At 43.7% G+C, this 119,788-nt stretch overlaps 1 protein-coding gene and 1 pseudogene across 1 annotated transcript; both read left to right on the forward strand.

Moving 5' to 3' along the window:
• Positions 1-39,230: 39,230 nt before the first annotated feature.
• LOC127233586 (uncharacterized) lies at positions 39,231-39,331 on the forward strand (annotated as a pseudogene).
• A 3,683-nt stretch (positions 39,332-43,014) lies between these two features.
• On the forward strand, positions 43,015-119,415 carry Gldc (glycine decarboxylase). The gene is made up of 25 exons (XM_051199812.1): positions 43,015-43,499; positions 43,999-44,077; positions 60,950-61,085; positions 68,734-68,898; positions 72,520-72,597; positions 73,855-74,002; positions 74,327-74,523; positions 76,311-76,407; positions 79,327-79,432; positions 80,143-80,282; positions 80,981-81,061; positions 83,992-84,089; positions 84,834-84,918; positions 85,086-85,127; positions 86,826-86,968; positions 93,868-93,943; positions 99,537-99,662; positions 101,699-101,848; positions 102,927-103,039; positions 104,253-104,394; positions 107,250-107,361; positions 113,430-113,525; positions 116,361-116,533; positions 117,631-117,711; positions 118,752-119,415. Exons 1-25 carry the CDS (start codon positions 43,239-43,241, stop codon positions 118,893-118,895), a joined length of 3,069 nt encoding a protein of 1,022 aa, XP_051055769.1. The 5' UTR covers positions 43,015-43,238; the 3' UTR covers positions 118,896-119,415.
• The last annotated feature ends 373 nt before the right edge of the window (positions 119,416-119,788 follow it).

Genomic DNA, 119,788 nt, shown 5'->3' on the forward strand with positions numbered 1-119,788 from the left:
TCGATTGGGACAGTAGAGTAGAAATGGAACAATACATTTAAGAAGAAGTACAATTCAGTAAGTTCTGAGCTACATTTATTTGTGTATGCTTGTGTGTGTGTGAGCATGTATGTGAGCCTGTATGAGTGCATGTATGGTACACATAGAGAAGTCAGAGGACACAGGACAGTTTGTAGGAGTCTTCTTCCCCCATATGGGCTCTGGGACTCAAACTCAGATAGTCATGTTTGGTTGTAAGTACCTTTACCTACTGATCCTTCCACTGACACCTGAGCTACATTTCTAACATAGCTGTTTTTCTGTGCCAGTCTGCTTTTTCACTACTCTAATAAAATGCCTGAGGTGATTAACTTATAGAGAGGGAAAATTCATCTTGGCTTTATGGTCGGTTGTTCTCTTGCTTCTGTGACTAATAAGGCAGTGTCTCGTGGTGGGGACCTTAAAGCAGAAAGCAGCTTATCGATCTTAAAGCCAGAAATGAGAAGAAGAGGGAGAAGACCAGCTAACAAGCTTCCCACAATCTATTTAGAAGTATTCTTCCAGTTACTTAAAACTGCTTACCAATCTCCATCTCTTAATGGTTTCCTCACCTGACAGTAGTGCCCCAGGCCGGATACTCAGTCTTTACTACAAGGATGGTTAGGGAAGTTCTAGGTCTAAACATGGCAGCTGCCATGGAAAAGCCAGGTTAGCTTGGAGTATTGAGGGAACCCACTGCAAGAGTTTCACACAAAGACCGGGGACAGTGTGGTGGTGGCCACCAAACACCAGAATAAATATGGTTGAGATGCCCTCAGAACTGTGCTTACAAAGGACCTAGTTTCCTTAATTCCTGCTGATGTATCCCTGGAGAGTGAAACTTTTAAATTGAATTATTTGGTGTTTTGGTGATTAGTTTCTTGAGTACTTTGTATATTTTGGAGATCAACCCTCTGTCAGATGTGGGGAATGCTTGTGGTTCAGCTGTGAGAAACAGCAGAGAGAAGCGGCCTTCTTGTCTCTGGTGTCCTATACACCCTGCATTCTTCTAAGTGTCTATCTATACTGTTTTCCTCGTGTGCTTTTTGCTAATGAATGCTGTGACGTTAAAGATGCTGGCAGGGACCAAGTGCGCACAAGAAGGAGACCATGCCTGCTTGTGACATAGATCTGAACACAGAGTGGCTAGTGCAGGAAAGCTTAGAATGTAGAACAACAAAGACATACCCCATTGCCACATCAATGAGATCCTATGCCAACCTTTGAGTCCTCTCAGACATGTATTCCTCTTGTCCTATCCCTGCTTCTCATCAAGAAAAAAAAGAAAGGAAGGAAGGGGGAAGAAAGGGAGGGAGGGATGGATGGGGAGAAAAAAGAAATAGACGTTAAAAAAGATAAAAAAAAAATGATAAGGCATTCTGACACATCAAACTGAACTGCACGAGTTGCATTCAGCACCTCAAATAGTCCCAAGCAAGGAAGAATAGAACAGAGAGATCAGTGAAATGTTCCTGACTCTGGAATGCCAGGGAGATGGCACATAGGCACATTAACCTTTCTTTGCTCAGAGAAATGCTGTGGCCCATTGAGTACTGCCACTGCTAATTAGATCAAGTCTCCTTCTTTATGAGAATTAAACAAAAAAAAAATTCTGGTATTTTGTTGTTGTTGTTGTTCAGTGGGATAGTGATAGTGCTTCAAAGATAACTTAATAACAGATCCCTCAGCAAAACAACAGTAGTTAATGTTAATTGCCAACTTAACAAACTCTGGGCTCACTGGGAAAAGGACCTGCGGGCACTTCTTCTGGCTAGAGAAGAGATGTGAAATATCTCAGGGTATTAACTGCTGCCTTCTCAGAGTGTAGTCTCTCTGAATAAACGGCAATGTAAAGACTCAGTTCCTCTCTCTGTTCACTGAACATTGTGATGGCAAGGATTCCAGCTACAATTATTTGTTTATTATACCCACATGTGTGTCCATGTGTGCGTTCCTGTGGGAGGTGCACATACTCATGGATCACAGGTGGAAGTCAGAAGACAACCTTGGTCAGTCCTCAATCATTTCCTACTTTTGTTTAAGACTAGATCTCTCATTGGCCTGGAAATGCCTCCATAAAGGCCACACTAGCTGGCCAAGGAGCTTCCAGGGACCTGCCTGTTCATCTTGCATCTAGACATCTTCTGGAGTACAGCCTCATGTCTTCTTTTTCTGGAGGGAAATGGGCAGGGGGTCTGAGCATCTTAGCTTCTCGCGCTTGTGAGAAAAGCATTTACAAGCTAAGTCATCTCTTCAGCCCCATGCAGGGTTATAAATCCAATCTGTTATGAGCTGAAAATCGTGACATAGATGAGAGCCTTTACATTAGTCTCCATTGTCTGTCTGTAAAATGGGCTTAAGGGGAGCACTCACGCAGCAGAGGTGTTTCAAGAGGGCTGATCATCGCCCCTACTCTCAAGGGAAGCAAGCCCTTGTCAGTCTCAAAAGGAGATGGCTCCCTGGGATGGAAGGCGGCAGTCACACAGAAGAGCCTAAATGGGACTAATGGAGAAAAACTTGTCCATGTTGTTTTCTCAGTGTAAGGATCTATAGAACAGTAGACAGGAAAGATTTTATCTTCACAGGCAGCTCCATATTGGCTCTGGGAGCCACCCTGAGGGTTGAATGCACTTGCCTTAAGAGTCACCTGAGAAAAAGCATTTAGTTTATGCTCATCACATCCTAACAGAAGCCAGCAGTTTCATTTTACTGAGAGACAATGAACAAACAACGGAGTGTTGAGTTATCCCTGATCTTCATCAGGCTGTCCAGATTCGTGAGTCAGTTTTAAAGCCGGGGAGTCACACATGAAGACACACAACCTGTCACACAGCTATCCACAGCCACTTCTGAGGCAAAGCTGTCACTTTTATGCAAAATGACCAGTGGGCTCAACCTCTTGCTCCTGTGACTTCCCTGCCTTGCTGAACTGTTCCTCCAAACTTGGAAGGAGAATGAAGAAAGCACACCAGTAAATGAGAGTCCAAGAGATTTCTAGAAGGATGAAAACTCCCGGCTACTACTCCAGCATCATGTCTGTCCACCTGCTATCATACTCCCCACCATGACAGTCATGGAATCACCCACCACCCACCCTCTGAAATTGTAAGACAAGTCTCAAAAAAACAAAAAATAAAGTAAAATAAAAACCAACAACAACAACAACAACTTTCTTCTACAAGTAGTAGAAGGATGTGGAGGAGGAAAAAGCACTGAAAGAGAAACTAGTATGTTTCAAAAAGATACTACAGGTCATCCCTGCCACCTTCTGGCCATATAGAGAACTGCAATAAGCCAAACTCCACTGAGAGCACTTGCATACCCAATGTAAGTCTTTCTCTACTCTTTCATTTAGGGGCAATATCTCACTTGCAACACTCTGAAATGGCTCACAGTATATCATGTTTGTTCCTAAGTTCTGTGATGCACAGAAGTACTTATATGATTCCGCATAAATAATATTTGCGGCCATAATTTGTGAAAGGCTACAAGCGCAAAGGAAACCAGGCACTTGCTTCTGAGTGTCCACTCCCTGCATCGTTAGGAAGGTTCACTCAATTTCTCCAGCAAGAAACAGTTTTGATACATGAAAACACTACCCTGGGAAAACTCATTAGCTTTAATGTCCTCGTTTTTTATTGGATACAGAACATACAAAACTACTTGATAAAAACAACTTAAGAAAGAGGTGTTAATTTTAGCCTGCAATTTAAGAAGAGATAAAATCCATCACTGTGAAAGAACACGATAGTAAGAGAGAGCTATTCACATTATATCCAGTCAGGAATCAGAAAAGATGAATGCTGGTTTGCTCTCTCAATTGATTCTTTCTTTTTCCCTTTTTATGCACCATGGGACCCGAGCCAAGGAATTGGTGCCATCTACACTCAGCGTAGGTGAAGGTCTTCCTTCAACTAAACCTCCCTGGAAACTCTCTCAAAGACATATCTAGAGTACGTTTGAAATCCAGTTAGGTTGGCAATGAAAATTAAGCATCGAAGCATCACAAGTATCTTCTACACAGCATGCACCTTCTGCATAGCATGCACCTACTGTATAGCATGCACCTTCTGCATGGCCTGTACCTTCTGCATGGCCTGTACCTTCTGCATGGCCTGTACCTTCTACATAGCATGCACCTTCTGCATAGCATGCACCTTCTTCTTTTATTTTTTTAATTATTTTACATATCGATCACAGTTCCTTCTCCCTCCTATCCTCCCATGCCCCCCCCCCAAACCCTATTCCATCCCATTCCCCATCCACTCCACAGGGAGGATGAGGCCTTCCAGAAGGGATCATCAAAATCTGTCATTTGGAGTAGGGTCTAGGCCCTCCCTCCTGCCTCTAGGCTAAGGGAGTATCCCTCCATGGGGAATGTGTCCCAAAGTCCTTTTATGCACCAGGGAATCATCCTGATTCCACTGTCAGAGATCCCTTAGACTGCTTAGGCCTTCTAACTGTGACCCAAGTTCAGGGGGTCTGAGTCTGTCCAATGCTGGATTCCCAGCTATCAGTCTGGGGTCCATGAGTGCCCCCCCTTGTTCAGGTCATGCACAAAACTTAAGTCCAAATGGATCAAAGACCTCAACATAAATCCAGCAACACTGAACCTCTTGGAAGAGAAAGTGGATGGCATCCTTGAACAAATTGATACAGCAGACAGCTTCCTGAACATAATTTCAGTAGCACAGACACTGAGATGGACAATTAATAAATGGAACCTCCTGAAACTGTGAAGCTGTAAGACAAAGGACACAGTCAACAAGACAAAACTGCAGCCCACAGACTGGGAACAGATCGTCACCAACCCCACATCTGACAGAGGGTTGATCTCCAAAATATACAAAATATACTCAAGAAACTAGCCACCAAAACACCAAATAATTCAATTTAAAAGTGGGGTACAGAACTAAATAGAGAATTCTCAATAGAGGAATCCAAAATGGCTGAAAGGTGCTCAACATCCTTAGCTATTAGTGAATTGCAAATCAAAGCAACTCTGAGATACCATCTTACTCCTGTCAGAATGGCTAAAATTAGAAACACCAATGACAACTTATGCTGGAGAGGATGTGGAGAAAGGGGAACACTCCTCCACTGCTGGTGGGAGTGCAAACTTATACAGCCATTTTGGAAATCAGTATGGTGATTCCTCAGGAAAATGGGGATCAGTCTACCTCAGGACCAAGCATGCACCTTCTATATAGCATGTACCAAATCCCAGAATCCTGGAAGGACAGGAGGACATTAGCATATGTCATTGTTCTAGGTTCAATAAAACATTTTTCTAATTTTGGGGATGATGAGAAATATTCAAAGTTCAGGCTCCTGACAGGACATTTTCCTGGTGGAGCTTCGATAGTAGCAGCCAAAGTGGATCAGACAGATTTAAGTTAACAGAGCAGTCACTACTCCACAGCCTGTCCAAGCAGAGCTTGGGGACAGCAGTCAACACCAAAAGCTGCCTGAGAACTATGCAGACCCACAGGATACACTGTTGAGGGTCAGGTCTCAGCCTCAAGTACCTGGGAAAGATGCTGGCGAATGGCTCAAGGGTAATGAGCTGTTGGTCTCGGCTACTGCTGTCAACAAAAGCATGGTCATGGTCAACAGGGAAACACAGCAGACATATTTCCTATTGCACAGCAGGCAAGATTCATGACAATGTGTCTGGATACATTGAAGAGAAAAGCTGGAGTGATAGACTTTCCTCTGCACCAAGCAGAAACTACTCAGCAGGGAGAACAGAGACCTAAATGAGACCGTTCCTTTTCTTATTTCTTTTCTATATATTTTATTTTATTTACTTATTTTACATCACGACTGCAGTTTCTCTTTCTTCCTCTCCTTGCATTCCATCCCCCCCCACCTCCCTTTACCCTCCCTACCCCCCCCCATCCACTCCTCCTCTGTTTCTGTTCAGAAAGGGAGAGTCCTCCCACAGATATCAGCAAAGCATGGCATATCAATTTGCAAAACGACTAAACTCCTCCCCTTGTATTGAGGGTAGGCAAGCCAATCCAGTGTGAGTAATAGGTTCTCAAGAGCCAGGCAAAGCCTTAGGGACAGAGTGCTCCCATTGTTAGGAGTCCCACAAGTAGACCAAGCTACACAACTGTCATAAAAATATAGATGGCTGATCCCATGCAGTCTCCCTGGTTGTTGGTTCAGACTCTGAGCTTCTATAAGCCAAGTTAGTTGTTGTTTAGGTTTTCTTGCAATGTCCTTGACCCTTCAAGCTTCTACAATCCTTCCTGTCTTCCAAAGGGTCTCTGAGCTCAGCCTAATGTTTGACTAAGGACCTCTGTATCTCCATCAGTTACTAGATAAAGCCTCTCTGATGACAATTGGGGTGGCCACCAATCTGACCACAGGAGATGGTCAATTCAGACTATATATTCACTATTTCTAGGAGTCTTAGCAGGCACCATCCTTGTAGATTTGTGAGTTTCCCTTACATAGTTTCTAACTGACCCTGAAACGCCCCCCCCCCTTCCAGTCATCTCTTTCAACACTCTCCCACTCCATCCAAGCCCCCAACCTGACCCCTCAAGTTCCCATCCCCACCTGCCCCCAGTCCACCTAGGAGATCATTTCTGTTTCCTCTTCCCAGGGAGATCCATACACCCCCCCCCCCAGGCCCTCCTTGCTACCAAGCTTTTCTGGGTCTGTGGATTGTAGCATGGTTATCCTTTACTTCATAGCTAGTACCCATTCTTGAGTGAGATGTTGGGACAGTTCCTTTTTAAAGGTACAGTACCTCCTGTGTTGGGAGTGGTGTTTGTGGGAATGTAATCGGAGCTAGCCGGGTGGCCCCAAGTCAGTACCTGAGTGGGGGACTGTGGATAAGGGAAAGTCTAGCTATAGACAATAAAAAAAGACAGAGAAACAGAATAAAGGTCAGATGGCAGATCAGTCAATACTGAAATGAGTTTATTTTTCACCACTCTTATATACCTTATCCAAAAAGGGGAACACAGGATCATGTTTATGGAACAAACAGACTTTTCTTCCTCACTTATTCTAAGGGATCAGTAAGCACACCTTAGCTCCAACTTCTTGTTCCCTAGCCTTGAGGTCAGAAATAGCCACACCTCAGTTTCAGGTCTGTTGTTATTTAGACTAAGATAACCAAACATCCTTCTGTAGCCACACCTTTGACCTTTAGGTCTTATGACTTGCTGACAGCTTTGAACTCTCTGTCCTTGTGCCAAGATGGAGTGCAGCCATCTTTAGGGGCACCCACAGTCCTGGGACTCTGAAATGGAGAGGTGGAACACTAAGGGCTGTTGTAAGGTTGTGGCCATGTGCTCTAGACACCTAACTCCCTTCATCTCAGTAATGTGATCTGTTGGTTGTTAAGAGCAGTTTTTCCACCAGCCTGGTCCCACAGCTGTGCTAGCCCCAAATAACACACAGAGATGCTGTATTAGATATAATACTGTTGGCCTGTTACTAGTTTCTTATCAGCTGACTCTGTCTTAAATATTAACCCATTTCTATTAATCTAAATATTTCCATGTGGTCTCATCTTACTGGAGAGAGGGTCCAGCAATCTACTCTCTCCATCCTCCATGTTGAATCTCCTCCCTACTATTTCCCGAATCCTCCTTGTCACCTAGTCCCTCCTATCTTGCTTTCCTATTGGCCAACAGTGCTTTGTTCATTAACCAATAAGAGAAACATATTTACAGAATGACATCTCCCATCACTTGATTTTTTTCTGTTACTGTGATACTCATCATTAGTATGAACTGGAGGTACAGGCCTTGTAAGGATTAGCTATGAGAGGTGGGAAATCAGAGATGTCTTCCTAAAAGTGGAATGGGAAGGGTAGGAGGGTGAGAGGTGGACTGTGCAGGGGATAGTGGCTTCAACAAACCTAGATATATATGTTTTAACCCATAAAATATAACTCTATCTGGAAGGTGGTGATGCATGCCTTTAATCCCAGAACTCAGGAAGCAGGGGCAGGTGGATCTCTAAGTTCAAAGCCAGCCTGGTCTACAAAGTGAATTCCAGGACACAGAGAAACGTTATCTTGAAAAACAAAACAAACAAACAAAAACCTGCCATTCAATCAATAGGCAAATGAATGGAACAGGCTGTTCTCAAAAGAAGAATGGCCAATGAGTACTTTTTAAAAATGTTCAATATTCTTAAGCACTTGTAGAATACAAGTTAAAATTACCTTGGGATTCCATATCACCCACTATACAGTGGAATTTTATTGAGCAAAATATAAAATTGAAGTTATGAAATGTGCAGGAAAATTAATGATGTGGAAACCATCATATTGAGTAAGGTAGCCCAGAATCAGAAAGATAAACACTATATGTCCTCTCTCAAATACACATTTTTAATTTTTATATGTGTGCATGTATGTAGAGGGTATATCCATGAAACTAGAGAAGAGATGGAGAGGGAGAAATTAGGCTCTGAGGAAGTAGATAGGGATGAAAAAGAGGCTAATAGAATACATGTGACGTGAAAATGCAGAGGACACTACAGGGGTAGGAAGGGTTCAGGTAGGGGCCAATGATAAGGGAGAGAAAGGATAGAAGAGAATCAATGGGAAATGCCAAAATGAAATGTTCAACTCTGTGTCCTAATTAAGAAACACAAAAAGAAAGAGCAAGCATGGTTGGAAAGGAAAGCTAGAAGCCACGGTCTTACAGACATTACTTCATGGTGTCTGTCTCCTTCCAGAGTTCAGTCTTCACGGTGTGAGTTAGAAAGGACTTCGGAGATCCATTTGGACTCCTCCATTTAACGTTGCCGATGCCTGATCATTATCTCTTGCATTGTTTTGGAACGACACTTAATTAAAATTGTAATGGAACACTGTCTACGATGACCAATGGTAACCATTAACTTGTTTCATAAAATCAAAATTCTAGAGAAATTTCTGGATACCACTAGAAGTTCACAGTAAAGTTTTATATGATGGGGGAGGGGGTCAGTCTTCTCTTTTAATCTTTTTTCTATCTTTGTTTGGAGAAAGTATAAGTAGATGATTCAATGTCCAAACTTCATTTAGATCATTTAGATGTTGCCCTTCTTTCTAGAAAAGTAGATTTAACGAAGATCAGCTGTATATTAGAAAATTCTGTTAATCAACAGTTTGATAAGAAAATATCGAGTTGGGAAAACTTCTCACTTTGCTGCTACAACTAAATGTTCTTTGTGGGTCTCATTGCACTTTTGTTTATAGAAGTAAACATATCTCCTGGGTCTTTATTGCCACTTAGCAATAAATAATCTATGGTCTCTTTGATATGAGAAAAAAGAAATTTTATAACTTGTATAAAATGCATGACTTTAAAATTATACTATAAACTAAGCCATAAGCACAAAATATAATATTTCTGATAAATTACAACAGTGAATTCCCATCCATACGATAATATCAGTAGAATTCTTGGTGACAATGCATTTTTATTCCAACTAACCTATATTCCTCTGTCACACAAACATAAAACTGAATTTCTAAATCATCCCTTCTCTCACATCCTGCCATGAGACTGATAACAAATATTTTTCCTACAAAAGCTATTTTAAAAAAAAAGCAATAATAGTCCAGTGGTGATGGCTGTGGTGCACGCCTTTGATACCAGAACTTGGGAGGCAGCAGCAGTTGGATTTCTGACTTGAAGGCCAGGACAGTCAGAGCTCCTACACAGAGAAACCCTGTCTCAAAAAACCAAAAACTAAAAACAAACAAACAAAAAACAGCAATATAAAAAATTGTTTGTGTCCATATATACACACATATTACCAAATTATTACAGTACCTTATTTTACAACATTAGGAGCAACACATGGTATATATTATTGTCATCTAAGCCAAAGGCAAATATAAAAAAAAAACTTTATTACAGTTCATGCCACTGTTTAAAAAAAAAAATCTTGTAAAACACAGGTGCAACTTCCAAATGACGATCAAAGCCTCATTCCATCCACTCAGATGATGCAGGTGGATTGAGTGAGGTTTGTAGCAGAGGCTTCCTTTCCCTCAAAGCTTTGAGTAATTTACATTGCAAGGCGAGGCAGCTTTATAGCAACCCCAGCCTAATTTGACTACTTTTAAGAGACATAAATATTTTTAAAGTGTAGGAGATGAAGGATTTTATAAATTTAGAATGCTGCTTATAATAGTCAATTTATCACCATTTGTTCCTGAATCACTCATTTATCCTTTATAGGTGAGCTCTGCTGCTCTTTTACAGACTCTCGTAAAGTAAAAGAGAAAAGAATGAATTCATTCTTTTTTTTTTTTTAATGTCACTAGCTTGCCCCTGATTCTATGAATTGCAGAGGATAAACATTTATGTGAAATAAATGAGCAGTTTTGCTTTGCTTAATGATTTTAAAAGGTTTTGGGTTTTTTTTTTTTTTTTAACTAATCTGTATATGTGTGTGCTTGCATGAGTTTATGTGTACCACCAGCATGCACCAGCTGAGGACGCCAGAAGTAGACATCAGATCCCTTAGAACTAGAGTTACAGGTGGCATCAACTTGCCCTGTAGATTCTGGGAATTGAGCCCAGGTCCTCTACAGGGGAAGCGGATGTTCTTAATTGCTGAACCATTTCCTCAGCCCTCAAGAATTTATTTATTTAACATTTTAAAAGTGGGCTTTTTATGGTGTTTTCATTTTGTTACTTACTTTTTGAGAAATTAGCCTCATATAAACCCTGCAGTGTTATTATTTTTCATAAACCTATGTTTACACAAAGAACATACAGCAAACTAACTGCTAAACAGGGTGCTGGTAGCAGTCTTGAGCAGGGTCTTCAGCGTAAACCTCTTTGAAAGGATGAAACTTGAGCCAAGTAGATGAAGAGATCAGGTCAAACAATATGGGAGAAAGAATGTTCTAGGCAGAGAAGGTAGCTGAACAGACTCCAGGAGAGACACACAGAACAAGGCCAGCCCAGTATAGAGGAGTGACTGTAAGTGAAGGTGTAGTCTGAACTTAGAGGGCTGTGACAGAGACTTGAGGTGGTCCTCCAGACCCACCACTCACCCTCATCCACCACGATGTGTATTGTGGGATATTTGTTCACACTGCCACTCTGAGACTGACAATAAAGTTTACCTTGAATCAGAGGGTGAAGTCATCAATTGGCTGACTGGAATTAGTCATAGAGGTTTTGAAGGACCCAGATAGGGGGGCACAGGAAGATACAGGGAGGGGTTTAGAGAGATTCATGGCCTTTTTGGTCTGGGAAGCATGAAGAGGCAGGGTCAGCTGATCGTTCCTCTGCTACTCTTTGGGTCTCTCAGGTTTCTACCCCGGTAGCTACCTCTCAAGTGTGCATTAATAACAGAACAATATAAGTAAATGCTTTCCATGTGTTTCTGTTCAATGTCCCCTATAACTTTTAAGCACATTCCCTTGTGGATGGTTCCTGCATCACAGGTCATGCTGGGTATCTCACTCATCAGTCTGTGCCTCCCTCACCTTCCTCCTATGGGACTCAATTTGGAGGAAGCACGCTTGGTTCAAGTTGACCTTGGTTTTCTTTTGCCTCCGTGCTTGAGATGGTTTGAGGCAGAAGATTGTGGCCCAGTTCCAGCCAATGGTAAGTGTGGACAGTGACAATCTCCTGCAGTAGTCCATCCTGAAGGATGGCATGATAGAGAAGACAAGGTCTTCTTAGCAGTAACACTGAAGATGTGATGGCTTGAGTGGAGCAGCCACCTTGCAATAGTAAGGGAGTGACACCAACATTTGCTGATTAACGATGGAGACATAGGTGGCCACTGGGCCACTGATGGCACTGCTGGGCAGCCAAACCAACAGCTGCCTATGCCTGCATCCTGAGTGCCTAATCACTAACACTGCACTTTATGTGCCTTCGTAATATGAGCCAGACTTATGCTACAAACTCTCTAGTGTTTGCAGCTGACAGATTCCTAAACCAGGGAGCCTTTTAGGCTCATTACAAATTATATTGACTCAGCTAAGTCCCTGGCAAAGCAGGACTCTCTGCCTGGGTAGCATTCTTTGTCCAGGGAAGCAGCTTATCAACACCGCGTCTGTGTCTGGTGGTGCCTATCTGTGTCTCCTGGGGAAATGAACTCCAGTGGGGTGGACCTTTTCTTCCCTGTGCCTGCACATGGAGCCTGTTGTGCACCTTAGGGACCACCAGGCTCCTCACACAGACAGATGCTTTAACCAAATGCCCTAGGGTGCCCTCACTTCATCCATCTGCCAGACTTATGTCTTACATGCCTACCGGTGCTTAGCTGTTAGTGAGTGCCCTGCTTGCCCCTGCCATGGCTGCTGTGGGTTTGCTATGAAGAGGTGGAAACCTGTGAGCATGCATGCAGACACCAGTACAAGGACAGGACAGACATCTCTCTTTCCAACTAGAGTGTCCAAAACTTTTGAGCAAGGCTCTGTTCTGCTGAGAGGGTCCCAGGGGTGGCAAGGGCAAAAGGCTCTGACCCTACTGCGAATAGGACTGTCTGATGTCACACAATGTCTTAGATTACTTTCTATTGCTGTGATAAACACCACAGCCAAAATCAACCTAGGACAGAAAGGGTTTATTTGCCATAACGGTTACAGTCCTTCCTCAGGAAAACCAAGGCAGAAACTAGAGGATGGACCTGAAGGCAGAACCTGAAACAGGGGTCATGGAGAAACATTGCTTAATGGCTTGCTCCCCACCTCTTGCTAAGAATGCTTTTTGTTTTTGTTTTTGTTTGTTGTTGTTGTTGTTTTGAGACAAGGTTTCTCTGCATTGCTTTTGAGCCTGTCCTGGCATTCATTCTGTAGATCAGGCTGGTCTCAAACTCACAGAGGTCCACCTGCCTCTGCCTCCCAAGTGCTGGGATTAAAGACATTTGCCACCACCACTCTGCCCAAGAATGCTTTCATATATATTTTTTTATTTAAATTTGTTTTATATATCAATTCCAGTTCCAGAACCCTCCCATCCTCCTCCCACCAGCCCCCATCCCATCCACTTTCTGCTCCCCAGGGAGGGTTGAGAAACCAAGATATTCCATGACAAAATCAGATTTAAAGAATGCTTTCTTATACAACCCAGGACTACCATTCCAGGGCATTGGCACTGTCCACAGTGGGGAGACCCTCCCATGTCAATCATTAACTAAGAAAACATCCCACACTCTTGCCTACAGACCAATCATATGAAGGTATTTTCCCAGTTAGGATTCCCTCTTCCAAGAGGACTCTAGCTTGTGTCAAGCTGACAAAAAAAAAAAAAAAAAAACTAAGCAACATGCATGACGATGACTCTGCCCTAGCCAAGCAAAGTACAAGAAAGGGAAGCTGAATGTGGGTGGCTGGTGAAGGCAGGTAAGAGCAGCATAGAAAAGATCCAGGCCCCTCTCCCTTGCTTCATTCAAGAAGGGTGCTTATGTGAGTCTTGTCACAGATGCACAATGGCTACTAAGTCACATAGTCCAAGTTGGGCTTTCTAGAACACACATGGCCTTCAGGCTGTCACTGGAGATATCTTACATCCTTCGAGACCAGAACTTTTTCTGGACCTCACAGCCAAAGTTAATAATACTCTTTGAAGTCACTTAAAATGTAAGTGACTAACCAGGATGTATCCCTGGTACACAAAAGGGCTTTGGGAGCGCATTCCCCATGGACGGATACTCCCCTAACCTAGAGGCAGGAGGGAGGGCCCAGTCCCTACTCCAAATGACTTGACAGATTTTGATGATCTCTTCTGGAAGGCATCACCCTCTCTGTGGAATGGGGGGGGGGATGGAGTGGGAGGGGGAGTCAGGGGGCATGGGAGTGAAGGAGGGAGAGGGAACTGGGATCCATATGTAAAATAAGAAAAAGTAATAAATATATTAAAAATATGTGACTGCTAGCCTATTGAATACTCAGCCTTAAAGAGACCAATGTAACAACCAACCTTGTTTACCTTGAATTTCCCATATACTCAACTTTTACAACATAGACTAATGCACAACTGCAATCTTAAATTGTGTACTCTTGCATGCTCCTGACCTGTGTGTATGAACTTGCTGAAAGCAGCAAATCCACAAACTGAAAACAACTTCCTAAAATCTACCATCCACTTACGACACTGGCTGATAAACAATATTTGTTATCTAGGCCAATTGGGATCATTCAGTGAACTTAATCCCTTGCAAAACTCTGTTAAAGATTTCTGTAAAGTATCCCATTGCTTCCCCTGTGTGGTGATCTCTGTGCTGTTCAATAAATAGAGCAAAGCCCTTTGTTAGAGACAGATATCACTCACGCCCATATGTGCGCATACGTAGAGAGAGAGAGCTCATACAGCAGACATCACAGAGAAAGATATAAAGACAGACAGAAACAGAAGGACACACATAGATAGACCACACAGGGATAAACAGATCCACAAGAGATATGACACCATTGCATTACCAGTAACTTGGAGTTAATCACTAATGCCATTAATCCATGCCCATCACTGCCCTGCTGACTGCTCTGGTTCTTCCTTCCCTGAGCCTGTTTTGTCCTCTAACAAAAGGGACAGTGGGTTTTTATCTTCCCAGGTTTGTCCCTTGAGAATTGGGAGATGTCAATCATCAACCAGAAACAGCCCCATATCAGATAGTGCCAAAAGCCATCAAGTCTCGGGTTTTGATTGAGTGGCCAATCTGTTTTGTGTCTAAATGCCAGGAAGGAATAACACCCCAGCAGCTAGTGGAAAGTCAAGCTTTTCAGCCTAGGTTCTCAGTTTATTCAGCTGGTAAGTCAGCTAATGGCAGAAACCCCAACCCAAAATGGTGTAGACATTCAAGCAGGGCAAGGCATGTGTGAAATCAGCAGATGCAATTGCAGGTGACTTTGGGTGAAACTAGACCTGGAAGTTAGATAAGGATCCAGGAAGCACTTCTGCCCTATGCCCTTTGCCCTCTGTCATTCTAGTAGTGGGAGCTCTGACTTTAAGTTGACAGAGTTTTCAACAGTCTCTGAAACCCTCACCCATGATTCCAACCCTGGGACCTGACTTATGCAACTTTATTGGTCATATGACCAGACACCAGCCAATTACAGTTGCCATGGAAAATACCTCTGTTTATTGAGCAGATGGTAATAGTGTGGTTGCTGTCTCTAAGGAGCCTTTGGAGCTATCTCCCAATGGGGTCTCTTGAGATGCCCTTGTCAGTGGAATTCAAGGTGAAAGTATGGTAATACTTCCTACCTACACTGTCCTGCTCATGCTTTTCTCTCGTATGCACTAGGCTTCTCTTCGGTGAAGGATTTAGCATTGCTTCTTTACTTCAAGGACCAATTCTCCTCTTGCCCAAAAGAAACAAGACTTGCCATGTAAAGTCACCACTGCAAACTTGCTCCTAGACTCTCTGACGAGCATGGTGTAAGATTGCACTCAGTTATTCAGTCCACAAACATTCACTGAGCAACTGCTAAAGGACGTGTCTTGATAGACCCTGGATCCAGGAACTGTCGAGTCTAGTGATATTCCTGTCCTCAAAAGGATGACTGTAACAGAATCCAGATAAATGAAGAAGGCAAATACATGTGAGGTAAGTTCCCATGACAGCAGTTAAATGGTGTGATGTCTGGAACCATTCATGGAGGAATGTGGAAATGGGAAGACTCTTCCAGGAAGTCACAACTGGACAATGAAATGTGGGACGGGTCAGGTGAGCATCAGAACAGCAGTGCCTTGGATTGATCCTGTCATGTGAATAAGGGTGACATTCCCAAAATGGTCTTGGCAACCATTTCTTATCAATAATAGCAAATATTCTGGGTCCACACGCCCTCTTTCCCCTGCTCACCTCTGTCTTTGTTGTTCAAGATAATCTGAACTACATAATAAGACCCTGTCTCAAAACAGAAACTGTCTTTACTTCAAACCCAGCCTTCCCAGATGCCTTGTCAGAGAGCACCCAGGGGTGATTTGCCATGTCTGAATTGACTTGCAAATGTCTCAAATGCTGTCTGCCAGCTAAATTACCCACTATGAAGCCAGCAGAGTCAGTCATTACGACACACAAGTCCAAGTGATGATTTTCCTGTTGCGGTGATGGAGTCTGGTCCCTCAGTGAGAAGGACAACAACTGCTCCCTTTAATGCTGCATCACATCAAGTCATCAAGCCATCCACTAGGTGTGGGGAAATTCGCAGATAAACACAGAGAGCTCTAATTTCCTGTCTAACAGGGTCAGTCACTTTCTCCGTGTTTGCTGACCCCTCCAACTAACCACCAACAATGCTAGATGAGGTATTATATTCAAATGTCATGCATACCCTAGTGTTTAGAGGAGCAGTAAACATATGACATTCCTTTTGTGAAAAATAATATTGTTTCAGAGCTGGAGAGAAGGCTCAGTGGCTAACAGTACTGATTGCTCTTCCAGAGGACCCAGGTTCAATTCTCAGCACCATATGGAGGCCAATCACCACCTATAATGCCAGTTCCAGTGCCACTACGTCAACATCCCTCATTTTTTTCTCCTCATTCCTTCCTCCTTTTAGTTAGAAGACAATTGTACATGAGAGGATCATTTCTAGTTGTTATTTTTGCTATCAGTACAGGAGTGAAGGAGAGGAAAACAAAGTCATAGTCTATATATTCTATATTGGAGAGACTTAAAAATCACAAGTACTGACCCAGAATGTTTCTTTAAAAAAGAAAAAATAAAGCCAGCAATGGAAGAGGAGAATGGGAAGGGTTAACAGGGCTGTGTTTTATTAGCTTCCCTTTGAAGGCTGTTGTGTAAAATCCCAGCCTCAATGCTGAATGGCCCTGGCAGATCACATCACTATTCCACTGATTTCCCTTCCACTTAAGATGCAGCCTCCAGTCCACTGGTGAAAAGCAGATACAGTTGCTAGGCAACCTCCTCCTGGAGGTTGGAAATAGAGGTTGATGTTGGAAGAAACAGGGTAGAACACGACCTGTAATCCAGCTCAGAATGACTGGTACAGACAACATCTGCAACCTCTACACGTGTGTTTTAATTCTCAACAAAAAAGATTTCAATGTAACTGTGATTTATTTGCCAGTTTGACTGTTAATGGAAGAAGATGAGGATAGATGGAGATGGTTGGGGCCGGGTGGAGAGCAGGAAGCCAGGCTTTTCAGAGTCCTCCCATTCCTACAATGAATAATTCATTCAATACCTTACACAGACAAAAATTGGGGTGGAGAGGTCAATGTAAGTGACTTTCTCTCTACAGAAGGGAGGGGCACAGAATATATAGTTAGTTTTATTAAGGACCAAAATATGACCATTGCTTTTTATTTTCCTTTTAAAATGTTAGATTCAAAAAAAATGCATTCATCAAACATTTAAGCAGGTGGTGGTGGCGCAGGCCTTTAATCCCAGCACTCAGGAGGTGGATCTATGTGAGTCCGAGGCCAGCCTTGTCTACAAAGCTGCACAGAGAAACCCTGTCTCCCAAAATAAAAAAATATATATACATTCACGGAATGTTAGGTTTTCAGATTTTATACTACTTCTCTGAAGACCCATTCAGAGGAGAAACTGCAAGATAATGTTTACAGTCAATCAGGCACCTTAAGCCCAGCCCAGAACCAGTGTCTTCCCAGTCGGGACCTCTCCAGTCTGTGAAGGTGAGAGTGAGTACCATGGCCTTGAGGTGATCAGCATCAGTGTTCCACCTTCACAGGCTGGATCTTAGGGGCTGACATCAAGGTACTTGCTGGATTTGTGCTGATATCAGAAGGAAGCAAACTTTGGAAACACAGGAAAACAGAAAGAAAGAAATATCACCAGGGTATTTCAAATTACAGTTTCTTAACATGCCTATGACACTAATTAGGTGCCACATGTTTTCACTAAAGCTGGCCATTAGTGCCTTGAAATTTGCTGTCATTAGAGCTGCTATTGCAAACCCATGTCTCTAAAGGATTTTCCATTTGAATCCCCAAATACTTTTCTAAAGGTGTCAGAATGCCTTCCCCTCACCCAGACCACTAAAGACAGCCTGTGCCCTTTCTAACCTTGTCTCAGATGTAATGTGTAGAAAGCATCCTTAAGACCACAAGGTCAGAAGTTGAACTGTAGGACTCCAGTGCCCACATCACAGCTTCTGTGGTGCTCTTGGCTGAACCAGGACAGAAAGATGGCAATGTCAGATACACCCCAGGGCTCCCCGGGTCAGCACAACTGTGCTAATACTCACTGGGATCACTCTGCTGTGAATGATTAGTGTGAAGATCAAAAACTTGGCATGACAAATGGTCAGCAACACCTTCCCTGTGTTCACATGACTCATAACTCATTCTTTAATAACATTAGCACATGCAGAAACAAATACACAGTACCCTCATACAGTACATAACTGACTAAATGGGACATAGCTTCAATTGAAGAAATCAAACGGAAGGGTCTCAAGATTACAGACTACAGACCTGCTGGATTTTGTTTTGAGGATTTCAGAGCTGGGATGAACACAGGTCCTCACATGTGTTTGTCAGCTGCTCTATCACTGGCTTCATACCCAGTCCCAGTATTAATTTATTTACTGGGGGAGGAGGGGTGGGTATAGAGCTTTGAACCCAAGGCTCCGTGCATGCCAGGCAACACTCTGCCTCTGAACTGCAGCCCACAAAATATGATGAGAAAAGGTGGGTGGGAGGTGCAGTGAGGCAAACTGTTCCTTTCTCACTTCAATGTCCTTAAATCTTAAAGCTGGTACCCCAAACCAAGAGTATTAAAATGGTCCTGCTGGGGATGTATGATTTGGGAAAGTGAACACTAGATGGCAGCATTTAGGCAGGATCTTCTGAATCTCCTGGACTACTCCCTCAGGTCATCCAGATTGCTTCAGTTGGAACCTCAACTGAGGAAAATTATTTTTAAATGTAATTACTAAATTATGTGAGAGATGAGGGAAAAATGAAACTTTTTGACATTTGTGTACAACACTCACTGTTTTAAGCACTTCTTTTTCAAAGAGCAAATAAGGGTTTTGAGGATCCAACAGGACCCAGATAGACACATCTAGAGGTATCCTAATATAAATACTTACATATATACATACACATAAGCATATGTTCTAGATTAAAAAATAAACAAGATTTTATCTTCATTGTAGTGAAAGGGTCACAGATTTTTAATCTCCTTTCTTTTGTTAGTTTCATTTATGCTTTCAACAACTATTTTCTTTTTTAACTTTCTTTTAGATTTATTGATATTATTGTATAGATATTAGTACTTTGCTTGAACATGTGTCTGTGAACTACCTGTATGCCTGGTATCCACAAAGGGCTACAAAGGGCATTGGATCCTTGGAAGTGGAGTTATAAATGGTTGCTAGCAAGCACGTGGGTGCTGGGAATCAAACTCAGGTCCTCTGCAAGAGCAGCCAGTGCTCTAAACTGCTGAGCTGTCTCTCCAGTCCCTCAACAACTATTTCTTAAGTACACTGTGGTCAAGGTATAAAGTGTGAGCCAGAGTGTGACTGATCTTCTACATATTCTAAAAGACATTGTTGTAAAACCATATGCATGCATCAAGGGATGGTGAGAGAAAGGGGCTTGCTTACCTCTCAGCCTAAGGACCTGGAATCCACATGATGGGAGGAGAGGACCAACTCTCACAAGCTGTCTTCAGACCTCCACATGCGCACCCAAATATGTGCAGGGGCCTCTCTCTCTCTCTCTCTCTCTCTCTCTCTCTCTCTCTGTGTGTGTGTGTGTGTGTGTGTGTGTGTGTGTGTGTGTAGAGAGAGAGAGAGAGAGAGAGAGAGAGAGAGAGAGAGCTCCAGGACAGCTTTTTCTCCAGGACAGCTAGAGCTACATAATGAGACCCTGTCTCAAAGAAAGAGAGAAAGGAAGGAAGGAAGGAAGGAAGGAAGGAAGGAAGGAAGGAAGAAACGAAAGGAAGGAAGGAAAGAGAGGAAGGGTGGCAGGGAGGGAGGGAGGAAGGATAAATACAGCCAGGCGATATGATATGATATGATATGATATGATATGATATGATATGATATGATATGATATGATATATGATATGTGACTATAATTAATTCCAGCTACTCTGAAGGTAAAGGCAGGAAGACCATGAATGCAACAGCATCCTGGGCGATGTAGGGAGACCTCATCTTTTCTCCCCCCAAGATAAAACTGATTTGTTTTCCAGACAGACAATAGTATATACACCTTACAGGATAGTAGAGTTTTGATAGGCCAGGTGGTACAGGAAAGCATCTAGACACAGCATAACAAAGCACATGAAGTCCAGAGGGTGTGGGGCTAGCAAACAAGTATTCAGTTTGGTGAGGATACATATAAATAGAGCCCATCCCCTTTATAGCCCAGGCTGCTGTTGAACTCATAATCCTACTGTCTCAGGACAACAATCTCCCACATGCTGGGCTCCAGTTATACATCACCATACTAGGCTAACAGCCGTTTTTAATTTTTTTCTTGTATTTTGAGATTATTATTATATAATTTCCCACTTTCTTTTTCCTCCATCCAACCCCTCCTACATAACCCTCAGCACTACTATCTTTCAAATTCATGGTCTTTTTTTTCTTTAACTGTTGTTACATACATACACATAAACATACACACAGTGTATAGTTCTAACTACATAAATACAATGTGCTCAGTTCTTACAATGTTACTTGTATGTGTGGTATGGGCTGACAATTTAGTATTGGATAACCTTCTGGTGTGCTTTTCCTTGGGGAAGACGGTTTCTGCCATCTCGGGCATTCCTTATGCCTATAGTTCTTTGTCTAGGGTTGAGGTCTCATGAGTTTTCCCGATTACACTTTAGCATGTCTATTGGTGGCCTCCTTGTTCAGTCATGTTTGGGCAGCCATGTTGGTAAGACTTTGTGGGTATAGCATCTCTGGTGTTGCAAGAAGACACAATCTTGCAGCAAACTCCCCATTTTCTTGCAATCTTACAATCTTTTTTGCCTCCTCTTGTATAATGATCCCTGAGCCTCATGGGCAGCAATTGTACACAATTGTCCACAGCTCTGCATGTTGATTGGTGTGCTTCGCTGTGGTGGTCTCTATCTGTTGCTGAGAGAAGTTTCATTCATGAGGGGTGAGAATTACACTTATCTCTGGGTATAGGATAAATATTTAGAATATACTTAAGGATTATGCTGGTTTAGTTAAGTGATTGTAGATTCTCTCCCAAGATCCATGACATCGTTAGCCCTGGGTTGTTGGCCAGGTTTCCAGTACCAAACATGATTTCCCTCATTTTGAGCAGGTCTTAAGCTCCATTAGAGAGCTGTTGGCTACCACCAAGGTACACATGCCTCTATTGCATCCTTAGGGTTATCATGCTATGCTGGTCATTGCTGTAGCTGGATAAGAGTATTGGTTGCTTCTATCCTTTGAAAGCTTGCATGACTTACCGTCATTTTTTTAAGCAGATGAATGAATATGAATATATATATATATATATTATATAATCTATATATATGCCCTGAGCCAGATGTGAAAATGCATGGCTGCAACTCCAGGGCTCTCCAGCCAATGCAGGAATCGGCAGCTCAAGATTAATTAGCCTGGGCTATGTTAGAAAGACTATCTCACAAGCAAGTAGATAACAAAACAAGACTCCCAAGAGATGGGGGATGCCTACAAAGTATATCATGCTTGCTTTATAAGCATTCATCTTAATGACTTTTTTTTTGCCCTTTAAAAAAGTTAAGGTGGGAGCCTGGGTAATTTGACTCATTAGGTGAGAGCTATTTGACGGTCTGGTCTCCCAACTATCTTGAGTGCAAAACTGTCAAGCAAACCACCAGCAAGACTGCCCTCAACCTGGACTGACTGCTTTGAACATTCCAGAGACACCTTGAGGAAGCTACACAGTAGTGACAGCTGTTTACCATTGAAGAACTTCTGTTCCAGCAGATGCTATGACTGTCTCAAAACAGCCTGCTTCACATTTTTGCCATCACAGGGCTCAGTGCACTCTAGGTGACCTGCTGGTCATTTTCACTCAGACTAGAGGGGAAGTACTTGGTCTGAAGAGCCAATAAAAGGCCTACGGTTGGCACAAGAATATCTTCTCTTCTCTTTTACATGAGGAACTCTGCTGTGATTGATGCTAATGCCCAGTCCTTCTAAGGGCTGTCGTGACAGGTGCATATGCCTAGTCACATCCTCCCTGTCCATATCAATAAGCTGTTTGCACATTGGCCAGCTGGAAGCTGAGTGAGTTGGCACACATCTGTTACACCAGGACCTGAATGATGGAGATCCCTAGCACCCAAGGCTTGAAGCTGTATGCTTAATTTCAAATGTCCAGCCAGCCCTTTCTTTGAAGCTCCTGCTTGCTAGAACTGTTCCTGCTTGATAGCCTGCTGTAACTTAAAAAAAAAAAAAAAAAAAAAAAAAAAGATTGCTCTAGGGCAAGTGCCCATTGCTGGCAGAGGAAAAGAAAAAGCCCTTTCCTGCCACAAAATGGCTGTCACTAGCAGCATCTCAGATTCCAACCTCCTGAAGAACCTACTCCACCCTTAAGTCACCCTTTAGGTTCCAAACTGGTCCCATGAACCTCCCTGCATGCCGGCAGTACAGGCTATCCACAACCTTCTCCATTGGGAAGCTCCACTCTTCACCAGGAGCCAGGCTGGATCTAACTAAGGCAGATGCTTGCATCTGTACTTGAAGGGTGCAAATATCTGCCCCTTTGGTGTGCAGATATTTTAAGGTTATTTTAAACTAAAGCTCACTAAGAGCAAGGCATCCTGAAATTGTGAGTCAGAGAAGCACAGGAAAAAGTTTATCAGCCTGGGCTCCTTCTCTCAAACCCCGTAAAAGGAAACTAAAAGGAAACCCCAAACAAAGCGAGTCCTTGAACGTTCTCTTGCCTCTTTTCTCGTCTGTGTGACCCTTTGTTTTCATCTCTTTGTGTGAGAGGACGAGTCTGGAAACACTCCTCCAGACCCTGAGCACTGGTGACGATAAGGCTGAGCTTTTCCTTTGTTAGGAAGATTTATCTTCATAAATGAGATTAGCATTTGTAAAAGGTATCTTAGGGCCCCTCTTAGGGCATGTCAATAGGGACGGCTGCAACTTAAATCTGCATAAGAGACCTTCCAAACAATCCTGCTCACTGTACTCCCCCACCCCCACCCCTGCTTCCCCAGGCCCCATGTTCAGGTGAGGTGCTGATATTAATAACCGTCTGTTATTGCTGGCTTATGCGGCTCCAGCTGGAGAACCTAAAACCAAGGAAAGAAAAAGTTGTTTCTCCTGTTGACGTGCCAATCTGGGCTGTACCTAGCTTCCCGGTCATCAACGTGAAGACTATCTGGGCCCCCCACCCACATGTGGTTGAACTGTTCGTCATGTTATAAAATATGTAAATCCACGCCAGTGAGATGGCTGAGCAAGTAAAGGTGCTGACCACCAAGGCTGCATTCAAGCCCCAGGGTCCACACATTGTCCCCTGACTACTAAAAGCCAATTATAGCTCGCAAGTGCTCGTGCGCACGTGGGGGGGGGGGCACGCAAACCAAGCAACAATTTTTATTTCATTGGTTTATAAAAATAAGGTAAAGTCTCTAAAGCCTATGTGCCTGATTCTGAAACATGCATAGGAGACCTGTGTGCTCTTCCAGAGGTCTTTTATGTAGAGATCATTGGCCACCCATAGTTTATTTGCTCTTTGCACAAGCTGGCCAGTGACCTTTGGAGTTGACTCCCTGGGACCTGTTGGTGTAAAGCTCTGACCAGGGATTACTGAATTACATCACAAGCCAGCAGCAGCCAGGTCACGTTATGTGGAGATGAGCTAGGATACAGAGGGGAAATTAAGGGGACACAGGAAAGAGCCCTTCACTCCAGAGTTTTGTTGAGGTCTCTGTAGCTGAGAATCAAGGATTCTAGCACAATTAACAAAATTTGCTGTGAAGAAACAGTATCCCTTTTATTTAAACATTAAAAAAAAAAAAATTAGGAAAGAACCATGCTTTGGCCTGGGTGTGTTCGTCCTTACTCCTTTCCCACAAGTAAACCAGCAATTTTCTAGGAGTCCCGTAAGTAAATCTGCAAAAATATCTTAATTGCCTTATGCATCTCTTAGGGCCTTGATTTTAGCTTATCAGCTATAATCTTATCCAGCACAGCTAAGGGACCACTCTGCAATCCTTTTATAGGACTTGGAGTCAAATATGGCAGGTTCAGATAAGCCTGAATTAAAAGAGTCAAAAATTATTAGTGAAAAGCAGAAAAGGAAAAATTATTCAATATGATCATATTGGGAAGAAAGACAAAATGACCCCTCCCCCACAAGTCCTAACCTGAGAGTAAGGTTTAAATAGAGGGTAAGAATCCAACCAAGGTGTGGGTCCACCCATCACTGTCTCAGCTCCAACTCTCCCTTGCATGGCCATCTGACAAGCTGTAAATCCCCTGCCTGCTTTCCCGTGTTCTTCGTTCAGCTAGCGGATCTATTATTTGAATAGTCTGACAAAGAAGGGGCACACCTGTTTAAAAATCCAGTGTGCAGAGAGTGAGAGACCTTGGAACACTCAGTCCTAAAGGCTATGTCTTCATGTAACTCCTCCTCTCGGGGCTCGGGGAACTGTATGGAAGCAGAGATACAAAGATTGTAAGACCCAGAGGGGATGGATGAATCAAGGAGACGGTGTCTTCCAGACATAACAAGACTGGTGAGACAGTGGAGGCATCACAGGACCTCCACAGGTCCCAGCTAGATGGGGTCCCAGCACTGAGAAGGGAATTGGACATGAGCTCCCATCCATAACCAAGAAGCTCTCTCCAACTGATAAGCACTCACTAAGGAAACATTCATCTCTTCAAGGGATCAACGGGGACACAAACACATTCAAGGGCAGGCTCCATGTCCAGCAGTAGATGGCCAACATAAGGTGAACTCAAAGGTATTTTTGAAGATATTTTATCTCATATTTTTCCCTTGGGTATTTTTTATTTTACTGGTGTTTTTGCCTGTGCATTATGGTTTCCAATTTTGTGTTTTTATGTCTTGTGTGTGCATGTATGTGTGTGTGTATGTATGTATGTATATATGTATATGTGGGATGTGTGTGTGTGTGTGTGTGTGTGTGTGTTTCTCTCAGGTTCCTTCTTTATTCACTTTCTTTCATTCTTGTTTGTTTGTTTTATTTGCCTGTTACTTTTCTGAAGAGAGTGATACTGGAAGGGTGGAGAGGTGAGGAGGATCTGGGAGGAGATGAGGGAGGAGACTACATTATCAGAATGCGGCATATAAAAATAGTTCTTAAAAATTTATTTTGGCCAGGCAGTGTTGGCACACTCCTTTTATCCTAGCACTCGAGAGGCAGAGATAGGCGGATCTCTGTGAGTTCAAAGCAAGCCTGGTCTACAGAGCAAGTTCTAGGACAGCTAGAGCTACACAGAGAAACCTGCCTCAAAAAATAATAATTTTGTGTGTATATGTGATGTATGTGTCTGAGTATACGTACAGATGTCCACCTGAGTGCAGGAGCTCACAGAGGTCTGGAGAGGAGAGTGCCAGATCCCCTGGAATTGGAGTTCCAGATGTTAGCCAAGAGCAGTGAGTGCTCTTAACCGCTAAACTATCCCCCAACCATGTTTCTTTAGAATATATTAGTTTCTGCCAGGAAGATTAGTTATTTTGCCAAAAGAGAAAGGGAGAGAGTTCCTTAACAAATGTTTGATGCTTTACTGTTTTTTCTTTAATTATATTTATTTATGTTTGTGTGTGTGAAGCTTCAATTCTTTTGTTTTTAATGTGATATATGTACATGAATGTTTTGCCTATGTGTATTTATGTCCATGCTCCATGTCCATGGCCAATACCTGGGTCCTACGGAACTAAAATTGCAAACAGTTTCGAGTCACCACACAGATCGAATATGGGTTCTCCAAAAAGCAGCAAGTGTTTTTTACTGCTGAGCCAACTCTCCAACCATAGAAGCTGGGACTTTTGACTCTGCTACAGAAAAGATTTTCAGGAAGAGCCAGGATGAAGAATTGAAGTTTATTAACAAGGGATTCTCAAGTAGCTTAAGCATGGAGGGTAAATGAAAAGGAGGCACTTGGGAAAAGGACAGCACTTACCCAAGTGTGGGCAGGGGCTTCTCAAAAGAAAATCTAGCTTTAAAAGTCTTTGTAATAAGCCAGTGGTGGTGAGCATGACTTTAATCCCAGCACTCAAGAAGCAGAGGCAGGGGGAATATCTGGGAGTTTGAGACCAACCAGGTTTACAGAGTGAGTTCCAGAACAGCCTCCAAAGCTACAAAGAAACCTGTCTTAAAAACAAAACAAAAACGTCTTTGCAATAGCCACATATATGATTTTGATAGCATCCAAAGTTGTGTCTCAAAATATTGGTTAAAACAGGAAATGATGTGTCACACCTGTAACCCAAGCACTGGGAAAGCTGAGACAGGAGAATTACTTTGGTTCCAAAGCCAATACTGAGGCTATGTAATGAGTTCCAGAACAGCCTGGGCCACAGAGTGAGACTCTGTCTCAAAAAACTAAAGAGAAACAACAGACTGGGGAATTGAAATGGCTTATCTGGCAAATATCTTACCACCAAGTCTGGTGACCCAAGTTTGATCCTGGTGAGAACCGAATCCTGCAAGTTGTCCTAAGATCTCCCCCCCACCCTGCCCCCCCACACTAAATAGATGATAGATAGATAGATAGATAGATAGATAGATAGATAGATAGATAGATGACCAAGTTTCTCAAGGATTGAGCATGGTGCTCACAACATTTAGTTTTAAATTCCATTTGTTTCAGAGCTGGACCATTCAAGCATTTTCCTGCCTCATCACCAGTATGAAGCATCACTATAACATCCATGGTCGAGAGCACTAGCTTATAGTTTATCCCATCAAACATTCCATAATCTCTCCACATTTAATTATTTTTAAAATTTTAAAATATTTAGGTTTGGCTTTTACTCAGATTCACTTATGTTATATATTTGAATGTTTTACTTGCATGTATGGCGAGAACAGCAGGTGCTCTATCTGCTGAGGCTTCTCTACACGCCCTTTCCACTTTTTAAACTACTCTATCACTCCATTGGCTCAAACTGGAGACTACAATTAAAAGGTGTGAGACCACCACATGGTGGTGGTGCATGCCTTTAATCCCAGCATTCAGGACGCTGAGGCCGAAGGATCCCTGTACATTCGAGGCCAGCCTGTTCTATAGAGCAAGTTCAAGGACAACCAGAGCTATTATACAGAGAAACCCTGCCTCAGGAAAAGAAGTTTGGGGGCTGGAAAGATGGCTCCGGGGTTAAGAGCACTTGCTGTTCTTGCAAAGAACCCAAGTTCAATTTCCAGCAACCACGTGATGGCTCACAACCATCCGCAACTCCAGTTCCAGGGGCACCCTCTTCTGGCAGGCACACATGTGGTATGGAGACAAAAACCCATACTACGAGTTAAAAATAAACATTTTTTAAAGGCAAGAGACCATCCACAAACCTTGATTAGAGGATGTCCATCTTTATCATGATGGAAAACATGAGTAATAATCATGTTTCATCAACAAAGCTTTCCGAACCTCATCTTTCAAGAGTGACAACTTCTGTGCATCTGAAGGAACCTACATATCTGTGTGCCAGCCACCTAGGGTCCCAGCATACATTAGGACCCAGAGTCTCTTCTTCCCTCTCTTTTTTCCTCCCTCCCTTCCACCATCTTTCTTTTTTCTAGTGTTTCCTTGTAGCATGGGCTACCCTCAAATTCAAGATCCTTCTGCCTCAAGCTTCTGAAGGCTAGAACTACAGGCCTGGTTTATACCTACTTCTCATTCTGATTTTAAGGGTGTCTCAGCACCCTTCTCTCTGACTGTGCTCTAAATATCCAGGCTGGAAAAATTTCCATGCCATGCAGATGTAATTGTGAAATGTAGCTCTGACCAGGTCAGCCAAGATGCACCTAATAGGTGACAGTTTAAATGTATGATTTCCCCATTCCCTGTTCTTATATTCCTTTTTTTTTTTTTTTTTTGTATCTGTACCTGTTTTTCTGTTTTTATATTTCAAGTTATTAATCAAAAGGTTTTTTGATACAGATTTAAGGACAGGCATTGGAGAAGAGAGAGGTCTTTTGGGAAAATGACATTGTTAAATGCCTTATATTATGTGTGGGCTTCTCAAGAGATGGAGTCCCAGCCAGGCGTTGGTGTTGCATTCCTTTAATCCCAGCACTCAGGAGGCAGAGACAGGCTGATCTCTGTGAGTTCGAGGCCAGCCTGGTCTGCACAGCGAGTTCCAGGACAGGCTCCAAAGCTATACGGAGAAATCCTGTCTCAAAAAAACAAAACAAAACAACAACAACAACAAAATGGAGTCTCATAGTTCCTGTATTTTCCTGTTAAATAAACAATAAACAGAATAATTTCCTCTAGGGAGATCCACATCCTAATCATGTTCTCAACCTAAACCTACATCCTGGTAGAACTTTCCTGTAGGCAGCCTGTACCTACTCATCTCCATAAATTTTGCAGGGTGGATGTAACCAAGCAAGAGCCCAGGGATGCAGAAAGCTGGAGAGCAGTTACCACAGCTGAAGGGAGCTAAGGAGTGAACGCTCATTGGGTTTGGTTTTCCCCTCTGGGATGATGTAATCATTTTGGAGCAAGATGGAGGTACATAGCATCACAACATGACTACATGCTTTAAAATTAAAATGTTAAGGGCTGTGGGGATGATTTTATTTTTACTAATTAAAAAGCCTGTATGACAGTGAAGTTTTACATCCCACAGCTGGTGTTTCTTCTTTCCTGTTTGATTAAAAGACTTTGACTAGGAAATGAACTGCCTCATTTCAGACCCAAGAGAAAAGGAAAGAAGATGTCTGCAAGGATGCCATGAAAACGCTCTCATTATGTCAATGGGAAATATGAAATACCTGAGTGAAGGAGATAGTTTTGATGGAAGGAAACCTTCACATGTGCCTGGTGGTGGTGGCGCACACCTTTGATCCCAGCACTTGGGAGGCAGAGGCAGGCAGATCTCTGTGAGTTTGAGGCCAGGTCTACAGAGGAAGTTCAGTCCAGCTATTAAACCAAGAAACACTGTCTTGAAAAAAAACAAACAAACAAAAACACCTTCTCAGCTCACGTATATGTACCTTTTTAGTTATTGAAATACAATCTTCAGATGGTGTTCTGGCTTGTGTAGTTCTGGAGAGTCAGCAATCCATTCCGGAAAATAACTTCTGGGGCACAGGTACTGTTGACACCCTTGAATCACTGTAAAGGTTCTGAACTATTCCTTAGCCTCTAAGGTCAGGATGACTTCCTTTCAACAAATGACAGGTTTTTAAAAAACCATTTGTTTATTTATTTATTTATTTATTCATTTATTTATTCATTTATTTATTATTTGAAGTGGGATTTCTGGTGTAGCCCTGCCTGTCCTGGATCTCTATAGACCAGGGTGGCCTCAAACTCAGAGATCCACCTGACTCTTCCCCCTGAGTGCTGGGACTAAAGGTGTGTGCCAACCCAACGTGCTCAAAAGACCATTTCAAACATATCTCTTTCTCTCCATGCCAAAAGAGAGGTTCAGACTGAGCTGGGATGTATCTTTTCTACTCACAGCAGGCCCAGTCTGGAACCTTAATCTCTGTGGCATTCCCAGGGCTCAGGTTGCAGCAGAATTAACAAACTGGACCTGTTTTAAATTCTTTTTTTGTGACTGTCCTGGAACTTGCTCTGTAGACCAGGCTGGCCTCTAACTCAGATACCTGCCTGCCTCTGCCTCCCGAGTGCTGGGATTAAAGGCGTGTGCCACCAACACCTTTTTGTTCAATTCTTAAGTGGGGTTAGCCCTCTGAGTTGCTCTTTTATGCTTCTATGAAGGGAGTAAAACACGTTTAGTTCTGGCTGACGTTTCAGTGCTTGTCTATTTAGTGAAATGGGTGAAAAGGGGCTTTGCTGCTGGCTCATCCTGAGGCTTCAAGTCCTAGGATTGGTGGCCAGGGCAAAACGACAGTAACCCAGTCCCAGTTTGGATAGTACAAGATGGGTTTGGGAGATTTTTACATCTTGTTTAATACTGAAATGACTATCCATCAAGTCAGCACTACAGCTGCCCGTCCATGTTAGGTAATGATATACACTGGTTAGAGTAAGAAAAAAATGTTCAAGTGTGCTACCCTGTCTCCCTGGCACCCATAATCCTATACCCAGCATTACTCAGGTTTACCATAGCTCCCGATCTTTGGAATGATCTGGCTTTTGCCAGTCTTCGTCCTGTAGTACTTTTGACAAGATTTGATCCCAGCAAACGACCAAAAAGGTCTTGTTGTAATTGCATCATGTCGAGTCACCTCAGTTAGGAAAGTGTGCCGAAAGCAAATAGAAATAGCAGCCTGTTCAAATATTTAGCATTGTGAAACCTAACACATTGGTAGTACAAGAAAAAGAAGGGTAATAAAAACGTATTATTTGTAACTCACTGTTATTCTTCTGTTAACATGTGTTAACTACATAGGAACAGGTTCGCGTGACATTTTAATATGTTGATACAGTGTATCTTGATAATATCCACCCTCATTACTTTCTCTTCTTTCCTCCTTCTCTTTACATCTAGTCTGTCTTCCACTTTCATGGTTCTTCTTTTTATTATTTCTTTTGTGATTCTGTTTATTATTTGTGTGTGTGTGTGTGTGTATCGAGGGTAGCACACATGTCACAGCTGCATTTGGAGGGCAGAGGACAACTTCACGGCATCAGTTCTTTCTCACCCTCCTTTGTGTGAGTTCCAGGGTCTTTACCCACTGACCCTTCACTTCTCTTTTTAAAGATCCACGGGGTTTAATTATGATTGCTTGAAGGAGCGTGGGTGAGGGAACACGGGCTAGCTGCACTACTGAAGAAATTGCCTCCTCCTCCTCTTAGCAGGCATTACCCGACAATGGGTCTGCAGGGCAGAGTGAGTTCTCAGGAGCCCCTCTCTCATCTGTGATATGATGTGATGGGCCCAATCATGTGCAAGTAATCCCAGCTCCTGTGACTTGGAAGATAGTGGTCCAACCATTCCTCCTCTTACATTCACTCTGTCCCCTCTTTGACAATGCTCTCTTGTTCTCATTCACAGAGACGACCATTAGGACAAGGAGGTTAAGCCAATAGGAAGTCTTGATTAGTGGGCCAGCCTCTACACTGGGTGTTTAGGATCCCAGTGAGACCCAAGCTTTCCAAGGTTGGGCTTTTAAGCATGAAAACCACAATCTGGGGTGTCACACTTCAGTTAACAACAACAGTTAGCCAGAAGCAGAATTAAAGAAGCCAGAAAGCCAGGTGGGTGCATTAGAGACTTTCCCAGAACTATGGACTTTGATGGATCAGGCCTTTGTTTTCATTTTGGCAGGTGGTTCTGTCTATGGGCTGAATTCAGTGGCCTGAATGGTATATCCATCATGACATTAGTTGCATTAAGTAGGGAGTGACATAGATGTTTCGTTTAAGGCTAAACATTCAGCATTCGTGTTTTCTTATCATTTTGACCAGCTACGAAGTCTCTGCAGTAACCACTGCCCACTGCCCCAAGAGAGCGAGCATACAGTTAGAAGATATTTAGAAGCACACAAACATTTCCATTTAACAAAACAGCAGTAATATCGAAAGTTATTGCATTTTACAAACGAGGGTCTGAGATGGAGCAAGCTTAAACAATTTGCTACAATGTATACTTTCAGAAAGCAGAAGAGATGGAATTCAGCCAAGGGGACTGAGAGCTGAGAGGCAGAGACCCTCACTCAGGCTAGACTGGGAACATCATCTGTGTGGTACTGTTTCCATTACAAAAAAAACACCACACTTTATTATGAAAAGCTTCTTTTTTCACACATAGTACTTTGGCCAACTGTGGTAGCACGCACATATAATTTTAGTGCACGGGCAGAATGAAGGCAGATAAATCAGGAGTTCAAAGTCATCATCAAATGCATAGTGAGTTTGAGGCCAACCTGAGCTACGTGAAACCCTGTCTCAAAAATCTAAAATAGCAACAATAGAAATTAAAAAACAATGTTTTGAGGCTAACCTGGTCTACATAGAAAGTTGTGGGATGGCCAGGGCTCTACAGAGAGACTCTGCCTCAAATTTAATTAATTAATTAAAATAAAACCAATGCAAATTCAACAACAACAAAAATACAAGAGAAAGCAAAGGAATGATATAAGAAAAAAATCAATTTTCTTTTTTCCCCCTTTTGTGTGCATGTGTGGCTTTTTGTGTGCATGTGTGGGCATGTATACACATGTACCATAGCACACTCTTAGATTTCAGAGAACAATTTCTCTTCTGCCACTATATGGGTCCCAAGGATCGAAGTCAAGTTGGCTGATTGGCAACAGGAACCTTAATCACTGAGACACATCACTGGCTCCGAGTGGAATCACCTTCCCTCTGACTGTGCAGAAGGAACACTGTGGGCTGGTTGTAAAATGTGCCACATGGGCTCATGTGTTTGAACAGCTGGTCTCCAGCTGGTGGCGGTCTGCACCTGTAGAAGGGGGAGCCACACTGGAGGAAATGGGTTGTTAGGGGTAAGAACTGAAATTTTCTATTCTGGCCCTTTTCCCGGCTGTACTATGTTTGCCAAATGCAGACACAATGCCACCAGCTACCTTACTCTTCACGCTTTCTCCACCACGATGGACTGTATCCCCTCCAACCACAAGCCAAAATAAACACTTCCTCCCTTGGGTGCTTCCCATGGGGTGTTTGGTCACAACAACAAGAAAAGTAGTTGATACAGATGGGGGCTGAACGGGGGACCATCCCATCCATGGCTGTGGTAAAGCTGACCACGTGGTTCTTAGGCATTTAGAATTGGTTGTGAGGGGCATGTGGAAGAGTTTCTAACTTCAGGCTGAAAACCCCGAGTACTGAAGGCAGACTAGGTCGTTTTAGTGTTTGGAAGGCCAACTGTCAGGATTATGGTAATGCACCACCATGCCCAGGTCCATCACTCCTAATGTAGAAAACAAAGTAAGTCTAACTATTTTTATTTATTATTTCAGATAATATTTAGACCTGTCATGTATAATACCCCAAATAACTACTGGATTTTTATTATACTAATTAAACATATAACATAATTAAAACACATATCATCGGTGAGTCCCAGTGAGGCTCCTGCCTCAATGTCCCCCACCCCCATCACTATTGCTGAGGTTACAGGCACACGGCCAGCTTGTATGTGAGTGCTGGGGATCCGAACTCAGGTCACCATGCTTGTGTAGCAATCACCCTTACCCACTGAGTCATTCCCCTCAGCCTTTGCATGAACAAAAACTTATTGCAACTTTATTAACTCTCAGAACACTTTATAGTTAGAATTGTTTTTCAGTTGATTTTTTTTTTAAGTGTCTTCTGATTTTTGTGTGTGTATGATTGTTTGCCTGCTTGTATATGTATTTGTACCATAGGAGTGCATGGTTTCCAAGGAAGCCAAAAGAGGACATCACATCCCTGTTGCTGAGGTGGGCTGAGAGAGTTTAAAGGATTGGGCCATTCCGGGTGTGCATTATCTGCTTCCTGTTTATCATTCAGGATGGGAGCCCTCAGCCTCTCTTCTGGTGGCCCTGATTGTTGTTTCCCTGATACAAGAGATTGTTACCTCTCTGGAACTGTAAATCAATAGACCCGTTCCCCAATATGGCATTTATCACAGCAATAGGAAAGTAACGAGTACGATACTTGTGGGAAAGCATGCCTAGAGCTCAGCCTTGTTGTAGCAGTCGCCCATCATCTGCCACCTAGGAGTGATTCTGTTCCTGGTTCAGCTCCTTATCCAGTCACAGCGGTTTTGTTTTGTACCGGTAGTTAGTTGACCCTAATTTCCACTTCTGGATGGCCTGAACCATTGGTGGGTAAGTGAAGTGTATAGTTTTGCCACCAAACATGGAAGTACCATGAGATGCTTCATAAAATGCTCTGAGTTGTAGATATATTCCCCAATAGGAAAGCAAGATAGGTGGGACTAGGAGACAAGGAGGATTCTGGGAGATATAGTAGAGGAGAGTCAAGATGTAGGGACTTGACAGAAGAGGTCTGGACCCTCTCCCTGGTAAGATAAGACCACATGGAAACACTTAGATTAATAGAAATGGGTTAATATTTAAGACAGAGCTAGCCAATAAGAAACGCTAGTAACTTGCCACCAGTTTTGTAATTAATACAGTGTCTCTGTGTGTTATTTGGAGCTGATAAGGCTGAGGGACCAGGCTGGCAGGAAACTGCTGGTAACATCCCCCTTTGGTTTTTTAAGATGGGGTTTTCCCTTGCAGCCCTAGATGACCTGGAACTCACTCTGTAGACAAGGCAGGCCTCTAATTCAAAGATCTGCCTGCCTCTGCCTTCTGAATATTGGTATCAATGGTGTGTGTATGCCACCAGGTCCAGCTTGATATACTCCTACTTGTTCCCACTATAGAGGAATAAATTCACTTCCCATCAACAATCAGTGTGAATTGTCCAGCTGGTACAAATAATCTTCTCCGTTTATTGATCCTGTGTCACAAAGAGCTACAAACATACTCATGGCTATCTTAATGCCCAGTTGAACAGAATCATTGTTTCTCATAGAGGAAGATGTTTAAAATAACAGAATCAAGGTGCTCGCCTTTAATCCTAGCATTGATAGGCAGAGGTAGGAGGATGCCTATGAGTTCAAGGCTAGCCTGGTTTATGTAGTGAGTTCCAGGACAACCAGGACTGCATAGAGGCTCTTTATCAAAAAAAAAAAATAATAATAATAATAATAATAAATAAATATCTAAATAGATAAACAAAAACTATAGTGACAAAATTTTGAAATGAAGCTAGCCTCATGTTACTAATGCCACATTTAATTGATGCCTTTTTAATTGAAAAATGTCATTACATTTTTTTTATTTATTGGTGCATATATGAGTGTGCACACATGTATGTGGAGGTCAGAAGATAATTGTGGGAGTTGGTTCTTACTTTCCACCTTGTGAGTCCTAAAGGTTGAAGTCGGGTGGTCAAGCTTGGTGGTAAACACCCTTACCCACTCAGCCTTCTCATCACCTTGGTATTTTTTGAAACAGATTCTCACTCTATGGTTCAGACTGGCCTGGAACCCACCAGCCTCTGTCTCCCAGTGCTGGGATTAAAACTGTGGAACCTATTCTTTCAAATAGAAATTGATTGTTTAAGTCCCTACATAAATGCACATGCATGTGTGGTATGGAATTAGTGTGCTGACCAGAGGACAAACCTTGGGAGTTAGCTCTCTCTTATCCCATTATGGGATCCCAGGATCAGACACTCAGGTTGTCAGGCCTGCATGCAAGCATCTCTACCCACAAAGGCATCCCATAGGCCACATTTAATTTTTATTGTGTTTGATTTTTGAAAGTTATTTACTATTTTCATGTACACAGGTGCTTTGTCTGCATGTATGTCTGTAGAACATGTGTGTCTCATGTCTGTAGAAGCCAGAAGAGGGAACTTGATCCCCTGGAACAGAAGTCACAGACAACTGTGAGCTTCCCTGTGGGTGCTGGGAATCAAACCCAGGTCCTCTGGAAGTCAGTGAGTGCTCTTAACCACTGAGCCATTGTTCCAGCCCTATATTTCATTTTAAAATGTAACTTTAATCCCTTTTTGCTTTTTTTTCACAATGGACTCCATGAGATGAATTTTCTATCAGCAGTAAGTAGGTTATGAATAATTCACATTTTTTTTCCTGGAAATTGATGACAAATAGAGAAAAGCTGTTTTCATTTCCTCAGACTTCCAGGTTAAGGTCAAGAGGTCACCCTGGAGCACAGATGATAGGTGTGTGGTGGATTGAATGAGAATGACCTCTAAAGGCCCTCACATTTGAGTGCTTGGTCTCCAGTAGGTAGGATTAGAAGGTATGGACTTGCTGGAGGTGTGTCACTGGGAGTGGGTTTTGAGGTTCCACTTAGTGCTTTCTCTCTCTCTGTGTGTGTGTGTTTCAAGACAGGGTTTCTCTGTAGCTCTGGAGCCTGTCCTGGAATGCACTTTGTAGACCAGGCTGGCCTCCAACTCACAGAGATTTGTCTGTCTCTGCCTCCCAAGCAGAGTTATAAAAGTACCAATTTATAACATATATACATATATATATATAATATTTTATATATTATAGATCATTTAGATACATGTATGGTATAGATACATATGTGTTAAATGTGTGTTATTGCCTCCTGTGTGCTGGGACTAAATGATAACAATAGGAGATAGAAACTGGCTACTTAGTTCAGGGCAAAAGACTCCAAAGAAAAGTAGCCAGTTTATTTATAAATGAAAGACAGATATACCTTTGGACCTCTTATTCCCATTCATCCTTAATATATACATAATGCCACATGATTATATAATGTCATCCAGATTAATGATTCATTTTAATTTTTTCTGGGAAGTTAAGCTGTGATTAGTTTTCTATGAGTAAAGATGACACGTGCTTCTAGTGATCTTGTTTTTTTCCTCCTTTGATATTCTAAAAGGAGCCTTACTGACTTGTGGTAATTTTGGGCAGGGGGGGGGGCAGTGAGAGTCTGTAGTGTTCTGATCATGCCTGTGTCTTCACAGGCCTTGGTCTTGGGCTGTGACATTCCTCTGTGTTTCTGTGTGATACTTTTCTACTCTCCTCTTCTTCTTCCCCGGCTGCAGAGTTACCTGTTGGTTTTTCCTCAAGTACTTACCCTGTTGATCATGTCCTTTTCTTCTGCGATGCCTGGAGAAGACTGGAAGGAGAATTCCATACCTCTGCTTGGATAAATTCTAGCGAAGTCCTTCCTTTGGGAGGGTAGGCTTTGTTATGAAGCCAGTTCTCAGCAAACTGGGTGTGGTGACGCAGGACTGTGATTCCAGTGTTTGACTGGTGTAGGCAGGAGGGTCAGGAGTTCAAGGCCAGCCTGGGTTATATGACACCCTGTCCCCAAAGGACACCAACAACCAAGGAAGAGGAGAAAAGGAAGCGGGAGGAAGGAAGAAGAGAGGTGTAGGAGAAACTGCAACCAGCCTACCCAAGCTGCAGACGCCCTGCCCACATGCATAAGCAACATGCAGGCAAACACTTCTTCCCTGAGCCAAGCCGCCAAGTCTGCCTCAACACCGAGATGCTGACGAGAGACACCTGACCCAGAAGCGCCAATGGAGAAAGGACAACCAAGCAGAGTCAGCCGCCTGAGCCAATGGGACCTTGGGGGGGGGGGTATAAAGGAGGGTCTAATTTCCTTGAGTCTGTAGCACAAATCTGCTCTCACTGACTCCCAGTGTCTGCATCTTCTCACCCCCTCCCCCAAGGGAGTCCGAGGAGGGTAACCTGCAACAGAAGGGAGGAATAGAAGAAAAGAAAAAGAAGAGAAGAGAGGGGAAAGAGGAAGGAGAGAAGGAAAGGGGGGTGCAGGAGAGGGAAAGGCAAGAGAGGAGGGAGATGGAGTAGCGGGGCCAGGCATGGTTCTCTTTCATTTCTCCTGTTCAGCAGAGGGCATTTCTCAAGTCTTCAACCTGAAACCCGGTGTGGTCCCCGGAAGTTACGCCTAATAAGTGTGGGAGCCTCCCCACCCTTCCCCCCAAGACCACACTTCCTTCAAATCAGACCAGCAAGTCACCAAAAGTATCTTTATACATCCTTACATGTTGGTAGCTCTAAAAGTTTCTATTTCAGTTAAATGGATCTTGCTCAGTGTCTTTGGATTGAGCTTGTCTTTGTAGGAATTGTAGGTATTTCTCTCTAGAATATGAATATATGGTTTTTCAATTACCAAGATGGTTCATGCAGCACAGGCACTTTCTGTGTAAGCCTGACAATTCATATTCCATCCCTGGAAGGACAAAGGAGAGAACTGTCTCCAGAAGGTTGCCCTCTGACCTCCTTACATGTGCTATGACATGAGCACACATACACACACCAAAAATTGTCTTTTTGAGGCAGAGTATCATCACTATGTAGCCCCAGTTGGCTTGAAATTCACTGTGGAGACCAGGGGTGGCCTGGAACTCACAGAGGTCCCCCTGCCTCTGCCTCCTGAGTGCTGGGACTAAATGATGACAGCAGGAGATAGAAATTGGCTACTTGGTCAGAGTAAAAAGGTTCCAAAGAAAAATAGCCATTTTGTTTTGTTGTTGTTGTTGTTTTGTTTGTTTGTTTTTCTAGGCTAAAGCCAGAAATATCTTTGGGCTTCTAAGCACAGAGGCTAACAATGCGAAAAATATTTGGGGGCTCTGGTCCCTTACCTATTCCTAAATCATTTTAGGGTGGATAGTTAGAGCAGAAAAACTCCTGGCCCCAAGAATGGAATCTCTGGCCTGGGTGGAGACCTAACATTCCTGTTGGTTCACTTTGGCTAAGGACTACCTCTGGGAAGGTGTAGTCAGTCACCTTAAGCCATGCTAAAGAGATAAGCGGAATAATTGGTCCTTTAAAGACATACCAGGCTTTCTTTCACATCCTGGGCTTCCTTACTCTCTCTCTCTCTCTAAACTTCCTCCCTGCCAAGTGGCTGCTTGTCAGTCCTGTGTCTGATCTCCATGCCAGCTTAGACTGTGTGGCTTTTCTCTCTTCTTCTCCATCCTCTTCCAGGCAGCTGCTGAGGTTTTATAGCTTGACTGACCTGAGATTTTTTTTAACTCTAATAATACTTGGGCTGGAGAGATGGCTCAGAGATTAAAAGCACTCTCTGCCCTTCCAGAGGTCCTGTGTTCAATTCCCAGCAACCACATGGTGGCTTACAACCATCTGTAATGAGATCTGGTACCCTCTTCTGGCTTGCAGGCATACACACAGGCAGGATACTATATACTAAATAAATAAATCTTAAAACAAACAAACAAAAACCTCTAATAATACTGCCTTTGTGCTTCCATTTGACTACATTCTTATAATTTTGGTCATGAACCTAGCTAGCATTTTACTGCTGAGCCCTAGACTCTATTCTTAAATTCTTTTTATTAATGACACTAACAGCCCCAAGGGGGTCCTAGCCCTAATTTCTGTCACATAAAGATATGTGCCAGCACACCAGGAAATTTTTAAAAATTTCTTTTTATTTTATTTGTATAGGTGTTTGCCTGCATGCATGCCTGGTGCTGTATGAGACCAGAAAAGGGCACCAAATCCTCTGTAACTAAAGTTATAGATGATTGTGGGTGCTAAGCACCAAACCTGGGTCATCAGGAGGGGCAGCCAGTGTTTTAGCTGCTAAGCAACCCAGTTTAAAAAAATAATAATGTGCTCATGTCAGGATATATACTAAAATTGGGAAGATATGGAGGTTAGCATAGTCTCTGTGCAAGGATGAAATGCAGATTCATGAAGCATTCCATAGTTTGGTATCCACAAGTACTCTGACATCACAAGGTCTGTGATGCTGCCCTATACTGTCACCTTAGAACTGAAACTCAGCTGCTACATCTCTGCTGTCATTTCACAAAAATTAATTACTGATTAAAAAAAAGCATGCCTAGCCTTCTTATTGCAAGGACAAGTACATGACTCTTTTAAACTGGAATTAAAACCATAAACCCTGGCCTCCATTGGTAAGCTGTCTTTCATAGCTCACTGTGGACTATGGTCCGTTTCTGTGGGTCGTTGGGGCTTCATATCATCACAGAACCAGGTAATGTAGTCAACCCAGAGCTCAGAGTCTAGATATTCTTGTTTCTTTGGTAAGTGGCCACAGGTGGTGGTGATGAACAGGAGCAAGGTGTATAGCATACCTGTAACAGGGTCCATTTTCAAGATCTCTTCACCCAAGAGGAACCCATAAACTGGGTCATAGTTCAAATGGGGTCTCTTTGTTTTAGCAACTTTTCAAGTTTTAGTTTATCAGATCAAGTAAAATGTTAGTGGGCTGTACCCAACAGATCACCTGGGTCACAGCCTGTCAGGCTGACATTTCCCCACCTCTCTGGTAGCCAGTGCTGCCACTGGCTTCTACCACTCTGGGATTGGGTATTACTACTGTGATATAGGAGCCTACTTCATCAGTGGAGTCAGGGACTCAGTTCTTACTACTGTGATACAGGAGCCTACTTCATCAGTGGGGTCAGGGACTCAGTTGTTACTACTATGATACAGGAGCCTACTTCATCAGTGGGGTCAGGGACTCAGTTATTACTACTGTGATACAGGAGTCTACTTCATCAGTGAGGTCAGGGACTCGGTTATTACTATTATAATACAGGAGTCTACTTCATCAGTGGGGTCTGGGATCCAGTTCTTACTACTATGATACAGGAGTCTACTTCATCAGTGGGGTCAGGGATCCAGTTATTACTACTAAAATACAGGAGTCTACATCATCAGTGGGGTCTTACACTATCAGCACAGCTGCAGAGGAGAGCAAGCCCAACACTTCTGACACCACTGGTGTTCTTACCCATGAACCTCCCAAAGCTGTGGAAGGCCTGTCTCCTGGAAGATTGAGTTGTACATGAAACGTGTACTCTTATGTTCCTTTCTCATCAAAGCTTGAGATCCTCCCTTCTCAACTACACCAATGATTAGGTATGTTAGCCCAATTTACTGGTGAGGTCAATGTGCTGGTTTTCATCAACCAACTTAGCAGACCAAGGGCCACGCCTGCTTGAGCTTATGTACTGCTTTTTTATTTTTTTTATTTCTTGCTGCTCTGGTAGAAGAAACTTCAGGGAAGGAGAAAGGGTTTCTTTGGCTCACAGTTCCAGGTTACAATGCACCTGGTGGGAAAGTTAAGGTATCAAAGCTTGAAGCAGCTGGTCACATTATGTCTGCAGTCAAGGGACCAATGAAATGCATGCATGCATTCGTGTGCTCAGCCCACTTGCTCCATTTTATACAATCCAGGATACAAGCCCTGGGGATAGGAGCCACTCACAGTAGAAGGATCTTCCCACCTCAGTCAATCAAGATAACACTGCGCTGCGTACGTACACACACACACACACACACACACACACACACACACACACACACACGCTCATACATACACCAAACATGCATGCCCAGTGATTCTAGATTCAGTTAAGTTGGTAATACTAACCATCACATACATAGTGTCTGGTGCTGCAAATATATCAGCAATTATATTACATTGATTTTCACTTGCTCTAGAGTTCAATGCCAAGCAGAAATCTTGTCATGATAATGCATATGAGAAACATTTTATGATTCAGGCATTCCCTGTAGAAGGTTCTCCTCTGGCATTAGGTGTCTTACCTTCCTGGAGTATGCTAAGACCTGACTTGGCCTCTGGGTTTGGAAGCTAAGAGATGCTGATGGGTTCTTACAGAGCTAATGTCTTTATGGTGAACTCAATATAGGACCTTCAAGGAAGGGATGGCCAACCTGCTAACAGAGGAGGAACTGTTTCAACAAGCAAGGGATGCTCAGGGAAGAAAAAAAAAATAGGTTGGATGTGAGGCAAGGCCTTGCATATGCTAGTCTGTGCACAAACTCCCTATGTATCCAAGGATAATCTTGAACTCCTGAGCCTCCTGACTTCCCCTCCATGGGACTGTAGAATTTGCTATTCAGAACAATCACATATATCCCAAACTACTAAAATGTCCTCATTCCAATGTTTAGATAGAAGACCAGATACAGTCATGAAGTCAGCTTGTGTGGAAATTTGGCAATCCACAGGATTAAACGCTGGGTCTAAATGATTTGTTGAACAGTTTCTTTCTATAGCAACAGGAATGAAGAGATTCCTTCCGAGCATTGAAATCACTAGTTTTCTGACCTGTTATTTTAATCTACAAAGTCTTCAGGGGACTTAGTCCTCCCTACAGATCTTTCCATTGAAGCTGCCTAACTTAGCAACTATCTGGTCTACCAAAGACCTGCCCATAACAGGCCCTTTAGTCACCCCTGATAGTTTGGGAAGACTGTGCCTTTTGTCTTTCCTGTAATTTTCTCTTTTCCCTAGGACTGTAAAGTCATCATCAAGTTTATGTATAAAGGTCAGGTGGCCAGTCTCAAGGGTCAGTTTCCAGAAGATGCTTTCACTTCAGTTACAGTGTCTGTTTAGTTTCATCCAGGGAAACAAAATATATTCAATAGACCAACAGCATATGCAACTATTTCAAGTAAAGGAAGATTTAATTCAGGAATGGGTGCATATCAAACCATTGCAGAAGGGAGGAAGAGGGGGGGGGAATGGAGGGAGGGAGACCCATGTACCTAATAAAGATAGGTGCAGTTCACTGCTAGAATCCTTGCTAGCACGTTGGAGGCCCGGGGTTTGATGCCCATCATATTGTGTCTCAAATTGGGGATGGCAGGAGAGATAGCTCAGTGGTTGAGAGAGCTCCCTGCTCTTACAGAATATCTGAGCACTCACATGGCAGCTCACAACCGCCTGCAACTCTACTTGCAGGGGATCCAATGCCCACTTGTGACTTCTGAAAGCATTAGCATATGATGTGTACACACACACACAAACATACATGTGTGTTTGAGAGAGAGAGTGTGCATGCACATACACACACTCACACACACACACACACACAAACGAATAAAAATAAAATACATCTTAAAGAAAAAAGATTAGAGCGAATCAGTAAGAGGTTTTAGAGGTTGTGCTCTTTGCCCAGAATTTCATAACTGTTAAAGAACCTTCATTTACACATAATGTTCTCATGAGATGTGACACGAAAACCAATGAACGGAGAGCAACTAACTACTGGAGTCTTTCTTCTGTCTCAATGGATTGGTCCAGGGACATCACGAAATTTAGGGCTGACCACACTATCCGTTCCACAACGGGGCCCTACACTTTGCCAGGGGGCCATGCAGCATCCTGAATCCCACATCAGCATCCTGGACTCCATGTAAGAAGCGAGATTGGAGACCTCAGGCGCCTTGATATCAGACAGGGACCCTCCACCCAGTTGCTGAAGAGCGGAGAGAAGTGGGAGGAGGCGGGAAGAGAGTGGCAGAGAGAAAGGGAGGGGCCTGTCTCGCCCCCGCCCCGCAATCCACTCCCATTGGCTAAAGGCTTCCTGGCCCCATCCTACTGCCCGCCTTCGGGCGACGCTTAAAGTGTGCGGAGCAGGTGTCTCCCGTGGAGGACGAACTTTGCTAGAGTTAGCGCAGTCCGCTGCACCCATTCATTGCCCGCAAGCGTCTATCCTTCGGTCCGGCCCGCAGTCGTCGGGAGGGGGACCCAGACACTGCAGCGGGCACTAGGGCCAGAGGAGGGCCGGAGAGCGCCGTTGACCCTCGTGGGCTGGGGAGGTGACGGCGGCTGCGTCCATGCAGCTGTGTGCCAGGGCATGGGGGCTGCGCCTGGGCCGCGGAGTCGGGAGCGGCCACCGCCTGGCTCGGGGCGCGGGCTTGAGTTGGGCTCCGCAGCGCCGGGACAGCAGCGACGGCGGCGGTGGCGGGGACCGCGGCGCGGCTGGGGCCTCGCGCCTCCTGGAGCGCCTCCTGCCCAGACACGATGACTTCGCCCGGAGACACATCGGCCCGGGAGACAAAGACCGGAGGGAGATGCTGCAAGCGCTGGGGCTGGCGGTAAGGCCCTCCACCCTCCACCTTGCCGGGGCTCAGCACACAGGGCCTCCGGACTCCCACCTTGCCTTCCTCTTGCGTCCGGGGCCCCAGCTTGGAAGCGAGCTCGCTCTTAATCTTGGTACCTCCTCCTCCCTTAACTTTTCTGCTGTTCCCGCTCTTCAAATGTGCATTTTAAAAATGTCCCCAACTCCAGACGAACCCTAATTTTGCAGGAAAACGAGGAAGAACCCCTTCTTAGAGTGCATTAATCCGGTCAGCTTCAGTTGCAGACTAAAATAGAACCCGGACTGGCGGATTTACCACCAAGCTCCATCAATTTGTTTTTCCTCCCAAAGATTTCTGTTGCCTGAAGTTCCCCTTTAAAATAAATCCCAATTAGACGATTTAGATGAGGTTTCTACCACCCTTTGACGATGAAAAACACAGAAGTGACTCTCTTAACTCAGGCATTATAACTGCCTGTCGTGCTCACCATCTTGCGTTTTGTTGTTTAATTTAGAGCATTGATGAACTCATCGAGAAGACTGTCCCTGCTAGCATCCGCTTGAAAAGACCCTTGAAAATGGAAGACCCTGTCTGTAAGTGGCCGGGAGGACTCCCTGGGGCTGGGCTTGTTCTGATTTATTTGCTCCTGTAATCCCTGATGGTCCACTTTGGGATAGGATTAGTCAGGACTGAAAATAGGCAGAATTTACGAGCCCTGAAACGGTGGGATTTTACTTCCTGGGAAGAATCTATGCATCCCCTTCCGTGGTCTTTATCTCTGGCCTGTGGGGGCAGTTACCTACAAGCTTTCCTAAGGAAAGCCATGCCAGACACGTATGGTAGACTCACCGCTTTGCTTCATTCACTCCCACCGGAAGGACTTTGAGGTCCTTTGAGCTGGGAATGTCATTATCTCTATGGATCAGGTGAGACTTGGAAAGGAAAAAAGGAATTACCTAGGTCGTTGCATTCATTCAGAAGGAGACTTAAGACTTCTCGAAGTTCTCTGCACCAGACTTTCAAACTGTCTGGCTCGCATCCCACCATGCACGCACACGCGCGCGCACATACGAACACACACACACACACACACACACACACACACTGTCCTGGCTCGCACCCCAAAACACACACACACACACACACACCTACTGAAAGGCAGCAGTACTTTTCAGAGTCCGAAAGATTTTTCTAGAAGAGCACACAAATATGATTTATGCTTGATTGAGAAATCTCAGGCTATTTATAGACTTTCCTTGTTCAAGTTTTTAAAAATTTGCCTGCATTTATCTATGTGTACCACGTGGAATGTTGGGTCTTCTAGAAAAGGAGATACAGATAGTTGTGTGGTGAGATGTAGGTGCTGAGGGTCAGCAGTGCTGAGCCATCCCTCCGGTTTCAGTGGTCTAAATATTGTTTGGGGGGTATTTTTATTTCTATTAGTGTGAGGAAGAATCAAGGGCGTGGTCAGAGTTGAAGAACTCTTTAAGAAAGAGAAACACCACCAAGCTCCCTCACCTGGTCACTCATAAAATGGAGATACTTCTCTTTTATTAGGGCAATGGGGCTGTTTTTTGTTTTTTGTTTTGTTTTTTGCTGTTGCTGTTTGGTTTGGTTTCTGTGGGAGGGAATTTTAGATGCAAACCCGATTTTGTTTTAAAAGATGACCTGAGCCTGTTCTGGCTGCAGCCGGGGAATGCTGTGCCTCAGTTCTGCCTAGAGCTGCTGCCCTTGTCGCCATTGGGTTCCCATGGATGGCAGGGAGCTTGCTCACCTGCCTGAGACCTAGAGATAGCCACAAGCTGCAACTGTCTCAGTTTCCGGAAATCAGAATTCTGAGCCACCAAACGTGGAAAAAATCAAAGAGGTTACCTTGATATCTTGAAACAAGGACTTTCATGCAGCTTAGGCTAGCCTCAAACTTCTGACTCCCTGGCCTTTACTCATATTATATGTGGAACAACTGTATTTATTTGTTTATTTTTGAGCAAGCAGTTCTGCTGGTGTGATTGTTTCTTTTTTAAAGGTAGGGTCTCACTGGGTTGCCCTGACTGGCTTAGCTATGTAGATCAGCTGGGATTAAAGGAGTATAGTACTGTGTCCGGATATCTGAGCCTAGCTGTGTACTTTTAAAGGAAGCCTTTGGTGGATTTTTGCGCAGATAAATGCCTTCTGAGATGTTTAAAGTACAATATGCTGTAAAGTAAGGGGTTCTTTTCAGAATGTTGAAGCCTTGAAAATTAGTCGTCATTGTCTCTTTTTCTTTTCTTTTTTGTTGAGATTGGGTCTCCCTCCCTATCTCTGTAGCGGGTCTGGAAATCACTTTGTAAACCAGTCTTATCTCAAATGCAGAGGTCCACCTGCCTCTGCTTCCTGAGTGCCGAGAGTGCTGGGCTTAAAGATCAACTTGTTTTGTTGTTTAGTTCAGGTGACTAATTTTTCCATCAAGGACTCACCCACCCCTTGAAACAGGTTCCCCAGACTTTGCAATTTGTGTGTAGACCTTAAACCTAGAGGCTTCTGGAAGATTTTAGGTGGGTCCGTCTGCTTAGTCTGAAGTGACTTGGAGAAAGCATTGTACAGTCAAAATTTCTATTGCCCCCTTTCTGCAAAGCTTGCTTATTGGAATAAGGAACAAGGGAAGGTAACGTGAGGGTTGGGGGTGCCAAATTCACAAGCCTTGGGTGTTTGCTCTGTCACCACCAATGGTCTCTGCTGGGGAAAGCCTGTTCTTGCTGCCTCGGGTGGGAGCGGTTTGGAGTAGGACAGCCTTACTCAAACCTAACTTCCTATATGAGTCCTGATGCTCTTGTGTACTTGGGAGGAATTGTGCAGCAAGGATTGGTCAGCTGTAGGAGCAGGCTGCAGTCTTTAATGGCCCAATTGTAAGTAGTGAGATGCTGGGGTTAATTCTTAAGCATAACTGACTAATCTTAAACATTCATAAAGTGCTCCCCATGGGCACTTTTGAAAAGTGCTCTCTGTGTGTTCTTTATTTAGTCCTCATTACGACCTCACAAACTAAGCTGGTTTTTCTCCCCCTCTCCCCTCTTTTGGAGACAAGAGTCTCAACTGTGTTGCCCAGGCTGGTCACAACTTTATGGACTCAAGTGGTCCTCTTATTTCCCTTTCCAAGGTCCCTGGGACTAGAGTCCCTCACTACCATGCACAATCACTATCCCCTTCAAAAGGGAAGAAACCCTTAACCCATCCAGGTCTTGGCTAGTGGCCTTGTGGCCGTGGCAGGATGCAAGCCCTCCACTGCCCCCTCCAATCACCACATCGCTCTGTCTTCATGGTGTCCCAGGCAAAGCAGGGAACTCTTGTTCTGGCTCTGCTAAGGTGCACAAAGCCAGTCATACTGGGGTCACTCTGCCATGTGCAGACTGCCCCAGCAGAAAGGGGACATCAGGATGAGGGTGAGGGCACATGTGTGGGAGCTCTCTGTCCCACCACCAGGGTGAGGAAGTGTAGTTAGCATTGCGGGGACAGTGCTTGCCTGGATGAGAAGCAACCCCTTGCTAATAAGCCTGGAGGATGACCCTGCAGGTAGAGGGGCCAGTAGGTAATGGACAAAGCATAAAGGCTCCCAACGGTTTGGAAAGAGAACCTTCCACTCAGATGCTTCAGAAAATGCCTTGAAAAATACCTTTATCTATTAGTTCCTCAGTAAGTCATTATTCAAAGAAGCAAGCAATGCCACTCAGTTCAAAATTGTGTCAGCTTAGTTCCTCTCAGGTGAACTTCCCTCCCCTCAGCCACCACCCTGCACCCAAATAATAATAAATAGATTAATTGAAGAAATATATTTTAGTGGGGGCATTTGTTTCTCCGAATTGTACAAGTTGTCTTTTAATTATCTAATAATTAATTAAAAAGTACTCCAGAAACCAAGCGGATGACTTTTTAGTCATGCTCTGTTTTGCTGTGTAATCTTTCCAGTCAAGTCATCTCAGAGGAGCCAGATTAAACTAGCCTGAACCAACCGGACAAACTGCCCAGGGATTAAAGTTTACACAAAATCTCATACTGCTTTCCCTGGGCATGCTTTGGGAGAGAGAGGAGAAGCGAACCCTCTAACGTTCAACTTATTCAACATGAGCTGAGCTGTCAGAATGAGAGTTCTGATGGGCTTGTGAGAACTGAATGTCCTAAGGTGTGTTGTCAGAATGAATTTTTAAATAAATGTTTAATGGAGGGCAGTGATCAAGGGAGGGGCATTGTGCAATGTGGGTGAAAGTGATGACTTTGTCACCCCAGAGGGTTATGTAGTCCCTGAGCTGGTCTGAACACTTGGTGGGAAGCTACCCTTCCAAAATCAGTCCTGCCTATGGGGTCCCCAGTCTATCCCAAGGCTCTCTTGGCTATTTCTGGCTCCCCCGCCTTTTCCAATTGAGATACATATACCTCATTTATAATTAGGATCACTGAAAAAATTTTTTCATCTAATACCTGGGGACATAAATAAAGACTAAATGACAAAGATAAGGTTATTTACTCTGAACTCATAGCAAGAATTAGACGTGAATTTTGGGGAAATAAAAAAATATTTCTATAGTGTGGGGGTGAGGGGGCTTCAGAAATGTTCCAATAGGATGCTGTTGGCTTCCAGGATACTACAGAAGAGTTAATGAGAGGTGTAGCAACAAGACACAGCTTCAGAAGAGGTGAGTTGTGTGTATAATATGGTTTCCTCTGATTGTCCCTGAGCTGGAGGTGGTCTTTTCAGTGGTAGGAGTCGAACACAGACAGAGCCTCTGAATTTCTAGGCAACTCAGAAATCCCAATTTTTATGATGTCCATTTTTAATATTGAAGTTTTTGAAGTTTTCTTGGATTTTGATATATAAAACCATGGTAACCACACTGTTGAAAGAAATACCTAATTTTTTTTTCTTTTCTAATAAAATTATGGGTGGGGTGTGCTTGTGAGCGTAGGTGCCTTTGGAGTATGAAGAGGGATGTTGGACTTCCTGGAACTAGCATTAGTAGTGGTCATGAGCTGCTTGACCTGGGGACTGAGAATATCTGAGCCATATCTCTAGTCTCCATCCTCTTAAAGAGTTGCGGAACCCATCCAGCATCAACAAAGATGGATCTAATTTTTTTTTTTTAATTTTGTGGTTGGTGACATGGCTCAGTGTGTAAGTCTGAGCAGTCCCCAGGACCTACAGGAGGAAGGAGAGAATGAACTGCACAGGTTCTTCCCCGACAGCACAGGCTCTCTGACACGACATTCTCGCGTTCTCTGAGCATGCACAAAGTGCAAACTAGTCTTTTAATGATCATATTTTGTATGAGTAACATTCCTAACATTGTTTTTAAGTGGACTGTTCTAGAAAAACTATAGGTGATCCATTGCTAGTTAGAAATTACTGCCAAATTCAATGGCTTCTCTAAAAGAATAAGAAGCTGCAGTCCCTTTGAGCTGCCATGAGGTTCTCTTGGGCCTGCTCACCTTAACTTTTCCTTTTTTCTTAGTTTTCACTTGCCAAAAGGAGCACAGAGAGACTAGACAGATTGCTCAGTGGTTAAGGGCACTTGCTGTTTTGGAAGAGAAATAGGATTTGGATCCCAGCACCCACATGATAGCTTACAATCACCTGTCTCTCCAGTTCTCGGGCACTTACCGCATGGGCAGAGGTGAAAGTGTAAAAACATTTGGCTATTTGAGGAATGGTGGATAAGCTGTAAGTAGACGAGTGGTCAGGGAAGGTGGAAAACAAGGAATGAGATGCTGCTCTGGAGGATTCAGAGCCAAAAAGTTTATATAGCGCATGTTAAATGTGAGATGGACGAGACAGACACTGAGATGGTGTAAGTACAAGAAAATGAAAGCAGGGGATGACAGGAGCCGTCAGCTGCTACGGGTCTGACCCTGGTACAAGGGAAGAGGGGTGAAAGGGTACTGAACTAACAGACTCTTAGATGGTTGTGCAAATCTGGAAGAGGGAGGTGTTGAAAAGCAGACAGAGCTCACGAACAGGATGTGAGGTGTCACCGTAGACTTGAGAGAATCTGTAGCGACTTCATGGGAATTAGTGACATCCCCCGTGGAATGAGGAGAAGAAAGGCAGAATGTGCCAAAGTAGAGCATGTGTGTGTGTGTGGGGGGACGGGACACGACAGTCAGGTAGTGTCTCTAGGGTCAGGAAGACAATCCTCCATGAGTCCTGAGGGAGTCAAGAGGAACGAATGTCCACAGAATCAAGAGCGCCCCCTGGGGTGGTAGGAGTTTGGACATTGCCTGCATGGGGTTCTTTTTGCATAGTAAGCAGGAAGAATAAGACTGAATGAGGCAAATGTGGAGTTTCAAAAGAGTCAGCATGTCTGTCTAGGTGGTAAAAATGGAGTCACCCCTCACAGAGATCTTGCTGAGGTCAAATGACACTGATTCTGCCAGGCATCATTTAGTGGTCCCGGAGCATTGAGTTCAAATGAGGTTGAGGACTGGCATCATCGAGTGCCAAACACTTCAAGGTCTACCAGTCAGCTCAGGTCACTGGGTTCAGAGAGAGATGGAGAGGCTCATCTCATCTGTTTTACACCTAGAGTTCCGTTCCAACGACCATCGTCATGAAACGCGTCAAGGGCACGAGCATCGCACTGATTCTCAATCAGAGGCTCTGGGGCAAGGGCTAGATCTCAAGGTTGTGCTCTGCTTTCAGTGTCTGCATCTTTGGTAAACCGCCTGCCCAGTAGCTGTGTGCCTTGCTTTATGAATGTTCTATGACTGATGAAGACTTAGATCTCTTTTTAAGATTTATCTATAAGTTATGGGCAAGTATAGTGGCTCATGCCTTTAATCCCCAGAGGCAGGTGGATCTCAGTGAGTTCAAGGCCAGCATGGTCTACATAGTGGGTTCCTATCTCAAAACAAACAAACAAAAAACAAACAAACAACAACAAAAACAAAAAGCACCACCACCAAAAGAAAAAAACAAAACAAAACCAAAAACAAACAAACAACCAAAAAACTTTTTTTCTTTTTTATGTGCATGTGTGCTAGTGTGTGCGCTTAGAGGTCAGAAGAAGGCCTTGGGTTCCCTGGAACTGGAGCTGCCATGCCCAGTGTGGGTGCTGAAAATTGATCTCTCATTCTCTGCAAGAGCAGTAAGCCCTCAAAACCACTGAGCCATCTCTAGCCCCTTCGATCTCATTTTACTGCTCAGGGCTGTTTCGATTATTAATCCCCGGATATTTTTATAGCACAAACTGAGAGTTTTAGTAAGGATTTCCCATGCTGATTAAAGGATGACAAAATGAAATCTCTGAACATTTAAAGTTATTAGAGGCAACTTTGCCAATAGTGTCAAGCTTCCATTTGTGAATGGTTTTCAAAAACTTTTGCTGATAGGAATGTCGTTGAACCACATATGAAAGCAGTTTTCGTAGCAGCCTACTATGGATTCTGTAATCGGTAAGTTATTGGTGATTTTTAATTGCCTTACACGGTCACCTTCACGTTCCTGCCTGCAAAGAGATTAGAATCCATTACTTGGTGAGATTATAAATTAAACCACTGATCCCTCCATAGACAGTTCCTTTGATCTGTAAAAAGTTGTCATTTGCCTTTCCCTCAGGCAGGGTAAGTTGTTTGAGCTGAGCTCTTAGAACATACACTTCCCCTTCTGCTCTTGCTCTGCAGGGCATAGCAGTGTGCCCAGGGGGCAGAAAAGAGGGAAAACAAACACTCCACAGATTCTCATTTCAATCCAACCATCTGGCCTGACTATGGTGTTCTAGATAAATATTATGAGTTGCAATGTTTCTGTTTGCTTTAAAAAAAAAAAAAAAAAAAAAAAAAAAAAAAAAAAAAAAGAGCTAACTAGGGAGGCCATAAGAAAGGAGAGCTTTGAGTTTGAGGACGAAAATAACTGGTACCAGGTTCCTCTTCTCTCTACCACTGTGGCTGCTATTCTGTTGATCTTGAAGCCGTGTCTTTCAACTGAGCAGGGCCCACTGCAAAGGACTCTGTCATTTGCAGAAGTGAAGGAAGGAGCCATCAGACACTCAGAGACACAGGCGTGAGGAGTCAGGTGGCTTGCTAATGGGAAGAGTAGAACCAGATGAGGACAAGGGAGGTTGGAGTAGGGTAAAGGGAGGTCAGCCTATGTCTTGCTCCTGTTACCTGGCCACATAGTAAAAGACATGTGATGTTAATTGTCAATTTGACATTGTCTAGACTCACCTGGGAAAGGACTGTCTAAGGGGGAAGAATAGGTTGTCGTGTGGGCACGGCTAGCAGCAGAGATCACCTTGATTACATTAATAGGAAGTGGAAAGACCACCATGATTGGAGGCACCATTCCTAGGCAGGGGGTCCGGTATTGGTTCAGAGTGGGAATGATGATCACAACAATGGCATGCACACGTTCCTTTAATGGCTCTCTGTTCTTTACTGTTGACTTGAGAAGAGCCAATGCCTCAAGTCCCTGCTGCCTTGACTTCCCTACAGTGATTGCAACTGGAATTGTGGGCTAAATTTACGCATTCACCCTAAGGCTGTCTTTAAAATTCATGGTATTTTTTTAATGCATGTAAGAAGAAGCAGAGCTAAGGCATCTATCCTCTGCCTGTAGCTAAGGGCCTTTCATTTGAGTTCCCACTCACAGAGGCCAGAGAATCCAGTGTGGTTTTGGCTCCTTCCTGTAATGAAAAATTACTGAGATTGAACAGACTTTGGTCATGAAATTCTCCACTGCCCAGGGAGGAAACTTGACACCAACAGGTACATGGACAGGTGTGTGTGTGTGGGCTTAAGCCATGTGGTTATGGGTAAGATAAAAAGGGTGTTATAATGACTGGGTAAGACGAAAGCAGGGCTAAGATTTTAGGCAGAATTTAAATATTCATTCTGACTTTTAACTCAAAATCATAATATACACTATCACTCAGGAAACATTCATTGTGTTGATACCTGCCTCCTTCCCCCATGGTTTTCACACAGCTTTGGAGCCAGCGATACTCATGCTGGCAAGAAAAGTCTGCCAAGGCAATCTCCACCCTCTCAGTCTGTTCCCAGCTTTCCCCTTCAACCCAAGGCAAAGAAAGACCTTTCTCAAACTGGTGGCATTGTCAGGGAAAACTCAAATATGAGTGTGTTGGTTTTCAGCGCTGATGATTGCCTTGGAGCCTTTCTTAGTGTCTTGCCAAGTGTAGGAGGGGACAATGGGAGGGAGACTGTGACACCGCTTGCTGTCTGCTCCGTTTAGAAGCTGCTGGCTAGGCTGCCCAGGAAACGATGTTACTCCTAGAGCTCTGTATCCGTCTGCTTCCCAAAGACTACTGAATTCCAGGAGTGATGTCATCACTTAACCTTTACCATAAACAATATAAGCTCATTGTCCAGAACTCAGAAGCACAAGATTTTCAAGGGAGCGTGAGACTCCACTGTACCAACTTTCTGTTAATCATCTCAGAGACGCTCCACTCATTGTGAGCACGGGCGTGCTTATCTTTTGTTGTTATTACACTTATCTATTTATATGCTTTGTGTGTATGTGAGAATATATGTGGAGGTCTAAGGATAATTTGCAGAAGTGGATGGGACTTGGTTCTCTCTTTCCACCATGTGGGTCCCTGGGATTGAACTCAAGCAGGCTATCTATCAGTCTTGGCAGCAAGCACCTTTACTGGCTGAGCTGTCTTACCAGCCCTATTGTTTTGTTTCCTAGAGACTCTAGTTAGTTCAGTTTGGTCTTGAAATCAGGGCAGGCTTCCTGGCTCATCTTCTTAAGTGCTGGGATTATAGGCATGTATTACTACACTCATCTATTCATTCTTTAAAAATATGAGTGATAAAAGTTAGACATTCTCAGGGTAGAATGCTTCCTTAGCATAAGCAAGGACAGTAAGTTTAATCCCTCATAACAGACACACACGCACACACACACCACAGAGAGAGAGAGAGACAGAGAGACAGAGAACATGATCTCTGTTGTAGGACCACAGGAATGCCATCTTCAGATTACATGGACAAAGCAAAGCATGAACACAAAAACAAACAAACAAACAAACAAACAAATAAATAGGGTTTTGTCATGGGTTACACAGAGAGCATGTGTTCAAGTGGGCATGTGCTTAGGCAACAGCACACATCTTCACTCACAGAGCCCGATTGCCCATTTCAGGGCATTTCTTGTACCGAGTCATTTATCTGAAAAATCTCAACAGCCATAGCAATGGACTAAGTGTATAAGACCTATGCAACTATAAAATGTTTCTTTGAACCAGGTGTGGTGGCACACACCTTGATCCCAGCACTAGAAGGCAGAAGCAAGCAGATCTCTGAATTTGAGGTCAGCCTGGTCTGTTTAGCAAGAGTTCCAGGTCAGCCAGAGCTCCGTAGTGAGAGCCTCTCTCAAAACAAAAAGAAAAAGCTCATTTTGTGCAAAGTTCTGGGTATTTTAGGCACACAAAGTGAGGAAGCCACTATTAGGAAGTATTTCTCATATGGGATTACATAAGGAGGAAAAAGGTGTACTCCGTGAATTCCAAGAAGACTCTGCAGTCCCGACCTGGATGGAGCCTCTAGGAAGCAGAGCCTGGAGGGCACTGAACTCTGTCCTCTGGCCATCAGGGCCAGGGTGTTATGCAATGATCTGAGGCAGAGGCATAAACAGGTCAGAAGTAGCTGTTTGTTCCACAAGATAGCTTAAGCTCCTGTACGGCTGGTGTGCACATGGTCCAGCAGCCCAGCAGGGCTGAAGGCTAATGAAAATGACAGCTCCAAGTGGTTCTTTTTTTTTGTTTGTTTGTTTTGTTTTGTTTTTGTTTTTGTTTGTTTTTGTGAGACAGGATCTTACTGCAGCTCAGTCTGGCCTCTGACATACTGTGTAGCCCAAGATGGCCTTGAACTCATGGCAATCTTCCTGTCTCAGTCTCCCAAGTGATGGGATTAATGGCATGAAGCACAGTGCCTAGCTTCCTCATGGCTTTTAATAGGAGTCACCTTCCTTATTCTGTTTCGTTTCTCTCTTAATAGTCAGTGCCTAGGAATTCCTGTGCCTAGGAATAAGATCTTTGCTGTAAGTTGGGAGAAAAAGCATGAGCGGGGCTCTGCTGTGAGAGCAAGGGATCTGAACTTTTTCCTTTCCTTTATCCACATAAAGAGATGAGCTTCCCAGGCATTGGGTGGCAAAGGCTGCCACTTTGGAATCAGAGCTCTCCTATTTTCTGTTTAGAAAGAGAGTAGCTTTTCAAGGGCGTTGAGAAGTGACAGTGACGGGCACTCTGCCCTTCCAATGAAAATTATGTTTAGATTTGACTATGAACCAAATCTTAGACTTGGAGACATGGTTCTACTCAGATCCTTCTCAACGGGTCTGGACTCGGCATACTCATCTCTATGAGCTTTCCCCTTTTCTCTCATTTTCTTCTTTTGCTGTGTGGGCATGTCATGATGACAGCTAACTCTGGGCTTCTAAAGACATTGGGCTGCTTCTTCATATACACTCAGGTGACACTATTCTCAATGGGTATGAGAAACAACAGCCAGTGATCAAACATTTGCAGCTATTCATACACTGTGTTCTGTGTTCTGAGGATGGTTTTCCTTATGTGTGGGTGAGGAAGCCCGAGGTCTTCGATTTTTATCACAGCAATGTCCTGGCTTCTATCTGGGGAGTTCGGTTGTGATAAGTGATGGATGAGTGAATGGGAACAGCCCCTCAGAGCAGTCACACTTTCAGAAGCATGACCAAGAACTGACTGTTTTAGTTTAGTCTCTAGTTGAGTTGCTGTGATAAATAGCCTGACCAAATAACTGAAAGGGAGAAGTGATTTGTTTGGCTCAAAGTTCTAGGTTCCAGTCCATAGTTGTACAGAAGTCAAGGTAGCAGGAATATGAGGAAGCCCAGCCATATGACATTGACAGTCAAGAGCAGAGAGTGGGGCATTAGTACATGCTTCATTAATGCTCCTCCCCAGTGGATTCAAGGCTATGTCAAGTTACGAATACCCTGTGCTGGGGATAGAACCTCTAGCCTAAGTTAGCCTCAAAGTTAAGGACCCCCTGCCTCTTTTTTTCAGAGAGCTAGCAATCACAAGTCATACCATGGCTGGCTTACCATACTAACTATGGTACAGGTGTCTGTTATCTTGATGGATAGGGCATAACTCCCTTTGTTTTCAACAGAAAATAAAAGAGTGTGTAAAGATCAGGCTACCCTAAGTTGCCATAGGGAAGAAAGAATTCCCGTTGACCCTAGCTAGGTAGAAACAGAACCAACATGAACTTGGTATGTTTGGCTTTTCCTGCAGGTAGGTGTAAGGATACAGAAGGAAGAGAGATGAGAATTGGACTCTGTCAACCAGAGTTCAGTGTTCCCCAACACATCATGAAATATTAAAGGCTTGATTGGGACTCCTTCACTGTTCCTAGTTAAGAGCCCAGGGTTTCCAGAAATGTCAGCATCTCCCTAGGTAATGGTCATGCTTTCCCACTTGAGATTTTCTACAGTGTGTGTTTGTTTTATGATCATCTCACTATATAGCCCTTGCTGGCCTGGGACTTGCTTTGCAGACTAAGCTGCCCTTGAACTTACAGAGATCTGCCTGCCTCTACCTCCCCAATGCTGGGATTAAAGATGTGCACCACCATATCCATCTTGGAAAGCATTTTTATGCTTCTGAGTGGAATTAGTTTGTTCCTCATTTATGCTGAATTGCCCATTTAAAAATCACACAAACCAGATGGTGGTGGCCCACATCTTTAATCCCAGAGGCAGAGACAGGCAGATCTCTGAGTTTGAGGCCAGCCTGGTCTACAGAGCGAGTCCCAGAACAGGCTCCAAATCTACAGAGAGACCCTGCCCTGAAAAAACAAAAATAAATCAAAATTCCTACAAACACTTTGAGTTTCTTCACATTCAGGTTTCTGCCCCCTTTTAAGTGTCAGGTACCATCTTAGTTCCTCGGTCAAGTGAAAAGCCAGTCCTAGCACTTATCCCTGTAAATCCCTGTAAGATTGTCACCAGATTTAGTCTTAATTGGTCTTGAGAGTTAGGGTCTTGTTGGGCTTCTTATAGGGAGTAGGATGATAGATGATATCTTCCTCCAGGGTTCCTAGACAGTTCTTGGGGAAGGTGGCCCACCTATCTTAACTGATCCTTGGGAGGGTCCTCCATTGCAGATCTATAGCAGAAACTGTCTTCCATATCATTGGGAATGAGCGCGCGCGCACACACACACACACACACACACACACACACACACACACACACACAAAGCAGAGCTGTCATCATAGGATTAGAAAATGAAACCTTATGAAAATGAACGAATAAAGAGAAAATCACTGCTGGTCTGATGGCAGAAATCCAAACAGCAGAGTGGAACTTCTTCCAGGAAGGGCAGTACCTTTCTGTTGAAGAAAACAGACTAACTATGACTTGCAGTGACCAACCGTGTCTACTGTTCCGGGGAGGAGTTCGATGGGTTGATTGTAGTTCAGCAGTCTTCTTGGATTCTAGCATTGAGCTCTGAAGCTCCTGTCCGGCTTCTGACCTGCTTCTGAATGTTTGAATCTGAGTTTTAAAAGCACATGTTTTGAGGGGCAGCAGGATGGCTTAATGAGTAAGGGTAATTGCCATGTAAGCCTGGAGACCTAGGTTTGCTCCCAAGAAGCCATGTAAAGGTAGAAAGGGAGGGCTGTGTCCTTGAAGATGTCCTTAAACCTCCACACATGAGTTGTGGCACACACACACACACACACACACACAGAGCGCATTTTTTTTTTTCAGATAATTTGACTTAATGAGAAAGTTAGATCGATAATTGTGGCTCTTGGCACGGTAACCATTTTCCTATTTGTGAGGCTCATGTGTTTCCACAGATCACCCCTTTCCTGCATAGTAAGCAGTCCTCTGCATTGAATGAATTGTATTGGCAGTCTGAGTAAATGCCAAAACCTAGAGGTTTTCCTGAAGTTGAAACCACACTTGTCAAATTTGGAACATTATTTGTTGTAGTTATTTCCGCTCTAGTCTCTTCAAGACTCAACAGAGAAAACTAAAATGTGGGGGTTTCCCCAGTTCTTTGATGGTTTTGTCAAAAATTTATTAATCACAGGAAAAAATAAAAAATAAAAAACAAGAGGAGTCACTTGGCCAGCATTTGTATGTTAGTGAAGGTGCACATGCATGCCATACATGGCACATACGTGATGGTCAAAGGACACTTTCCACACATCAGTTCCATCTTTTTACTGTGGGTTCTTGGGGTCAAACTCAGGTCTTCAGGCTTGTGTGAGAAGCATGTTTACCCACTGAGCCACATTGTCAATCTTCTAACCAAATCAATAACATTACACTATTCTTGCCAGGCATGGAGCCAGCTAGAACTGAACTGCTTATCCCACCCAGCTCAGCTATTTGTGGGCCATGATTCCAAGATTCCCCTGCCTCCCCAGCATTAGACTGTGAGGATGAAAGAGCAATGCCCAGAGTAGATCTTTGTGTTTGTGTATTTGTCTTGGGACAGGGTCTCCTATGTAGCCTTGGTTATCCTAGAATTTGTTATGTAGACCAGGCTGGCCTCAAACTCAGAGGCCCCTGCCTCTGCCTCCAGAGTGTTAAGATTAAAGGTATATGCTCCTATGCTGAACTCAGGACGGGCCTTTGGGCTGAGTAACGGACTAGGGCATTTGCCCAAGTCTCCTTGAGCTGCTCTGGGAAACTACTGAGCCTCTGCATTACTTTATTTTTCTTGGTTTCAGTTTTCTTTTGATAACAGTGTCCCCCTGTGCCACTTAGGTTGGCTTCAAAGTCTGATCCTCTTGCCTTGGCCTCCCCAAGTGTGTGTTGCCTGGCTTTTAGCTTTTAATACAGCCAGAAACATAGTCCCAACCATAGATAGTACCAGTAGATAAACATCTTTTAAACAAACTGTCTGGGCTGGTTACATTGGGTGGTAGAGACTTCATAATGTATGGAATTTTTTTGTTTGGGGAGGACCTGGAGACCACTCTGGCCTGAGGTTGTGGTTTAAGTGTTCAGAAGGGCCCATCTATTCCACAACCTCTCTAGAAAACCTGATCAGATAGATGTCTTTATTGTTCTGCTAAGGTTGCTGAAATGTCCCTCAGCAATCTGGATGGCTCAACTAAAAGGAATTTGTTCTCTCTTAGACTGAGTTCAAATGCAAGGTGTTGGCAGGTTGGTTCCATGTGGGCTCCCTGAGGAAGGATCTCTTCCATTCCTCTTTAGCTTCTAGTCATTGCTGGAATTCCTTGGCTTGTCGATGAATGACCATAGTGCTATGTAACATGGCTATTCTTCTTGAGTGAATGTCAAATGTGCCCCAATTGCTGTGTTCTTGTATGTGTTCAGTTATTGGATGGAAGATGATCCTGATCCAGTAAGACCTTGTTTTAATTTGATTATGTCTGTGAAGTCTCACTTTCCAAGCAAGGTTACATTCAAAGATACCAAGATTATGGTTCCAGTGTATTGTTGACAATACTCCTCTCATCCATCTCCCTCCTGAACTGTGGAGCTAACTTCTACCCTTGTTTCCTGGTGTCCATAATCTTCTCCCTGTGGGTGCTCCATACCTTATATAGAATGATCTTCCTATAATACAGTCATATTCTCCCAATAGGAAACACTCTGTAGCATCTAAGGGATAAACTCCTGATTTGGCCAGCAAATCCTTTCCGACTGCTCTCATTTGAGAGCCGGACCTTTGTCCAGACGGCACAATGTGGGACCTGTCCATCTTGCACAGGACCTTAATTGAAGCAGGGCTGGCCTGCCAGGCACTGCTAATTAATCTCCTCTCCCACTGGGCTTTTGAATCAATCACTCTGCCCCTAAGAAGATTGTTTGGGAAGTGATTGGATTTCCTGCATTCAAGAATTTTATAATCCCTTGCTAACTAGGTCCCTCTATGGGAACACCAGTTGAGAGTTCATGTGAGTTCTTCATTATGATTGTTATTTTATGTTTTGGGGTAATAACTAGGTTTTGTTGTTGTTGTTGTTTTTAATAGCATTTCAAATGACAGAAGGAAATGTTCAGTTCAGTAGAACAATTATAAACAAAATTTAAGCCATGTATTATATAAGGCTATGACCTTGCCTGCTTCCAAAGACTATAAGACAACTGAAAGGAAGAAGTGGGGGAGGGGAAGAAGGAGCAAGAAATGTGACTCAGTATTTAGGAGCCCTGACTATTGCTGCAGAGGACCTGAAGTATGGCTCCCTGCACCCACAATGGGCAGCTCACAACGGCCTGCAGCTCCAGATCCAGGGGGTCAAAACAGCTTCTTCCGCTTCTGAGGGTACCTTTATACGTATATGCATACATGCTTACATGCATACACACACACACACACACACACACACAAATATAATAAAATGGTAACATTTTATAACAGAAGAAATATAACATTACTGTGAGAAGACACTTTTTATTTAGAGGAATTAGAGCAGAAATTAAAAAGAGACAGAAGAAACATGGAATTAGGCAACTGTTAAAGACTTGAATAAAGCTGGATGGTGGTGGCACGCATCTTTAAACTTAGGACTCGGGAGGCAGAGGTAGTTGGGTCTCTGTGAGTTCGAGGCCAGCCTGGTCTACAGAGTGAATTCTTTGACAGCCAGAGCTATGCAGGGAGACCCTGTCTTGAGAAACAAAACAAACAAATGAGTTGAATAAAGATGCTGTGGGTGATGGTCCATACCTTTAATCCCAGCACCAGGGTGGTGGGTGGATGGCCTACATAGTTCCAAGTCAGTGAAGACTACTTAGTGAGATGTCTCAGAGAGAAAGAACTGAATGAAGAACGAGAAAGAGAAAAAAGATAGAAAAAGAGAGAGAACAGAAAGAAGAGTTAAGAAGAATCCTGGGTCTGGGACCGGCTCAGTGGGTAAAGTGCTTGCCACAGAAGCATGGATGGTCCCCAGCACCCATATAAAGGCTAAGCATGACACAATGCTGTGGAGGCGGGGACAAACAGATCCCTGGGGCTTGCTGGCCAGGAAGTCTAGCTGATTCTGTGAGCTCTGGGTTCAGCAAGAGACATTGTCTCAAAAGTAAGCTGGAGGATGATCAAGGAAAACATCACCTCTGGCTTCCGTTCACACTGGTAAGCATCTGCGCCTACACACCTGCAGACATACAAACATGCATATATACACAGGTGAAAAATGATGGACTAAGGTTGAGAAGCCAAGTGTCCTTGGGGGGGATCCTCCCAACAGCTTTCCATATACAGTTAATGATGGTATTTCTGTGTAGCTGTTCTTTTGTTTGTTTGCTTGTTTTTCAAGAGGGGGATGCCCTGTGTACTTTTGGAGCCTGTCCTGGAACTCACGCTGTAGATCAGGCTGGCCTTGAACTCAGAGATCTCTGCCTCCAGAGTGCTGGGATTAAAGACCAGTGCCACCAAGGCTTTTCAGCTCTAAGTGGGTCTCCCTGTTGGGGCATTTTCTCTAGTAACCTGTCTCTTTCCCCCCACAATCAGGTGAGAGTGAAATCCTGGAAACTCTGCATGCCATTGCAAGCAAAAACCAGATCTGGAGATCGTATATTGGCATGGGCTATTATAACTGCTCGGTGCCCCAGACCATTTTGCGGAACTTACTGGAGAATTCTGGATGGTAATGTATCGCCTCACTAGAGAACAGGACTACTAGACTCATGGTCCCTGTGTCTCAGAAATCGCTCACAAATGCCTGCCCCCTGCTGCTCCCTGAGCTTCAGGAATCCACTTGCCTTCTCTAGCTGGGCAATTCCTTGCAGGGTGTTGTCTCTAGATTCTTTTCCCTTTCAAGTCCAGAGCCAACGATCTCTTCTGCAACAGTCTGAATCTATGCTGCTTTTGATCAGCTCTTGGGTGACACCCTGGGACATTTTAGAGCATCTCTGAACTTAGCCAGTCACTCGGTATTGCAGCCTGGGAAGGAATCTTGGGCTTCTGTCTTTTGCCAGGCTTTTCAAAGGACAATGCTCATGTTCCTCTTCTCCCCTAACCAGTAGAAATGAATTCACACAGTGTCAGAAAACAGCAACATCAGCTTTATTGGCGGCACTTGACTTGAGAAAGTGAACGTGTGTCTGGCCTGGTCTGCTCTTGCCTTCTTGTTCCCATCTCACCTTGCCAATCGGATAATTCATCCCTGCCCTGGGGAGTTCTGTGTGTCAGAAGATAACCTCAGGAGTCATTTCTCTTCTGCCATGGGATCTGGGGATGGAACTCAGGTCGTGGCGTTTGTCCAGAAAGCTAGTCATCCCTCTGAGCCATGCTGCTGGTTTTGTCTTTACAGGACCCCATCTGTTGTCACCCTCATGGCTCCCCTCCATTCTGTGTGGAGAGTCTCACTACAGTATACTCTATTTTCTTATTAATAAGAGGACAGGAAAGCTGGCCCATGAACAGAGCCCGCGTTTGTTTCTCTGAGGAGCATGAAAGCGCTTTGCTAGTGTGTTTGCATTGCCAAGGCCTTGTTTTTCACCATAGCTCTGGTGAAAGTTTGTGTGGTAAACGCTAAGGTGGATTTCAAAAGCAAGTAGCCTTTCTCCCTTCCCCCTTAAAAAAAAATCAAAGCCTGTTGCTGCCCATGAATGGGCCGCAGCGTTGTTTGCCTGAGCTCTGGCCTGTGGCTTTTGCTGTTAGTGACATACAGAATATCTGTTATATTTCTGTCTGGCTGTATGCTAATTAATGTGGGGGTAGCCAGAGTTGGAGAGGGAGACAATTCTGTTTTTTCTATCTCTGGCTTTGGGCGCATTTTAAAATATTGCTGCTTTGCGTTATCCAAAAGCTGCTCTGCACCCTAGCGGGACCCTGCACCCTGCCCTGCTGATAGGCAGGGCTGTGAGCACACGGGTGGGAGACTTCACATTATACTTCTGAATGGTTTCCATAGCGATGGAGCCAACAAATTCCGGTGACGTGAGGTGAAAATAAATGGGTCACATAGACTCGCAAGAATACAAACATTGGGCTCTCAAAAGAAACTGTACGCTGGGTCTAGTTTGTCTGATGCTGTCCACTATTCCGAAGTCTCAACTGCCTATAACATCAACAATGAGTACCAACATTTGCATTTCCTTGCGGCTTTCTGGTTTTTATAATCTTGGCAGAGGGATTTTATGAGTTTTATGAGCCCTCCTGAAAGCCCCCTACCTTCTCCCAATTCTGAAAGAAAGTCATTACCAAAATGATAGAGAAAACTGATTATTTTGGAATAAATGCCAATATCATGTCCAGTATATTACCAAGTAACAGAGTTCTAAGCCTTCTTAGATATGGAGATACTTTTAAAATACATATATAAAATGCATCTAGAAGAAACCATTTGAATTGATGTCAATGAAGACATACCCATTTTTTTCCTCTTTTAATTCTTCCTGGTCCCTGAGATTGAACACATATCCTCACACATGCCACTGTGAGGGACCGCTGAGCACCTTTTATACTTCCTCAGATAAGTTTTTGTTTGTTTTTATTATTTGTTTTTCAAGACAAGCTTTTTCTGTAGCTTTTGGAGCCTGTCCAGGAACTCACTCTGTAGACCAGACCAGGCTGGCCTCAAACTCATGGAGATCTGCCTGTCTGTTTCCTGCGTGCTGGGATTAAAGGCATGCGCCAACACCGGCCAGCTCAGACAATTGTTTTTAAGCTCATGTTTCTTTCCTGTATATATGATGGCAGATCTGTGGTGACATCTTTTTAAAAAAATTTTTTAATACATAAAAAAGAAAACAAAGTTAGTTGTGTATGGGTGCTTACCTGAACATCTTTCTGATCCCAGTGCATGTCTGGTGCCCACAGAAGCCAGAAGAGGGCACAAGATCCTTTTGGTGAGTGCTCTTAAACTGTTAAATTGTCTCTCCAAGCATCCTAGCGTCCTTTGATCTTTTTTTTTTTTTTTTTTTTTTTTTTTTTTTTTTTTGAGACAGGGTCTCACTGTAACCTTGGCTGTCCTGGAATTTGTTGTGTAGACTGGGCTGGCCTGGAACTCTCAAGAGATCCTCCCACTTCTCTCTCCCGAGTGTTGGGAATAAATGAACACCATCATAGCTGGCTTGGTAACATTTTTTAACCTTGAAATTCGGGTTATTCTTTACTTCCTTTCACAGGCCATTGCTAAGAAAAACATTTATGCCTGTGATATTTCTCTCATATAAAAAAACAAAACCCTGTAACTATTTTAAAAGTAAAAGAAGAGACTTTCAAAGCAGTGGTGGTTACATTAACTCAGCCTTGGATTATAAAAAGGGTTAACAACTGGAAGGTTGGTCATGAAAAAGGAAATTACTAAATCCCACTGGCGGAGATCATGGAGTCGTCGCAATCTCAGAAATGAACATCTATGGCTTTTTCCTGTGGGCAGTGAGAGGCCATCAGAGATATTTGGGTTTTGTTTGTTTTGTTCACTGTGTGCATTTGGATTTGGGGGTATGGATGTGCCTGTAACCGGGGAGCTCAGAGGACAGCCAGCCATGTTGGTTCTGGGGATCAAATTTAGGTCTTTAGGCTTGATGGCAAGTTCCCTTATCCAGTAAGTCATCTTGCCAGCCTTGTCATAGATACTTGAATGGGGAGTCAAAAGATGCACATTAGCATCTCAAATATTTGGCAATTTCATAGTTGAAGCATTGTCAGATTAGTAGGGCAGTGAAGAAGGGCTAGGCGGGTATAGAATGATGCCATTGGAAGATGGATGCCATTGGAAGATGGATGGTCTTTATTTGGACCTAAATTATTTTGTGTGATTTTATTTTAGGCTTTTTGGAAATAGGATCTCAAGCCTTCCAGGCTAAAGTCAAACTCACTACGTAGCAGAGGGTGACTCTGAGGGCCACTCCCCACCCCCAGCTGAGAGGAAAGGCATACACCACCATACCCAGTCCTGTTTTGTTGTTGTTTTTAAATTAATGTGCAATTTAAGATTCTACTGTTTTCATCTTTTTGTGTATGTTTGTGTGATAAGTGTATGCATGTGTACTACACAGAACACAGGTGTTAGATCCTCTGGAAGGGCAGTTATACATGGTTATCTCACGCACTGCTGCTGTTTTTTTTTTTTTTTTTTTTTTTTTTTTAAGTCTCTCTCTCTGTTTCTGTCTTCAGGTGTGTGAGAAGGGAGTTTCATTTTTTTTTTCCTTTTTTTTTTTTCTTTCTCTCTTTTGAGGCAGGGCTCTTGTTGTCTACTTGAGGTAGCCTCCAACTTTTAATCCTCTTGCCTCATCCTCCCAAGTTCTGTGATTTATTACAGCATGTGCCATCACACCTAGTTTTTACAGCATCTCATTATTTAGCTCTAGCTGGTCTGGAACTTGTTATGGGAATAGCAACTATTGCCTACCTTTGTTCAAGTACAACAGCTGTAGGTTAGGACTGCACATGCTTTTAATCAAAAAGAATATTTTACCCACGCCTTTAACCCCAGCACCCAGGAGGCAGAGGCAGGCAGATGTCTGTGAGTTCGAGGCCAGCCAGGTCTACAGATAAATTTAAGTTCCAGGATAGGTTCCAAAGCTACACAGAAATACTGTCTCAAAAAACCAAACCAAAAGAAAAAACAAACAAAACACATTTTTGTCATTTTAATAGCTTTTTTTTTAAACTTAGAAATTTTCATGTGTTTTTATGTATAGGCCTCATGTAGTTAGCTGCTAATCTTGACAATGTTTCCATCCCTGTTATCCCCTGTAAATCTGTTCCAGATAATAACTGTCTTGCCTCTTTTAAAAAAAAATTGGATTTAATGGTGGTGGTTCAGGCCTTCCTTTAATCCCAGCACTCTGTAGGCAGAGGCAGATGGATGTTGCATTCAAGGCCAGCCTGCATCTACAGAGTGAGTTCCAGGACAGCCCAACGCAAAAGAAGAAAAAAAAAAAATTAGATGTAGCTGGGTATGGTGGAGTATGTCTTTAATCTCAGCTCTGGTAATTTAATCTCTTGAGTTGGAGGCCAGCCTAGTCCACAGTAGACAGTTCCAGGCCATCCAGAACCACACAGTGAGACCCTTTCTGAAAACATGAAAACAAAAAGCAAACAAACAGAAAGAAAACTTGTTCATAGGATAATGTTAACTGAAGAAAAAAAAAAAAAAAAAAAAAAAAACAAACAAACAGGACCTCACCCAGACTACAACTCTGCTTCTTACAAGTGTAAATATGGTTAATATTGTGGAACAAAACTACAAAGGACACCTAAATGTTGATTGAGTTACCTTGAAGTTTGGGGGGTTTGGGATGCTTTTGCTTCTGCAACCCATTACAATAAACATGCTTAGCATGTTCACAAAAAAAAAGGTAATCCAGAATTGCTACACAGAGAAGTTGGTTAAGTTGCAGGGAAGGTCTTTGACATTTGGGACATGCGATAATAAGTTAAGCAATGGTTTTAGTGTGGGCACATAGTGCTCGCCTCTGCGGCACATACACCGACAATGGAATTACACGGAGAAAAGTGGCGCAGCCCCTCTACAGATGACACAGATTGGTGAAGCATTTCCTACTTTAAATGACATGGGCTTTGGCCTTTCTCACCGAACCTCTCTTGTTCAATAAAAAGCTCAGGTCGTTGGTCTGATAGGTTGGGGGAAAGAAAAAAGATCACCCAGAGGAAAATCACTGCTTACCTTTTGGTTCATTTGCTTGCTTTTATAAACTTGCAGAAATGAGATATGGCATATTTTGCTTTTTAGGGTCCTTTACTCCTTTTATTTGCTCGAGTTAATACTCTACTTTTAAAAATTAATATATTATGAGCATCGTCTCATGTCAGGAATATTTATAGCAGCGTTTTCAGTGACCACAAGCCTTGCGTGCACGTGGTTTAATTTGCCTCACCATTCCCCTTTCAACAGTCACATGGCTTGTTACTCGCTTTTTTCTACAGTGTTAATTGCCATGCTGAATTCTCTTGGATTATTTCTCTCTCCTAGTATATTCTATTCCTGAAAATATATTCAGCCTTTCCTTTTCATCAGTTGGGGCAGCCGGTATATGCACATATTCTTCTGGGTGTTTATATGTCTGACTACCTGGCTCAATCTCAAATGATGGCTCTGAACACAATGAAAGTGTCCTGTTGGGCAGTCAGTCTCAGCATACGGCAGGGACAGTGTCACATCTGTCTTCGTAATAGCAAGCTGTGTGTGATGGTCTTGTCTGGCTGGAGATCGCCACTGCCCCATTGTCTAGGCTTTTGTGTGACCTCCTTTCTCTCATGTTCCCTTTCAATTGCCTGCCCTATGTATTGTGTTGCATGAATCATTCATTCCAGTTCACCACACAGTTAGAATTTGCCTTTACAATTGTGAATCCAGGCTGTTGAGGGAATTAACAGAAGTAACAATGTGTTCTGAGTACACACACCATCAGTTGCACCATAAGAGATTCAGAAAGTTATTTCAAAGTGCTGATGTAGTACTATGTGCTAAGACTGTCTTAAAGATAAACCATGTTAAATAAAGCCAACATAATGATACTTTCAAAGCCTGCATATAATTACTAGGGCAGGATAAAAAAGAAAAGGATACAAAAGTCAAAGCCATAAATAGATTACTTGAAACCCTTTTGGTTTGGTGTCTTATTGCTGGGATAAGACACCCTGACCAAGGCAACTTATAGAAGAAAGAGTTTATTTGGGGGCTTAGAGTTCAAAGGGTGAGTCCATGACCCTCATAGTAGGTATGAGGTAGCAGGTAGGAAGGCAGGGATAGAGTTTGAGAGCCAGCTTATCATAAAAGACATGCAGATGCCCTGGGGAAATAGCTCTGTCAAGCATTTGCTGATGACCTGAGTTCAGATCCCTGGCACCCATGTAAAAGCAACCAATCCCTGTGCACAGGAAGAGGAAGTGTAAATGGATCCCTGGACCGCATGGCTGAGTGCTCCTCTCTCAAAAGATAACCCTGCACAGCAACCGAGGACACCCAACATTAACCTCTGATATCCTCACACACACACAACACACGGAATGCATGTGTATGATAAGATAATTAAAATAGTAATGTAACAAACTATAATACAGACAGCTAGGCCTGGTAGTGTATGCCTATAATCCTAGAACTTGAGACGCTGAGGAAGGAGAACCAGGGCCCATTTAAGGCCAGCCTGATCTACCGAGTGAGTGATGGATAGCCTGAGCTACATAGCAAGATCATGTGTCTAAAAACTAGTAAGACAAAAATGTCAGGGGGCTAAAGAGGAGGCTCAGTAGTTGAGCACGCACCACTCCTGCAGAGAACTCAGATTTGGTTGCCAGCACCCAATGGTGGTTCACAGTTATCTGTAACTCCAGTTCCAAGGGATTTGATAACATCTTCTGACCTCCATGGGCCCTAGGCACACATGTAGTGTTCATGCACACGTGCTGGCAAAGCATTCAGACATGTAAAATGAAGTAGGCAAATCTGGCAAAACAAAACAAAACAAAACAAAAAAAAAAAAAAAAAAAAACATGCAGAGGAAAAGTAAGCATTGGTTTTGCCCAAAGAATAATATTGTGTCTATGATAATTCTGTTCTTCCCCATAAAAACCCAAAGAAAACATGCCATTAATTGGCTTTTTATTGCAAAAGTAAGTTGGGGTAGATGATTCTTTTTGGCTCAGGGTTTCATCCATCCATCCATCCATCCATCCATTCATTCATCCATTCATGTGTTGGGGGTGGGAGCTGTGCTCCCTGGGGACTTGTGCCAGGGTGTGCACATGGAGGTAGGGCTACTTGCCAAGTCAGTTATCTCTTACCATTTGGGTCTCAAGGACCAAACTCAGGTTGTCAGGGTTAGTGGCAAACACCTTTCTTTACCTGCTGAGTTAGCAGCTGCCTGGGTTCATCACAGATGCTGGTCTGTCATCATTGGGGAGGTAACAGAGCAGTTTGTATCCTGGCAGCTAGGCCCCTGCCTCATCTTTCAATCCAATAGGCGTCCAACCTTTTGGATGGTGCGGCCCACTTCCAGGTAAGACTTTGTCTACATTCTGGCAGGGTCTTCTACCTCAGGCCAACCTTTCCAGCAGGGTCTTCTGCCTCAGGCCAACCTTTCTGGCAGGGTCTTCTACATCAGGTCAACCTTTCTGGAAGCTTTCACAGACACACTCAGAAGTGTACTTCATTGATTTTCTAAGCTATTTTAAGTCCAATCACATTCAGAATCTTACTGATCGACATGTTACATAATTCTCAGGAGATTTAGGCATTGCATTTGAAAACAAAAGAATTTCATGGGCTTTTCTGGATAGGAGAGGCACAGTTTGGACGTGGTCTTTTGTTTCCTTCCCAGGGTCACCCAGTACACCCCGTATCAGCCAGAGGTGTCTCAGGGGAGGTTGGAGAGTTTACTCAACTACCAGACCATGGTTTCTGACATCACAGGTTTGGACATGGCCAACGCCTCCCTGCTGGATGAGGCAACCGCGGCTGCAGAGGCGATGCAACTGTGCCACAGGTGAGAGGCTCAGGGGGAGAGTCCCTCCAGGAGAAGGGCATCTCCTGGTACCCAGCATCTTAAACTGTGGGGTTTCATAGATTTGCCCCCCCCCACCAAAAGCAACAGTAAAAAAAAATTTTTTTCTGAATGTGGGGCAACCAAAAATTAAAATAAAACAGCAGTGAATCTGAGGTATTTCTGGAAGAACTTGCCTCATCTGACTTCATTGCAGCCTTGGGCCTCTACACATGACACACATGTACACTTTGTACCTCACATGCCTTCATGGCACACACCACCGGCAGATGCTACATCTCAGCAAAGGTTCAGGTTTAATTACAGGAGTGGGGTTTTGTTTTTGGTTTTGTTTGTTTGATTTTGGTCAGGCCTCAGGCACCCTAGGCTGGCTGTGTAGCTGGGGATGACCTTGAACTCCTGATTCCCCTGCCTCCACCTTCCGAGTGCCGCAGTGCTTTTTACTGTACGTAGGAAGTCTTCTGCTCTCACAGAACCATGATAGCTCCATTATAAAAGGCAAAGTCTTCATGTTTTCCTGCCGCAATTCCTCAGCGTGTACGTGCTAAGTTAGCATACCTGTGTTAGAATGCTTGACTTCAAAATCTGCTGTTTCATTTGCTGATGAATGTCAGAACAAATTGTGAGAAGGATGTTGGCTTGGGGTAAAGACGGGATTTGAAACAATTTCTGAATGGCTCCAGATGTATTATATGGCCATATTGTATTATATTTATATCAAGAGATGCTTTAGTTTTGACAGTCATAAGATCACAGTGGCCATCAACGTAAGGAACACTGAAGATGCTCCACATTTTCCATAACCAAATACTCAGCCAACACGTAATTCTTTAAGTGAAAAGAAGCATGTCTCCCTCATTAATGTGCAGATTGTTTATTGTCTTTTATTCCCCCACACCTATTCAGGTGCATATAAACCCAGGGCCTTGAGTGTGCTCTGACACTCAGTTGTGTTCCTAGTCCTAGGTTTGTTTTGAGGTCCTGAGGTCTTGGGATCTTCCAGCCCTCACCTCTCAGTTCTTCTATTTCAGCTGTTAGCCTCTCCGCTTGCCTTTGTTTCCATTTTCACAATGTATTTTGAACACCTTGTTCTTGGCTTAGCTTTCTGGAATAGGACTTTGGGTTTTTCTTTGTTTTACACGCATGTGTTTGTGCATGTGTGCATACATGTGTGTGTGCCTTTGTGTGTATGTGTGTGCCACATGTATACGGGTGCTACAGAAGTCGGAAAGTGTCAGATCCCCTTAGAAGCCACCCAATGTGGTTTGGGAAACTGAACTTGGGTCCTCTGGAAGAGCAGCAAGTGCTCTTAATCACCGAGCCATCTCTCCAGCCTTTGCATTTTTTGTGTCTGTGGCATGGAAGTACCGTGATTATTTAACCTCACATCTGCTATTGCACACTGAGTTCAATTTCATCATTTTCCATTATTAAAAATATACCATGTGCATCCCTAAAATGAAGCTTTCCCGGAAATTCTAATTATTTCCTGAGGATCCATTTCCAGAAGTTACTGGGTCACAGGACACAGCGAACAATCACTCCCATATATGTGGGGCTGTGGGGTGCAGGCAGGTATAGACTCACTAGGTATGAAAATCCCTGTGGTAAAGCCTGCCTGGGCCCTTCTGCTTCCTCAGCAGCAATGAGGGTAAGTTCAGTTTCCTCGTGAAAGTCACACAGGCACACAGGATAGCCATTTACATATCTTCTTGGGTAATATTCTCAGCTTTTTAATGATTTTTTAAGAATTTTGTTCTCTCCTTCGAAATCTTAAAATTGTTTTTTTTATCTTTTCAGGCAGGATCTCATAGTTCAGGCTGGCCTGGAACTCACTGTATATCGAGGATGATCTTGAACTTCTGATGTTCTTGTTTTCGTATTCTAAGTGATGGAGTTACAGACACTCATCACCACACCCAGTTTATGTCACGCTGAGGATTGAACCCAGGGTCTCAATCATGCTAGGCAAGCACTCTACCAACTAAGCCACATCCCAGCTACAGGGATGGCTCTTATCTCACACTCACGGAAGTGAAAGTGTTTGTTCTTTGCTTACTTGATTGTTTGGGCTGAGGGTTTCCTGTCTGCTCTGCGTGGCTTATGTGAGCAGCTTTGCAGTGATGGGCTACTCTACCTCTGTAAATGCTTGTTTCTTCCCTCCTTTCTCCTTGGGTCTGCATTTAGATTATCTTGGTAAAGCAGCCTGCAGAGTTTAAGTCTGTGTGCTTTTCACCTTTAGAAGTCATTGTAAAGACTCTGGTCATTGAGTCCCTACTAACATTTTTCTCCAATTCTCCATTTAAACTGTGGGGAATGTTTCACACTAGGTAATTATGTCTTTTTAAAGATCTCCAACTTGATGTAGTTGTATACACTATAATGCTAGCTCTCAGGAGGCTACAGTAGGAGGCTTGCTATGAGTTCAAGGCCAGCCTAGGCTGAGATCCCAAACAAAACAAAATAAGAAATAAAACGAATTATATGTAATTACTAAAGTAATACCTGTATTTAATGAAAAAAAAATCTATCAAACTGAGTGGAATATAATTCAAAGTAAAACATGCTATTTTCTAGTTCAAGCCTACAAAGGAACCATTGTGTATCTACTGGGAAATTAACAGTGTAGCATGACACACACGTGGATACACTCCATGCCCCCTTTTCTTTGTCCAGGTGCGCATTTGGTACCTGAGTTGTTGTAGTTTTACACTGGGGAATCTCCCAGCCCCGGCCCCTTAGAGCCCACCCAGCTCAGTTGGAGGTCTTCTGGTGTACATCCCGCCTCAGTCCTTCTCCCTGGTGTTGGTGAGGACATTTGGCTTAGATAGTCTTTAAGTGTTCCTCTTCCTTAAATTATTTTTTACGTGTGTGTGTGTGCACACACGCGTGCGCGCGTGCGGTCTTGTGTATGTGTGCATGTGCACTAAGTGTGCACTGAGGCTAGAAGGCAGTTTGTGTGCACACTCTCTGGCCGAAGGTAGGCGGCAATCTCTGGAAGAAGTCAGGACTCAGAGTCTGTCCTGTATGCCCATCCGAGACTCTTGGCTGAAGTAGGCCATGTGTCAATGAAATTCTAAGATGTATTACTTTAGAAGCCTTTTTGGAAGTCATTTCAACCTTCTCTTATATCTAATATTTGCCCCTTTTATCATGCTGTAGATTTTTTTTCTTTTAACTGAATTGATTTGTTAAATTGTGTTGGGACAGGGTTGAATTTCAGTGGGTTGCAGTCGGGAACCACCAGTCATTAATCGCTCAGTTCTTTTTATGATATTCTTAGATTTTCCCTCACTGCTTACCCTTCTTAGAAACTCTGATTTTAGTACCGGGAAAGTGGCTTAGTTGGTAGACAACTTGGCCTGGATTAATCCTCAGCACTCCCTGTACTAGGCTTAGTGGCACACACCTTCGATCTTATCTCAGCGCTGTGGAGGCAGGAGGACCAGAAGTTTAATAGAGTTAGAGGACTGGCTGGGATACCCAAGACCCTGTCTCAAAAAAGAAAACACAAAAAACAAAACCAAAAACAAAACAAAACCCTGATATTTGGAAACTCCTTGGGAAATGTTCAAATTTGAATGTGTTTTTTCTTTTCAACAGATACAACAAGAGGAAGAAATTTTTTGTTGATCCTCGCTGCCATCCACAGACAATAGCTGTTGTCCAGACTCGAGCCAAGTAATTGATTTAATTTGTGTTTCGAACCAAGAGTGATATCACATGACCTCTACCTCATCTGTCTCCCCCACTTCCAGTCTGATGGGAGGTGAACCGGCTTTACACTGCATTTGCCAAGTTTTTTTTTTTCCTCCCTACTTTCCTCCACGGATGTCTCTGCTAAGTGTCTTGCCAGTTCTGAGGGACAAATGTGTGTTGAGTTCAGTTGCCTTTGCACTGTAGTAAGTCACCATGCTATCTGTTATCTTTTCGTAAAATTTAAAATAGTAAAATCAGCTTGGGGCAAGAGGATTTCAAGTCTGAGGCAAAATGAGCCATGTAGTATAAACCTGTCCCAAATAGTTGTTAGGGCTATAGCTTGGTAGTAGGGTACTGGCCTCAAGTGGGTGAGTCCCTGGGTTCAATCCCTGGTACCACAAGAAGGAGCTGACTCCCAGTGGATAAATACATAAAGAAAAAAAAAAATGTAATGAAGTAACTTCAGCAGTGTTTTTGGACAGTTGGAAAAACAGAATTCACACACAACTGCTATGATTCCATGTGTCCTTCTTGCAAATGTAGTTACTAAGGAATCCACACAACACCCCCAGCTCAGCCACCACTGTATCTGCTTTCTGCTTTGGAAATTCGGGGCATCCTTCTGCCCCACACCACGCTTCAGAAGGGACTTTGAGTCATTGTTAGAGAGTTTTAGGAATGGTAAGGACGTCCTTCCTATCATCGGGATGTTTTTCATCTATCATAGCTGACCTGGAGTAAATGTCACGGTGATGGCTCCGTTGCTGTAGGTATTGGGTCTTTAGCTCTAGGAGGTGATAATTCTCCTCAGAGTAGGTTGGGGAGCTGAGGAGAGGGGAGTGGGGAGGGCAGAAGAAAGGGATAGAGCTGAGTGGAGTGAGGCATACATGTGAGTTGTTGTGGAACACTGTTACCAAGGAGGAGGCCAAGTCTGAGATGGGGTGGGGCTGGGAGTGAGGCTGGAAAGCACAGGAAATGAATACAGTCTCACTGCAAACAAGCTGGTGCTAATTGCATTTTCTGGACAAGAGATGGCTTGGCTGGCCTGGCGAGCCTAACAGCCTGAGTTCTGTCTCTAGAACCCGTAGTAGAAAGAGAGCTTACTCTCCAAAGTTGTTGCCTTCTGACCTCTACACACGTTTGCACACGTGAGCATCTGCACTCAGAAATGCATCACACATATCACACACACACACATACACACAAATAAAGAAAACAAATTTTCCCTTGTACTTACAGATATAGGGGGGTGCTTGTCGAGCTGAAGTTACCCCATGAAATGGATTTCAGTGGCAAAGATGTCAGTGGGGTGCTATTCCAGTACCCAGACACTGAGGGGAAGGTGGAGGACTTCACGGAACTTGTAGAAAGAGCCCATCAGACTGGGGTAGGTAAGCCCCTTGTTGAAGCCCAGGAAGGTATGTTCCAGTTTTCATATCTATCCACTTTTTGGTGTATTTTAATTTCTTTACAATTACCACATGGGATGGTGAAATTCTCTTGCCCTAACTCCTTCCTCTTCATTAATGTCATTCACTAATTTCTGGTGCTCGGTGGCATCCAGTAAACGTTTGTCACACAAATGCACAAGCAAATGGAATTCCCAGAATTCCTCCCTCCCCGCCAGTGTGCGTGCAGTAGACATAACTCCCGTGGCCTCACGACTCAGGAGAAGGTAATAACCTTGACCTCTTCTCCATTTCCTCTCCAGAGCCTGACCTGCTGTGCCACCGACCTTTTAGCTCTGTGTATTTTGAGGCCACCTGGAGAGTTTGGAGTGGACATTGCCCTGGGCAACTCCCAGAGATTTGGGGTGCCACTGGGCTATGGGGGACCACACGCTGCCTTTTTTGCTGTCAGGGAAAGCCTGGTGAGGATGATGCCTGGAAGGATGGTGGGGGTGACAAGGTAAAGTTTTACACCCCTTATGCTGATTATGATCTTCCCTGTTCTTTTTGTTGTTATTAAAGATTCATTATCATCTCGTGTGTGTGTGTGTGTGTGTGTGTCTGTGTGTGTCTGTGTGTGTGGGTGTGTGTATGTGAGAGAGAGAGACCATATGGCATGTGTGCCTAAGTGTCCAAGGAGATCCAAAGAAGGCATCGGATGATATGGAATGTGCTTTTGTATGCTACGAATATGTGTTGCTTTTATTGATTGATAAATAAAGCTGTTTTGACCAATGGACCAATGGCCAGGCAGAATCTAGCTTGTCGGAAATTCAAACAGAGATTCAGAGAGAAAGAAGGCAGAGTCAGGGAGCTGCCATAGAAGTAAGATGCCGGAATATTACTGGTGAGCCACAGCCATATGGTGATACACAGATTAGTAAATATGGGTTAATTTAATTGTGAAAGCTAGTCAGCAATGTGACTGAGCCTTTGGCCAAATTGTAGTTAATTTTAAGCCTCAGAATGACTATTTAATAAGTGGCTGTGGGGAGCAGGGGGCCGGAGAGAAACTGGGCTAGGGTCCCCTGCTGATGGAGCTATAGGCAGTTGTGAACTGTTCAGTGTGGGTGCTAGGAAACAACTCAGGTCCTCTAGGATGAGCGGCAAGTGCTCGACAGCTGAGCAACCTCTCCAGCCCCTCTCCACTCCCTGATCTTTCCCTCTGATTTCTCTCTAAATTTAACTAGCCCATGCAAGGAGATTAAAGACCACACAAATTTAGAAGAGGGAATCCATCTGGGTGTGCACTGGTACTTCCACACACCGTAATTCAGACATTATGAAAAAGTGTGCATCCTCTGTAAGGCATGAGTATAGTCATGTGATAGAGGCCTGGGGAGACCTACATCGTGTAAGTGCTTTGTGCCTAACCAGTTTCTTAAGTATCTCATTGTGGAAGGAAGAACTCACTTATGCAAATTGCCTTTTATACACACTCACACATGCACACACACACACACACACACACACACACTCTAAAAACAAGTGCAGGGAGGAATTAAAAACACAATCTCAGTGTGATCCAATCAGTTTCTGGAGGTTCCTGCCATGTGGCTCTGATTCTCCATGGCTTCTCTTTGATGGTGCTTCCTTCCTAGGTTAAGATTTGTACTGAGGAAATCTCAATTTTATCATAGTCCCCGAAATTATCCATTTATCCATTCATCCATCCATCCATCCATCCATACATACATACATACATCTTAATCTATCATATCTATGTCTATCTATCATTTAATATCTATATCTATCTTTTTTATCTATCATCTGTCTACATCTATCTCTGTATCTATGTGTTACGTTAAAGAGGGGAAGTCTTTATGCAGTAAGTAGTGAGCCTTTTTTTCTTTTCTGTTTTCCTTGTAAGCATTCAGTCTCTTCAAACCTCCAGTGGAGAAATTGTTTTCCTAGTTTATCACCCTTTCCCCTCTATCAGCCATGTAGATTGAGTGACATGCACCATGGTCCCATCACCCTGTTAGACAAGGTAATTCCTAGGAAATTTCCTTTCACTGTTCCAGGCTTTATTGTATGCCTCAGTGCCTCAAAGTTCAAAATGAAAACCTATATATAGGTCTATTGAGAAAAAGGACATTTGGGAGTTTTGTTTTTTTTTTTTTTAATGAAGTTGCACTTACACCCATCTACTGAACTGAATCCTCTTCAGCTTTGAGAGCAAGCCCATCTAGGACAATCCTGGTGCTGAGATTATCTGTGCTGACTGGATGTGTTGTCTTGATCCAGGGATGCCACTGGGAAAGAAGTGTATCGCCTTGCTCTTCAGACCAGAGAACAACACATTCGGAGAGACAAAGCCACTAGCAACATCTGCACAGCTCAGGTAAGTGTCATATCTAACCTGACTGCTGCATGATGGGAGAATCTCCCTCATTCTCTCATTTCCTCACTCATTCTCCACTTGCTGAACCATGTGGTACACTGGAGATGGGAGATCTTATTGGCAGGGAAGCCTGGTCTTCTGTCTTACTGCTATCCTATGTCGCATACATTCATTTCATCGTTTTTAACAAAACAGTATAAAGTACAACATTGGGACCAGTGAGATGGCTCAGGTTAAGAGTGCTTGCTGTTCCTCTAGAGGATCCAACTCGGGTTCCCAGAACCCATGTGCGGTGGCTGACAGCTGCCTGAAACTCCAGTTCCAGTGGATCCAAAGCCCTCTTCCGGTCTCTGAGCACAAGCATTCACAAAGACCCACATGCGCATACAAAACTCCTACAGATAAATGTAAATAAATCTTATTAAAGACATTAGAATGCATGCACGTGAGCTGTGTGTGTGTGTGTGTGTGTGTGTGTGTGTGTGTGTGTGTGTGTGTAGATGCATGTGTGCCATGGCACACTTGTGAAGGTCAGAGGACAACTTGCATGAATCTCCCCTTGCACCGGAGAATCTGGAAGTCAGACTCAGGTCGTTAGACTTGCACGATAGTTCTCTTAGCTACTGAGCCATCTCACTGGCTTCAGAGTTTGAAAATCATTTTCCAAGTATACTGGCCTGTCCACAACGAGCAAAGTTATGTGGATGCTTCATCTTCACCTCCTTTAGTTTATCTATAGCTCATGTCATCATTTTTCTGTATATTTTCCAGTCGTTATGAAAATGGTATTCACACACACACACGCACACACACTTGGCTATAGTCTGTCTTCCCCAATTTTTGTCTTTTTGTTTTGCTGACTGTCTAGTTTTTCATTTCATTGTTCCTTTTCCTGACTTGTTCTGTGATGGTTCATAGTATTCCAGTGTCGGTGCAAGCTTGCATTGATCTTCTGCTAAGACATAGCTGACCTCTTCTGAGCTTTCCCCTTTGTGATATCTTTGAGGATTGTCTACTGCTTCTACCAACTGTTGCTTGTTTTTAGTCCTGCATTTTCCCAATTAGCATGAGGCGGTCCACCCTGAACTTCTCTTAGATTTGCATCATTGATGGAGCATGGCTTTTTTTTTTTTTTTAAATCTCTGAAAGTATCTTTCTATAAACGTGTGGCCTAACCAATACAAAAATTCTCACCATTTTTGTGCCCCACCCCTTTCTTTGAAACGGGGTCTCATGTATCTCAAGGGGAGCCTCAAAACCACTATCTAACTAAGAATACTCTTAAATTTCTGATCCATCCAGCCTCTAGAATTTGGGAGGTAGAGGTAGGGTGATCATGATCTCAAGACCAGATAACAGATTTATTTTCAATATATAAAATGATGTGTATGTGTGTATGCTTTATAAAAGGCAAGAGAATGTTTAAGCAAAGCATAGACAAAGACAGGCAGACATCAGAGGATTGGAGCTGGAACAATGAATATCCACTCTCATCAGAATGTGTTTGTATGAGCAAAACTTTTCTGTTGTTTTTTAAAATGTCTCCCAGAAAGTCAGACATGCTGAAATTTCTGCAGTAAGGAGACTGAGGCAGGAGGATTCTGAGTTCAGGGACAACCTGAGTCATACAGCAGGATCCTGTTAACAATTGTAAAGAGTAGCAGAGGTGGCAATGGCTCAGTGGGTAGTGGTCCTTGCACACAGGTCTCATGACCCAAACACCATCCATATAACTCAGAGTAGCCGGAGACGATTGCCTTCCAAGAGTTGTTTTCTTGTTTCCATGTGCTTGTTCTCTCCCTCCCTCCCTCTCTCACACACAAATGGATAAATATAAAGGTGTGCAGGTCAATCTTTTTAATACAGAGCCTACCAGGTGTGGCTGCACATGCTTTTAATTCCAGGATTCAGAAGGCAGAAGTTGGCAGATTTTTGTGAGTTTGAGGCCAGCCTGGTCTATCTACATAGTGAGTTCTAGCACAGCCAGGGTTACATAAACAAACAAAACAAAACAGAACAAAATAAATAAATAAAAATAAACAAATGACAAGGCCTGGAGAGACGACTCTGTGTTAAGATTCCCTATTGCTCCTGCAGAAGACCTGGGTTCAGTTCTCAGCATCTACGTGGTGGCTCACAGCTGTCTGTAACTTCAGTTCCAGAGGATCCTAACCTCCATAGGCTCCGGAATACATGCAGTGCACATACATGCACCTAGGCACACACATACATACACTATTAAATGAATGACTATTTCTGAATGACATTTTTACATATATTCAATCTGTATGAGTGTGGGCACACACATGCCATGACACTTGTGCAGAGGTCAGGGGACACCCCCTGGTGTCAGGTGTTGCACTTCTGCGTCTGTCTTTATGTGGGTTCTGGGGGGGATCTGGACACAGGCCCTTTCCCCTTCCCTTTGGGTTAAGTGCTTTACCGCTTGAGCTCCACTGATCTGTTGATAACACAAGTTCAGTGTCTCATGCTTTAGCCTCAGAAGAATTGCTTTCTTGGAGTTTTCGAGTGTTTGAAAATTGCTCATGTTTTGATTCTTGAAGAAGTGGTGAATTGGGCATAAAATCCCCAGATCTCACTTTTTCCCCACTGGGGTCTTTACTGCTCCGCTGTCTTCTAACAGTGTAGATAGCAGCCTGCAGGCCCCGTGTGATTGGCGTGGCCCCGTTGTACCAGTGAGACCTCTTTATAAGGGTTAGTATGATGACTACAGTGCCATTTTCCCTCAGGCTGTAGAAATGGTCCTTGATTGTCATAGAGAATGCAGGATATTAAATCACTTTGGCTCGGTTTCCTTCCTTTTGGACATGCTGAGTCAGTCACTCCTCCCTCCCACCACCTGTCTCCCAACACGATGCTGCACATTGTTGATACCGTAAACGTTCTTTCTTGTTTCAGGCCCTCCTGGCCAACATGGCTGCCATGTTTGCCATTTACCATGGTTCCCATGGGCTGAAGCACATCGCTAAAAGGGTTCATAATGCCACTCTGATTTTGTCTGAAGGTGAGTCAGTTATGTTTCCAGCATAACAAGATTGTGTGTGAACTAAGTGTGTGAAGACTTGGGGTGTGTCCTACACTGAATACAATTAAAGGTCAGATAAGAAAGAGGACAGTATTTTCAATGTCTGTAACAGTATGGCAGACTTGTTTTAGATAGGCTCTCACTGGGTACCAAACAGGCCTTGAACTCATAGTCATACCTCTGTCTCCCGAGTACTGGGACAAAAGGTGTGAGTCACTACACTTGGTGAGTGTTGATATTTGTAATAGATGAACATTTTTATGAAAAAAAATGAGCAAGAGTTATTATACAATTTAGAAGTGAATAAACATACAAATAAATGACCAGTGGACCCATATAATTTCAACCTGATTATGAATCCAGGAACTATTTTATCTTTTTGTTGTATTCTTGACAAAGTGTAGTGTCCATCCTCAAACTTACGATATAGCTGAATATAACCTTGAACTCATAATCTCCCGCCTGTGCCTTCCAAGTGATGAGATTACAGACATGCACACTGTTTTATTATTTTTAATTTTTAGTTTTAGTATGGTTCTGGGGATGAATGAAGCTCAGGACCCTGTGTTCTACCAATGAGTCAGGAAAAGCCTACATTGGGGATCAGCTCTTGATGCCTGTGGTGTTAGTGTTTGTTCTGCTCAGAGCTCTGGAAGAGATGAGTGTATTTATTCCCTGTCTTGTTCTAGGTCTCAAGCGAGCGGGACACCACCTCCAGCATGACTTGTTCTTTGACACTTTGAAGGTTCAGTGTGGCTGTTCTGTGAAGGAGGTATTGGGCAGAGCAGCTCAGAGGCAAATCAACTTTCGACTCTTTGAAGATGGCACAGTAAGTCAGATACTTAGTGTTTTTACCAGTTCTTTATGCTTCCATGGAGTCTCTATTTTTGTTTAACAAACATTGGGATGTGGTGTTTTGTTTTGTTTGTTTTTTGACAGGGTTTCTCTCTGTAGCTTTGAAGCCTTTCTTGGAACTAGCTCTGTAGACCAGGCTAGCCTCGAACTCACAGAGATCTGCCTGCCTCTGCCTTCTGAGTGCTGGGACTAAAAGTGTGTGCCACCACTGCTGGGCTGGAGTCTATTTTTTGTAGGTTTTTAATTTCAAACTTGTATTGTGACTTTTTCAAAGAAGAATAAATTGTCCTCAGCTTTTCTCGACTGTTTTGTGTGTGTGTGTGTGTGTGTGTGTGTGTGTGTGTGTGTGTGTGTGTGCAGTTCTAAGCTCTAAGTTAGATAAATAACAAAGAGGATGAAAGCATAAAAAAGCTTACCACATTTAGTTCCTGTGGGAGTATCTCAAGTCATTAGACTTAGTGTCCATAGGTGACTTGCCAAACTCCAAAGCTTGTCAAGTAGGAGACTATTCTAGTCACTTTTCGTTAAAGATCAGTGTGGTCCTAGCAATACCCTGGTGTTCCAGAGTGGATGAGAAGTTTGGCCAGAACCTTCTCGTGCTTTGGTGTCCTGTGTTCCCACAGTGACCTGGGGTTTGGAGCTGACGATTTCCGTTTGATTTTGTCTCTGTAGCTTGGCATTTCTTTGGATGAAACAGTCACCGAGAAGGATCTGGATGATTTGCTGTGGATCTTTGGCTGTGAATCATCTGCAGTAAGTCTTCACAATGATTATTAGGTTTGGTGTCAGGGATGACTCTGCTCTGTGGGCCTGAGTATGAGTGAGAACAGGCTCAAGTGTGGCAATGGCTGGCCTGCTGTTCAAATTATGGCACTGCCCCTTTTCCTCTGCGACTGCTGATAGGTAAAAGTCACTGTTTACAGACCCTTGCCAGGCCAGTGCATCCAGGTTAGGTGGATTATTAGTGATACGCACCCTGACTTCAAAGATTTGTGGCATTGTATTCTGGGAAATTTATTACATTCACTCATTTATTGAGTAATTTTCAAGGATGGAATATGTACCAGGTATCATGCTATGCCCTGTGGTTATGATGGCAAATTGGACATGATTCCTGCTTCCACTAAGTGTCTAGACCAGGGAGGAGCCAGACACATAATCCCAGCATGGTCTGTGAGGAAACTGAGCAGAATGGGTCAGTTTCTCACTGGGGCTTGGATCCGTTTCCTCTATACTAAGATCTGAAACGTGAGGGTGAGTTGTTATACACTAAGATGGTGTGATAGAAGAGGAGGACGGTACATTCAGATGTCCCCTCTGTCCTGGGGAAGCATCTATAAAGGCCAGGAGGAGAGAGAGTCAGTCCCGCAACAATGAAGCCCTTCTGTGTGGCCGAGTGGGTTTCCATAGCAGTGAACTGTCAGGGAATCAGGGATGAGCAAGGCGTGGGGTTACCCTTCCAGGATTGAAATGAAAGAGAAGTCGGTGGCTCCCTAGACCTCTGGTAAGACCTACCCAGAGCACTCTACACACTTTGCCCATGGCCTGTTGCATGGACATGACTTTAGTGGATATCTGTTGAATGAGTCAATGAAAGGGAGCTTTTATAATAGAAGCTGAAATAACGTCCAGAGTGCTGAGTTGTCTGGACTCTTTTGAGAACATTAGTCAGTTCCACATACCGATTATAAACTCCCAAGAAGCTTCACAATGCTCCCCCAGTGTTGAATTTCATTCATTAAATAGGACCAAGTAAACTCCTTCCCCCATACAAGCTGACCTGATTTTCCTTAAGGTTATTGATCTGTATGCATTTGAGGGATGTTTCTATCAGTCCAAGACCCAAGGAAAGTGTGTTTCCATTTATTTGCTTTTTGTTGCTGTCATAGCACACCGACCAAAAGCAACTTAGGGGCAGGAAAGGTGCAGTACATCATGGAAGGAAGTCAGGGCAGGAACTCAGGTGGAGACCATGAAGGAATGTTGCTTACTGGCTTGATTTCTCACACAATTCGTGCCATCTTACTCAGTGTAGGAACATTCATAGTTTGCCAGACCCTTCCTTATCCATCCTTAACCAAGAAAGTGCCCCACAGACTTGCTTACAGGCCAATCTGCTGGAGGCAATTTCTTAGTTGAGATTCCCTCTTCCCAGGTGACTTTAGTTTGGATCCTATTAGCAGAGAGAGGGAAGGGGAGCTGGCCAACCACTGACTTAGATGATCTAGATAGAATATCCTTATGATTTGCATTAATTTTCTCCCCTTATTTGAGCAGCTTCTTGGCTCTCTGGCTAATATCACTGATGGACAGATGTTTTTATTATTATTATTATTATTATTACTGCCTATTTATTTCATTACACTAGTGAATAAACTCAGGACCACACACACACTAGACAAGTGAGGACTTGACTATTGAGCCATGTCCCTTAATTTACAGATCTTGGTTACTGTTCTTTTGGTGGAGAACTTATCTGGTCCTGAGCTACACTCACAACTCAACCCACAACTCAAGTGTTCTTATTATTTATTTTAATTTGTTGTTGTTGTTGAGACAAGGTCTAGTGTTGCCAAACACCGAACAACTTCATTTTCTAGGTTTACTTCTTTTTATTTTACATGTATGAGTGATTTGCCTCCATGAATATATGTGGTTGCAAGAGGGTGTCAGAGAGTTGTGAGCCACCACGTGGGTGCTGGGAACTGAACCTGGGTACTCTGGAAAAACCAACTAGTGCTCTTAACCACTGAGCCATCCCTCCCTCTTCGTCAAGACTGATCTGTCAATCTTCCTGCCTCTACCTCCCACTAGGGTTATGGGTATGTGCCACACACCCAATTTGTGCTGTCCTGTGGAGAAAATGCAGATCTCATGCGTACTTCAGAAGCCTTCTACCAATGTAACTACAAACTCAGCCCCTCAACTGTTTTTAATGTTAATGTACACGTCTGTAACATTCTCCGTGACCTTCACAGCAGCAGAGAGATGAGCTAAAGAAATCACTTTGATGCAACACAACTGAGCTACTGCCAGTCTGGTTCAAACTTTGGGAGTCTGACCCCAGTGGTTTGTTTTCGTCATATTTAAACACAGCATGATTTGATGAAAATTCTGGTGATGATTAACCCAATGCCAGCTATACAACAAAGCTCATATGAAACCACATCGAGACTCTTTGTGAAGTCCGTTAAGATTGTTTTTAGAGTTTGACTGAGAAAAACTGATTTGTTTATGATTGGTTGAGAAAAACAAATTCACAGTAAGGATCTAGAAGATGGTCCAGTGCTGGAAAAGTCTCCAGTCATGAAGATATTGAAGATAGTGCACGAAAGTCCTTGTTAAGGGCGGACATAGTGGCACAATGTACACTTTTAGTCCCAACACTTGGGAGGCAGAAGCAGTTGGACCTCTGTGAGTTCAGGGATAGCCTATTTACATAGCACGTTCTAAGCTAGCCAAGACTACCTATGTAGTCCTGTCTCAAACAAATAATAACAAAGAACAAGAAACTATTGCTAAATCATGGGCCCTGTATATCTGTGCCTTTATTTTCTTCCAAGTGTTCAACTAGTTTGGCTTTTAAATGAATGTCTTGATACATTTTTGTTTTAATTTTTTAATCTAGCCTGGAAGCTTCCAGCCTTGCCCCTGTCCTTCAGTTTCCATGGTCTCTTTTCTAGGAATTGGTAGCTGAACATATGGGAGAGGAGTGGAGAGGTATCCTAGGGTCTGCACTCAAGAGAACCAGCCCATTCCTCACACATCAGGTGTTCAACAGGTTTGTGTGGCTTTGTGAACTCTGCATTTTGTGTTCAGGCAGTGAACCCCGGGGCATGGGAGGGTCTTGCTTCTGATGCCACTGATGAGAGGTCCTGGGTTATTGCCAATCAGCCAGGCTCGCTAGTATATCCATGCTAGACAGGACCCATCCCCAATGTGAGTCAAACATCCCTTGTCTTCTGGCAGCACACTGCTGGGGAGGAGAATTTGCATATGTACTTGCTAGGCTGAAGTTTACCTCAGGGACTGTCCTCTTCCCAGGGTTCCTCATTCTTGTGAAGTATTCATCTAATTAATCCTTAGTAATAAAAAAAATCGGGAGTCAAATATCAGGGTAAAAACCTGAAAGAGCAGAGATGCAGAGAACAGCCACCAGTCACCTCCTACCTCTTCTGTTACTCCATCCCAACAGGGCTGAGATCCTCTCTCTGTCCTGCCTTACTACTTCCTGTCTTCTCTCTGTCTACAGTCCTCCAAACTTCTATGGTTAATTTAGATCAGCTAATGGCTAGCTCCACCCTCTGACTCCAAGCAAGCTTTATTTGTTAAAACACAATCAGAATATCACACAATTCTTAAAGGTAGCGTCTTGTGTCAGGTGTGCTCTGAGATCCACTAGAGTCTCTGCCCTTCCCTGTGACATTCAATTAGCACATCTTTGGAGTTAGGACTCAGTTCTTATTTAGTGTGAGGATTAGCACGACTAATTCAATGGCTCTGACCTTGTGTTTTATGTTCACAGCTATCACTCAGAAACCAATCTGGTCCGGTATATGAAGAAACTAGAGAACAAAGACATTTCCCTTGTCCACAGCATGATTCCTTTGGTAGCTGTTTGTGGCCTTTCTTCTAACTTCAGCCCCATCCGATTCCTTCCTGCATGATATCTAATACAATGTGCAAGGGCAGAAGCAATACCTTTCGGGGAGGGGGGGAGGGTTGGTAGGCTGTAGAAAATCATTAATGTGATGCTTCTTGGATCTTCTTCTTCAAGGGATCCTGCACCATGAAGCTCAATAGTTCTTCGGAACTCACAGTAAGTAGGGGTTGTCTACGAAGTGGGTCCTTAGCGGAAGATTTCCAGTTGTTCAGAAGTAGATGAGAAAACCCTACCTGGATGGTGACTATGTGCTCTAATGATCCTTTGCTTTGCCATTTTGCAATCATGGCAGAGGCCCTGATATTTCCCATAGCTTAATCAGTTAAAGTTATGGGTAAAGCACTCAGGAGGCAGAGGCAGACAGATCTCTCTGAGTTGAGGGCCAATCTGGTCTGAAAATTGAGCTTCAGGACAGAGAAGCTCTGCCTCAAAAAACAAAACAACAAGAACACAATTTGTGGATAAAATGTATTCTTATTGTCAAAATTTTAACTTAGGATAGTTGTAAAGCCTTCTCTATAAGCAATTGTCACAGCTCAGGGTCCCGAATACCTACGTCTACAAACATGTCTACTATGCCCAGCTAAGTAAGATTATTGTCACTGTTATTCTACAGTTTTTGTGTATACATGCACACACATGCCTCAGTGCATTACACTTTTGTTTAGTGTGTGTTGTGTGTGTGTACTTGCACACACGTGCCACAGTGCATTACACTTTTGTTTAGTGTGTGTACATGCACATGCATGCTGTAGTGCATTACACTTTTGTTTAGTGTGTGTTGTGTGTGTGTACTTGCACACACGTGCCACAGTGCATTACACTTTTGTTTAGTGTGTGTACACGCACATGCACACTGCAGTACACAGTGATTCTCTTCTTCCACTCGTGGGTCCCAGGGATCAGTCAGGTCATCAGGCAACTTTATCACTGCATCATCTTGCCAACTGTAAAATTAATTTTTCTTTTAAATTAAAATAGGTAGCTAGTTTCTGTGTTTGTTTTTGTTTGTTTTTTCTAAATCTGGGCTTTTTAAAACTCCCATTTTTATCAGTTTGCAGTCAGCCTCAGAGGTAGACTTAAGAATGCTAACTTGGGCTGGAGGTTGGCTCAGTGATGGAACACTTGCCAGGCATCCATGAACTCTGGTTTCCTTCTTAGTTACAAACAACAGAGGTGGGGGGGGGGGGGAAATTAAAGGTCTAAAGTAAACTTTTGGCAGTCACATGTCTATACTCCTAGCACTTGGAAAGCAAAGGCAGGACCTTCAGTTCACATGTCAAAAACCAAACAGAAAAATAAAAATAAGCCTCTTTCTAGAAATCTATTCACAAGAGTGAGATTTGAGGTTTAAATTCATTCTCTGTGTCAACAGAAATTTGATTGGCATGGTGTTGTGAGAGATGCTCATCTTTACAAGGCCAAGATTGTTTCAACAGTTAACATATTCCTTTTTTTTATTGGGATTACAAGGAACTGATCTTGGATTGTATCAGGAAGAGTCTTTCCTATTTGTATTTCTGTTCATGGCTGGTTCTGTTCAGTGAAAACAAAATATGCATGCATGCATGCATGCATGCACATGTAATAGTTGGGTTAAACTTACTGCTTTGTCGATGTAAGTCTGTTCTGGGACCTTTCTGCTCCTGGATAGGTACAATAGTGTTTCTGTGTGAGTTTTCTTCGTGGCTTTCATGTCCCACTTGTACAGTGTAGAATGCTTATTCTAAGGGCCTTGACAGCCCCTGGCCGCTTGGTGCCATTCTTGGTGTCGGCATATTGTCGTCATCATCATTAAAACCATTGCTACTTTTAGAGTACATACATGCTTATGTTCCTCTTCTTGCTCTTCAGCCCATCACGTGGAAAGAATTTGCAAACATCCACCCCTTTGTGCCTCTGGACCAAGCCCAGGGATACCAGCAGCTTTTCCAAGAGCTTGAGAAAGACCTGTGTGAGCTCACAGGCTATGACCAAGTCTCTTTTCAGCCTAACAGGTAAGGGGCTTTGATTTCTCTTTCTAGCAGCTATGTAACACCCACCTCCAAAAAGCCAATTGTCATTTCTATGTGTCCTGTTTTTGTCATTTATTACCATGTATCTTTCTGACTTGACTGGGTGCTTACTCTTCAATTGGGAGGTTGTGGCCAGAAGTCCAAGGTGGCCTCATTTGCATAGCTGGAAATTTGATGATCATTTGTTGTCTGGGCCTTGGTTTTTCCACCATATGAACCTCTCCCTGCTGTTGCTTGGGTTTCTTTAGACCTCTCTAAAGAATAAACTCAGTTCGAAGGAGAATGTTCCAGGTGAAACCATGCAAAATTACAAACATTTCAGGCCCAGCCTCCCAAGTTACACAGGATGCTCTGAAAATGAAACATGGTGCTTCAGTTTAGATGTTTTTATTTTGTATCAGAACTATCCACAGAAGCTGTTGGTGAGCATAATAACCATAAATTTTGACATGAAAACTTGGCTTAATACAACAAAGTCAACACTGGTCTTTCTGCTTCCTTGGGACATTTAGATGCTAATGCAAAAATGTTGAGAAGTTTGTCTGCTGGGCATGGTGGCACATACCTGTAATCATAGCATTCAAGAGGCACAGGTTGTTGGTGTTCTGTGAGTTCAAGGCCAGCACGGCTCTATGTAGTGACTCACAGACCTGTGAAGGCTACACAGTGTTTTCTATACTGTTGGTTTGTTTAATCCCTGTTTTCCCATTTATTTCCTTAAAGTATAAACTTAGGGCACATTTATAGCTTGGCTGAGAAAAGTCTCATAATATATATTTTTTAAACAATCTCATTTTACACACCAGTCCCAGTTCCCTCTCCCTCCTGTCCTGTCATTCCCCCCACAATCTCCCCATCTCACCCCCCATCCACTCCTCAAAGAGGGTGAGGTCTCCCATGGGGAATCCTCAAAGTCTGTCACACCATTTGGGGCAGGGCCTAGGCCCTCCCCCCTGTATCTAGGTTGAGAGTATCCTTCCATAGGGAATGGACTTCAAAAAGCCTGATCATGCACTAGAGATAAATATTGGTTCCACCAGCAGCCCCATAGACTGCCCAAGAACCCCAGCTGACACCCATATTCAGGGGACCTAGTTGTTGTCAGTCTGGAGTCAGTGAGCTCCCATTTATTCAGGTCAGCTGTTTCTATGGGTTTCCCCAACATGGTCTTGACCCCTTTGCTCATCACTCCTCCCTCTCTGCAACTGGATTCCAGGAGTTCGTCTAAGTGTTTAGCTGTGGGTGTCTGCTTCTGCTTCTACTTCTGCTTCCATCAGCTACTGGATGAAGGCTCTATGTAGTCATCAATCCCATTATAGGGGAAGAACATTAAAGGTAGCTTCTCCACTATTGCTTAGATTCTTATTTGGGGCCATTCTTGTGGATTCCTGGACATTTCCCTAGTGCCAGGTTTCTCGTTAAGCCCATAATGGCTCCCTCTGTCAAGGTATCTCTTTCCTTGTTCTCCCTCTCTGTCCTTCCCCCATGTTCTCTCTACCCCCTCCCCTTCTCCCCTTTTCTGTCTCTCCCCTCTCCCCATGCTCCCAATTTACTCAGGTTATCTTGTTCCTTTTCTCTTCTCTGGAGTTCGTGTATGTCTCTTAGGGTCCTCCTTGTTTCCTAACTTCTCTGGGGTTATGGAATGTAGGCTGGTTATCCTTTGCTCTATGTCTAATATCCACTTATGAGTAAGTACATACCATGTTGGGTTACCTCATCCAGGATGGTTTCTTCTAGTTCCATCCATTTGTCTGTAAATTTCAAGATGTCTTTTTTTTTAAACTGCTGAGTAGTACTCCATTGTGTATATGTACCATGTTTTTTTTTTATCTGTTCTTCAGTTGAGAGTCATTTAGGTTGCTTCCAGGTTCTGGTTTTTATAAATAGTGTTGCTCTTAATATAGCTGGACAGATGGCCTTGTGATATGAGTGTGCATCCTTTGGATATATGCCCATCCTTTGGATATATTTGTATTGATGGGTCTTGCCTTTCCATTTCCTATTGAGCCCAGCATAGCTTGCTTCAACTTGTTCCCAGGACTCTTTTTTGCCATTCTTAAAATCACTCCATAGCACACAACAAAAACACTCTAGAAACCTTTGGTTCAGAATCATAATACAATGCTTAAGGCAAAAGAAAACACAGAGTGTATCTCCCGGGGACACAAAGTGAAAGACAAGCTGAATTATTGTCAGTATATTTGGCTTCTGATGTTGAGGAAGTTGCTATGCTGGCTAGTTTTACATCAACTTGACATAAGGTATAGTCATCAACAGAGGAGGAAACTTCTATTAAGAAAATGCCTCCATAAGATCAGGCTACAGGTAAGCCAGGAAGGTATTTCCTTAATTAGTGATAGATGGGGGAAGGCTGAGCCCTTTATGGGTAGGGCTACTTCTGGGCTTGGGGGTTCTGGGATCTATAAGAAAGCAGGCTGAGCAAGCTATGAGGAATAAGCCAGTAAGCAGCACCTCTCCATGGCCTCTGCATCAGCTCTGCCTCCACATTCCTACCCTATCTGAGTTTCCTCTAATGATGAACAGTGTCTTGAAAGTGTAAGCCAAACAAATCCTTCCCTCCCCAGTTTGTTTTTGGTTGTGGTGTTTCATTATAACAGTAACCCTAAGACGTTGCTTTTCAAAAATGGAAGTGCAAATGGGTTGGGAGATGGCTCAGTGAGTTGAAGAGCCTGTTGAGCAAGTCTGAGGCAATGGTAACTACCCAGTGAGATGTGAGGCAGAGGCCTCAGAATCTGTCAGAATCTGTTACTATTTTGTTTTTTTTTTTTTTTTTTTTTTTTTGGGGGGGGGGTCTGTTTGTTTTTAATTCTAGATAAGGTCTTTCTCTGTAGCTTATGGTATCATCAAATTCATAGCAACCCTCCCAACTCAATATCCCTAATGCTGAAATTATGCTGAGCCATCAAACCAGCTTTAGGTTGTCACCTGTTATAGTCCATAATTTAACCTTTTCTTTAGGGGTTATTTTGATCAGATCTCACTGTGTAGTCCTGACTGGCCTGGAGACTCAAAATGTAGACCAGGCTGGCCTCAAACTCACACAGATCTATTTGCCTCTATCATCTCCTGAGTGTTGGGATTAAAGCTGTTTGATATCATGCTTATCTCATTGTCCTTTTTGGCGTGGGTTTGACTGAGGGCCTCACATATTCTGAGTATGCTGTCCGCCACTATAGGACTATTACCTTTTGACTTATAAAAAATACAACATTATGAGTTGGACATGATGGTGCACTCCCATGATCCCAGCATTGGGAGATGAAGGTAGGAGGATTAAGAGTTCAAAGCCAGCCTGGTAATAGGAGACCCAGTGGGAGATCTAGAGACAGTTGATATTTAGTGTGTTCTCCACTCATGAGTTCTGTGTTGCTTTATATGTGGGAAAATGTGTAGAAATATTTTTCATTAAAAAAATACTAGCTATTGTGACACCTTTCTCCAAGTATTCCAAAGCAGCTTTCATTTGAGATATTTCTGCAGTGTCCATGAAATTAAACATCATACTCTTTTTCAGACACAAGAAAGGACTAACTGTAAAAACCTACATAAAGCTAAGTATGGGGCAGCTACTTTTAAATCTCAGGCTTTTCACCCAGGACTTCTGGCAAGAGTGCTTTAATTAAAAGAAAAAAAAAAATCATTGAGCTTTATATAGCCTTACGTTTTTGTTTCACTCTTAGGAAAGGAAATTCCAGCTTTTATGAACTACCCCCCTCTCTCTGAGTACAATTTATGCTTTTTTATTTGAGTTCTTTGGTCTAATTCACATTGACTAGCTCTTCTTGTATGCCAGCATCCATGCGCCTGGACAGGGAGGATTTAGTTAGGTGTGAAATAGTAGGGTCTCCTCATCTCCAGCCTCTTGCCAGATCTTTGGTTCTTGACCAGGCTTTCTGGTTTCATCTAGCATATTAAATTATCTTGGGCATTCTTTGAAGAGTAAGTACGTTTTAGGTGAAACTGTCCACTGGTTTCCCTTTATTTTGCACTAAACAGTGAAACGCAAAGCCACTCTTTTTTCTGCCTGAGTGAATGTAGGGGCAGTTCAAGTCAGTGCCCACTCAGCACAGTGGGTTTGAGGCTCACCACCCCTAAGTAGGCCCCTTCCAGCCTGCCATGCAGGCCCAGGCCGTCAGCCTCTCATTTCAGATGGATATGAAAGCTACCATTTAAAGTTCCTTCGGCACGAGACACTTTCTGATGGTCCCTGCCTGGTTTACACAGATAAGCATTTTTCATAATACTTTTCCACCAAAAGGTGGCACTCATAACTTTACTTAATGATTCCTCTATAGTAAGCTTCACATGGCATTCAAAAGTACTTGCAATATTTATATGAGACAGCTGATATTAAGAGCATCTAAGGCAAAAGATTCAGCATTTCCAGCCTTCCACATAGTGCTCTTCTGTTGGATTACTGGCTCTTAGGTCCAAACAGTGTCTTCTTAAAAGAAAAAAAAAAAAGTCTACTTATTTATTTATTTGTTCGTGAGAACATGTTTGTGTGTGGACCTGTGCCACAGCATTCATGTGGTTGGAGAACAATCCACAGAAGTTGCTTTTCTTTTCTCTTTCTACCATGTGGGTCCTGGGGATCAAATTCAGGTCATCAAGCTTACAATTGCCTCAGGGAATCTCACACCTTCTTCTGATTTTCTTGGGTCCTCATATGTTCACACACAGACACACACACACACACACACACACACACACACACACACACACACCATTAAAAATAAACAAAAAAACCCAAGCTGGGCAGTGTTGGCACACATATTTGATCCTAGCACTATTCAGTGTGAACGCTGGGACTAAACCATTCCTTGGAAAGAGCAGAACTGTACTCTCTCTAGCCCCTGCAATAAGAGTTTGCTGGAGAGAGAAGATCATTTATTCATCAGTGTTTATTGAACATCCTTTTCCTTTTTTTCATCAGCATTCTTGGCGCAGAAAATAAAGAACAAAGTGGACAAGAACTTTGCTTTCAGGGATACTCTTTTGGGAACCTTTATATTGAAAAGAAGTCAATCATATGAGGATCTGAAATGCTGTCCAGCACAAAGACCTTGTGTGGAAAGCCCCAGCATGAGGATTGGCTTCATATGGCTTAGGTAGCTGGAGGATAGTAGAAGAAGTTGGTATAAAAGGCCAAAGGACTGGGCTTGACAAAAAGCCTTGACAAAGACTTGGGCTGGTGGCTTTGAGAAGGCTTGTAGAGTTGGACTAGTTGAAGAATAGGTAGGACTGGGATGTTACACTTTGTGTGACTTCCTCACCACTCAAAATATCTGCTCAGTTTTAATCCTCATTCAACAGAGGACAGAGCAGTACAGGGGAAACCACATAATGAATGGTGACAATGATTTTCAAAGTGTGATGTTCGTTGTACTTGGGAAGCAGAGGCAGGTGGATCTCTGTGAGTTCAAGACCAGCCTGGTCTACAGAGTGAGTTCCAGGGCAGGTAGGGTTACACAGAGAAACCCTGTTTGAAAAGCAAACAAACCACAGTAATAAAAATAGTAAGTGTGCTAGTACGTTGGTTTCGGAAGTCAATAAAGCTTGTGGAAAAAGTAGAGAGGGGCTAACGCAGGCTCAGCGTCAGGGGAAACCTGCTGGGTGTACTGGGTTTTATCAGACAGACGTTTGTTTGGGTTTTGTTTGTTTGGATTGTTTTTTGCATTTAACTAAAGCCCCCAGTTTAGCCAGTCAGTGTCTGTGTCCCCTACCCACCTGCCTTCCTCACTGGTGATTGAACACTGGGCCTCAAATTTGCCAGGCAAGCACTCTACCCCAGTCTATGCCCCCATCCCAAGAGGTTGCTCTTGTGACTCTCAGTCCTGGGGACACTAACGTTCTCAAAGAGCATTTCTACTTGCAAAGGAAACCTCCGACTCCTTGACGCAGGCTGACATCATTCTACTCTACACCAGTCACTGTTAGCCCTTTGGACAGGTGATGCTCTATCTTCAGCTTCAGCTGTACAATGAGGGAGTGGTGGGATATATCTCAGGGGGTGTAGATTGGAGGGCAAAGCTTTGCAAACAAGACAGAGAGACCTATTGCTCACTTCCTATGCCTTGTTTCATGGAGTACCAGGACATGGACCCATTTGCAATCGACTCAGCATTGCTCATCGGAACATTAGTCATTAAGAATGCCCTTCAAGCGGTGCCTGCAAGATAATGGTAGAGCTTCTAGCAGCTGTGTAGATTCAGGGCAGGACTGATGCCATGACAACAAACAGCAGAAAGTTGCTGTGGAGATAGTGTAGTCTTTGTCTGACTCAGTATTTGATAATATTAGAAAAAAAAATGTTATTCTAGCTGTGATCATTTCATTGCAGTTATAATTTTAAAGTATCTTGCCTTTGAAGTATGCATATTAGTTTGATCTGATAAAAACACGAGCCTGAGCTTTGTTTCATAATTGCTTAATTCAGCATAAAAGGGTTTGCTAAGTGAAGCATGTATTTAGAAATAAGACTCACCATAAACTAATCCATATGTTTTCTTATAATTTCAAATTTTCTCCCTTGTTAACACTGGGTAATGGGTTCCTTATATTTCCTCACAGTTTTTTCTTTTTTTAAACCAGTCAAATTCCCTCAGTAAAACCAGATCTGTTTGATGGTCTTGAGCCGATAAGCAAAAAGCCTGTCGTTGGTTAGTGCCAAGCTATTACTTTTGTTCTTGTAAAGATCCTAGATGACCTAGGACTATGACTGTTCACGTGTGGTCAGTGTCTGGTAAACGCTGAGTGAATGAGCCCTAGGACCATGACTGCCTCGGCGTGTGGTAAATGCTGAATGAACATGTGGAAGCCTCTAGATCCCAGACTGACTCTTCTCTTTGTCTTTACAGCGGAGCTCAGGGGGAGTATGCTGGGCTGGCCACTATCAGAGCGTACTTAGACCAGAAAGGAGAGAGGCACCGAACGGTGAGCATGGCAGGTGGCGCTTTGCCCCCTGTGGGTGGCCACAGGCTCGATTGCAGGGCGCCTTTTGTTCCTTGGGATCTGTCTTTCCATTCTTCTTGGAAGTGTCCAGGGAAACATATCAAGAAGCACATGTGTGTGTCTCCTTGCCTCCAGGACATCCCATGCAATCATTGTGAGGGGAAACATCAGAGATAAAAGGCTCTTGTGCAAACCCAGTTTACAGAGCCAGCCAGCTGGCCTTGGAAATGCTCTCTAGGGAGGCAGCAGGATTGTTGTCATTCCTGCCCTCCTTTTTGGCTCATCCCTAGCTCTGGGCCTAAGACCATAGTGATTTTTAAGCCTGGGTCATATGTATCCTCAAAAAATACCCATTGAATAAATATGTTCCCCATGGGATTGTTCCAACTCTAAACAACCATGAATGTATTCTGCTACACCATTTGCTTTGGGCATGGGAGTCAAGTTTGCAAAAGTGACTCCTCTCAGATTTCCTGGGGACCAGCTGGTGCTACTGGGTACCATTAGTGTCCAGAAAGATGTGTTGTGATCTAACCAAATCCTCTAGTTATGGCCAAAGGAGGCCTTTCCTCCTGGTCCCTCCATTTTGGAGGTCAGCTCTGTGCTATGGTTTCTAATAAGCTGTGGAGCTAGAATTCTTGGTGAGATTGTAGGGTGGGTACCAGGAGCAGGGCAAAGGCCCCTACTGTTCCAGGAAAGTTCCAGAAGTTTCCTACCTAAGTGGGTGATATCAGTGAGTCGTGGTCAGGTCCTTTCTGAGTTTATTGAAGCTGAAAGGATTTTCTATGTAGTCTGAATTTGCAATGAAGAATTAATTTTGAAACTTTCAGTTCCTCCTTGGGAAAAAAAAAAAAAAAGGAGAAGGAACATTGTCTCCCTGTATCGTCCCTATTAGGAACAAACAGCCTTCCTTCCTTTCTTCCTTCCTTCCTTCCTTCCTTCCTTTTTTTTTTTTTTTTTTTTGGGTGCTGGTGATTGAACCCAAACCTTTCTCACACCAGGACAATACTGTACACATCAAAAGTTTTTATTTTGTTTGTTTGTTTGTTTACTATTTATCACAGACATATACCCTGGGTTGGCCTCAAACTCTCTGTCCCATTAAGAAAGCCTTGAAGGCTCATGCAGCTCTACCTTCCAGGTGCTGAGATTATCTTCCTGAGCCCATGCCCAGCTGGTTTTGATATTTTGACTGGTTTGTATGTTAACTGAGGTAGGGTCTCAGTACACAGTTCAGGCTGGCCTTGTACTTGCAAATGTTTTGCCTCAGTAGCCTAAGTACTGGTTTCACAAATGTGTCATTGAACTGTGTCATTTTAACAATCGTTGAAACAAGCCATTTATGAATCCAAAAGTTTCTGGACTCTGGGCATGCACAGGGACAGTGTGGTGGCCTGAGAACTGACCATACAGTACACAGACATTTGAATTTGGATTTGTTAGATCAGTTTTCTTGGGATCGTCATCTCTTAACTGTATGAGAAATGCTCTTGAGACCTCAGAGACTCACAGAATCGGAAAGGGAATTATGGAGCTGAGATGCCCAGTGAGGGAACATGAGGTAAGGACCACCCCTGGCTCCTCCACGGTTCCCAGATACTCGTCAGCTTCGGAGCTCCTTGTCATTGACTCTACCATCATTGCTTGTTTGGGTCTTGCAGTTCTTACTATGAGGCCATCCCCACTGGACAATCATTGCTTGACAGAGGAGCCATCAAACCAGTGGTCCTCAACCTTCCTAATGCTGTGACACTTTAATGCAGCTCCTCATGTGATGGTGACCCCCAACCATAAAATTACTTCGTGGTTCCTTCATAACTGTAATTTTGCAACTGTTGTGAATCATAATATAAATATTTTTCACAAATAGAGATTTGCCAAAGAGGTCTCACTGCACAGGTTAAGAACCATAGTACCAAACCCTACACTGGCAGTGTCTGTGGAAGGCCCATGACTAAACAATGACAAAGGGCCAGCCAGAATTCAGATTTACTCTCAGGTTCTTCCCAAGCCTCATTGGGTTTACCTAAGTCTGCGTTCTGACACCTGAAAATAATAGTTTCTTTGCTATAGGAGTTGGAGACCAAGCCAGAAACTCCAAATGAGAGATCTGAGTTGGGTAGACCTCGATCTTTGGTGATTGGCTGTCTGTGGCTCTCACTTCCTCTCTGAGCACCCCAGTCTTCTCTGCATCCCATGTCCTGGATGTTATGTCTTCCCTGGCCCTCCTGTGCACACTGTTATCACAGAAGGCTGAGAGGCCATTCCACCCGGAAGCGCAGCATTCCACACTTCTGGACAGTAAGGGGAGAAAGGCAGGGAAGCCCTCCAGCCACTGAACTCATAAGCACATCGTACTCACCAGTCTGGAAACAAAACATTGGCTTCCTTCTAGACAGTTTTAATTTAAGCCTTTTTTTTAAGAGAAGAAAAGAATGACTTATTATTCAAATAACTAGGGAAGATTTTCCACATTAGTGATGTCTAAGGCAGCTGCTCCCACACAATAGGCTCAAATGGAACTTGGTTAAACATACCCTTCTCTTTTGAAAAGGAGTTGGAGACAGTATGTGCAAAAAACCAAAACAAACAAAAACCCCCCAAAAAACAAAAAAAAAAACAAAAAAAAAAAAAAACCAAACAAACAAACTCCAAAAAAACAAAAAACAAAAAACAACAACAACAAAAAAAAATCATAAAACAAAACTGCCTAGGTTTCCCATGGTTCTCTGCTTTCAAGCTGCTTTTGGAAGTTATTTCACATTTGCTCTTTGGTCAAGTTTCAGAGGCTCCTGAAATAGAATGCCCAAGTTCATGAGTCATAGTTTAATTTGGGAAAATGAATTATTTAGCAACCACCATGTGCCAGGCACAAAGCATTTTTTGGTTTTTGTTTTATTTTGTTTTTACAGCTCATCTCTTTGCCAGTCAAATCTCAACTCAAGTGTCCTGACAAGAGACTAAGTTTCCCAAAGAAAGGGGAAACATTGACCTCTCACAGTACACATCTACACTTACACAGAAGTTTTAACTTGTCATCCATTCAGCAGTCCTTTGAGGGTGAAATCTGTGGTTCTATACCAGGCTTCCTGGAAATTGGGACATAGCATTCCCCCCATAGGATATAAGCATATCAAAGTTGGAGTCACATAAGATGCTAAGACTTGATCAAACCAAAATATCAAATCTGAGTCCTAATACTCCTGTGTCCAGTATAATGCTGTGATTTTAAAGTGAGGGGAAAGTAACACTGTGAAAGTAACAGTAGATCTGCCCAGAACACAAGAGTGTCTACCGTGAAAGTGACTTGAAGTCATTAGATCCCCCACAGAACACAAGAGTGCCTACCGTGAAAGTGACTTGAAGTCATTAGATCCCCCACAGAACACAAGAGTGTCTACCGTGAAAGTGACTTGAAGTCATTAGATCCCCCACAGAACACAAGAGTGCCTACAGTGCCTCTCTCCATTGTTCCAGGGTGGGATTGCTTTTTTCCGTGGCTGCTCTAGCAAATGACTTTAAACTCAGTGTCTGGTGACAGCATTCCGGGACTGTCCTACAGCTAGAGGCCAGAGTCTGAAACTGTCATCATGGTGTTGGCAGAGTGATTTCCTTACCTTAGGCTGAGCTAGGGAGGACCTGCTGCCTTTCCTAGTTCCTGCAGGCCACCTTCCCGACTGGGCTCATGTCCTCTTGCCATTACACGGAATTCTTGCCTTGTGCATCCCAGCTCCTCCCTCTATAGCCAGAGCCCAGTGATGGACACCTGTGAGTATACGTGGGAACAGCTGAAAGTTCAAATTCAGAGTAATCCTCTGGCCTGCATCCAGGTCCTTCTGTCTTCTCTGCCCTGGGTGTTCCAAGGCCTTGGTTGAGAAAATCTGCAAGACTGTTACTTGCCTGAACACAGGACGGTTGACATTTTCAGCTCTTATTTTTGTTTTGGTAACCCCCTTTGTGTGAATTCTTAATTTTTGGTCCATTAGGGATATTTTATAATCATTTTTAAGATTCTCTTTCCCTATTCTTTTTTAAATTTTAATTTTTTCCTTTCCTATATCAATATTCTGTCCTAAAGTGTTGTAGTATAAAAATAACTTGGTGAGGAAGGATAATGCCTCCAGCCTTGGTCCTGATAAATGAAGGGGAAAAAAGTTTAACCACATAAAAGTGTTTAAACAAGAAAAAGGATTGAGGAGAATTGAGCATACACAGTAGATGACTAATAGCGATTTAAAAGGAGCTTAGTCAGTTCCAGGAGGGTGACAGCTAATTTTATTTGCCCTTTGCTTAAAGTCTGGATGGGGGTGGGGTGCTGTGTGTGTTCGTGTGTGTGCACGCACATCCCGGAGCTAGGAAGGGAACAGGAACTCAGGCCCTCCTCAAGAGCAGTACACACTTGTAACTGCTGAGCCATCTATCCAGCCCCTCCTCCATTTTGTGTGAGCATATTTGCGTATATGAGTGTATGTGTGTTTGTGTATGGGTTTGGCTGTGTAAAATTGTGTGTGTTTGCACATGTGTTCTTCTTAAGTTGATCACTATTTTGGAGGAATCGGCTGGAAGCTGCATTTTTCCTTCAGAAGCTCATTTTTTATAACCCCTCTCCGGAGGAGCTGCCATACTGGTTCTGTGATTTTCAAGGTAGGCTCCTTCCCCACTCGGAACTTCGGCCCTGTCCTGTCTTGTTATGGTTCTCCCTGGCATCTGTAAACTGCAAGTTTCCATATGGAGGAAAGGAGATAGGAACCTGGGCTTGTCGCTCCTACCATGTATGCAACACTCATCAGAATCCTTTGTGGGGCTACAGCTCTGTGGTAAACAGAGCACTTGGCTTGCCTGGCACGCATGAGACCCTGGGGGTCCACTACCCCCCCTCCAGTGCAAACAGAAGAACTGCAGTTGCAAAACATCTTCATCCCAGCACTGAAACCCAAAAACAAAATCCACCAGGTCTTTTGGTTTCCTGTCATCTGTAGTCTTGAGACACAGTCCCTTGATTTCTTCCGCTGAAGCCGCGTCCCATTTTGTCAGTTACCTACTGTACTGTGGAGAGTAGGCATTTATTTCTCTGTGTGCTGGTGTTGTTAATGAGTCATGTGAGCACAGGGCAGGTGTCAGTCATTTTCCATCCAGAGTATGTGATCCTCACACAAATCATTCACAACAGAGTAAGCACCCAGTGAGTGCTGGCACAGTTGTGCTGACCTGGGGAGCCCTGGGGTGTGTTTGACATTGTCATCTTTCTGTCCTGGTTCAGCCAAGAGCACCACAGAAGCTGTGATGTGGGCATTGAGTCCTACCATTCAACTTCTGACCTTGTGTTCTTAAGGATGCTTTCCATACATTACATCTAAGTCAAGGTTAGAAAGGGCACAGGCTGTCTTTAGTGGTCTGGGTGAGGGGAAGGCATTCTGACATCTTTAGAAAAGTATTTGGGGATTCAAATGGGCCCTAGTGCCCAGTGAAAACATGTGGCGCCTAATTTGTGTCATAGACATGCTAGGAGACTTTCTCTAACTTGAAATACCCTCGTGATTTTTTTCTTTCCTTCTCCTTTCTTTGTGTTCCCAAGGTTTGTCTCATACCTAAGTCAGCACATGGAACGAATCCAGCAAGTGCCTACATGGCAGGCATGAACATCCAGCCTGTGGAGGTGGACAGATACGGGAACATAGATGCGGCTCACCTCAAGGCCATGGTACTCACTCTCCCCTTCACAGATTGGAGAGGTCTGGGCTGGCTAGGCACAGGTGGTGGGGATGGGGAACTGGGGGATGGGGAACTGGGGGATGGGGAGTAGAGGGATGGTGTAACCATTGTCTTCTCTTGTATGCTAATGAAGATAGCAATGCCTCCTCTGAATGGGTCTGTGGAAAAAGAGTACAAAATCCACAAAAACTCTAACAATCTTTAAGGGAAAGAGAAAAATAAAAAGCAGTTGTGTTTTGGGTCCCCAGTTAAAACTGTCCATCTCTACTGTCTCCTTCGCTCCCTGGCAGAAAGGGACTTTTCTCTGGCCCCTCCACACCCTGGTTATTCCTCTTGAAACACAGTGAGTGATGTATTCACTGTGCTATCATAGTAAGAAGCCTCCGAAAGGCCTGCTTCCCAGTGTGTCCTCATATTCCTCCATTCCCAGTCACACAGACAGCCATAGTTGTGTTGAGAATTAAAGTTAATATGCATGTCGCATTTGGATTTTTGTAAATGTCCCAGCTGTGCCGTGCTGGATTCCAGGCAACATTCTACCCGTTTCCTCCAACACCAACCCCCACTCCCAGTCTCCCAACCTCCAGGAAGAGGTTGCTTAGCAACCGTATCTGTTTTGCACCAGTGGACTGGAGGCTGCATCTCAAGTGGTAGGGAAATGGGTAGAATGGCGATGTGATTATGTCAGGGTTATTAGGCGTGGGTACTGAGAACCTACAACCTACATAAAAGCCTTCAAAAGGCCACTGAAATGCACAGCCCTGCTCATCTTTTCCACCCTCCCCTTCCATTGCCTTGTTTTTTTATTTTAACCATAAATATTCTCAGTCATTCACTGTAATTAAGTTTGTGCAACGTAGACTATATGGACTATGACTTGATTTTTCTCCCATATCACCCTGCTCTGACTTACTAGCCAAGGGGGGGGGACCCCAAAACTAGAAATTATTCTTTATTTAAACAATTTCTTTTTGGGGAAAAAATGTGAGAGAAGTAGGTATAACGCAGTAGTTCTCAACCTATCTTGACCCCTTAGAGGGGGTCAAACAACCCTTTCACAGGGTTGCCTGAAAATACCGGTACACAGATATTTACATTATGTTGGTTGTTAACAGTAGCAAAATATGGAGTAGCAATGCAAATAATTTTATGGTTGGGGGGTCACCACAACATGAGGAGCTCTATGAAAGGGTCACAGCATTGGGAAGGTTGAGAGCCACTGGCCTAGTGGCCCATACTTGTAACATCAACACTTCAAAGGAGAGTGAGAAGGTGAAGGCATCCTTGGCTCCCCGGAGGACAGGAAGCCAGTTTGAGCTGTATAAGAACCTGTCTCCAAAACACAACAATGTGGGGGAGATTTTTATCAAAACTGTAACACTTCTCAAGAGTCTGTGGGAGGGAGGGAAGGTGGGAAAGTATATACCAAAAAAAAAAAAAAAAAAAAAAAAAAGGCAGAAAAGCTAGCTGGAAGATTAGCCATGTACAGAGATCCCAATAGCCTGGGATAATTTTTGAGGTGTCTTGAACCAAAGCAGAACCATTTTACAGGACTGGACCCAAAATATCCAAAAATCTTCTGAGCAGCCCCTTGCTTTTTGTTTAATTTTGTTGAGACATAGTCTCGTGTATCCCATGCTAGCCTCAGAGTTGCCGTGTAGCCAAGGATACCCCTGTCTCCCCAATGCCATGGTTATGGGAGTGTTCCACCATGCCTAGTTTTTTTTTTTTTGGCACAGGGAGCAAGCCTAGGGCTTTGTGCATGCTAGGCAGACAGACCCTTAGCAACTGAGCCACATCAAAGCTGGGCTTCTTTATCTGGACCACAGAACCCTGGAAGGACATATGCCTGCTTTGGGATGGTTTATGGAGGAGCCGTTGACTGTGCTTTTGAGCTACTGTTGTAGACTGAGATGCTGCCAAGAATTCAAACACAAAGACTTCACATTCCTTAGCCCTTTAAAATAAAACTCAAAGTCTTGGCTGAGAAAGGATCACTTCCTCTCACCTCTCTTCTGCCCACAGGTGGATAAACACAAGGAGAACTTGGCCGCCATCATGATCACGTATCCATCTACCAATGGTGTATTTGAAGAGAACATCAGTGATGTGTGTGCCCTTATTCACCAACACGGAGGACAGGTCTACCTGGATGGGGCAAATATGAATGCCCAGGTGCAGGCAGATACTTAGTCCTACTGCGAAAATGGATAATGATGTTTATTTATTTATTGTTAACTTTTCAAAGATTCTTTAATTTTATGAGTATGAGTGCTTTGCCTGAATGAATGCATATGTGTGCACCAGTGTGCTTGGAGCTCACTGATGTCAAATGCAGGCAGCAGATCCCTTGGAACTGGAGTTTACACATGGTGGTGAAACTCCTTGTAGGTGACTGGACCTGAACTCAGGTCCCATGCAAGAGCAGTAAGGGTTCTTTACTGTGGAGCCATCATTCTAGTCCAGTTTTGTTTTTTTAAAGCAAGGCCCTAGGCTGATCCCCAGGAAAGGAAAAGAATTCTCTCTGGCTTCTTGAGAGCTCCCTTTCATACATGACACTGAATTCAGGACCGAGGATCTCTCTTTTCCCTGTTCCTTTTCTCTGTGATGCTGGGGATCAAGTCCAGGGCTGGAAGTGATGCCATGAGGCTGACAATCTGACTTTGCTGTCAGCTTCTCACAAACCACCAGCTGTATGAAAGGGTTGCATGCAGCATTAGGAAGGCTGAGAACAAGCGCTATGGGCCCTTGCAAGGGGCCATATAGCCCTACACATAGTAAAGCCTTGAATTTGCCAGAGAATGTGGTGCTGATGCTGTCAAAGCTGCCTCCTGTTCAATAGTGACTTCAGGGTTAGTGGTACTTCCTTTCCTCCCTCTTAAGGTAGACATTTAGGTACAGACTGCCCAGGTATGTGTTTTAAATGGGGCTACGCCAGGTTGACCACAGAACTTCCAGGAGCCCTTGTTGGTATTTTAAAACTACATAGTGTGGAGGTCAGAGGACACCTTGTAGGAGTCACTCCTCTTCTGCTCCTCCATTGTTTGTGTCTTCTTGATCAAGCTCAGGTTGTCAAACACCTTTATCCACTGAGCCATCTCACTCCCTGGGAAGCCTTTTCTGTGATGATGATGGATGTGGCTCTGCCGGCCTTTCCTGGGGAGACAAACACACAGAACAGCTCGCCCTTCCCTCGTCGGGAGGGGCCTTGCCAAGCTCTGACGTTCACTTCCACTCTTTCCCTTTGGGGTAGGTGGGAATCTGCCGTCCTGGAGACTTTGGGTCTGATGTCTCTCACCTAAATCTTCACAAGACCTTCTGCATTCCCCATGGAGGAGGTGGCCCTGGCATGGGGCCCATCGGAGTGTAAGTTGTGGGCAGCTGGCTGCAGGATCCTTTCAGAGGCAGGATGGCCCCAAACCTGCTATTCTTCCCATCTGGACCTTCAAGTATCAAGAATATTTTATATGTAGTGCATTTCCAGTGCCTGGATGCAGAGCTGAGCAAGCAGAGTTTTTAGAGTGTGTCCAAAGAAAAGCGTAATTTGCCTTAGTAACCACAGTGTTCTCCCAGCCTCACCGAGCTCTAGACTACGCTTGTTAACAGTCGTGAGCAGGGGATTTGTCTAGGTATGGAGGGTCAGAACTGGAGTGTGAGTTCCTGTGTCACAGATTTGCACCTAGATTTCCAAGATAGATATATATCTCATTTCCTAGAACATATATAGCTGATAATATTGAGTGAATTGGATGGAAGGCACTTAACTCCTTACAGCTTAAAATTAAAGCTGTATTACATCTGTGATAAGTAAGGAGGATACAAACTTTATTGCTAGAGATAATTGGATGACGTCACTGTTTACTGAAGGAATATTTCTTAGCAGTTGATAGTAACCTTTCTGTAGTAAGAACAGCCTTACCCAGAGCTTCTGGACTTTTCTTTCTTTTTGTGTTTTCCAGACACAGTTTCTCTGTATAACCACTCTGGCTGTCCTGAAACTCACAGTGTAGTCCAGGTTGGCCTCAAACTCAGAGGTTCACTTGCCTCTGCCTTCCGAGTGCTGGGGTTAAAGGTGTGTGCCACCACTGCCTGGCTCTTTTAGAGTTTTCTGCATGTGTGGTGGTGGTCAGGGAAGGACGATGTTCATGGTTGTTGGGAGCCTGGCTTTCTTGCTTCTCCTTTTGACTTGCATTATGCATAGTGAATGAGTGCTCTGGGTGGTTCAGAGGGTGTGTAATGGGTGCAGTGTTAATGTGGAGTGCCCAGGGCATCTCTTCAGCAGCCTTCGCTACTCAGTAGACAGCTTAGAAGGATGTGGGGGTTGCTATGAGGGACCTCTGTGGGGCTCCCTCTGCCAAGTCCTCCACCACAGTTCTTGGAAGCTGTTGGGTGGTAGGAAAGGAAGGAAGGAATAGAGAGATCTCACCTTAGTTGTTTCCTTGTCTGTCACCAAGAAGTGTCAGGGTCCCTACCACCATCAGCACGCCCCTACTGACACTAGAGTTCTGAGAGAACCCGCCCATTTGGTTCAATTATAACTTTGTGCATCATTTCAATGTGTACTTTCAAACCAACACAGGAAGAAGCATCTCGCTCCCTTTCTGCCTAGTCATCCCATTGTTTCCATAAAACCAAATGTGGACACCTGGCCGGTGGGGACTGTCAGTGCGGCCCCGTGGGGCTCCAGTTCCATCTTGCCCATTTCCTGGGCTTATATTAAGGTGAGTGAACACGTGTTGCTATGGAGAAGTGGGACTTGAGACTTTCTCGGAGGGGTTAAAAATGAAGGAGCCTGTGACTTGAGAGTGGGATCTGTGATCACTGCAGGTGACGGGGTCACTGCCAATACTGGGCCGGAAGAAGCCAGCTAAAATGGTTTCATCTGTCCGTCTGGGTTCTCGTGATGGGTTCCGTGAGTCATGTGAATGTACTGCTCACATCATGTGGTTTCCTGTCAGACTCAGGCAGAGAGAGCCCCACAAGTGAGAAAGAAAGCATGCACATAGTCGTTGTGAGACTCTGCTGAGCCCCTGGAGTACATGCCAGGGTGCAATACACTTCATGTCGCATTTGTCAGTTTGGAGGATGAGAAGTAGTGGAGATTTGTTTGGGGGTGGTTTCCAAAGCACTGCACTTCAGGGCAGGGGAACTGTGTTTTCAGGGCTTTCTCAGAGAACAGACTTACTCCACCCCCACCCCCTTGTCTTTCTCTCCACAAAAACACTCAAGCCAGACCTGATTTTATGCAGCTTGTTAAGACTGGCCTGCCCAGCTCCTAGTCTGTGGATAGGCAGGCACTCTCGTTCAGTGGCTAATTAGAGCAGCTTTGTCAAGTCCATGGCCTTTGTTAAAGGAAACCCCAAACTAAGCTATACAAATTGTGCTAGGTAACTGCAGAGCTAGCTGGCTGTTACTGAATGTGGTGGCATTTATGATTCTTCATCTTTTTTTAAGTGCATTTTTTATTTTGAGCCATGGTCTCCTTATACTATCCAGTCTGCGCACAAGTTTATATTCTCCTGCATCGGCTTCCCAAGTATGGGACTATAGGCATGAATGGGTTGCCATGGCTGGCTGGCTGGCATTTATGATTCCTTTTTAGATAATATTTTGAGACATTGTTTATTGTATGTGTGGGGGTGTTTTGTCTGCATGTACATCTGTGTGCACCATATTTATGCAATGGCTGTTGGGTGCATCAGATCTCCTGGGATTGGAATTATACATAGCTATTAGCCACCACGTGGTCCTGGAAATTGAACTTAACTGCTGAGACATCTCTCTGGCCCCATGATTCTTTTTTTGGTTTGTTTGTTTTCTTCCTGTCTTTTGTTTTGTTTTTGAGACAGGGTCTCATGTATAAATGCTGTCTTTGAGCTCCTAATGCAGCCATCTGTGTTGCCTAAGCGCTGACTTTACAGGAGTGCGTCTGTGTGCATGGCCAGCTCCGTGAAAAGTTTCTTGGAAGCAAGAGCAGCTGTTCTGTACCTCAGAGCTTTGAAGCTGCCTTTAAAACGTCAAACAAGTTTTTTGCAAACTAGAGGAATGAAAACAATGAGAAAGAAAACCTGCTTCTTTGCAAATAGCCAAATTCCCAGCTTCCTTTGATCCCTGGGTTCTGTAAATATGGGTTATTTGTCCAAACATTTGGGCCAGAGATGGCTTCCTACATATATAAAATAAAGGCCCCTAAGGCTGTTTTGGCCAAATGCCTAAAACACCAAACAGAGCATGAGTTTTAAAGCAAAATAATGTTTATTTGAGCCTTATTTCAGGCTGTTACTTTTCCCCTAGACACCAGCTGGCGCCCCCCCCCCCATAATCTACTGTGGATACTCTTTAAGGATAGTCTCTCCCTGATGCCCCACACACCCCCTCCTGGCTTCCTTCTCCTCCACTACCTGGCCTTACCTGCATGTGTCCTGGCCCCAGCACACTGAGAATAAAATCGGACTGATGGGGACGTGTGCTTAGAGCATTTATAGACTGATGCTCAGTAACTGACATGTAGCATGACAAGGAACAGTCAGCTGGACCAAGTCCATGTCAAAGCAAAGGCTTAGAACATGAGGTTCCAATCCATGCTGCTATGGTGGCTTCTGGATGACAGTCACGTGCCTCTCCCACACTTGTGCTGTGGTCAGTCCTGTCCTTTGGTATGATTTCCCCTTTCCTTTAGAGATCGAGCCTCCACTCATGGACTCTCTTTCAAGTTCATGGTGAAGTTCAGCTTTTTCTTTAGAAAGCCTATTTTGACTACCTTGGGGCTACATTGTTGTCTCTTTGCTTTGGACTTTGTAGCACTGTTTTATTCAGTTAAGTATTTGGATGTGAGGTACCTCAGTCATGAACTGTTGGTGTAATCTTGACTTTAAACCCTTTGCTGGTGGTGACTTTTATCCTGGATGACAGCAGGGAACTCAACCACCAGAATAAGAAAAGATTGAATCTGGCAGTTGGAAAACCTGTCATGAATAACGTTTATGTCCCCTGCTGCAAAGAGTGGAATGGCAAACCACACAAAATATTGACCAAGCTCTCAGCAGATTCCCCAGAAGTCTCATCATTATGTCTCAAAGTCAGAGTTAACAAAAGATAAACATTGCCAACACTTGTAACCTAAAGAACAGTTCCTTTTCCTTTTCAGATCGCAGTGGTATGCAGTCAGCTATGCCCTGCTGTAGGATTTGTTATTATGACCCCCCCCCCCCGCCCCTGCTTAAAGAAAAATTATTTTAATGTGGAGGAGACTGACTGATCTCCTTCCTGGAATTTTTCCATTCATTTTTCAATCTTCAGTGATGGTGAACTCTTTTGTTTTTTGTTTTTCTGAGACAGGGTTTCTCTGTGTATCCTTGGCTGTCCTGGAACTCACTTTGTAGACCAGGCTGGCCTCAAACACACAGAGATCTACTGCCTTTGCATCCCGAGTACTGGGATTAAAGGTAATGTGTTCCATCACCGCCAGGCCCGGTGAGCTCTTTTGAATGAGTTTAATTGAGGGCATCTGCTTAGTGTCTTGACCATTCACCTCACCCTTTCAATGGTTGATGACTCTTTTTTCTCTTTGTTGCAGATGATGGGAGGCAAGGGCCTCAAAGAAGCCACAGAAATTGCTATTTTAAATGCCAACTACATGGCCAAGCGATTAGAAAAACACTACAGAGTCCTTTTTAGGGGCTCAAGAGGCAAGTATCAACTCTTTGATTGTCTTTCTCTTTCTTTTCTATTTTATTCTTGTCCCTGTAGGCAACCCATGCTTGATGTAGATATGATTTTGTAAGGTGAGGGAGGCTTCTAGTTCTTAGACTATACAAAGGAAAGTGTAGGACCCTTAGAAATCTAGCCAGTTTACTCATTACTATACACAAGGCTGAGCTTACTGGTTACTATACACAAGGCTGTCCAATCCTAGTCTACACAGCCCTGCTCAGCAAGGGGCCTAAACCACAGACAGAGAGTTCCTGTAGACACCACCAGCTGACCTTTCACAGAGTGCTGTAGAGGTGTCTCGGAGAGTGGGGCCACTTAGACTAGGCAGAGTCAGGGTGGGGCAGTTTGATAAAGGAAGCAGCTATTTAATGTGTGCAAGCATACAGGAGCCAGCCAGGTAAAGAGGAAGGACTTTCTGTAGGGTGTGCTTGATCTGAAGTGGGATAGGAGGAGAGGGGGCCAATGGGATGAACTTGGCTCCTTGAAGGGCTTGCGACAATCTAGACTTAGAACCCCTGACTCAGACCATAGCCATTAAAGGTTTCCCAGCTTGAGGAGTGACGTAATTAGATTGATTAAAAGGCTGAAAATTGTCAAGGCAGTGAGATGAATAGGTTCTTGGGAGTACAATCGGCTGGACCTAGTTACTCATTAGTGCAGTGTGTTAGGTAAACATCTAGGCTTACATTAGAGAATGAAGTCAATCTACATACAGTACTAGGTGGTGGACCTAAGAACCAGGAAGGGGACTAGAGAGATGGCACTTATTGCTCTCCCAGAGAACCCGAGCCGAGCCGTGTTCCCAGCACAACAACCTATAATCCCATTTCCGGGTGAGCCAATGCTCTCTTCTGGCCGCTGAGGCCACCTGTATAGATGTGGCACACACACACACACACACACACACACACACACACACACACACACAGAAAGAAGCAAGAACCAGATAGATGTGTAGAAATGTGGCTGCTCTAGTTGTGAACGGAGAAACAAGGAAAGAACTTGGGAAAGGAAAACAGAGCACCTCTAGCAGACATTGGCATTTAGCATGATGGGTGCTGCCTGCTTGGGCTCTTGGCTCCTCCAGCCCAGACAGGGTGAGCATCTACATTGCTTATAATAAGTATGGGTCCAAAGGGAGGACTTCAGAAGTTGGCAAATGGAAAGAAGTGAATAAGCAGAGGCCCTGGGTACAGAAGCCCAGAGAGTAGAGAAGGGTGTGGAGAATATGCCTCCAAGCAACACAACAAAATGTTTCTGCAGGTACAAATTAGCTCAAATACAGCTCCTGTGCTGCGGGTCAATCCTGACGTGTGTTTGCTTTAATGATTAGCTTAAACATTTATTTTGTCTGGTTATAGAAGTGACATATTGATTGTTCAATTTAGAAGCTCTGGGAAATAAAAAAAAAGCATGAGAAAGAAGATTGAAATACTTGCATCCATCAGCCAGATAAAGCTACCATTTAATGCTAGTCCGTACCCCTTCCTCATTACTCTTACATGTTAGGCTAACATCACAAATATGGTTTGGGGGATTGTTTCATGTCTGTGTGTACAGGAAGGGAGCTAGAGCTTGTCATAGAGATGCCTCCTGCAGTAGCTCTTCCATCATAAATTTTGAGACAGGGTCTCTCAGTGGACCCGGACCTCACCATTTCAGCTATCAGCTGGGTGGGCTGACCAGCAAGCCTCTGGGATCAACCCCGCTTTACACACACACACACACACACACACACACACACACACACACACACACACATGCACGCACACACGCATACATGCACACATACCCACCATCCAATGTCTTTTTACATGGTGGCATGGTCTTCAGACTTGTACACCAAGCATTTTGCACACTGAGACATCTACACAGCCCCCCAAAATATTATCTGTTGTATTATTGTGAGCATTTTCCCAATTGAGTAAATATGCTTTGACCTTGTAGTGTGGACAGCATTGTGTGGATGCCCTGTGAGCCTATAGTTATATTCTCAGTTGTTTGCATTATAACATTGCTACAAGAACAACACTTCTAGTAGGGTTCTTTTGTTTTTAAGAAAAAAAAAATCTGATTATTTCTTTAGATAGCTGATAGAAGAGGGTGTGGATACTTTAAACTCTTTATACACGTGTCCTCAATTCTTTTCCCAGAAACACTGTGCCAATTATTTTATGCCAGTAGCATTGAGAGTGACCATGCCAGGAGTCTATCAAGAATAGACTGAAAAACAACAAACAAAAGTTAAAAAAAAAAAAAAAAAAAAAAACCTTTGCCAATTTTATGAATGAAAGATATTATTGTCTTAATTTACAATACTTACGTTTTACTTTGATGTCTTCCTTTATTAATTATTTATTGGTAGCAGTACTAGGTTTTGAACCTAGGGCTTCACGTCTGCTAGGCATGTACCAATGATCTGTCTCAGCCCTTAATTTTTCTGTTACGTTTTACTTTCGGCGGAATTACTGAGATAGAAATAATACACCTTTCACACTATTGGCTCCTTTAAGCCGCACAGTTCAGCAGTTTTTAATATGTCCCCTGATTGCAAAGTCTAGATCTAAAAGCAGGAAATAATGACTTAAACTGAATGGGGGTGGTTGGCAACCATGAGAGGTGGTCAGATATCACCATGCACTTAGCATTTATGTAGTGGCTTTGGGCACAGAGTCCCATCCCATCCTGTGGGACTTAAGAGTACAGAAAGATAGATGAAATTTCCATTTGTTTTGACAGTTTACCCCCAAATTAAATTGCAAGTAGAATTTCTCATCCAAAACTGAAATGAATCGGTAATTATGGACTAGATTTCTCAATCTCATAGTTTGTCAAACCAAACATTGGCCCATGTCAGTCTGCTAAATACATTTGTTACGTAATTTGAAATTTCATATTTTGGGGCCTGAGAAACCAGCAACATTGTACCTCCTGGGGAGTCAAAATAGCAATGTTTTCAATAATCACATTGTATTCTAACATGTCCAGCGGCACTAGCAGAAGACCGATGCTGGTCTTAATCATATTCACTGTCACTAAGTCAGAATTACAGATGCCTCTGAGGCAGTCATTTTAACAAACTTGCCAGCATCAGCTAGTTCTCTGAGATCTCAGTGCTAGCTAAGAGTCTAGGCTAGTGGCTTTTGAAGCAAAGACATGACAGACAAGATGTAGGTAGAAAAGCCACAGAAGTAGTTATTCTAGGATTATGCTTTGTTGGAGGTGCTGGTCAGTCTCTTTTGTTAGATGTTTTTGTAGGGTTTTTTTGGTTTGTGTGTGGGTTTCTTTTTGTTTGTTTGGTTGGTTGGTTGGTTTTTGGTTTTTCGAGACAGGGTTCTCTGTGTAGCAGCTTTGGAGCCTTGCTCTGAAGGCCAGGCTGGCCTCGAACTCTCAGATATCCACCTGCCTCTGACTCCAGAGTGCTGGCACTCCCTCCTCACTTTTTAAATATAATATTTTCATTAACTCTAAGAGAATTTCATATATGTACATACAATGTATTTTGATCATATTCACTCCTAACTCCTCCTCCCCCATGTTTACCCTCATGTTCCTACCTTCTCCCAACTTTGGGTCCTTCCTGCCACCCCACAACTCAGCAAGTCCAGGTTATGCATAGGTGTGGTTTCACACAATGTTATGTGGTCCACTTACCAGAGACCACACCCTCAGACTCCACCCCCCCCCCCCCAGAGTCTGCGGACTGGGAGTGCCTCCTGAGCTAGGAATGTTAGCCACTGTTCTTCTGCAGGTCTTGTGCAGGCAGTCACAGCTGTTGTGAGTTCACGACCAGCCTATCATGTTCAGGAGACACTGCTGTTCTACAGTGCTCCATGTCCAGTGGCTCTTCTGATCTCTGCATCCCCCACCCCCTTACTGTTTCATGCTCTTCTGACTTGGTTTCTTTCACACTCTTAGCAACTGTCCTGGTTAGGCCTAGAGCAAACAACTGCTAGCTTAGATTGTCCCAACCTACCATATGCCACAGTAGGTCTGTACATCTTTCTCTTGAGTCTGCAAAGAAAGAAGAACTTCTTGGGATCCAGCCCCTGATATCCACCAAGTTGAAATGCTATGTCTTAGAGGGCTCTTAGAGAGAGAGGGATGCTCTTTGGATGAGAGTGTGCATTTAGAAAATAACATCTGAACCTCATTTTTGGAATAGTGCTCTTCCCAAACCAGTTGTCTGTGGGGGTGGCCTGTGGATGGAATCTTGTGTTTAGCAGCGCTGGGCTGGGTTGACTTGGTCAGAGGGACTTTTCAGCTATTGCCACTGACACTCTGCTTGCAAGATTCTCCTCTGGGCCTGCCAGCAAATGACTCCTCTGCTGCTGACGTATGTTCCCAGCCTTGGGCTAGCCACAGGCCCTTCAGAACAGTAAACATCACTAGTTATCTTCCTGCCAGGGTTGCAGTGACCAGGGTAGCAGCCAGAAGAGAAACAGCACAGGCTGACACTGGGTTCTAAGAACCCTGAAATTAGGAGTCTGTAAGATCTCAGGATTTTTGTTATTTTTTTTCTTCCTCAAACTTTCTAATGGTTATTCCGTTAGGCACATTTTTCTAAGTTTACTCACCCATAAATAGACCTTTCTAGTTTTGAGTCTCATTTTTAATCAATTCCTTTCTTATCACTGTTAGAAACAGGTTATTTGGTTTGGTCTGATGTACATGTTTCTGGGCTGTATGTGTTTGCTTTGTGCATGTCAGTGTGTGTAAGCATGCACATGTACAGGGAGGTCACAGCAGGATGTTTGGTACCTTTTTTGGTTGCTCTCTGCCTTATTGCTTTGAGATGCTTAGGCTGACTGGCCTGTGAGTTCTTGGGTACTACGCCACCCCCCCCCCCCCCACACACACATCTGCCACCACCCTTGCTAGAGGATACAGGAATACATTGCTGTGCCCATGGGTGCTGGGGATTTGAACCCGGATCTTCATAGAGTTAAGTGTTCATACACACTGGCCCGTCTTAAGCTGGTGAAACCAAATAAAGAATCTTATCAATGTGGGTTGATGATTAAAGCTGACCCCCCCCCCACTGGTTTGTTCATACAGATATGATTTATGTTATTTTAAATTATGTATATCATGTGTCTCTGGGTGTGCATTTTGCAGAATGCAGTTCCCTCAGAGGCCAGAAAAGGGGAACAGATTATGTGGAGCCTGAGTTTAGATGGCTTTGAGCTGCCTGGCATGGGTGCTGTGAACCAAACTCAGGTCTCCTGGAAGAGCTGGAAACACTCTTGAATGCTTAGCCATCTCTCTAGTTATTCAGTAGCTCCTGATGGGCCTAGGAGAGCAGTCTGTTCATAAACTAGATAGAAGTGAACCGACCCTGGAGAGTTCGGTCTCGCTGACTGTTTGACGGTGTCCCCTCTCCCACTTTCTCTCCTTTCTTTTGGGGGTTGTGTTTTCAGACAAAGTCTTGATCAGCATCCTCAAATGTGTGATCCTCCTACCTCTGCCTAGTGCTAGGATTACAAATGGACACCACCTCATCTGGCTAGCAGCCCTTGTTTCTGATTCTTGGTCTGCAGCCTGAAATCAAACCCTTGACACTCCTTTGAAGAATCGTGTAAAACTGCGCATGTGTTCTGTGAATTTGTATGTATTCGCGTGTCCTTACGAGGAAGTTATTTGACCTTGAAAGCACAAAGCTGCTGGATTCACCCATGAGCCTTGAGCTCTAGAGAGAATTTGTATTAAAGGATCAGGATTGTGTTTAACCGTTGCAAGTAGATTTTAAGTCTTTAGAATAGAAATTCCGGGTATCTCCTGCTGCGTGGTCTAGTAATGCCCCTACCTCCCTTCATCCATTGCCAGGGTCACTGGTGTGTGGTCGGTCACTGGTGTGTTGTTAACTGAAAGCAGATGCATGTGTGCTAGCGTAACAAGTTTTTATTGCCATCTATAACCTTATCAAGTTCTCGCAGAAGCTTGGTCCCCTGGGCCTATGCTAAGAGCTGGATTGCTTAGTTGTTCACTTGAGTGAAATAACAAGCTGATACTCAACTTCAACTGACATCGTGTTCTTGAACAGGGTACGTGGCTCATGAATTTATTTTGGATACAAGACCCTTCAAGAAGTCTGCCAATATTGAGGCTGTGGATGTTGCCAAGAGGCTCCAGGATTATGGTAAGTGGCTTTTGACAGTCACACAATTGTTCTAACAGGCCACGAACCATTTCCAATGGATAAACTAACCCATGGTGTGAGTGGGGAGCTTGGACTTAAGGATGGCTTTTAAAACCGCAACAAAAAACTGACTCCTCCGTGGCTGTACACGTCTTCCTGCCGGTCAAAAGACATCAGTGTGCATCTTGTGGAATGTCAGTCAAGATTTCTTGTTAAAATTTAAATCCCAGCCATGCAGTGCTGGCACACACCTTTAATCCCGGAACTTGGGAGGCAGAGACAGGCGGGTCTCTGTGTTTGAGTCTACTGAGTGAGTTCCAGGAAAGCCAGGGTGATACAGAGAAACCCCATCTCAAAAAAGCCAAAAACAAAACAAAACAAACAAACAAACAAACAAAAAAAACAAACGTAAATCCCAAAGACAATGACTGCAGTTGCTCTTTGTCTGATAACATCTCAGTCTCTCCTCTCGTGGGCCTGGTAGAGTTCATTCGTGGAAAGGTAAGCTGGTAGGCGAGGAGGGGAGTAGAGCGAGAACAAGTCACTGCAGAAGTGGAGAGCCAGGTGACGCTGTATCAGCTTCTTGCATATGTTGTCTCGTCACCCAGGGCACATTCATAGGGAGAGGAGGGGCCAGGAAAAGTGGCCATTTAAGTTACTACCCACGATTTTCTTTTCTTTTTTCAGCGCTCACGTGGAGTTTATTGAGAGAGGGGAGAGAAAGAGGGGGTAGCTGGTGGCCAACCGAAAGCAAGAGAGAGAAAGCAGAGAGAGGGACCAGAGAGAGAGAAGCAGAGAGAAAGAGAGAGAGAGAGAGAGAGAGAGAGAGAGAGAGAGAGAGAGAGAGAGAGAGAGAGAGAGAGAGAGAGAGAGAGAAGCACTTGGCGCGCTTGCTTGCTTTAAAAGAGGCTTGCGCATGCGTAACTGAGTCCTCTGGCTACCAGGTAAAGCTGAGGTAGCGATGACCCATCGTCGGGGCGGGGGGGGGGCGGGGGGGCGGGGGTGTCAGCTGGCTGCTAGTTCCTAACATTCCCACCTCTTATTGTTATTAAAAAGGTGGGGGTTGGGCGTGGCAGGTTAGGGAATAAGGACGTTGAGTTCTGGAGACTGCTTCCTGTTGAATTGGGGGCGTAGTCTTTGACTACCCATGATTTTCAAGTTCTAACATGTCTCTTGTCCTTGACACAATTCTGATGTTTGGTGGAAAGATTTCCACACTTGCCCAAAGCCCAGCCTGTCCTGGTTTCTAGCATATAACATGTATTCCTAAGTGACAGTAAATAGCCATGTACACTAAGATACTGGCAACTGGATTCCCAAGAGAGGCTTAGTCACTTGTACACTTACGAAGTAAGTGTGTAGTAGTCTTCACAGCCTTTGGGGAACCCCGGCTTGGGACCAACATTTCAAAATTATTCCAGTCTGCCAGGAGTTTCTAAGGCTTTGGTTTTACCTTGGGTACCTCCCTTCCTGAGTTAGGGTCCAGTTCCAGGATTCTGTTTTCTAGAATAATAAGTGAATGGTTCCAGGGATGGATGATTCCAGATGTGGGAGCCACTAAAGTAGACTATGAATTAAATTTGCTCACACAAGGAATTGAGGCTGGCTTTTAATGGATAATGAAATCAGTTTATGCTTTAAAGAACAAAACAACACCTTGCTGGTTAGGAGACACACTAAATGGTTTAGTTAAGATCTGCATATTACATTGTAAGGTTTATTACAGAATACACGAGTACTGAATTTGAGTTACTGATGGACATTCTGAACTGCTTGCAAAATGAAGTGTTCTGATAGGTAGAGTGTTCTTTGAACTACATAAAAAATAAGATGGGGCTGGCATTATGGCTCAGTGGGTAAAACTTCATGCTGCTAAGCCTGGTAGTTTAAGTTCTATCCCAGGACCTACTTGGTGAAAGTCGTTCCCAGTGCATGCGCGTATACACACTCACACACACACACTCACACACACACACTCACACACTCACCCACACACTCACGCTAAGCACGCATAAACAAATTTAAAAAATAAGACAGGTATGACAAAGCAGACATCATTGAAGAATCTATGGGGCTGTGTGGGTACCTGTAAACATTGCTTTCAAATTACTAGTGTACTTCAATATTTTTATTAAAATAATGTGAGGAAGCTAGTTGGTTAAGGCATGGCGACATGACAATAGTGTCCCATGGGATGATAGGACCTGCCAAAACTTGAACCTCTGTTTTCTAGAGCAAGATTTGCTAGAAGGTTCATCAACAGGGGAAATTGTGCTTCATTTGATATGGGGTAGGAAATCTACACGAGCATGATCAAGGCCCTGGATGCAATCTCTAGTGTTTTACACCAAAAAAGGGCCCTCAGATATGTCTGTGAAATGAGAGAAAGCTGTACTCTTTGCTTTGGTTCAGAAAAATCTCTCTGTTTCTCACTTCATCTTACAAATGAAAACTTACGCAGGAGCTTCAGGTGTGTTTCCGCTACGTTCAGGAGAAGGCAGAATATACTGACCAAGCCTTCGTTTCTTCACATGACAAGTGGGGACAGTGCAATTTACTTGCCTTCTCATTAAATTTTAATAGGTTGTTTCTCCTCATTGCAACACACCATCATAAAAAGGCTGTTTTTCTTCTGCTTTTGAGGTGCTATGGTTTGAATCTAAGGTCCCCGGTATGCTCAGCACATGCTCTGCAGCCGAATGTCGACTCCAGTCTAGAAAGATTCTAAAACACTGAGTGAAATGAAAATCCCACTCTTTCTCATGATGCCCTATTAACAGCTCGATACTTGTTCTTATAAAATGTGTACTTTGACTTACACACATTCCTTTGCAGGATTTCATGCCCCTACCATGTCCTGGCCTGTGGCAGGGACTCTTATGATCGAGCCCACTGAGTCAGAGGACAAGGCAGAGCTGGACAGATTCTGTGATGCTATGATCAGCATCCGACAAGAAATCGCTGACATAGAGGAGGGCCGCATTGACCCTAGGGTCAACCCCTTGAAGGTACACGGGGTTGTTCAACGCATCCCACAGACCTGAATAGTGTGCTTACCCTTCCCTAACTCTCTGTGAAGATTAGATTCCTACCTAGAATGAGGCAGTTACAAGAAATGCGCTTAGCTGTTTCTATCTTCTTGAACAGCACAGTGGTGGTTATTCGGGTGGACCTTGGTTGTAGGAACTGAGGACTCCACCTGTACCCAACTGACTAAAGGAGGGGGTGGAGGAAGGAGGCTCCCTAGTTGGAGAATTATCAGCGTTTGATATAGTGTAGTCACAGCAGCATTTGCTCACTCCCTTCCTGAGCACTCTATATAGATAGTTTTTGTATTGGCATAGCAACCTGAGAACAAATTAATTAGTGTTTGATTCAGCCTGGGAGTTTTGCAGTGCTTACGGCATGTGGAGGAAAGCTCAACATTTCCCCAACCTCTTCCAAAACACATTATGTTTAGAGTCCCACGTTTCTGGTTCAGTGTAAACATTAATCGGGAGGAGGCAGCTTGAGAACACACTGTGGACAGAAGTGGCATCTTTATGGTTATAAGCTAGAGAATGAGATGCTGAGGCATGTTCAGAACCACCTGGCTGGAGGTGCCTTGTGGAGATGCTAGAAGGCAAGGACCTTGCTTGAAATACTGCACCAAAGGGAGACTACTCCTCATAGGGTGATGCTACATTGTCAGGAGAATCAACTTTATGCTCGGTGTTACTGTGTGCATAGTATAAAAACAATGGGAAAGGTAGTCACCAGATTCAGGATGTGTGGTCATCATGGGTGGAGGTGAGGATGGAGAGGGCAGCATCACCTGTGTCTACTATTTTATGTTAAAAGGTGAAGCAAATGTGATTTTTTAGTGGGGAAAATGTTCATTTGTTCCTACTGGGTGGTAGATATGATCCATAGATTATCCAACTTTTCTATTTGACATATTTCCTCATGAAAATTTTATCAACACCTCCACCCACTCCCCAGTTCAACAAAAACAGGAGCTTCCCTTCTGTGGGCTTCCTTCCATCAGCTTTGTGCTTGGGCGAGGGTGGGGGAGAAGGCTGCACATTGTTCTGACCTGATCTTTTGCCACCATCCCTCTGTCCAGATGTCTCCACACTCACTGACCTGTGTCACATCCTCCCACTGGGATCGACCATATTCTAGAGAGGTAGCAGCATTTCCACTGGTAAGTTCTCTGAACTGGACTCTCTAGCCAGGGTGTTATTGTAGCCCCCTTGCCCCAGAGGATTTCCCTCCTGCAGTCTCATCAAAGGAAGCCTATGTGGGATAGCTGGTGAAACATGGACGGTGATGAGGACAGAGGGGAAGACTTGGCTGATGGGAGATGTCATTCTGTAAATATGTTTCTCTATTGGTTAATGTATAAAGCACTGTTGGCCAATAGGAAAGCAAGATAGGCGGGACTAGGAGACAAGGAGGAGAGAGGAAGTAGTAGGGAGGAGACCCAAGATGGAAGACAAGAGAGAGCAGAACACTGGACCCTCTCTCTCCCCGGTAAAATAAGACCACGTGGAAATACTTAGATTAATAGAAATGGGTTAATAATTAAGACAGAGCTAGCTGATAAGGAACTAGTAACTGGCCAACAGAATTATATCAAATACAGAGTCTCTGTGAGTTATTTGGGGCTGGTGCGGCTCTGGGCCCAGGTCAGCAGGAAAAAACTATATGCAACACTTGGCCTTTGAGAGTTGTCTGAGTTCCCTCTGGGCATCAGTCACAGGCCTAGGAACCCATAGGAGCAGGGGATTAGCACTGAGCAGTAGTCCTGATCAGTGGGTCAGTGTGCTGTTCCCTGCATCCAGCAGGGAGGTGGACTCAAGTGTGATCTTTTCCTGTGTGTGTGTGTGTGTGTGCCCTGTGTGCAGAAGGTGGTGGAGGTAAGAAGAGGGTGTCAGATTCACTGGAACTTAAATTGCATGTGATTGTAAGCTACCATGTGGTACTGGGAATCACACCTAGGCCCTCTTCAAGGGCTGTGTTCTTACCTGTCTTTCCAGCCCCTCCTTTCCTTTTTGGTTATGTGGAAAAGGCATCTTCTAGTCCCAGAGGTGTAGAGACAAGACACCAAAGCTGAAATTGTGAAAAATGTGGTTTTTAGCATTTGCTGGGCCAGCAATGCCTTGGGCTGTGGGAACATCCATTGCTACATCCTACTTGCCCCCAAAGGAAAGCTGAGAACACCCCCATCTTTTCTTTTTTCAGCCCTTCGTGAAACCAGAGAGCAAATTCTGGCCAACAATTGCTCGGATCGATGACATATATGGAGATCAGCACCTGGTTTGCACCTGCCCACCCATGGAGGCCTATGAGTCTCCATTTTCTGAACAGAAAAGGGCCTCTTCTTAGTCTTTCCTCTCTAAGTTCAAAGGACTAGTTTGATGCCTCTTTCTGGAGCATTTGACAAACAAGGACATTTCTTCTCCTGCTCTTGGCTCAAGCAGGAGGTTTATATGTTGTATATTTCTGTAATCTCTCAAGGTAATGTAAACAGTTAGCATGGTGAGTCGTAGCTACCTGCTGTAGGGCAGTTGCTATTCCTGTTGCCTTGATTGGGAGCCATTTAGTTTTATGAATAGAGAATCTGGGGTGCGCTTGCCATTTTAACTTTTTAATCCAACATTTTTGCAGAGGTCAGAGCCTATGCTGGGAATTCAATAGACATTCTTTTTGTTCCAAATAAGTCCTTGAGGACTGTGCCCTCTGGGAAATGCCAGGGCAAATGTTTACATTTTGTATACACTGAAAAATGCTTCCTCACTAATGTGCCTGATCTGTCACAGCATTTCTGAGTGTTTCCCTTTCACTGTGTGGATTTTTTTTTTATTATCTGCTTTATTAGTGTTCTAATAAAACTGAATTTAAATAATGCCTTCCCATTTTATTTTCATACCCATGATGCCCCAGACTCAGAGGGAGCTGAAGGACAGTAAAAGCATCCAGTCCAGCAGCTGCATGGTTACCCTTGCTTTTGACTGGCTAAAGACAGTTTATAATGCCCATTCACCAGAGAAAGCCATGTTTGCCCTCTTCACTATGGGCTTTTGTAACTTCAGTAGCCATTTCTTTGACTCACTTAGCAGTAAGTACAGAGACTGTAAGCCAAGGGTTGGTGGTCCTTTGTGGAGACGGGAGGAAGCCTTGACTGAACATAGGAGAGCCACAATTTGAACCTAGCTCCAGTGCATCAGCCAAACATGAGTCCACGCTGCCATGGCAACTGCAAACCTGAACACTGCCTT

Source organism: Phodopus roborovskii, unplaced genomic scaffold (genome assembly GCF_943737965.1).
Source record: "Phodopus roborovskii unplaced genomic scaffold, PHOROB, whole genome shotgun sequence".
NCBI classification, from domain to species: Eukaryota; Metazoa; Chordata; class Mammalia; order Rodentia; family Cricetidae; genus Phodopus; species Phodopus roborovskii.

Coding starts and splice junctions, on each gene's coding strand:
- Gldc (XM_051199812.1), top strand. CDS start 43,239: ATGCAGCTGTGTGCCAGGGCATGGGGGCTGCGCCTGGGCCGCGGAGTC. Junction 86,969..93,867: donor GTCTCTTTTCAGCCTAACAG/GTAAGGGGCTTT, acceptor TTGTCTTTACAG/CGGAGCTCAGGGGGAGTATG. Junction 117,712..118,751: donor AGGTAGCAGCATTTCCACTG/GTAAGTTCTCTG, acceptor TTCTTTTTTCAG/CCCTTCGTGAAACCAGAGAG.